The 144,179-nt window shown below is 38.2% G+C and overlaps 1 protein-coding gene and 1 long non-coding RNA gene across 6 annotated transcripts; one reads left to right on the top strand and one right to left on the bottom strand.

Moving 5' to 3' along the window:
• Window positions 1-33,458: 33,458 nt before the first annotated feature.
• LOC145989444 (uncharacterized) lies at window positions 33,459-60,659 on the bottom strand. Its single transcript, XR_014441848.1, has 3 exons — window positions 60,648-60,659; window positions 42,670-42,805; window positions 33,459-33,605 (listed from the first exon to the last, which is right to left on the bottom strand). It is a non-coding gene; the product is annotated as an uncharacterized LOC145989444 (long non-coding RNA).
• Window positions 60,660-61,063: 404 nt separating this feature from the next.
• Window positions 61,064-139,503, top strand: LOC145988842 (protein no-on-transient A-like). 5 transcript variants are annotated; one of them, XM_083124077.1, is made up of 11 exons: window positions 61,064-61,376; window positions 80,767-80,976; window positions 82,888-83,106; window positions 86,298-86,468; window positions 87,146-87,276; window positions 87,830-87,938; window positions 88,730-88,916; window positions 93,720-93,910; window positions 96,727-96,805; window positions 97,716-97,747; window positions 139,451-139,503. In XM_083124077.1, exons 1-11 carry the CDS (start codon window positions 61,194-61,196, stop codon window positions 139,481-139,483), a joined length of 1,545 nt encoding a protein of 514 aa, XP_082980203.1. In that variant the 5' UTR covers window positions 61,064-61,193; the 3' UTR covers window positions 139,484-139,503. The 5 variants fall into 5 exon arrangements, with proteins under 5 accessions (XP_082980203.1, XP_082980202.1, XP_082980201.1 ...); XM_083124076.1 differs by having other exon boundaries at window positions 96,694-96,805; XM_083124075.1 differs by lacking the exon at window positions 139,451-139,503 and adding an exon at window positions 106,217-106,837.
• Window positions 139,504-144,179: the final 4,676 nt, after the last annotated feature.

The following is a 144,179-nucleotide window of genomic DNA, read 5'->3' as shown; positions in this document are numbered from 1 at the left end:
CAATGTTACAGACCAAATTATTACATGCATTTAATCAGAAACAATCTACGTGAGAGAACCATGCTCTCTTTATTTGTAACCACCTTAAAACAAAAGAAAGATAGATACAAATGGTAACTACACTAGAGAGCAAAGTATGGCAGTGGACCCATGAATATTTTACCAGATGTCTTGTTGTTTCATTAATTAAAACATGTATTTAATTTTGGATTATCTGCTTGTTTATTACAAATATGATTAAATAATTGAGCCACAATTTGTTTTATATTCCTTATGTATCATCATAATTTAACACAACTCAACGTATTCATTTACCTACAGACAAATAAAGTACAACCAATATAACCAACCTAGAATATATGTGTGCACTCTGCGGCTGCTCAGAAAGGAAGAACTCCGTAACAGGCGGAGCGTTTTCTCGCCAAGCAGAGAACATCACGTGATCAAACAAAAGACAATCTATTACATGATAGTACCAGATCCTTTCATTATATTACCTCGTAACGAGTATGTTACATATTTCTAAATTGTATGTAACTTAGTGACCTCCCTATCCCCCCTCCGCCCCACACACACACACATAATTTACCTTCATTTAACACTGTTAAACTTTTGAAAATGGATTTGGTTTACCAAATCCCCCCTGATAACCCATGAGCCTTGCATGGAGATAAATTCTAGCTATGGGCCTGCTTGCTCATACAATAACAAATTGCACTATGATGTGGGAGGTCAATTACATTAATGTCTAATTTTGAATACAAATGAATTAAATACACGGGGCACGGGTTAACAACACAATAAATATTTGTATGTTTCAGGGAATGAAAAAATATGGTTAATGTACTGGAGTCAAATACATACGCCCCAAAACTATACCTTTGGCTGGCTCTAGTAATTTAATTGGCCACCACCACCATATACTCACCTTTTCTAAGTTGTGTATTCTGCATGATATCACTTTTCTTTTTATAACACCAACTTTACTAACAAAAATAATTTTGTTTTAGTATGTGTATATATATATATATATATATATATATATATATATATATATATATATATATAAAATGTGTGTGTGTGTGTGTGTGTGTGTGTGTGTGTGCGTGTGTGTCGGTGGGTGTGTGTGACTTTCAATCAAGTTTCCAGCGCCGACCTGGGCATAGGTGATTTCTCATTCATTTATGTCCTGTACTCGTTGCCAGTGGCGTAACTAGGCTGGGGCAGTCGGGGCATTGCATCCCCCCCCCCCGAGGTAAAGGGGCCTTGGAGGCCAGAAGACTGTAATGGATTCCCCTGACTTATGTTTTTGTTAGACTGGCCTGCTGCAGGCAGATATAGTGACGTGTGATGCCCAAGCCTGGTCATTTTGTACAGGTGTACGTCTGCAGTAGCCAGTAATTATGCCCAGGGTGCGACTGCAAAATTACTGCAGATTGGTGTGGGAAAAAGAGCAGACAGACATACACACACACACATAATATATATAAATGTCATTAAATATGTGTCAATTATTAAATAATCAAATTATCTGGTCCTGAACATGAAGCACTTTCATCATTGCATTGGTGTAATTTTGCCAAGGGCCACTTCAAAATTTAACTTCCACAGTTTTGTACCTTATCGGAACATTATTTGTATTTTTATATTCATGTTTAAGTTCATAGTGTTTTTCCACTTATCCTGGCGATGAATGGTATTACACGTGTACTCCACACCATAGACGCCGACTCCATGGGGCTTGGGGGACTCGATCCCCCACCCCCAATGTTAACGATGTGGGGGCGGAGCCCCCCAAATAATTTTGCTTAAGAGGCAAAAAAGGTAAAGGTAAAGTGCTCCCCTGTGCTTAGCACCACGCCATGAAGGCATATAGGGGGTGTGGGGGTAACGATCTAATGTATTATCGTATTTTGCTTCTCTTGTAAAGTTTACTCTGAATTGTGCCACATGAACTTAACTTTACATACACATTTGAAATGTTCTAGACCATCAACTTTGGGGGGGCTATGACCGGAGACAGCAAAACACATGACTTATTACTATATACTAAGTAATACTTAGTATAATTATTATTTACTATTATACATAGCCTATATTAATCAGAGACATAATAAATTTAGCTAACGACTTGTTAAAGACTGTTTGGGAATCCCCTAGAAGAATACAAATATTTAGGAATATTATTGATGTGAATGAGATGGCTGGCCATACTGGACTGCGACCACTTTGCCCTCGTCGGTGGACGTTGAGAGCCTCCAGTATGCAACAGATCTTAAGGAACTATGAAAACCTTCTAAATTTTTTTTAGAAATTTTCTGAAGAAGGTTCTACATACCTGGAGACAATGGTTCACTTCAAGACATTTTTCTTTCTCTCCTTCTACTGCCATGTGATGAGTCCAATAGAAGAGGTAAACTGTAAGATTTAGTCTCCACGCATTGGTGCTACAGAAGTGGAATCAAAACTAAAATACTTGACTGACATCTTTCAAGAAAAGCGAATGGGTTTTGAGCAGTTCTGGCAGAAATGCACAGAGGGCAAACCCAGTCTCGTTGAAGAGCCAGAATTGCCCCGGCAACGTCACGTCCCTAAGAGACTTGAAAATCCTGATGCTGCCAAAACTCACAAGTTCTACACTCCAAAATAGTATTATAAATCAATATACACTGACGTGTGTCACACAGCAAAATCATGTGTTAAACAAGGACATGAATCTACAGGACTACAAAAAGTAACAGCCATAGAGAAAGAATGCATCTTAGCTGTGAACAGTTGCACAACAAACTTTCAGCAAACGCGAGAATTCTTTCGCCAAGATTTGGATGCCGATAGGCTCTCCTTACACATGTCCATGCTTGGTGATATCGCCAAACAGAAGAAAGTGGTTCTAACTACCATGCGTGACATAAGGAAGTTTCTTTTGGAAGACAGCACCCTCCAGGAGCTTCTGCCTGAAGTTGCCAAATTCATGATGGTCCTCCGCACTGTGCCAGTGACGACAGCCACAGCCGAAAGGTCATTTAGTGCTATTCGCCGACTAAAGACATATTTGAGATCTACAATGGGGCAGAAGAGACTAAGCAGCTTAGCGGTACTCCATACATCAAACTGTGCTTGATAATTTGGACCTGAGACCTCTCGTTAATGAGTTCATAAAAAATAACCCAGTGCGTAGAGCAACTTTTGCGTTATTTTTAAATCATGTTCATGTGTTTTTGTTGTGTATGTCACTTTATATCTTAGTGTACAGTGGGATCCATGAGTATTGTCGTGCAAATTGTCCATCACCATGTTCGTGCACTTTATTTGACCCAATAAGAGCTTCAAGAATTAAAAGAAAACTCAAAACAAGATGTTGATAACTTCTGCACCAGCATACATAAAAATCCATCGCTTAAAAACACACAGGATGTAAGAAAAAAATCAATGAAAATAGTAATGGACAATTTGCACGGTAATACTCATGGATCCCACTGTACATGCTATTTTTTATTATTGCAAAATTAAATTTAAAAAGTAAAATATTGTAGCCAGAACAAAAAAGTGAAACTATTTTCCTGCGATTTGTGTTAGCATTTATGTAAATAATTAAATAAAACTGTTAAATATTGTAAATATTCTTTATTTTATGGGTACGTCAACACTAAGGTTATTTGCACCCGTCATATGTCTGTTGCGGATATTAAAACTCGCCCTCACCGGGACTCGAACCCGAGACCTCCGGATCAAAGCTAGTTGAGTGGACCACCCAACACGCTCGGCTACCGAGGCTGGCATAATAAAACTGTTAGGTTGGCCTCTTAATGTAAATACATACTTTTCAATAAAAATGTTATAATTATCTAAAAAAACAAATGAGCAGACACAAAGGTCATAAAGAGACTTTGAAACATTTTCTAAACGTTTTTCATGTTACATTTAATTTGCATGAGGAATATAATAGCTGCTTAAAAACTGCTATACGAAGACGTAATTTTTATTTTTAAAAAAGAGAGGGAGTGAGTCATTCATTCATTTATTTCGGTGATCAGAGACCCCCCAATGATTTTGACAAGTCGGCGCCCCTGCTCCACACACATGTATTTGAAGTGTCTTGTAAGACTCTTTGGAATGAATGTTCCCTTTCAATTTACATAGTCAATAATAGTAAGCTTTAGACAACGAAAACTGACAGTATTATACAATTATCCAGTCAGTCGTAGCACAGAAATACAACAAGCGAATAGTAGAGGCGATTGGGTTCCAAACGTAGGGAGCAAAGTGTCCAAACTGGGGAGCAGGACAGTTTACTTTCCCTTAGTACATTACTTTTAGCATAGTGCAGGGACAATAGTGGCAAAAAGTGGGGGGGGGCAATTCGCCAACGCCTCTCCCTCCCAGTCTCCGCCACTGCAAGCGAAACAAATCATGCCTAAAATCGTCCAACACTATGACTGAAGTCTGCAGTGTCAGAAAAACACCAGACATTGTTTATTACTGGCCGAGATGCTAACAATCGAAAGGTGCATAACATTTGAAAACTTTCATTGCAAGATAGAAAAAGCACAGTTCATTCATATTTCCTAACATAAACGTACAAAACTGCCTTGGCTCACTGCTATTGTTAATGTACTGAACCTTATTTTTAACATTTTTTCTCTGCTTGACTGTGCGAACAGCGCATCCCCCTTCTTCCAAACTGATCGGTGGTGCTTCCCCATCGCCGCGATCAGCCACAGGTATGTAGAAAAACTGTACATAATAACCATAACTAAAAATCAATAACAAGTCAATCAAATGAAACGATCTCTTCCCATGTTTGTGTAAAGATATGTCGAAGTGGCAGCTAAACTATAAAATGTTGTCCCTCCAAAAAAATCCCAGGCGCGTCATGAATCCCCTTGTGGACACCCCTGCCTCTGTCTACAGTTTAAAGTGGTATCCGAACCACTATGTGCCTTCGCCGGGTATCGACCCCTCGATTTCAAGGCGACGATGCTACCACTGCGCCATCGGGGCGGCCCAAAATTCGATTGTAAATGGAAGATTTTAATCTACTACTAATGCTATGAACAATGATTTGCGTGACTCGGGGAGGGGCAAAAATTAAGAAACATTAGGAAGATAATAATTTTCTACATAAAACTCCCATCTAAATGCTATTACGTGTTTTATTAATATATTTAAATACTTTGCGGTATCTGACGAAAGGCGACAAGAAATGGAGAAGAAATAACAAGTCGGACTCTTGTATTCTGGGGATTACTGCCCCGGGATTTCGCACCCTGATTAGGCCACGATTTCTCACTATTCTAAATAAAGAATGCTAGTGAGGTAAAATTTTGCAAGGTTTTTGCTAGGATTGTAACGTTGGCCGGGAAATCGGTGAACGTTCAAAAAGAACTCAACAACTTGCACCTCAAGCCCCAGCGTACACAGGATTTATTTAGGGGGGGGACAAGAATTTGTAAAGGTGGATATTAACTAAGTTGTATAGAAGGCGGAATACGCTATAATTTTTTTTTCATAATTACTACTTCTAATCTTCGTATCAAAAGTTTGGGTTTTTTTAAAGGGGGGTTGCATTTAGCACTCCGGGTTTTCACAAGTTCTTTACCGAAATTCCTTTTAACGTACGCCAGTGCCTCAAGCTTATTATGTACATTGCGGTATTCATACTTTAAATTTGGTTCTTAAAGATGCTGTAGAAGGTAATCGAAAAATAGCCCTGGTTTCTATTATTTATTCTACCGTGGAAAGCGTTAAAGTATTGAACAAACCTAACTTTCAAAACCTTAATCCAACACGATGTGCGCTTAAAAGCAGAGACGTGCGGTGACGTCGACACTTGGGGTAGTGGCGTGCCCAAGGGGTGTTGAAGGGGGTCAATCCTCTCCCTTTAGGGCCCAGTATTCCTAAAAAAAGAACGTCAAAGGCGGGAAAATATTGCAAATTGAGGAATGACTACTAAAGAAGTACATGTAACTCCCCCCTTTCGAAAATCAAAAAAGATTTGATTTGACTACTAAGCCAGAAATCCAGGGTTCGAATCCAGGCCTGGCCATGGGTGTTTTTTGTGTCTCCCTTCATCAATTGTATCGTATAATCTTCTCGATTAGCCAAAAATGGCAGAAAAAGTAAAATAAACCAAATCAAACAGTCACTCAACGATTTGATATGATATTTGTTACTTAGCGTCGCATTTTGCCACATTAGGTTAATCGCGAAGATGATAAAATTGATGAAAGGACACACACAAAGAACATCCATTCCCAGGTTGGGTTCGAATCCTGGATTTCTGGCTTAGTAGTCAAATCAAATCTTTTTTGTGTGCGCGGTACCCCCAACCACAGCTGGTAGCCAACCGGCACCTCCGACAAGCGGGCGCTGGGTAAAGGATTTAAGGATGCCGCGACACCCCCGGTGCTAGCTAGGAATCAGCAAGCCGACCGGTGTCTCCTGTACAAGGGCGGCAGGTTAGGAAGGAGGTCCTGGTGCTCCCAGACAAGCCGGGCAGGCAGAACCTGGCACCTATCAGCCGAAGCGATTAGACCGGATAGTTAGGTTGCTGCTAGGCTCTTCTTCTTCTTTCTTCCTCCTTCCTTCCTTCTGGGATGGCCGGTTTTTCTCAGGATGTTTGTCAGTTGACATCCGGGAGCCAACTGAGCTCCGTTTTTTTTTTTTTTTTTTGTTTTTTTTTTGGATTTGACGTCAGGATTTGTGTATCCCAGCATATTGTTTATTTAACATTAACTGGAATCGACAATAATTTACAATACTGTTACAATAATTACTTTTCTTTACATCAATATTTTACAAAAACTAACGCAACTGTCGCGTTAGTACAATTTACAATGTTCCCAGAAAATCCCCAAAATCTACTCACTACTACATATATATGAACATTCACAATCACAATCATTACATTAACTTGATTGTAATTTCATTTATCTGGTTTATATAAACAGTCATGGACGGGGAAGTGAAACCCTCTCTACTCTGGGTTTTATTTGACCTATAGCTTGCACTAATGGGTTTGGATGCATCGTAATCCGCCTCCACAGGTTATCCCTGGCAATATGTAGTAAATCTTCAATCCTGGGCTGGTCCATGTCTTCGTGGAGTTGTTGTATACGTGTCGCTAACGGGTAATGTCCAATGTATCTGAGTGCTCTGTTTTGTACATATTGCAATTTCTGTAAATGTGTTTTAGCGGCCTGTAACCATGTAGGGCCGGCATATAATAATATAGGTCTAATCATCATTTGATACAGATGGAGTCTTGTTTCAATTGACAACGCTGGTGATCTTAGTAGAGGCATGAGGTATCCTGTTCTTTGTTTTGCCCTTCTTGGCACCTCATCTAGATGTGGGCCAAAAGTCAGTCTTGTATCAAGGCTTATTCCTAGGTACTTTATCTTATTGACCGTAGGGACTGGAGTCTGGAATATTTGTAGTTTGATTTTCTCCCTAGCTCCACTCGATGCAAAAACTATGGTGTTGCTTTTTGTTGGATTTATTTTTATTTTCCATTTCTGAGTCCATTTTATTAATTCTGGCACATACTTGTTAATTCGTTTTTCGCAAGTGGACAGTAATTTTGCATGTACTAACAATGCAGTATCATCTGCATATGTTGCTAGTAATCCTTCTTTCGGATATGGAATATCTGCCGTATATAATGAGTATAACGTAGGGGAAAGGACAGAGCCTTGAGGCACCCCTGCTTCAATAGATCTGGAAGTAGATTTCTGCCCTTGCACAGTTACTATAAACTTTCTGTTTTGCAGATAATTCATCATAACTTTTAAGTAGCACTGAGGTAGCGGAAGTTGTTGTAATTTGAGCATTAGTCCACCGTGCCATACTCTATCAAATGCTTGCTGCACGTCCAGAAATAGACCAGCGACACGATGCTTTCTGTTGTTATGAACAGCAATATAGTCAACGACTCTGACAAGTTGTTCGGTAGTACCGTGATTTTTCCGAAAGCCAAATTGGTGGTTTGGTATTAGCTGATGTTCGTCTATAATAACTGTGAGACGCTGGCTCAACACCCTTTCGAAAAGCTTACTAACATGAGATAATAGACTTATAGGCCTATAGTTTGTCTTCTCGTGCGGATTCTTTCCCATTTTTGGAATAGCTATGATCTTTGCCATTTTCCATTGTGTTGGAAAATAGCCCAGTCGTATAATGTTAGTAAAAAGTTTGGCAAGATACACAAACCCCTTTCTTGTGAGATTCTGAAGTGCCGCAGGTGGAATACCATCTAGACCAGGTGCTGCTTTCGGTTTTAGATTTTTTGTCAGCCTTTGGACTTCACGAGGTGTTACGTGTGGAGCATCAAGAATCGATGGAAGTTGTAGAAGTTGGTCGGATATATTTTGAACCTCTTGCTCTGTTTCTTGATCATTAAGTTCTGCATTAAGTTTGAAATGCGTTTGGAATTGGTCTGCAAGAGTTTCCGCTATTTCCTGAGGATTCACTATAGGTCCTTCTGGAGAATTTAAGGAATTCAAAGTTGGCTTATCTCTTGCATTGAGAGTGCGCGCTAACTTCCAAAATTGCCTATCTTGTGGTTCCAGTTTTCGTACACGTTCATCCCATTGGGAGGTCCGCTCTCTTACTAGGAAATTATGCAATTCTTTGGCAAGCAACCTCCATTCGTATAGATGGTGGGGTGATTGAGTTCTATACCAGCGACGTCGGGCCCATCGTGTCAAACAAAGTAAAATTTCCAGTACTGGAGAAGTGTTTGGCGTAGGTAAAGTAGACATGGTAATCGTTGTTCGGCTCCAAGATGTTTTAATAACCTCTGTAAAGTTGTTTACTGCTTCATCGATCTCCTCAGCCGTATTCATTGATTGATGGAGGTTCAGTCTCATATGTGATTGCCGTCGAAAAGCATTCCAATCTGTTTTGGGTTCCTGTAGTGCCTGGAACCTATGATAGTAGATGCCCTGGGCAATAGCTGCGATAACAGGGAGATGATCCGAGGTAAGAGCGTCTTCAACATGTGGTGCAGTACTAATGCCTACTCCTTTGTTCAAAAGTACGTCTAAGACATCAGGTGTTCCTCTACCCCTAGGGTTGAAAGTAGGGTCCAGTGGAGCAGATATAGAAAATTCAATATCTGGCAGCGCTTGCAGTAGAATATTTCCAGACGGGTTAGATATTCTGGAATGCCATATAGGATGCTTGGCATTAAGATCGCCTCCAACAATAACGTTGGATCCCAGTGTGTCCAATTGTAGTACGTCTTGATAATCCAGCACTGTATCTGGAGACCGATACGCTGCAACTAATATCAGATCTTCTGAAGTAGTATGCACCTTAATTGCAATTGCCTCAATTGATGTAAATGTGGGTAGTGCTATTCTTGCCGCGTTGATTCCTTGTCTTGTTAATATTAGAAGTCAGCCTTTTCTTTGTTGGAGTCGGTCTTCACGGAAAATTCTATAACGAGAGATGGTCCATTTCATATGTGGTTTGAGGTGAGTCTCGTTAATTAGTGCAATATCTATATTTTTATTGCAAAGTAGATGAGTGAGTTCAGGTGTCTGATTTGCTATGCCATCGGCATTGTATATCAGCAAATTGATATGTTGAAGCAAATTATGTCGACTAAAAACAGCCATCAGATTGCATTTCCATCAGTATTTGTATTATGATTGGTATTATAGACATTCCCGAGGTTGCTTGGGAGATCTTTTGTAGTCCTCGGGATACATGTTGCCATATCTTGGTAAAGTTCCATGTATTAGCCAGATCCAGGAGTAATTGCAGACCTTGGCCAGCTTGCCCAGTATTTGTTGTAGGTTGGTGACGTTGTCCCATTCGAGACTGTGGGTCAGCTCTGTAGGCATAAGATGTATAACGTGCTGCTTCAGTGGGCCTGATAGATGTTGAAGCTGGAGCTGGAGCTGAAGCTGCTGGAGCTGTAGTGGTGGTTCTGACAGGTTGACTGGCAGTTATCATCTGAGGTTTTCTCTGTTGTTGATCTATTACAGTGAAGATCCGACAGCCTCTAAAGTTTGCGGGATGTTCTCCCCCACAGTTCGCAGATGTGGAGGGATCATCCCTCTTCTTCTGACATTTATATGCTTCATGTGGTTTACCACATTTAACACAGCGTGGTATGGTAAAACATTGTTGCTGGGTGTGGCCTAGACGTTGGCATTTATGGCATTGTATGACTGTTGGGGGCAGATATTCTACGACCTCAATCCTATAGATGTTAATACTTTCCAAATCGTAGATCGTTGATGTTGGTGGTGATCTCTTGAGAGTAATCAGGAATAGTGGTATGTTCTTCCTTCCGGGACCTTTTGGGTTACGCTGGCTCATTTGGTGAACAGTCATAACTTCAAATCCATAATCAATGAGCTCCGACATGATGAACTTCGTATCTAGATCTATAGGAAGATGTCGAATGACAACCCGAAGTGGACGATTTTGACGATTCGGAGCTATGGCGAATCTTTCTCTGTTTGTTTGAAGATATGTTTTCAATTTGTTGAAATCATTTGATGAAGTACATTGGAAACGTATACTATCCATTGTGTAACGCACCCTTGGGTTAATCTTGGTACTTTCGATAGTTTTCATGACAAAATTATGAGGTGTCGGTTGATGATAGACATAGATCAACGGCTCTCTGGTAGGTTTTGGTGTGGAAACGGAAGGTATTTCGTTTTCTCCCTCTGTTTGAATCTGCATATTTTCAGGTGGTAATTCCGGTTGGTCTGATGTGAACGCATCATATCTATTTGATGTTTCAATTGATGATGGTGGATCAGCAGTCACAGTACTGGCCGGAACTGTCTTTCTTGGAGGTACGAGTTGAAACCCATCGGAATCAACGGTCTTGTTTTGTGTGGATTGCATATAACGTTCTCTTCTATCCTTTGGCTTCATAAATAACTTTTCGGAAGATCTGGAATATACTCGTCGTGGTGGGCGCATTTTCCCTCCTTGCGATTTGGAGATGGCTCCCGTGTGAGCGGATACTCTTCTCTCTTCATTTACAACAGAATCTGATGTGTAACCGTACTCCGATGCAGTGCCCTGAGGTTCCCGGTTGTCGATATTGTGCATTTCAGAATCGCTAAGGCGTTCTGTATCTATCATTGGTTGCCTCGATAGCCTATCAGAGGAGGAATTGGGAACACGAATTGTCCCCCCTGAATGGTTGAGCTCGTTGGCCTATCGGATGATTGGGTTGTTGAACGTCTTCCATTATTTCCCTGGACGGGGTCGGGTAGGTTGAAGTTCCTCACCGACATCGCGCGAACGCGTGTCTATGCCGCGGCGATCTCGACGTTAGATGGTCTGGAGCTTCGTTGGGCACCGTGAGGTTTCCACTCCAGGTCCCTTCGGACAGAGAGGAGCTCCGGTCTCGCTGCGCTGGGTTTTATAGTCGCGGTGGCGCATGGGTGGTGAAAATTTTAACTACAAGTACGCGTTGCTAACTCAGTTTTTTACATATTGCAAACTTCGTACTGAGAAATATCAAGGATTTGACATTGAGAAATCACTAGTGGGAAAATCACTAGATGCACGTGTTAATATAAACTAAAACTGTGTGCATTCAGACAATATAATTAATAAGAGCCTCGCAGGACTTTGCAATTCTAATCAACGAGTTGAACAGTGTAAATGACAACAATTAATAACATTAAAAGAATATAGCGACCACGCAGGGTCTAATAATGAGTGAAGCTAGTAAACGTAGAGGTGGAACCGTTAACTTTTACAGAAAACATTTAAACTAAAAGCGTACGCCTCGCAGGGACATTCCGCTTAACTCTTTTATCCGATTAAAAAGAATATAGCGACCACGCAAGGTCTAATAATAATTGAATGGCGACCAAGCAGGGTCGTTACAACTTTTCATACGTCTTGCTCTCTATTTTATCACATGCGTCGGCAGTGTTTTTCTTTCTTTTATGCACAGAAAGGCAAATCGGGACTGGACCTACAGTTTAAGGTGGGATCCGAACCACTATGTGTCTCCAACGGGTATCAAACCCGGGACCCTTTGATTAGTTGGCGACGATGCTACCACTGCGCCATCGGGGAGGCCTCTTTCAATTTTTACAGTGCACTGTCTCATTTGAAACGTAACAGTGTTCATTATACCGGCATACACCAAAGCAAATCCCCCCCCCCCCCCCGTCGTCGCATTTTAATCAAGGGATTAGGGTTCCATACCCGGTGGAGGCACATAGTGGCTCGTATCTCACATAAAACCGTAGGTCCAGCCTCAATTAGCATATCTGTGCAGAAAAGTGGATTTAAAACTCAATTAATCAATTACTAGAGGTGTGAAATAGATGAACTTCTGTTGTATTTGTGTGAACAAACATGACAGAAAGAAAGAGACAGACATTGGAAATATTCAATCTAAAATGCGCTCAAGCTTTGTGTCCATCAGGTAACGTTATTGCCTTGCAAGCAACAAGTCCCGGATTAAATTTACTTAAGTATCTCATAAATCTATTCCCTATTTATGCATTTGCGTCAAACTTTACTATCTGGAAAAGAACTGCTCGACTTTTTATAATAGTTAGTCATCCTTTGGGAAGGTCAAGTGAACCGGGGTCTTCCCGCTAGATCCGCCAATGCATACAATATGCCTGTTTTCAGAGAATTATTCCCCAAAACGAGAAAGCGGACACACAAATAATACATTTCTTGAGCTGACCCCAAGATGGAAGCCTATTCACGAACTTTTGCCTGGCCATTCCCCACCCCCTTTCCTCTTCCAGTGTTTGCAGCGAGTGGCAACAGGCGGAAGGCTGTTATTTTAACTCCCCAAATCGCGGTTAACACAAGAAAGAAAAACGCATTTTTTGAATGGTCTAAATTGTATAAGAAGATATAGACCATCAAAACCTTACATTTCCTCTGCATATTTATTATTTTCTCTTCGAATGTTAACGACTTTTGTTTCTGACAGAAACACGCTTGTTTGGGGGTGGTAGTGGCGTTATACCACGAAACATTGAAATGTCGGTCATATCCAGCAGACGACTTGGTTTTTAAATCGTTCAAAATAGGCTTTGGCCTCCCTTTCGCCACAATTTCGCTTTTTTCTGCAAAAGAACGAACCGAAAGATTGCTTCAAAATATCTTTTATCGCAGGATTACACACACTGTTCAGATAGGATGAACCCGCCACCTCGGAACTCGGAGCAAGCTCCATTAATTAATTGGCAATGCCCGAAAACAACATAAAAACGAAAGACACCACTCACAAAACTCGCACTGCACAGTCCCTCCCACAAACCGTTGTTTACTTTTGTAACACGTGAAGCACCCTCCTTGCCCCTTCCCCTCTCAGCATCGGCGCTTCCCCAATATATCCTTCGGAACCTGCAAGAAGAAGTCCAGTTCTACTACTGTTGCCATCTTAGTTCTTTTGAAACCAGATTTGCCCAAATCGCGAAACTTTTCGTTTCAAATAAGACGTATGTAGAGTAGATGTAGTCTTCATCTGTTTCCTAACTACTCCCACTCCCATGTTTCGCTAAATCCACTGAAATCTCATTTCTGACACCACTACTATTTCGTATATTTTACGTCCTTTGCTACCTTTAAGGCTTTCGCTTTATGGGATAATCGTGACGATGAAGATGCATGGTGAATTATTGAAATAAAATGTTTATTTCTTTGTGTATATGTAATTATTAATTTTTATAATTATGTAAGTAAAATAATAACAACGAACATTGAAATAACCATTTCTTGCTGAGGATTCGAACCTGCGACACCTGACACTTCAGAGCGTGCTAGATAACAATCGGGAATTTATGCTTGTAAGTAATGTTTTCACCCAAAAACAGTTCTACCACCTCAAAAACATTGCTTCAAACCGAAATTATCGCATTCCTGCGACCACGTATGTCAATCTTAATAGTCCTTTCAACAATTATCACAAATTCCTGTAACCGAAATAATATTATATGTGTGAAATAGAATATTAGGTTGACATTTTTAGAAGGACAGCGGACCCCTTGACAATCCCCATCCCTCTCCTCATGTCCATTAATGGTCCAGTCATCAAAGATTTCCCTGTCAAAAAAGTATATAGAATTGCCCATTACAGGACAACATTCTGCAACAGAACAACTCACCGACCATGAGTCAAAGCATTCACAAGAAACTTGTAGGGAAGTTAAATGGACGTTATCAGTGCCGGATCTACAAATATTGCCCCCCCCCCCGCAAAATATTACCAAAGGCCCCCTCTACTTACATCCCTTCACACACACACACATTATATATATATATATATATATATATATATATATATATATATATATATATATACACATATGTGTGTGTGTGTGTGTGTGTGTGTGTGTGTGTGTGTGTAGTGAAGGTCTTAATTTCATGATGACAGTCACATACAAGGGCCCACAGGGAAATTCAAAAGTCTCTTAACACCCTCTATAAAAAGTAAAGAAATTAGGCTGGGTACAATTGGTCACAATAGAAACAGGTTAGGCTTAGGAGAGACCATGTTGGTGTGTTCAAGATGGACGTTCCCCATATTGCTTTATTTTACTTCGCTTCTTGTGCCACTTTTGGCTAATTTGCGAAGATGGGGATGAGAGATGACATGATTAAATTGATGAATGGGCAATCACAAACGTCCATGACCAGGCCGGGATTCGAACCTGGGACCCCTGACATCATAGCGCGATGTGCTAGCTACTCCGCCACGGGGGTCGGCAAGTTAACCTTTGGAAAATAGTAATTACAATAACTAGCTTTTACAACAAAACATATATATCAGGGTACTTCGAACTTTATTAGCTGGACAAAAAATTCACTGTACTAATGTGATTATGTAATTATACAACATAATACTATACATGTAACTTTTGACTGAGAATTTGATTATCACATTCGGTTTATAATACTTATTCCCATAATCCTTTATAGGAGTTTAATATCTTTCACACATATTTAGGTAAAAAAGGAAGGCCCAAGATAAAATTTTCATCCAGGGGAAGCCTGTTTTTTTGCACCTCATCTGTCCACCCTGTCACACCCCGCCTCAACTTTCTATCTTGATCCCACTACTTTCTTCAACCTTCTCCCAATAAAAAAAAAACATAACAGTAGTCCAGTTTAGACAGTTCACCAACCTCTTGTGAGGAGCTGAAGTGAGGAGCAGTGTTGCCAGCTCCTCACCCGAAAAAAATCACCAAGGTTTTTGGTCTAACCTAGCCTAAAGCAAGGAGCTGGCAATCTTGCTTGAGAGTTCACAAACCGGAAGTGGGGCTCAGGGGGCTCGCAGTGTTGCCAACTTCTTACTCGAAAAAATCACCAAGGTTTTTTTTGGTCTAACCTAACCTAAAGCAAGGAGCTGGCAATATTGCTTGAGAGTTCTGCAACCGGAAGTGGGGCTCGCAGTGTTGCCAACACCTACTCGAAAAAAAAATCACCAAGGTTTTTGTTTTGGTCTAACCTAACCTAAAGCAAGGAGCTGGCAATTTTGCTTGAGGCTTGTTTTACAGTGCATAAAGCAAGGTTGCCAACCTACTGGTATTTTTGCCATAGTTTTTTACAAAAAAAAAAAAGAGAGAGGGAAGAGAGAGGGAAGAGTTAAACAGCCGACAGTTTACCTACAGCTTTTCTTGTCTAACCTAACCTCAAGCAAGGGGCTGGCAATTTTGCTTGAGGTTTGCTTTACAGTGCATAAAGCAATTTTTGCCAACCTACATATACTAAACAAAGAGAGCCGGCACTGCCGTAAAAGAGAGAGATGGATGGATGGGAACACTGCACGGGTTCAACGTCATCAAATAAAAATCGCCTTAATGGTTTTTTCTTGTAAGGCATGATTTCTATTTTCTCGCAGTGCTGCCAACTCCTACCTACATTTTTTTTTAGTTGGCAAGGGCTAGAGAGAGAGAAAAACTTATAGCTGGGAACAGTAATGAACGAATGCGCCATATCGTAATTTTCCAACTCCCGGGGGGGGCCAATGTTTGTATATCGTAACCTTTGTAAACCTCTCTCTCTCGGGGGAACGATGTGCCACACACACACACACACACACACGCACGCACACGCGCACGCGCGTACGTATTGTAACACAAACAAACAAACAAAATAATAATTGTTGTTTTTTAGGATGCCTGGCCCCTATAACCTCGCCAGGGTGCGTGGTGCCCAACCAAAAATGTAAAAGTTTTCTAATGGCTGCGGTTATAGATTACCGCACCTCTGTAGAGTTTCACGTGTTTTTTTTTTCCCCCAAACTTCCATGAAACCCTACAGAGGACCTCCGTAATGCATGCAACGTGTACTAACGACTCTAGTGTTATTTGATGTTGTGATATTTTTGGATATAGAGTTTTATTGTGAGATAGATAAAAATAATTATGTTTATTATAATATTTTCTTGATGAAGATGGAGAATGTATGTGTGTGTTGCAAATAAAGTTGCATGCTTTGTTTCTAGTGTGTGTGTATGTGTTTTTGATGTTTCGACAGCATCTGAAACGATAAAAAAAAGAAATTTTATTGTTAATTTTCACGTGTAAAAACAACAACAAATTTTTTTTGTGCAAATTTTCTGATTGTCTCGTGCTATAGTGCAAAAAAGATATTGTAACTGATAACTAATGAAATTGACATTTGTAACTGATCTGAACTAGTGAAATTCGTATTGTGCTATTGTAACTGATTGTGCTAGTACAAAAAATTACTTATTGTGCAAGAAAATATGTTAAAAAACTTGTTAAAACTGCTCTGTGACCCTCTCGTTCTTCACGTCGTAGGCGAAGGACTTCTCTGCAATCAGGATGACACTGCATAGGGTATCCTCGGGCAAGGCATCGTGGAACTCGCAGACGACCTTGATGTTGGTTCGATCGTTGACCACAACCTTCTTTCTCTTAGATGTGTTGATGACGAACATCGGCCTCCGTGCTTTGAATTCGCTGGGCGTGTAGTACATGTCCACGCTTCCCTCGGTCACGCGTTTGTAAGCCGAGAACGCTTCGTAAAGTTTGAGGTAATCGTCTTTGGTCACGTCGAGGTTGTAATTCTCGCGCGGGAACACTTCGTTGCGTCCATTTTTGAGATAAATGTTCTTGATCTTGCAGTCGTCAAACTTGCTGGAATCTTTTTCCTGATTCTTGTCCCTCCCGGTCTGAAAGAGCACTACGACGAAATCTGGCATGTCGAACTGTATGTTGTTGAACTGCGTCGTCACGTCGAATTCCATGTGACTTCCCGACGCCATCTTCTGCACGCACTGGTAACCGTGAAAGTGAATCGACACCTGCGGACTTTTCAAGATCTCCGCTTTGTACTTGAGGGCGTAGTTCGTTTCGTATTCCACCACCGGCATTCTCAATTCCATGCTTTGGATGACGCACTTGGCCGCTTCGGGTAGAGTGTTGGCTATCGGCGTGGTGCCGTCCGGACCCAAAGTAGCGTATCGCATCAGTGCGTCGTTGTCGTTGGCCGCTCTTCGAAACGTAACCCTCAGTCCTCCCTTCCACATGATCTCCTTGTAGTCCGAGAAGAAACCAGGCAGCAGACGCATGGGAAAGAGCACCGTGTGACTTTTCGTCGATATTTTGGTTCCGGCTTCGAATCCCCCGGCCTGGTAGTACGCTGCGTCCGTTTTGGATAATTTCAATGTTCCCACTGCCGTCGACGTGATGCCTGGATAATCTATTCTGTCGATGACGGTGTTGTGTTTCCTCACCTCCACCTGCGAGAACAGGTGAGGCACGAAGTTGTCCACGAGTATCAAGTTTGCTGCTGCGGGAAACGCGTCTCCGCTTTCCTTCTTCACCACGTCGAATTGAAGGTAGAGGTCCGCTCTGTGAGGATGAATGAACCCGTCGCCTACGTCCACGTCGTATTCGATCTCCCTGTTCGCTTCGTTCAGATTGGCGAACGTGCGACGGTTGGGAGGGAAAGATTGCAATTCGTAACTTTCGATTTGCTCCATTCTCACTATGTATGGTTATTTATTATACGTTGATCTCCACGATGGCCGTCGTAGTGGCACCTGCGAAATCCACCACGTCTCCTTTCTCGTTCGTCACCACCAACTCTATGTCGTCTATGCGGTTGCGACATACTGGAAAATAGATCGGCGAAGAGGGTGTGTAGATGATCGGTTCCATGAACTCGGAACTTGGTTTGAAAGTGGCTATGATTCCCGTCTGCTTGTGACTTCCTAACAATCCGTCCGAAGATTTCGTGATCATACCTTCCGCCACGTTACAGTGTACGTTCAGAGTCTCTATGGCCAAGAATTTAGGAATGTTGGTTGCTACGTGCTTGATGCCAGCTTCGAGTTTGGTGTCGTTCTCGAAACCTAAAAGTTCTCCCATGGTGCCCAGGTCCACGGTCTCCGTCGCGGACAGGATTTCCACTCTGTGCGTGACCGAATTTTGAGAAAGGTATGTTCCTTTGGGTAATTGAGCTTGCAAAGTGGAAAGATTGTATTGTCCTGGCGTGACGACGATGTGTTCGCTTCCGACGCTAATTTTGTTGTTGTGATGCGTAACATTAGGTATGAGGTACATGCTGTAGAATGCACGCAGAGCCACGGATTTAGGATAGACGATGTCGTCGTGCAGCGTGAGTTTTAAGATTGAAGATTCGCTCGTGAGATGGAACACGCCCATCCTAGTGATGCTGTTTGAGGTTCCACAATGCTTTCTGGAAATCCTCGATCGTAGGGTTATTTATTTTAGAGAGAAACGCGAGCACGGAGAGGCAGAGATGACCGCAGTTCACGTCTCCGAAATTTTGAATGCGTTCGTCGTTGTAGTATATAGAGGTTTTGTTCGTTTTCAGATAATAGACTAAATTTGTAGGTGGAACACCTCCGAAAGAATCGAAAACGAATGCTTTATCATTGTTGTTTTTGTGGTAACATATCCAATGCGTGCCTGGATTTTCTTGACCGTCCAAGTTGACTACTCCGCATTCTCTTCTTTTAACGCTTGAAGGTAACGAGTCGGACATGAAAACTCCTCTGAAGTGTTTGATTCGTAACGGTCCGATCAGAGATTCAATGTCTCGGTTGGTGAGTGCTTCTGTTTCTTTTTTTTAAACTTCTTCATCACGCCCTTTCCTTCTTTCTTCTCCATGGCCAGGTTGTGACGTTTCTGTTCTTCCAACTCGGCCTTGTTCTTCTTCGAGTCGATGACGGTTTTCGCGATGGCGGCACTTCCGCCGGCCAAACTTCCAACGGCCCCCAATGCTGCCAGGATGGCCGGGATGCTGAATATGAAGCCTCCGATCTTTTGCTGTTTCCGCGAACGCTGCAATCTTTTCAATTGAGGTGTGCTGAGCAGCAATTTCATTCCATGTCCTTTCGACAAGCAAGAACGTTTCTTCTCGCGTTGTTTCTTGGTGAGTAACCCATCGAGGGCACCTAGATTTTTAAGATTGGAGTATGGTATCTGGTACACGACACCCTTGGGCTTCATGTTGATGCTCTATGTGTTATTTTCACGGTATGTTATTTATATATATATTCTGAGATTTTTTCTTGTGTAGTTTTTTTACGGTATGTTATTTATATATTTTCAAGGCCTCGCAGTCGTTACACAAATTCTATAACGTGCTTCGTTTTCTTGCCAAGAAGTTCCTTTGTCCCCTTGTACACGATTCGAGTTTTGTTCTCGATTAAAATAGATAGCTTCTCGTCGCATAACATGTTAGCGTATCGATCTGGTAAAAATAGACTGTATTGTGCGTTGAGCAACAGGCGTACCTTGGGACCATACTGGGTAGAAACGATTGAACCGGAAGTTATCGTGTAAGGTTTGTCGACTTCCAATTCCTGAATTTTTACATACTCAACTGACAAATTTAGCATTTGTTTTAATGCTTGGAGATCACTTATTTTTTCGGTCGTCATATCAAAAAAAATTTCAGAGTGTTAGAGAGAAATTTAATTGTTTTTCACGATGTGTGTTATTTATATATACCGAAGATTATTTTTTTTTCACGATGTGTGTTATTTATATATCAAGTTTTTTTTGGCACGTATATATATTATTATTTTTTTAACAGAGGAAGAAAGTCCGTGCTTCGGAAAACGCGATGATGTGCGTAATGATATCTTCCTTCTCCTGCATAGACTTGTACCAATCATCAGTATACCGTCTTCTTCCCTGCATCGCCTCGTGCAGTTCCTCCGACCTCTCGTTCAATTTTTCCCCTGCAGCCGAAAGCAGAATGTTGAGATCACTGCACCTCAGGCCGCTGATCCCCCGAAGATGGTCCTTGAGAACCATTTCACAAGGGATGCGAAATTCCGGCGTCGTTCTTGCTATGATTACAAGTTTCCCTACATCTCCGTTAACTACCTTTTTGAATATTTTAGATAGTAGCTCGGGTGGCAAATCAGTTATGCAAGCCATGTTGTTTTTTTTACTGTATGTTATTTATATACCCCACCCCAATTTTTGTTTCGTGTTCATGGCGATGGTGGTGCCTAGTGCGGCGACCCGTTCACCCAACGATGCGTCTCTGCTCACGAACCTTTCGAAAGCTGCGTGCTCTAACTTTCTGTCTGCTTCGTGACGTGCGTCCAGATCCGTCTGCGTGGTGTTGTAGGCGATGTCGTGATCTTTGCATGCCGCGTCCAACGGATTCACACCCTTGTCTCCTCTCTCCAATCTTTTCTCGAGTTTGGTACCCGGTCCGCAGTACTGGTAGCCCGGTAGATGCATCTCGAAAGGTAACTTGTTGATGATGTCGTTCACGAGTCCCTTTCCTTCGGCCACGTTCCAAAATTTCGGAGGCAGCGTGTTGATGATTTTGATCAGGTAACCTATGCCCTTGTCATCGTTCACGATGAAGTTGGAAAGTTTCGTGCTGATCATGTCCACGATGCCAACCTTCTCGTTGTAGAAATTACGATTGCCTGCATTCTCTTCGCCGGCTATCACCAACAATCGGTCCACGAGTTTCCTAACGTCGTCCACCCAAACGAATTCTTTGGGTAACGTGTTGTAGCGTTTGACGCCGCTGCCCGTTTTGACCTGGTTCCAAATCGGTTTGATGAGATTCCTGTACTTCTCGCCGCTGCTCGATTTCACCCTATTCTGCGAGGCGTCGTTGTTCTGGTACAAGGCATCCGTCATGATCAGAATTTCCTTGTAACTCTGGTAATCTTCGTCGGTGTAATCTTTCGGCTGCTTTTTGGCGACGAGTTCCCACAGTCCCACCGTACCCGGATACCTGGTCCAACTATCCTTGTCGCCTAAATTGACTTTAATGTCGTTGCCTTCGAAGGTCACCTTCGATTTCCCAATCTTCCACACCACACCGCCGCCTTCGCTGGTTTCCATGCTGGGATACAATCCGAACACTTCATCCTTGTCGAATTTCCCCGTGCTCAGGTAGTCTCGTGCCAAAGGTCCCAACTCGATTTTATCCGAAGACGACGTGCTACCAATGGCTCGACGTCGTGCCGGTGCGTCCTTCAGTTCGAACGGTGTCGAAGGAATGCTCGAAATAGGCGTGGGTACGGCGTAATTTTTAGCTGCGAGCGGTACGAGTTCGTTGATCAAATTTTTATTTTGTTCCGTGACACTTTTAATTTCTTTACCTAGACTGCTGATGGCATCGATCACGGGTTGATCCTGACGTTTCTTCTCTTCGTAGAATCCGCGATTCTCGGATTTCCAACCTTTGAAGCGTTTCGCGAGGTAATCGCGAAGCTTGAGATTTTCGTCTTCGATTTTTCGTTTCGTCATGACGTTATTTATACACGTCGTTTCTCACAACGTTGCAACGTTTAGAAAGTCGTTGATTTTGTTTCTGTATTTTCCGTCGTTGGGTTTCCTCGTCATGTCGATCGTCGCGAATCCGAAATCGTCACCGTTCCAGCAAGTAGAGCAGCAGCGTTCCGAAAATTGATTGTAGTTCATGTCTCCGCCTACGTAGTCATCGTACGCGTGCTTGAGGTTGGTGTGATCTTGACGAAACAAACATATGAAATTAGCGTTGTCGCGTACTAACTGTTTTGGAATTTTGGAAAACGTTTGAGCTAGGTAAAAACAATCCATTCCTTTGTGACGACCTTGCGTGAAAAAGTTGCGAATTTCATTTTGATTTTCCAGGATGGCGTCGTCGAACACAACGACTGAATTTTCACGACAATCGTCGAGTGGTTTTATTTCCGAGGCGAACGTTGCAATGTCCAGACCATCGTACAGTTTCATCAGTTGCTGGTATTTGGATTGCTCCAAACTTTTCGAGAACACGTACAGGTGCCTGTTCTTCCAATCTAACCAATTCGGTGCGAGGAGAAAATTGTCCACGAGCAGTGTCGTTTTCCCACACCCCGAAGGACCTACGATCAGACAGCGAATGCTGTTGGGGAGCAACTTGCCGTTCTTTTTTTTTTCTCGTTTGACTTTCCGGATCCGGTAAACGTTTCACAACATTCCACGTACTCACAATATCACTTCGTCCGCGTCGATCCAACTCTTTTCCGGAAGTCCCAGCCATTTGACAAACAGTTTGTCACCTTTCCTACGCAATACTTTCTCGATGAGGTACGTGTCGGGGTGTTTCGTTTTAGAGAGTTCCTCTTCGTAAAATCTTCCTTTCAAAATCTCACCGCTACTATCTTTTATTATATACGTGTGTCGGTTTCCGGGTAGAACTCGAACCACTGTAAAAAGTTCCGTGCTCCAATTTTTTGTGAATCCCTTCTCGAAGGTGCGTTTGAATTTGCTGATCCTCACCTGGTCTCCAATTTTGTATTTAGCTTTTTTTGTCGTGGGTGTGTACTTTGGACAGTAAACTGTAGAAAATAAACGCTGCTCGTCGGACTTGGTAACGTCGGCTGGCTTCATGCCTATCGTTCTGTGTACCGTATCATTATAGGTGTCGACGAGTTCCGGCAGGATGTCGACCCATTTGTAATTTCCCCGAAGCGTGAATCGTTTCCACATGTGTGTTTTCAAGGTTCGATTGAATCTTTCCACGATGCTGGCTTTGATGTGACTGAAGGTCGAATAATGTTGAATCTTGTGTTTTTGAATAAACTTTTGGAATACGGCGTTGTAAAATTCCTTCCCCTTGTCTGTTTGCAGAAAGCGTGGTCGTCTGCCGCCGCTTTCGCGAAAAATTAATTTGAATGCTTCCGTGACGCATGTTCCCGTTTTCGCCTTCAAAGGTAGAGCCCATGCGAATTTCGAAAATGTGTCTATGACAGTGAGAAGATACTTGTTGCTCTTGTTCAATTTATGTACGTTTTTCAAATTGCCGCTACTCATCTCCACGAGGTCGCTTTGCCAGAGGTCGTCGATGCCCTTGGTTACCACGGCCAAACGTTCGTAGTTGCGGCGTGCAGGTTTATGCAATTCTTCGACGATGGCTTGCCTAGACATTTTTTCTTAGAGATTACGTTTCAAGAGAAGCACAAGCGTGATGGGATTCAAAGAGGGTGGCACTTCGCTCGTGTTTTGAATGATCAGCTTATCGCCGGCACTCACGTCGAAAACGGTGAGATCTTCGTCTTCGTGTATTTCATATATGTTGCGCGTTTCGTTCCAACGTGCCAGAGGAATGTTTCCTGCTTTCTGGACACCACGATTCGATATCAAAGTCATGGTGGGAACGCTAGCTTTTCTACCGTGAGACCAGTACGAAAATTCGTTTATCTGAATCGTGCCATCGAGGAGAAACTTGTAGTACGGATGATAAGGATGCAACATGTACAGTTTGTTACCTTCGACGAACGTGGAGATTCTTTGTTGATTGGGTACGCTGTTGATTTCGATGGCTTGCAGAGAATGCAGTTTAGCGAATTTAGTGTCGACGCCGAGCAGATTACTGTGAACTTGTCCGAGTTTATTTTCGATGGGCAGCAAATGCTCGATTATGGCATCCGTTACGGCAGAAAACGACGGTTTGATTTTCACTTCCACGTTCAACTGCTTGTAGTTTTCGTTGAGTTCTTGCAACTTGGCACCGAAAGAGGCCAGCGTCGATTCCTGCGTGGATTCCAGCACTCCAACTTGATCTCTGATGTTGACGACAATGTTCTGAAGGTTCTCGACTTGATTCAATTTCGAGCTCTTCTCGGTAAGATCGTTCACGATGCTTCGCATCTCTGTAAACTGCGTGTGAAGATCCGCGACGCTCTGCGAAGTGGGCAGCGTCGACACCAGCGAACTAATTTCGTCTCGAATCTGTTCCACGTTCGCCGTTTCCGTTTCCAGTCGTTTCAGCATTCGAGATATGTTTCTTTTCAAAGCGTGCAATTCTTTGGAGGTGGGGAGATTGGCCACTTTACTCTCGAGATCGCTCAACGAACTTTTGATGTCGTTCGAATCGGATAGTGCCGTCACCGCCGTTTTCAATTTTTCCAAATCTTCGCTCGAAGGCACGCTCGTCCGTAACGATTCCAAGTCACCCTGTATGTTGTCCAGTACGTGATGAAAATGAGCGAGATTCGTTTCGACGTTTAAATTTTCTAAATATTCGATCTTCTGCTGAACCGTGCTCAACGTGTCTTGAATGCTCGTCAACGCTCTCGCTTCGGCGTGAATATTTTTAATTTCTTCGTTGATCAATTCCAAGGACGCCTGAAGCGTGGCGATGGTGGTTTGAATGTGTTCGAAATCTTGATAGGCCTCCAATTGAATTTTTATGTTCGCGACGCTTTTACCGATGACCTGCAGTTCGTCCGACGATGGTAGGTTCGTCATTGTATCTTCCAAAGTCTGCAACTTGGATTTAATTTCTTCCAACGTGCTGGTGAATTCTTCTTGTAATTTGGAAACGACGACATGCAAGCGTTATGCGTCTATATCGTTTACGACGGTTTGAAGTTCAGAGAAATTTTTTTCTATTGCGGAAGTTCGTTCTTCGATTTCGAGTTTCAATTTTTCCAAATCTTCATTTTTCGATTGAAATTGCTGTAATTTGGCCAAATCATTTTGAAGCGAATCCACGCTCAACTGTATATTTTGAACGCTGTCGTAAGAAGGTACGTCGACATAATTTTTTATCAGCGTTTTTAGTTCGGAATCGATTTTCAGAATGGGGTCGAGACATTGCGTTTGGAGCGTGGCGATTTCCGACTCTAAACTTTTGTTTAAGGTTTCCTGCAAAGCGATCAAATCGGTCCTCAACTTCTTAACTCGAATGTCCAACATGAGAATCTCTTCTGCGTGGTCCACACGCTTGGTGTTGCCGAAAATGTCGTTAGGCATTTTTGGTTAACGGTTATTTATAATAGGATAGACGATTCGTAATTCTACGAAGAGAGGAATAAGTTTGTCGTAATCTCCGAGGAGTTCAATATAAAAATAATCTCCTGCAGACACATCGTACGTAATGTTAGAAAGCATCTTGTCGTGCTTGATTCGAAAAATGTTCTTGCCGGTAGAAATTTTGATTTCGCCTACGTTTTCCGGATTCACGGTGATTTGAAGTTTCCCGTCGATCGGAATTTCGTAGAAATGTAAATTGTTATTAAAAACATAAAACATCTTGCCCACATCGTCATTCAGTTTCGTCCAAATGCTGTTGAGGTGAATAATCAACAGACCGTTGAGTTTAGGTAACACGGAAGGTAAGACTTCATGATCTGGTATGGTTTCCATAATGATCTGTTTTTTGAAACCGAACAAATTCATAGGCATGCTGGTTATTTAAGAATACGGTCAAAGTTTTTTGTAATGACAGTCAAAATGTTTTTTTTTGTTTTGTTTTGTTTTTATGAATCTTCTGTTGAAGATGGACATATGTTGCAGGTTTTGCTTTCTGCTAAGCGATAGTGCCCCCACGGCAATGTGTGAATACCACACTCGAGGACGCACCTCTTATCGTCGTTGGGATCCAGCGCAATTTTTCTAACTTTGTTTGTAGTCAACACATGGTCGACGCTCTGGATACGCTGTTCTTCTCTTAGAACCGACGACCTGGTCTTGAGGCAATCAACAAAGTCCTCGAATGCGAGATGCTCCCGAACCACCTGTCTGCCGACACCCTTGGCCTTCTTGGTAACGCTGCCCTCGGCTTTGATGGCATAGGCCTTGGCGCGAAGACCTGCAAACTCGAGAATTACATCACCGTCCTTCTCGTCTTTGAGTTTGCCAGGTACTTTTTTGTTTCGGGGCAGGATGCCGTACTGGTTCGGCTGGGGATAGCCCGAGGTGTCGAAGAGGTTAACCAAAGCTGGTGCCGTGACTATATCCCTGTACACATCGGCTGAGTGGACGTGGTACACCAAGCTGTCCGTGTCCGTGTAGAGAAGCGAGATGTTGTGGCTATAATGTGGACGTAATATGTCGTAGTACGTCTCGAACATGTGCAGCTTGCTCAGGTCTAATACTGAGGCACCAACATAAATTGGCTTGTCGAGCCTCACCTCACTCTTCCTCATATGCACCAGAGCAAGCTGCTCGTTATAAATGGTCCTCGATTTAAATAATGGGTTTGCTACGAGCCTGCGACATTGTGCTTTCCTCGTTACCAATTTTATGTCCATGCGATTCCGTACATTCTCCATAGTTTTGCCAAACACCGCATTGTTCATAAGCTTGAAGAAATCCTTATCAAGCTCGGACGTGGCTGCAGTGCGGTGTTTGGTGTTGACTTCAATATATGGACGCAACCATGGAGAATGCTCGAACTTGAGGATGCGGTGAACTGCGTGGACCGCGACCCCTTGCTTCATCAGCCATCGGAGATTCTGGTAGTGCAGGACATAACGCTCTTTGGGCTCGAAATCCATGACGAGCTTCTTCTGGTTGGAATCGGGTGGACACTTGAACTCGGGTGCAGGGGGAAGATCGCAGAACAAATCCTGCAGCTTCTCGGAGAACTCAAGGTCCACCTCGGCGAAGAACCCATGTTCCGAATCGTCGAAGCTTTCGACGTCGAAGTTGGAAGAGTCAGCCCACTCGAAGTTTTTAAAGGGGAGTGGCTGCATCATGGAGTGTCCATAGAGGTTATTGACGTCCGTGTACATGATGTAGCTGGACGGTCGTGAGGGGTCGTAACCGGTGGACATGTGGTGATTGTTGGCGCGCGAGTGTCGCTGCGACACCTGGACCATTCCACCCCGCACGGCGCGTTCCACAAACAGCATCATGTCCACGTTCGAAAGAAGCTCCAGCTCGATCTTCGTCACCAGAAACATGGCTGACCACGCCAGTCCGGGGAGACTGTAGAAGTAGGCAGGGTCCAGCTGGTAGATCTTCATGGCGGTCGCACGGAACGTCTGGAACACGTCGGCGAGGAGCGTCACGTCAAGTCTGAGGTAGGCGTCGTGGTAGTCCCCGAGAGTTTGACAGCCCAGCTCGCGCCACATGGACTGGGCGTGGTGATAGTCATCCTCGGAGATGCCCGAGCCTCGCAGCTTGCTATAGAACTTCGCCTGGGGGGTAGCGACGTCTCCGCGAACTTGGAAGGATCTGTGACGTATTCGTAGGGATAGACCCCCTTACGCTTGAAGAGGCCGGCGTCCAAGTGCGGAAAGTTTCCGGAGGTGATGAGCATTTGCTCGTCGCTAAGCTTCCCTGCGAGAGCATCGAGGCTGGCCGGGAGGAACCTCAGGGAGTCGAGGAAGCGAAGTTCGACGGTAGAGTGTGATCCTGGGATTCGCACCCACTTGCTCAAGCTAATGTAACGCTCCTCGTTCTGGGCAAGAACGTTGATTCGCATGTCGTCGTACCCAAAGTGAGGCACCAGATGGTGGAAGTCGTATCCCGAGCCATTATGAAAAAACACAGGGATGAAGCGCGGGTCCCGGGCCATGAGGTTGCATCCGTTGCACCATGGACCAACATACCTACCGTTAAAGTGATCGTGGTGTTGGACTTTACGGTTGTTGGCGGTGTACTTCTTGACGCAGACAGGGCAAGCGATGGCCTCGTCGTGTCTACGCTGATCGTCGGGAGACAGTGGGAGCATAGACTTGGGGGCCAACAGTACCTTCCCTATCTCGTTGGCCTCGACAACCATCCTCTCGAGGAAGTGTTTGGCGGCGTCGGGACCACGGTACACGTAGGGCTCGGGGGCGATATGCTGGTCACGTCGCACCACAACGTATGCGAAGCTGGATGCCTCGTGGAGTTGGTAAGGGGTGGTGGAGGAAACTTCGGGATCTGGATCGCAAGTGGACAGGGGTTTGAGGAAGGCCTCGAAATCCGCGATGATGATAGCGGGATGCTCCACCATAGCACCGTGCATGTGGAAACGCTCCACGGTGCCAGGTTTGGGTAAGACTGCCACACCCGGCTCGTTGGCATTGCAGTAGATCTTGTGGCTGGCAAGCTTCTCGACAGCGATGTTGGGACCTTTGATGTGCTGATAATCCTGCTGTTTTTGATTGTCAAAAGTTGACAAGCACCTGCGACAAACTTCTATGCTACCATCATGCTTGCTTTTTTGGCTCGACACCAACCGGGAGAGCGAACGGATGAGGGTGTAGTGGTGATGGGTCTCGTCCTTGATAAGTAGGAGATGGATTTCTCGAGCATCATTGTTGTTTACGTCACTCACCCGGATGGGGTACACCGCATTTTCGTCAGTGAGACCGTAAACGTTGATGGCCAGCCGCGCACGAGCCTCAAACTTTCGAATGTCCGTGACCTCTACCGGGTAGTCGATCCCAGCCATCGCAACTTCCAGCTCTGCCTCATAGGGTAGGTAGTGGTTAACTCGGTGTGGTTGGTTTTTCCAGTGGACAGGGTGTAATGCTGCAAGCACCGACCAGAGAAAGCACTTGGCGTCACTGTTCTGAATGTTCAGGACGGCCCTTTTTGCCGCAATGGTAGGTGGTAAGGGGGCGTAGCTGGAGGCGGAGAGAGGTATGAACTTACAAAGTTTGACGCACAGTTCGTGAGGCTCGCCACACAGCGAACCCCCCGAGCCTTTAGCTTGATGTTCCTCCTGTTTTGCCACCAGCTCATCGGTAAACTGGTTGTAGATGACCTCGAGGTTGTCGACATCCGCCAGATGCAGCGTCTTCGCCTTGGTGTTGTGGCAGAAGCTGTAAATTTCATCGGACGGCTTCTTGTACTGGCAACGTAGCGATGCGTAGAATTTGGTGGAGTGCATTGCAAGCGCATCGCCGAGGATGGAAATAATTTCGGCTTGCACGTTCTCCAAAAAGCTACGCACGTCGCATGAACCCTCCGAAGTGATGACAAAATCCTCTAACAACCGCTCGAAAGCAGTCTGGTTTGTTTTTGTCACAGGCTTGACGCGTTTGGCGGATGGTAGCGAGTCGGCTTCCGCTTTCCTCTTGGTCGAGCTGGTCGACGGTTGGGGAACAGGTGCTCCGACGCCAACTTTGCATGATGTTATATGCCTCTTTAAATTATTAATAGTAATAGGTATACCGCACCTGGGACATGGTTTTTTAGCGGTTACACGCTTACCAGGTGCGCAGGTACGACAATGTCTTGCAAAATTTTGGCTTGATATGGTTATCTTGCACACAGGGCAACTTTTCATGGAGCGCATTTTTTTGGGGGTATGTTTATTTATATGTGATCTGTAGGTGGTAGAGTGTTTACAAAAAAAATACCTTACGAGAAAAATTTTGTAGGCTAATTCTAATTAGTGTTAGTTTGAGGGGTTTATTTATATATGGGTGACGTTGTTTTCCTCAAATATGTACTTTAATAAACCCTGTAAAAAAATTTAAAAAAATATATAAGAAGTTTGAGAAAAAAAAAACACGTGAAACTCTACAGAGGTGCGGTAATCTATAACCGCAGCCATTAGAAAACTTTTACATTTTTGGTTGGGCACCACGCACCCTGGCGAGGTTATAGGGGCCAGGCATCCTAAAAAACAACAATTATTATTTTGTTTGTTTGTTTGTGTTACAATACGTACGCGCGTGCGCGTGTGCGTGCGTGTGTGTGTGTGTGTGTGGCACATCGTTCCCCCGAGAGAGAGAGGTTTACAAAGGTTACGATATACAAACATTGCCCCCCCCCCCCCGGGAGTTGGAAAATTACGATATGGCGCATTCGTTCATTACTGTTCCCAGCTATAAGTTTTTCTCTCTCTCTAGCCCTTGCCAACTAAAAAAAAATGTAGGTAGGAGTTGGCAGCACTGCGAGAAAATAGAAATCATGCCTTACAAGAAAAAAACCATTAAGGCGATTTTTATTTGATGACGTTGAACCCGTGCAGTGTTCCCATCCATCCATCTCTCTCTTTTACGGCAGTGCCGGCTCTCTTTGTTTAGTATATGTAGGTTGGCAAAAATTGCTTTATGCACTGTATTGAGGTTAGGTTAGACAAGAAAAGCTGTAGGTAAACTGTCGGCTGTTTAACTCTTCCCTCTCTCTTCCCTCTCTCTTTTTTTTTGTAAAAAACTATGGCAAAAATACCAGTAGGTTGGCAACCTTGCTTTATGCACTGTAAAACAAGCCTCAAGCAAAATTGCCAGCTCCTTGCTTTAGGTTAGGTTAGACCAAAACAAAAACCTTGGTGATTTTTTTTCGAGTAGGTGTTGGCAACACTGCGAGCCCCACTTCCGGTTGCAGAACTCTCAAGCAATATTGCCAGCTCCTTGCTTTAGGTTAGGTTAGACCAAAAAAAACCTTGGTGATTTTTTCGAGTAAGAAGTTGGCAACACTGCGAGCCCCCTGAGCCCCACTTCCTGTTTGTGAACTCTCAAGCAAGATTGCCAGCTCCTTGCTTTAGGCTAGGTTAGACCAAAAACCTTGGTGATTTTTTTTCGGGTGAGGAGCTGGCAACACTGCTCCTCACTTCAGCTCCTCACAAGAGGTTGGTGAACTGTCTAAACTGGACTACTCATAACCGTGTTGTATATTTACGGTCTTAACGACGATAAATAATAGTCTTGTTTTTTCAATGCCTTAATGTCAAAGAACGTGTATACTGTATATTAATATCAAAATAACAGTAGTCTCTTAGTTTAAATTGATACATGATTTTGCAATATACATTTGTCATTGAGAAGTATCTTCAATTCATTTTTCTCTACACAAATCCAACTCTTTACAAAACAAATATCCACATTTATGTAATCAGAAATAAGGGTTTGAGACCCCCCTGGTCTGGCGCCTTGAACATTGGTTAAGCATTGGTATAAATATGTAACACTACAACTTTCAGCCACATCAATGTAGTATGAAGAGCACACACATGTTTACAGGTACATGTAAAGAAATTAGTAATCCTGATTATATAAAACAGTGGCATATTGATAACAGAATATTTTCAACTTCCCCTTGACTTTTCCGAAGGGGAACAAAGGTGCATATTTTGCAATGGGCTGGTTCATTCTAGAACATGAAGACTACAGTATTCCCACGCTTCTTGCTCTATTCTCGCACATATTCATTTATGATATACCATGCGTTTTCCTTAATTTATTGTCGGTTTGAAAAAATAAATACTGAAATAGTAAAGTTCTGTGTGCAAAAGTTATGTAATATGTTGAAAATTATACATTGGGCCCCCTATATTTATTAATTTATTTATTTACGACTTTGTTTACATGGCGAAGTTAAGGCATTAATGCCTTCTCTTCCACTTAACCAATAACTATAGTGTTAATTTTTTCTTTACAATTAATTTTATTCAATTAAAAAATGAAAAATATAAATGAAAAAAAATAAAGTGACAATAGGAAAATAAGTAATAAAAGTAAAATTAAAATTAAAATAAAATAAAAGTAATACAGTTTGCATACGAGGAGTCAAAAACTGGATTAACCATTAATCACAGTAGATCATTTTTTTTACTGACAATGAAATATATATATCTAAAGAGAAAATTAAAAATTAAAAGTAAATGCAGTACAGTCTCTACATGAACACACACACACACACACACACACCCACACACACACACCCACACACACTCACACACACACACACTCACACACAACTACCTATAGAGAAGGCAAATTTCGTTAAATAAAGGTGTTATTCATTGTTTTCTGGGAATTCATTCTAGGTCCAAAATGTTTAACATGTGTAATTTTAATTTTCTTTTGAATATTATAATTGAGGAAGAGGCTTGGATTTCGGGGACAGTCTGTTCCAGTGTCCTGCAGAAGTAACGGTAAAAGAATTGGCGTAAAAGTTAGATCTGGGGAGAGGAATGGATAGCAGAGATCACTGTACTGGTGTTGCGGGAGTGAAAGTCCGAAAGATAATGAAACCGCCTGGAAAGGTATAGGTGGGGACCAAAGGAGAACTGGAGGTGTCCGGGCCTCCTGCCCCTCCCCCCTGGCCCCTCCGGTTTAGGTACCCGTGCAGAGGTGTATGTTTTCTAAAACCTGGAAAATGATACGTTTGTTACAATCATGCAATCATAACATTTTCCTGATAAAAGATAGGTAGGTGGGGCCTCCTCGATGGCGCAGTGGTAGCGTCGTTGCCTTGTAATCAAGGGGTCCCGGGTTCGATACCCGATTGAGGCACATAGTGGTTCGGATCCCACTTTAAACTGTAGGTCCAGTCCCGATTAGCCTTTCTGTGCTTAAAGTGGATTTAAAGCAACAAATCAATCAATCAAAGATAGGTTGACGAAACCTTCACCACTGCATTTCTCGTGAAACTCCAGCCTGATTTGATTCTACGCTGACAGCCACGTGGGAAACCAAGGGTGGGTGACCTAAGGTGGGAATTTTCCCCCGCATAAAGCGGCTCCAGGTTCCACCCAGCCTCAAATCAAATGGTTCCCAGGGGTTGCGGGGGGGATGCGGCCAGAGCGTGGTGCTAATCACTTCACGTCCAAGACGTCAGACATCGAAAATATGTTGCTCCCTACCCCCATATACCCTACATGTGTCTTAATGGCACAGGGAACTTTACCTTTACCTGTATATATTGTATTCTTTTCTGTGCCCCTGAGTAACAACGTTTATTTATTACATATGCGAACCCTCTACTATGTCAATGGCTGAGCCCCCCCCCCCCTCTCGCACTGCGGGGTTTTGCGGCTTGTAGATCCGGCACTGGACGTTATGTTTGAACTTGGTTAAGTTTTCGGTGTTACTTGTTCGATACTTCTTTTTGTGTATGAGTTTGGATTTTCTTAGAATGTAAATACAATAAATGTTTCTATATTACGTGTAAATATTATCATAAGATTTGATAACCTTCATTAGAACCAATGTTCTTAATTCGGACAGTGCTTACATATTTCACACATAGCCTATAATTTCATTTCAGTCACAGTAATTTATGTTAATTATTATTATAAGATCATTTGTGCCTCTCCCAGAACAAAATTTAAAATTTCCAAACATTAGGTTGCTGTGCGGAAATCAAGCAAAGTGAAGCAAGTAGATAATATTCTTATTTCATTGGCATATCTCACATGCCTCCATAAAGGTGTTTTATATTTGACTTAGTCGATAAAATATACATGCAAGTTTCTTCTTTTGTTTATTTTCAAAATCACACCCCCTCAGTACCCCAAGTTGATCACGCCGCCGCTGATCTTCACTGGAAAATCACTTCTTCAGAAACTCGGGTTTCAGCTCCTTTTTGGATGAACATTCTCTGCCAAAGACGTCGAATCTCCATTCTCCTCTCGAATAGGCTGCTGACGGAGTTCAAGGTGTTCCATCTCTCTGATGCGGAATTTTCCTCAAATAGAAATAAGGCAAGAATTAGAAATCTGCGTACAGTGGCGTACCCAGGATTTTGGAAAAGGCGGTTGGTTACGTATATTTTTTTTAGTACTTACTCATTGTGACAAGTTTCCTACCTTTGACGTTTATTTTAGGAATACTGGGCCAAATTGGGGGTTATGACCCTCACCAACCTCCTCTGGGTACGCCACTGTATCATGCATCAATGTCGATAATGAATATACGTATAGTACCCTTGCTAGTACAATAAATAGATTTTTAAAAAACAGTCATTAAAATTACATGAATTGTGATAAGTATATAACGGATTCGATCCCGGCCGGTTCAAATCCGGGAACTTTTCTAACGTTGGAAGAGGCCCCGGCGCCCACCAAGTGTCGAATGACATGGGTACCTTGGGGAAACCCTGGGGGGTAAAGACGGTCTCATCACCCCCACTCACGACCGGATCAAGAAAGTGTTACCCCCACACCCCCTATACGCCTTGATGGCGTGGTGCTATGCACAGGGGAGCACTTTACATTTTAATTATAATGACCGTTAATATGTAATCTAAAAATGGTCACGACTAGACCTGGGATTTTTACGTTCTAAAATGTGTGCTTAGGTTCCAAAAAAATCCTAGAATAGGTTCGAAAAAAACCTAAAATAGGTTCTAAAAATCTTAAGTTAGGCTCGAAAAATCCTGAAGTAACTTAAAAAAATTAAAATAGTTCAAAATTCCTGAAAAATGCTGATTCGGTATAGTCACTGGCAATGAAAATGGGACACCTATATCCTAAAATATGCACTATCTTGCATAACGCTATGTGTGTTGCCTAACCCTACGGCGATGGAATAACTTACCAGTGGAAATATGCTATTAGAATCCACTCTTCGTGTATAGTTAAAAACACGTTCGTCATTGTATTTTTCGTGACCAAACAAAGCAAATGCCTCTGTGTGACATAAAAATCCTCTAAAACCTTTTAAAATATACATACAGGGTGGGAAATAACCTTTTGCTAGGAGTCTACAGTAAAAAGTAACAACAATTAAGAAATTATGGTAATACCAAATGTTTACTACAACAATTGTGGTTACAAAAACAAAATTAAAAGTTAGTATGTCCTCCGTTTGCTTCTCTCACAGTACGAAGACGATCAGGGTAGGAGCTCAGAACATTCGCAAACAGTCCGTATTCCATTTCATGTCACGGAGGACTTGTTCCAGATGTGCAAGAAGTGTTGGCCGGGAATAGCGGTCCGGTCCGCGTTCCACTATCATCAAGGACTCAACTGCGTCCTTCAGAATAGCCCCAAAGTGCTCCGCTGCATTCAGGTCCGGTGATGCACCCGGCCATTCAGAACTGCTGAAGAAGTCAATGCCACTTCGCCGAAGAAGGTATTGGTTTTAGCATTTGCCTTGAAGCAAGGGGCTTTGTCGTGAACTAACTTTTAATTTTGTTTTTGTAACCACAATTGTCGTAGTAAACATTTGGTATTACCATAATTTCTTAATTGTTGTTACTTTTTCCTGCAGACCCCTAGCAAAAGGTTATTTCCCACCCTGTACAAACCTAATAAAAGGCTTCATTTAGGCGCAGAAACTTATAATAGGTTCTAACAAGCAAAATAGTTTGCTTTTTGGCACAATAAAACTTCGACAGTTGTTGCGTTTTGTAACGAAACGCTGACATAACTTATTCTTTCTTACATACCTGTAGGAAAAATCAAGGTTATTAGAAGGGAAAAATATAGGTTAAAAACCTAAAATCAGGGGTTTAGTCATGACCACTGTGGAAATAACGGTTTTAGACCGATGGCAAAGTAAACTATCTTCCCCCCTCATTTCAACTCATTTTCTTAAGTTTTTACCTTACAAGTCTACGTGTTAAATTTTCTAACATTTAGATTAGTACATCTTCCTATCGTGTGTTGTGTTCATGTGTTGAGCTGTGGTTTCTACAATGAACCCAGTAAATGACTTAGTGTGTAATTTGTTGCAGACACCATTTTCCAGATGGACGGATGAAGACAAAAAAGACGTTTTAAATTGTGGGGGGCCCACTGACATTCTTCAAATATCAGTTAAGCGAGAGAACAAAAAGGCAGGGAAATCGTACAACATTAAATTTAAAAGTTCCTGGTCTGTCGACTTTCCTTGGTTGTGTAGTAGTCGTTATTTGCAATCGTTGTTCTGCTGGCTTTGTTTACTGTTAGTAACAAATACAATGTGTGGAATAAAGAAGGGTATAACGATTTTGTCAATATAACGCGTTCTCTGCATAAGCGCAATGATTCGATGGAACATTTAAAGTGTAAATTACAATTCAAAGTTTTTGAAAAAAACAGGAATACCATAGCAGATGCCCTTCAAGAAAATAGTAGGCTTTTAAATGTACGGTTCAATGAAAATGTAAGATTAAATAGGCTTTTCCTACAATTAATAGTTGACGCAACGCTGTATTTATGTAAACAAGAACTTGCGTTCAGGGGTCACGACGAAAGCGTGTCTTCGCTTAATCGTGGGAATTTCAAGGAACTTGTTGCATTATTAATATCGAGAAGTTCGTTAGAAATACAGAACCATTACAAAACGAACTTCTTCACCTGTTATTTTAGGCACGAGCCGCTACTGCACAATGTATTTCACAAAACTGAAAAGGAAAAAAACTATTTTTTTTGTCCAGAATAACGAGGCTTTCAAGTAATATAAATTTTGTCAACAGATGGGGTACAAACATTTTTAATAAATAATGTTGTAATTTTTTAAAGAGAAAGGCTATTTATAATATTGCAAAACGATTTTTACAATATTTATTGCAATCAAATTCATGAAATAATCGTGAAATCAGTTTATGAGTTTTTCTGACATAGTTTTTGAGAAATTTAAAATTAACCGTACGTTCTTACAACACATTGGTGGAATTTCTCCTTGAAATAAGAGCTCGGGGTTATGATCTTTGGGGTTATATCTGAATGTTGATTTTTGAATTGTGATCTTTTTGGGAGGCGGTAAGTCGGTCCTGCGCAGACATGATTTTCTGCCTAATCAGGAAAATAAGAACATGTTTGTTCATAGCTCCAGTCTGTTTGCTGTAGATATCTTGCAAGATACGTGTGACATTTGAAACTGGGTAAGCGTTGATGTAGTTTTATGTACTAAGAGTAATTTGCATAAAAGCAGCCTCAGTAGGAATTACCACTTCCAACACTGGTTGAATGAAAAATACAGTATTAAAGAATTCAACGACCGAATTATCTAAATGTGTATCATCATTTCTGAGGAAATTCGGTAAAACTAAGAAACAGAATGGGCAAATGTTATTGTAAAGCTCTGACCCGAATGGAAACATCTGCTAACTAAACCTTATCAAAGAATCGCCATAATTCCCTTTTCAGCTGTGCATACATTAATAAAATTCATTGAAAAGTATAAAGTACATTATCGTGTATGGTATTGTATTCATAATACAGCGTGTACATTGTAAAACCGGCCCCGAGCACAAATATGAGAAATGTTACAATAGGCTATAGTGATCTGCGCATTTAGTACCTTACAACAAATGTTGGAAATGACGTCCTTCTTGCAGGATACATATGTCCAGACGCCTCGTCATATTCCTAGCAACCATATGGAGTACTTCTGCCGTGGTATTCTGAATGGCAACATAGTGATGTGATGCTTCAGCTCTTCTAAGGTGTGTGGATTATGTCTGTAAACTGTTTGTTTAAAAAAAATAGGAAGTAGTCCGGACTTGAGAGATCAGGAGATCTGGTGAGCCATACTCCTTCTGAAATAACCCTGTCGCCAAAAAAAATCCCTCAACGTCGTGATAGTTGATTTAGACGTATGAGAAGTTGCACCATCCTGTTGAAACCAGTACATTCGTTCATCAGGTTCCAACATTGCAACAAACTGCATAATAATGTCTTGGTAAATCTCACTGTCCACTGTGGTTTCAAAGAAAATTCGTCTACTTGATATGGCAAAACGTACACCAACTTTCTCAGGATGATGGGGAGGCTCAACAAAGATGTGTGGAATTTCGGCGCTCCATGTTCGGTAATTTTGCGAATTAAAAGAGCTGAAGCATCACGTCACTGTTGTCATTCAGAATACCACCACAGAAGTACTCCGTAAGGTTGCTAGGAATATGGACATGTGTGTCCTGCAAGAAGGACGTCATTTCCAACATTTGCTGTAAGGTACTAAATGCGCAGATCACTATATTGTAATACTTCTCATATTTGTGCTCGGGGTCGGTTTTAAAATGTACGCACTTTAGTACCAGAGCAGCTAAAGAGGTAGGTTTTGAAGTTAGCAAAGAGAAAACTAAATATATGCTTATAGGCCGAAACCAAGTGTTAGGTCTGGCCTCCCCGATGGCACAGTGGTAGCGTCGTCACCCTGTAATCAAGGGGTCCCTGGCTCGTTTCCCTGTGGAGGCACATAGTGGTTCGGATCCCACTTTAAACTGTAGGTCCAGTCCCGATTAGCCTTACTGTGCATAAAGTTGACTTAAACACCAAATCAATCCAATCCAATCCGTGTTAGGTAATAATAATCAAAACAAATCGTTTGAACCATTTTCTAAATTTAATCAACAAATAATATGATATGTAAGAGGAAATAAAAAGCAGGCTTAATTCAGGAAATGCTTGTCATCTATGAAACTAAAAGTTATAATATACAAGACAGCAATTTTACCTGTAGTATTATATTACATTAAAAGAAAGGAACATAAATTAAGAATATTTGAAGATGAAATCCTTAGAAAAAAACATTTGAACCTAAAAGGGATGAGGAGACAGGTAAGTGGAGAAGGTTACACAATTTAGAACTACAAAATTTATATTAATCTCCAGATATTATTAGAATGATGAAATCAAGAGGACTTAAATGGCAGGCCATATTGCACGAATGGGAGAAGATAGAAGAGTTTACAGGATTCTTGTTGGGAAACATGATGGTAAGAGACCAGTAGGAAGGCCAAGACGAGATGGAGAGATATCATTCAGATGGACCTAAAGGAAATAGGTAGGAATGGAAAAGTGTGGATAGAATGTGCTCATGATAGGGACAGATAGAACACTTGTATTGCTGCAGCCATAAACCTTCGGGTTTAAGAAGGCTAGAGAGTTGGTTAGTTAATATTAGTATCAGAGATTGTTTCTTTCGAAGAACACCATAGTGATATTCGAGAGAAAGAAGACAAAACAAACATGCCATTACGCCCTGACTAGACAGTGATTAGATAATTTAACACGCAGAATGCCTCCATTGTTTTTCCTTCTTCTTTTCTTCGGTCGGTGCTTCTCTGTTGTGACGTATGCTGGAACACATTTGTGAGCGGTATCTTGACAAGATAAGACGAGACTTGTCGCAGTCTCGTCTCGTCTCGTGAATGAGGATGTTCACCTCGTCTCGTTTCGAGGTGTGTCTCGAAACAACCGTTTCCCTTCAAGTTAACGTTAAACAATGAACCGGATTCATGTAGTCCTGGATTGAAACGATTCCATTCAATGTCAGTCTGTCCTGACCCTTCTTTTACAGACATCCATCTCGTTCTCGGCCTCGTCTAACAAGCCTCGAAGAGTCTTGTCTCTATTTTCGCCGACCATCGTGACGGAGTGGTTAGCACAACGCACTACGACGTCATGGGTCCCAGTTTCGAATCCCGGGCTGGGCACGGGCATTCTTTGTGAGCCAATTTCATCATCATCACCCATCCTCATCTTCGCGATCAGCCAAAAGTTGCAGAAGAACGAAGTCAAATAAACCAATCAATAAATCGTCTAGATTTTCAAACTGTCTCGGTCCCTTCTCTAATTTTGAGAAGAAATCGAGACTTCTTTCGTCTCAATACAACCTCCTCATGATCTTATTTCAAGGAGAAATGAACATTTAGGCGGGATTATTTTGGCAGCTTGGGAGCGAGTCATATCCATAGGCGTAGCTAGAACTTTATATTTGGGTGTGCACAATGAAAATAAATGAGGTCTTGTACCTTTTTAATAGCATATTTTGCAACACAATCACTTGGCTCTTTAACTGCACTGATGTTTGTAAAGGAATATAAATTCACTAAATTGCAGTGTTGAAAATTTCTGAATATATGTAGTAGAAAAAAATCAAATTGCATAGAAATTACACACACACAAAATGTTCATAAATGTTACAAACAAATACATCAAAATACACGTCATCTATAACAAGAGACGTCTGTCAAAAGGTACAATGTTCTTAAACTCATCAATAACTTCATTTACATCAATAGACTAAGCTCTTTCATGTTCCACAAATAGCAAGAGTAGGGCTTCCAATCTATCCTGCTTCTGAGTTGCTCTTAATTTAGTTTTAACTTAAGTAGGCTTGGAGAAAGCTCTCTCTAACACGTGCAGCTTGTGACAGGTATAGAAGAAAGGCGGTGCAGTACAGAGTAGAATGCAGTAAATATCTTCCTTCTCCAATGACATCAAAAAATCGAAAATCTATAGACACTCGTTTCATCAGCGATAATGCACACGTTTGTACCGACATTTTCAACTTCTTATAAACTGCCGCTTATTTTCTCTCTTATTGAAATATCTGTCTTTAATTCTCTTTGATAAAGCAGCCCATTAGGGTGTGCCTAGGCACACCCGGCACACCCCGTAACTACGCCTATGGTCATATCTCCAGTAACACCCAATCATCGAGCGACCTGCTGACGTCATTTCAGTCCAGAACCTATCGATAACGCTCTTGGTGACACCATACACTGGAAATTTGCTACAAAAGGAAAAATATTCAGGGTCAGCGTGTACACACTCACTCTCTCTCTCACACACACACACACTCTCACTCACTCATCCTCTCTCATACTACAGCGCCTTGAATAACGTAGTGTGGAAAACGACCCAAGAAACTGGTTCCCCAGACGGATGAGAAACATAGATGGCAGTGCGATGAATGTCGGTGCTAATTTTCTTGTGAAAGTAATGCGGCTTTGTTAGTTTTTGGAATATATTATGTAGATTTGTTTGTCTTGAAAGGCGGTAAGTGAATTGATGGAAACAGTTATATTTGTGGAGTGATTTGCAGTCACGAAATGGCAATTGTTTGGAAAGAAAAGTAAAATGAAATTAATAAATAAATAGCATGTGTAACACAAGAAGAAACATCGCAAAGTGATTCCGGACGTCAGGTGTTGGATTGTGTACTAGAGTTTTATTTTTCTATGTTATTAGAATATAAATAGTATCCTGAGAGATATTTCATACCGAGGCGACAAACCACAAGTGTCGCTTGGAAGCCAGCAATCCGTAATCAATGCAGCCTTTCGAACCGTAGGGACACAAGCTCTGACTGCACCGTTTCCTCAAGGAGATTTTACACCAAAGCGACACGCGACAAACGATACGAGGATTTCACACCAAAGCGACACGGGTCCTTTGGTCCTTCGGTCCAAGGCAACTTTCACACCGAAGCGACACATTTTTGCTTGGAAACGAGCCAATCAAGAGCAACATTTCACATCATAGCGGCATGATGGGAAGCACAGGCCAGCGTTCGGTTGGTGAAATCCTCAAGCGACAAGTGTCGCGTGCCCCTTGTCGCTTTGGTGCGCAATCTCCCTAAAGCAAGACACTCATTGCATCGCGCATGCGCGAACAACAAACCACGACAACATGTTGCAAGCTATTGAGGAAATGGCCCAGTTTGAGCGACACACAAGCGACAAAGCGACATGTATGACTTATCGTGTCGCCTAGATCTGTTGTTGTAATGTGCGGTTTTTCGTGTCGCCTATCTGTTGTTCGCACAATTAGCAGCGAACGCTTGCCAATAGACTGAAGGCACCATGTCCCTTGTCACTTAGTTGGGAACTCCCCCTGTAGCGCGTCGCTTCGGTCTGAGCACCCTTCCTTTAAGGAGCTTTCCGACCGAAGTAACAAGTAGCACGCGAATACGCCATATGAACGTGTCGTTTGCTGTTTGGACTCTCATGTGCAATGAATGCTATTTTACAGTCTGGAAGTGTGTGTCACTAGTGTGACAGTGTGAACATCCCGTGTCGCTTGTGCCATTGGTTTGAAAGTTTCCTTACACTCATGTCGATGGCACTAAGAAAGTTTTGTGAGGTTCCCCTTGTCGTTTCATGGAATCATCATTATCATCATCGCCGCGATTAGTTTAAAGCGGAAGAAAAGAGACAGTAAATATCCAAAATACAAATGCTTCAGTGTGTATATCTTTAAAAGAAATGATGATGATGATAATAATAATTAACCTAATTCATACACAAAAATTTAGTTGCCAAGAGCATTCCACGCGTATTTTTCCCCCGTATTATTAACGAAAGTATGACGATAACAGGACGTGGTCGACTGTCTAGAATGTTCGTTAATATCTTCGCGACCACTGTACCAAATATCATAGCAATTATCACATTCATAGAAATGCTTCATGTAAAAGAATCAGACGTTGCAGCGAAAACTCCATTTACTTCCATTATAAGCAGACGAATACCAAGCACCGGGTTCAACACCAGCGCCTCTAGCGGATCATTTTCGAGTGGAACCAGCCAGAGAGCGCAGAACTGTGCCGTTTTCCACACTACGTTATTCAAGGCGCTGTACTCATACCAATCCCTATTACAGGTCGCCACACAACGCTGTCAGACCTGCACAGCATGCGAGCAACCTTCTCGAATGAAGTGTTTGCTCGTTGGGAATCTGGTTATCCTCCATGTATGGAACCACGCATTGCAGGGTTGCCACTGCCATATTTTGCTGTCAAGGTCATAATTTGTTTGAGGTATACTTTCTCTGATAGACTAACCGCAACCGGACCTAAGGGTTAGAGTGTTAGATTGGAATCCAAGTCGCTGTGCAATGAACCTCCATCGGGAATCGAACCAGAGTCCCCTTGTTTACAGGACACAGCGTTTCACGACATCGAGGAAGCTCTGTATTTCTATGTCACACACAAAACATATTAACGTGCTATGTAACGCTATCATGCTAACACATACGACAGGTTGCACATTCAGTTCAGAATATGATTTTATCATAGGTACACGTGTCACTTACCTTATATATGCTTCTGCATTGAAGGTAAGCGTCGTCAGTGTTGCCCAAAGATGTTCGCGTTCCTGCGTGTTCATTCAGTCCTCTCGGCTGCGTAGACAGGGGCGTAACCAGGAACTTCTTCTCGGGTGAGGCCCAACTTTTGGTGAAAGAAAAAACCGTGTTAATGGAAAAAATAATACTGAAATAGCAATTTGCAATGTACCTGTCCCTACGTACATTCATTGTGAGTACTTTATTCGCTGCTTCGTTGGCAACCTCATTACTCGAAGAGTTAATATCTTAAATATATTCGCTCGTGGATAATCTCTCTCTGCTAGGAGATGTAAACTGTGATTATCTCACCCCAAAGAAACCAGAAACGCAGGATTTGAGATTAATTTTTGTTTCGTTTGGACTTACGCAAATAATTACAAAACCAACTCCAATCACAGAAAAGAATAAAACACTACTTGGTATAATAGCCGTTCACAACATCGAATTACTGCTCAAAACTGACATTACTGTTCCGATTGGTAAATCAGATCACTGCTTTACGTACGCTGATTTCCTGTTACAAAAACCGGCACCTCACACGAGCTAGGAATTTTAGCACTTTCAACGAAGACATGTTCGCAAAATATATAAGTGATGTTGTGGTTAGAGTTACATTTGCTCGATGATGTTAATGAAAAAGCAGAGTTTTTGACCTCAAATATACAAAATCTGTTCGACACACACGCGCCTCTAATAATGATAAAAAGAAAGTAAGAAAAACACACCATGGATCACCAGTAATGTCAAATTGCTGATGCGAATCATCGGAGATAACGCGCTACGAAAGTTCAAACGTTCGAAAAATCCAAGCGACTGGCAGCATTTTTAAAGAACTCCGAAACTTTACCACGTCCGTCGTAAGGCAAGAAAAGAACGCCTACCTTACCTTCAAATTTGGCGGGACAAATTTATACCAAAAAGAAACATGGGATGAGTTGAAACAACTGGGTATGGTTAACAATAAAAAAGTCTCACAATAATACATCCTCATTCATTAATACTATTGAAGATTTAGATGCCGTTCATGTTCATTTTGGTAAAATTTGCAATGAATGTTAAATTCCTCTTCCACTCAAGGCTCAGCAAATAAAGTATTTCGAAAAGAAAACCTGTTTCGCAGGGAAACAATATTTGAACTTCACTGAAGTAACTGAAGAAGATGTATACAAAACTATTTATAGCATACGCTCAAATAGCTCCGGAGCAGATGGTATCAGCACTAAAATGCTCAAACCTGCTTTGCCTTATGTATTATCTCCGCTAACACATGTCATTAATTTTTCTCTTTCCTGAAATGTGGAAAGAAGCACGAATTCTACCACTTCAGAAGAAACAGATCGCTACCTCTGACGATGACTTTAGGCCTATCAGTGTATCTAAAGTTCTCAAAAAAAAAGTGCACTCACAAACGTTGAAATATACAAGGTGGTTATAATTAAAGTGACGGTGTTCAGAGTGGTACAGCACGGGCTGTAATGAGAGTAGCAGTCTGAAACTTCGTAGATATGCTAATGAAGCAATGCGCTCGCGAATTATGCAAAAAAAAAAAAAAAAAAAAGTTCCAATTCTCGCCATCAGGGTAAAAAATGGCGCTGTAAGCAGTCAAAACGTGGTATAGTTACAGGAAAAAGGCAGGAAAGATCAAACACATGAGAACAATGGCTCTGGCATGTTTATTAGGAACTATGGTTACAAGAACTGTTCAATATGGCCTCCCAATTCAGCAACATGCTGCATTCGTAACACGGCATGGTCGACGGTTGCTCGCAGCATGTCTGGTGAAATCTGAGCGACATGTCGTTGTATGCTAGCCTTCAGATCAGGCAGAGACCGGACATGTCCCTGATAGACACGATCTTTTAAATATCCCCACAGCCAGAAGTCACATGGATTAAGGTCGGGGGATCTGGAAGGCCAATCATCTGGAAACTGCCTAGAGATGATGCGGTCATTAGTGAAGGTTTCTCGCAGCAAATCTTTCACGTGGCGAGCGACATGTGGTGTTGCCCCATCTTGCATGAAAATGGTGGTGTGTTCACAGTTCCGTTCTTGCAAAGCTGGAATCACGTGTTGCACAAGGAGGTCCCTATAACGTGCAGATGTCACTGTACACCTAACAGGCCCTCGAGGTGTCATCTCCTCAAAGAAAAACGGACCAAGAATGAAGGAGCTAGTGAACCCACACCATGCAGTCACGTAAACTGAGTGCAATGGTTGTTCCTGCACAACATGTGGACGAGTGGAACCCCATATGCGACAGTTCTGAGTATTCACTGTACCGACCAGAGTAAAATGCGCCTCGTCAGTCCACAGAATATTCCCCGGCCACATGTCATCCACTTCCATGCGTGCCAAAAACCGATGGGCAAACTCACGGCGTTGTGGAATATCTTGGGGTTTCAATTGGTGCACAATTTGAATCTTGTAGGGATACCAGTGTAAAATGCACCGCAATACCTTGCGAACTGTTGACCAGGGGAGTGACAATTCACGTGCCACAGCTCTAGCACTGGTTGCAGAAGTTGAGGCATGTGCTGCACGGTCAGCTACAGCTACAGCAACTTCGTCCACAACTTCCACGGGGATGGGCCGCCTTCCTCTCCCTGGTGCAACACCCAATTCACCTGTTTCCTCGAATTTCTTCATCATCTTCTTCAGCCCATTAATTGACATGGGCCCTCTTCTCAGCCCTTTCTGTTGGCGATATTTCCGCAGTGCAGCGTTACTATTGCTCCCATTCTGGTAAAACAACTTCACTAGCAGTGCACGGTCTTTCTTCGCAATAGCCATTGCTTTTTACACGGGAAAAATCAAACTTTTAATGTTCGGCGAACATTCACATCACTAAAGGAAAAAAAAAAAGCAACAAGCGTCACCAACAACAACCAGGGAGCTCACACAATGGTTAGGCAATGTCACCGACTTTGACGTCAGAGTTACGGAAAATTCCACGTTTTGACTGCTTACAGCGCCATTTTTTACCCTGGTGGCGAGAATTGGAACTATTTTTTTTTTTTTTTTTTTTTTGCATAATTCGCGAGCGCATTGCTTCATTAGCATATCTACGAAGTTTCAGACTGCTACTCTCATTACAGCCCGTGCTGTACCACTCTGAACACCGTCACTTTAATTATAACCACCTGGTATTAACACAAATAATTTACTGCCCCCGCTGCAATCTGGATTCCATGAGAAACAGAACAGCCACTGCATTTGTTCAAGTAGATACCACCGATAAACAGCAAGTCACTATTTTAATACTTCTGGATCTCAGTAAGGCTTTTGACACTGTGCAGCATGATTTATTATCAGCTAAATTTAAATATTACAAGTTTTGTGCTTCAACGTTAAACTGGTTTCGATCATATCTGTTTAACAGGCGTCAAAGCGTCATATTTCAGAAATCGCCGTCTCACGTATCTCAGCCTATAATGGTAAAAGCAGGCGTGCCAAGGGGACCGATACTAGGCCCCCCCTCCTGTTTAACTGGTGTGAATCTAACGGTCTTAAAATCAATCCGGAAATATCCACTTTCATGGTTATTGGATCTAAATATTCAAGGTCGTTCATGAAAAACATTAACATGGATCTCAAAATAAACAATTTGTCTATTATCAGGAATAACACTGCCAAAAATCTTGGTGTCTTTGACGAAACAATGGACTGGTCAGAACATGTAAAGACGCAATGTATGAAAGCTTATGGAACACTCCGTGACTTCCTCCCTGTTGAATGCAAGCAAAGACTCATCCAAGCATTAACCTTGACTATTGTCATAATGTTTACTGTCCTCAACTCTCGTAAAATCTGAGCAAAAAAATACAAATGGTGCAAAATGCCTGCATCAGATACAATTTTCAACTAAAAAGGTCCGATCATATTCATCCGATTTTAAATTTCTAATCTAAATTTGAGTTCGGTGTCAATATGCAGACCAATATAATGCATCACTGAAATTAAGAAAGTCGTACCTTTTTTTATCCGATGAAAGTGTTTGAAGTTATGTAAATCCTCTTTCCAAATTGAAGATGTTTAGCCATATTTCTGGCACAACAAACACAGATAAATCTTTTATGTCTAAAAAAAATGTTCCTCTGAGCTGATATAATATTTTCGTTGCTTTATTGCCATGAATACAATTGTTAACAATTACTTTGGTTTATCATTATTGCTTTTGCTTGGTTTAATTGTTGTTCACACCACAATTGCCGTCGTTAGCAACTTATTGAAAACACGATGAGATTCCTACCAGGCCCGTAGCTAAAGGGGGTTAGGGGGATCAACTACCCCCCCCCCTGAGAGCCTGCTTTGCCCCTCATATGAGAAATACAGAATACATTCCTACATCGAATTCTCACTAATCTTTACAATTGTTACTCTAACAACATAACAAAGACACATATTGTTTTTGTGATTTATTATGGTGTATGGGATTCCGTATAATGTTGTAACAGGATTGGGGGAGGAATTCCCTTCCAGATTCAGACTTCGGGAAATGATTTCGCAATTTTCAGTATCTAGAACAGTTGTGACATTTTGTATTAAAAGTGCCTAATGTGTTTGGATGATTTTCTTGGATGTGTTGCTATGAACTTGGAACTGCTTAATTTTTTGTTTCCCAAGTCTACCTTTTGGTATTAGTGATTCATGTGGTAGAGAGAGGGAGTTGATATTTGATTTTTGTTACTTAGCGTTGCTTTTCTGCCACTTCTAGCTAATCGCAACAATGAATGATGACGCGAAATTGATGAAGAGACACTCAGAAACAGTGCAGCAACCACAGGGGGGCAGGGGTCATTGTCCCCCCGACCTTGGACAGAAGTCCATTCTAGGGGAAGCAAACATTGAAGTAAGAAAACAAGACTAGGAGAATCTAAGAATAGCAGGACAATTGGATACTCGTGATGGAATTAGTCTTTACGTGTTTCTTGCATTTTTCTTCCAGACGGGCAAGGACACTTGCAAGGTGTACAGAGGGGCAATTGCCCCCCTCCTCGATTTCAAATTTTATATAAATAAAAATACATTTCGTAAAACTTTCTAGCTGGATTCGCTCGCAATATCTGCTATTCTTATAGTCAAAGTTCAGAGCCATACCTATGGGGCGGCTGAAGTCGGCCCTGGGAGCCAAACGATCTATATAACAAAACATGTTAAAGAGATTGTCATGGCGCCCCGTAAAATTATTTGCGCCCTATTAAAACAATTTCTTTCTATGAAACTTAATATGAAATATTAATGATGACACTGTAATCCAAAAAGCCATTGATCAATCAAGGGATTCCTATTTGTTTATCAGGTGTCAAAACATGTATTTCAACTATAATATAATACAATTCACACAATATTTGCAAAATGGTTAATGTAACCAGTAGGCAAACATTGTCTGAAGTGATGCAAGAGGAAGGAAATAGAGTCCGTGGTGGACTAAGGGATCCATGTTTTAATGTATTAGCAAGTACAAAAAAAAAATTATTACAATTTTTTGCACAATTCATCAAGTGTAGATAATATGTAACAATTATTATTTAATTCGACTTTTTCTTGCATAATACAACACAATGGTGTTGTTGGATTCTCGTTAGATTCCTTTGTGCGTAAAAATCTTGCATACTGGAAACTAGAGGGAATCATTATAAAGCTTGATTTATAAAGGGTTCTCTTAAGCAGTTCTGCAAAGAGGTTTGGTTTGATTTGGTGTTTTAAGTCCACTTTATGCGCAGTAAGGCTAATCGGGACTGGACCTACAGTTTAAAGTGGAATCCGAACCACTTGTGCCTCCACCGGGTATCGAACCCGGGATCCCTTGATTACAAGGCAATGACGCTACCACTGCGCCATGGGGGAGGCCCTTCTGCAAAGAGGCCCAGAAGCTGTTGGTACATATTAATCGTCTATTAACATTATCGACCTGTAAATATGAAGAAGATACGGTCCCTATTAGCCTATTTATGTTAAACTTTATATTCTTTGGCAATCTGGAAAGCTCATTATCGAAATATTGCTATTTGATGTTGCTCGAAGTTTTCTTTTGTTCGCTGCAGTTTCAAGATATCGTCCCTTTTCTGTTACTTATCTCTTTTGGGGGAGGAGGCAAGTGCCCTGTTATATCTGCCAATGTGACACAATATATTAAAATTTGACCCCTCTAGGATTGACTTCGCCCCCCCCCCCCCTTCAAAGAATTCCTGGCTACGGGCCAATCTCCTCTCCTTCTCGCCCATAATGTCGAAGAAGGACAAAGAGGACTTTCGTAATCGCTGATATTTAGAGTAAATACAAAATATCACTTGGTAGTTTGCTTTTCCCCCAGTGTGATTTGATTTTTTTAAAAATTTGATTTGGCGATTTAAGTCCACTTCATGCACAGTAATGCTAATCGGGACAGTTTAAAGTTGGATCCGAACCACTTGTGCCTCCATCGGGTATCGAACCCGGGATCCCTTGATTATAAGGCGGCGACGATACCACTGCACCATCGTTCCCCAGTGTGACTGGACACCTTCAGAGTAAGATAGACCCGATTAGGCGACTTAGCTCTTTTCTGTCAATTGAATATGGCAACACTGATCTGTATCCGGTAAGGATCACCGGCAACTGCGCCGGCTAAACAGGCATGGCAATATCCCGCCTCCTCCTCCCGCCATAACAGTCTTTGCAGCTACGTGAAGTCTTCCTTGCGGTGGCTCAGGGCCCTTTCCTCATGTTGCCTGAGGAGGGTACCGGATCAGTTCTCCTCTTCGCTTTTGCCGGTGTCAGAAAAAATGCCAGTCTGCAATGTTTACTTTACGACAATATTACCAGTTTATGTACGTAATAATATTTTAAGACGGGTTCTTCAATTCTTTATATTTTGGTGTTACCTGCGGTAACAGCGGCTACATGCACGCCACGCCTCTGGGGGGGGGGTCTCAAAAGTAAAAGCCCATAACAGCCCATACTGAACTCTTAACTTGGGCTCCTCTATAGCTACTCCTCAGTACACGTCACTGCTTAAAAGAAAAGTTTTGATGTATAAACTGAACATTATTGACTGTTCAAAGTAAAGTCTTGAAGCAGACAAAATCGCTTCCAAGTCATTACAAGCAGAATCTGTTAATATGGTTGCTCTCTTAGAAATAACTGAGCTTTCGGGGATCATTTGAATCACTTGTTGAAGAAGCGTCGAAAATATGAGCTAACTGGGCGGTTTTGAGTGAATTCTCTGACAAAATAATAATAAAAAAAGCACTTGGATAAACTCTTTCAGGACCAAAGAATTACCAACCAAGATATCTGCTTCAAAGTATCAATATTTTACCCGGAGATAGACACAGTTTTCTCACAAATGGACAATCGTTCAAAAGGCATGAAAGCAGTTGTAAATCTTCTTTTTGTCAAGCTCTATTGACACTGTGTTTCGCAACGAACCTAAAAAAAAAAATGCAAAAACGTTTCCAAACCTTTATTCCAGTTACAAATATTATCAGTTGGAAGTTCTTTCAAACGATTGATAAAGGACATGAATGATGTGTAAGACCATGTTGATTGCATTCCAGTTATCCTTATATATGCACGGCATGTTCCACGTCCCTTACTTCCCTGTCAGTAGCAAAAACAGAGAGATCATTTTCTAAATTGAAAAGTATCAAAACCTATTTACCTATGAGTCAGGAATGTTTTATGTCTGTCTTTACTTTCAATTGAAAATGACAGGAAAAATTAATAAAGTAATCGATGCTTTTGCAGGCAAAAAATCAAGTAAGAAATAATTTGTCCAACATTGCAAATAATAATCAACTAATTAATAATGTAAGTATTTTAACTAATCTTAATTTGTTAATGAGTAAACAATGTATTATATCTCAGTTAGTTATTTTGTACGCAATCTTATTATTAGTCTCTATCATTTTTTTAAAACAAAGAAAACACAATTAATGATGGAGATCTATATTTATTTATCACTTCATATGTTAAAATCACACATTTTTTGTGTTCGTAGAGCCATCCACTATAATAGCAGTAATTGGGGAGCCCCACTTTAGTAGTCTGCCCCGGGGCCCCATAAGTCTCGCTACGGCCCTGATCGTCGCGATTAACTTAAGTTTTAACCAGTTTTAAGAACTGGAAAAGCGTTAAATGTGGATGGATCTAAAACATCACGAACATTCTGAGGACCACAAAACTACGGGCAAATTATTCTAATAGTGGATCGTTCGTGGCAACGCTAATTAGTGAAATGCATTCAAAAATGGATCAAGAAAACCGACAATACATGTCAGTTGTTGTGGATGCATCGCGGTATTTTATTATTCAGGGACTTGCTTTTATTTGCAACTTTCGCTCCCGCATTATGTTAAACTTTATCTACCAAGGGAAAGTAAATTGTCCTTGCCCCCCTAGTTTTGGAACTCAACCGCCGCCACTGAGTCTGCGGTAAGCCTTAACAGAGGAAATTTCTTGGAACTCTTGAAGTTAATTTCAAAATGAGCCATTATTATTCGCAAATGTATTGCAAATTACACTCAAAATTCGATGTCCACATTTATTCTCAGCAAAATAAGCCAGGAAGTGAAAGAGGCGAATGTATTCACACTGATGTCAGATGAAACGAAAGAAATTGCGAGCAAGGAAGAGGTGTCAGTTGTCTGATGTTTGTACCGCGAGCAGGTAAAAGAACGCTTTCTAGGATTTGCCGCTCTTTGCACACATCAAAATCAAAGAACTTCTTTCCAAGAACTCCATAGATGCCTGTAATTGTGTAGCACAAACATACTTTGGAGTGGTAGTGTGAGAGGTGCACCAGGGTCAGAATATTTCTGGGATTATGAGAAAACTGTTACCTTTTTCAGATTTTTATTCCTGTAATAACATTTCCCTGAAAGTTGAAACGCAGATTTTACCCAAAACTTTTCATGGTTACGAAGATGGAACGATTCTTCGATAGCCTAGGAAAGTATAAACTGTCATTTCACGAGGTTCGCACTAGTGGTATTCTCTGCAAAACCGCAGTTTCCAATGCAGCGAGTGAAAGAACCTTCTCGTGTTTGAAACCTTTGAAAAACCTTGGACGTACCCAGTGGCGTAAATAACACCCCCGCAGACCCCGCGGTGCGGGAGAGAAAGGGGGGGCGCAGTAAGAATGATAAATTAAGAAAGACCGATATTTCACAAAAGTTTTCCTTTCGGTGTTGAAATATTTGTTCAACCAAACATATCATATTTTTATGTCCCTACAACTTCAAACAGAAAATGTTAATCACTAGAAAAGTAGAAGGTGAACATTCATTAGCTGAATAGTTCAAAATTGATTACGTCGCCGAAGGGTAGACGACAGCGCTGACTCCCCCTCCCCGGACCTAGTTATCGCCCGCGTTTCAGCAAGGTTTGGCGAAATTGTGCTGCTCCCGTATGTTGTGCTACTAATTTCTGTGAGAAATATGAAGAAGATGTATCTCGCACTACAGCTACAGAAATTCTTTGTTTTTGGTATGTGGTGTCAATAGAAATCAAAAGAAGAATCATATCGAACATCAGCGAATTTGCAAAATTCCTCGTGCTAGAAAACAAATTCCTGACGTATGCGCTACTTATATGCATATTTGACCCAACCTGTGACGTCTTCATCAGCTGAGGGGTCGTCTTCCAAACTAACATTGATCACAGATTATTTGAGAAACACAATAACGAGTGAGATTGGGTGGACTGGCGCTGTTAAGCACCGAAAGCTAGACTTGACCAAACTAGCGCAAGAAGGCCAACTAACAGATGAGTGCTATTGGGCATTTAACAATATCGTATTTTATGTGGTAACAGTGTACTTTCACATATAATTATAATAGTATATACTTTTCTACAGTTTGTCTGTTGTCTTAAACTTTCGTACTAGTTTTTCCATTGATTAAAAAAAAATACATGTATATATTTTCATTTTCGTATATATATATAGTAACTGTATAATAAGTAACGCTGTGTCTAGGCGTCCGAAATTGGGACTCCAAATTTCATTGTAAGATATATTTTCAGCTTAATATAACAAAAGAAAACTGTTCAGCTTTCGGAAAATTCTCGTGTTTTCATCTGGGCCTATTTCAGGAATGGACCTAATGCTGCAGCATCAATAGCACCCACCTTAATGCGTCCCTGTTCTCGCCAACTGCGAACTGTCAACCGTATTCCAACGCTCATTCCATACCCGTCTCTCAAGTCACTCACCTAACGTTTGCCTAATTGCTTATTCCGCATTCCTTTCTCTGCTTCCTGCTATGTTAAAAATAACATAAGACTTCTAACTTCTTACCTAATACCTTGGGTACGATACGATGTAGACGAATTAATGTTTTAGAAAATAAAACCTTTTTTTAAAAAAAATGAATAGGGGCGCACAACTGAAAGGTGCCGGGGGGGGGGGGGCGCAAAGCGTGTTAGTTACGCTACTGGACGTACCGAAGGTGGTAATTGTGTTCTCCAAAGCACATATAGCAGAATTCTCCCATAGGAGAATTGCACTTGACTGACTTTCGTTGTTTCTAATCAGGGCCGCCGTTAGGGTTGTGCGACGCGTGCCACCGCACAGGGCCTCGCGCTTTGAGGAGCGCCGCGCTTCAAGATATTGAATATTTTTTACTCCTTTATTCACATTCATTTCTTGTGAAAAATTGATCACATTAGAATAGATAAAATAAAAGAGAAGAAGCAACATTAGGAATACAGCATTATTTGCAGTCATACTATAGAAAAGGAAACCAAAATTGAAAACGGGGACAGCGAGCCTGCTGTGAAAAGAAAATTTCAGCACTAACAGTGGAGTTCCTTGTTTGTGGTCCCAACCTTGCACCGATTCCCTGTTATAAACTCTATTGTTCGATAGAGTTTCCTTGTGATTCTATGCGTTGAAACCGAACTCCCAGGCCCCAAATTTGAGGATGGGAAGAGGAAAGACCATGACAGGGAAACGTGTCCCGGTCGGCATTTTGCCTTTTGTGTGAACGGATCCGCAGCTAAATAGAAATGAAGATTTGGAGATACTTTTATTTCTACTTTCTTGAATCCCAAGAAAGGGGCTGGGATTTGCAGATATCGCGGATTTTACCATTATGCCAATGAACAAAAAAGGCTAACCCCCGGGTGGTAAAGAAGAGTGGACGAGGGTGAATTGCTCCTCTGGTTTCTCTATACCCCTTTGGTCAAAGTTGACCTGATTTCCGCCCGCTTCGGGAGAAAGTAGAGGTCGAAGAACCTTGTTCTGTGGTTGCTAATGTTTTGCTCTTAGGGGAGCAAATGTATGTCCTAATTTTTATAATGTCCCAATGCTTCAGGGGCAATTAACTGAAATTCCTTACATTGGAAATTTTTCAAGTAGCACAATGGGCTCTCCTCCCTCGCCAGATTATTGACAGAAACTTACGTGGCGTCAAAATTTGCTGACAATGGTGAAGACCGCATTATCAAATACGCGTATTTGGGGGTGATTTTTTTCCTAAAATAATATAAAATTCAACAGTATACATTTTTCTTATATATATGTAATATTGTAATATGTAAAAAAGAAGTTTACAAGTTGGCACCATGCTGCAATATGTGCAAGGAGGTGAGGGAGAGGGGAATCAGAATATATATCCTTAGTAATCCATTTACTTTAGCTGGTTTCAAGTCACTTTTACTTCCACATGCAAACATATTTAGTTCGTTAGGTGAACGGAATGATGAATTTCGGGGAAAGGCAGATTAAAGTGTAAAGCGAAGTGATTTCAGTTATGTAATAGTTATGCTGTCTTAATTAAATGCTTTATGAGGATTATGACATGATGTGGGTGAACGCCATTGGCCTTGGGTAGGAGGGGATGGCGACCCCTGGGATTGACGACGTGAGGGATACATTTTATCTGAGAGGTAATCTACATTGTGTTCTATAAAAGAATGTCCCTCAATTATATCATACGAAATATTTAAACTTCCTCAACACATGTATAAAGAATAGCGTTCCTAGTAGAAAGTATTACGTGGGGGATTTTGTTCGAGTTTTGGGGGTAGTTGGGGGGAATTCGTTGCATAAGCAAAGGGACTTAGCTGGGGAATACCATTCTCTCGCACCCCCCTCCCCCCTCCCCACTGCACCTAGAGCATTGGTAAAGATTTTAAGTAACACACAAATATTTATATTCGTGTATTGATATATACGTACTTACGTACACAGGCTGTTGCCGCGAACCACCGACAACCTTTCACAGCATGAAGAGGACATCAATGTGAACGACTTTTCTTGATAACGTTTTGTTGATGTAAAGTCGATGAGGTTTCATTTTGACTTTACGGCTGCTCAAAAATCGGCATTTTTATCCTATATGTTTGCAGTCACGAATCACATTTTTCTACCGGGACACTACGAAATCTTTAGTATGCTACGTATAGATAGGAAAGGGTCGCCCTCAGGATATTAATATAACTTAGCGAGTCACTAAAGAACGATAAGCAACAGTACGTGAATTGAGCGTCTCGATGCCCCCAGGTGCCCATTTATTTCAGGCTAGGTGGGGCCCCAGAGCGGCTTTATGCGGGGACAAGGCCACAAAAATTCCAACCTTAGATCACACACCTCGGGAATCGAAACCGAGTCTCTCGCGTGCCAGTCAGACGCTCTGCCGACTAGACTACCTTGGTTCTTATGTATGTTTGCAACGATGAATCTGTAGTGCATGGCTACATACATACAGGATTAAATGTGTTTCTCCGAGGGCTGATAGAAAGCCGAAACAGGTCCTAAAGTAGCAAAAAGTTATTAATTACAGAAAGTTATTTGTCTTCATGTCCTCAACACGCTACCAAATTTCGTTGGTGGCTCAAGAGAAATCCTTGTGTTAAAAGTGGGGTAATGTTTATGCAATATTAATAACCATGTCGGTTTTAGTGTCGAATTTTACGAGGCATTGAAGGTGTATATATTTTCATTTTTCAAAATATAAAGGTCTCGCGGGTATAGTTCACACAGGACCTCGCGCTTCCTAGCGGCGGCCCTGTTCCTAATACTTAAGAAAATTATTTTCTTCCGTCATGTTTATATTGCAATAAAATTAAACTGTTCGAAACATTTTTTTTTCGACATTCATATTATTATCTTATGAGGTTATTCCTGAGTAAACAAAAATAATCGATCAGGCAATTCGATTATCGATGGCGGGAAAAGAACTTCCGGTTTGACCAAATTCCCAATGTAAACAAGTGGGATACAGATTATTTTTGAGCTTATTTTGCTACAAAAGATCGCATACCGACTGGATCGCTTGAAATTTGAATGCGATAGAGATAAACGAAAGTATCTGGAAAATAATTGGAAATTCCCGGATCCTTTAGATGCAGATATAAGGGACAAAATACTAATATTTTCCAAGACAATGTTGATCTTCTACCAACAGTTTCGTGTTAAGACTTCTGCTGGTTGAAATAATGCTTTTATAAATTATGTAAATTGAAATACTTCAATTTTACAGTAAAATGTACAATTTTCGACATTGTGTATTCAAACACAGCCCCTTTAATTTTATCATATGGCTTAGAGAGAGCGTGGCCAGAAATTTTTGTAGCAGGTAAAGGCTTTTAATAAAAGTAGAATAGTAGTAATAATAATTACGACGGTTATAGATGCTATTGTACAATAACTAATTACTAAACTAATTACACTGATAAACAAATTCAAACCTTTTTTTGCTCCTTTGAACGAAAATTGGTCATTATTTATAATTCGACCCCGCTGAATCCAAATCGGAAAGTAGAAATGCTGTATCACCTATCGTTTTCCCTGGATTTTCATTTTTTGTTTTAATAAAAATGTAATTCCCTTTGTAATAATACATCGAAATTTGAAATTATTTTTGTTTGTTTGCTCATGAAATAAGATTTATATATTGAAGTGAATAACTATGAAATATAAAACAATTAAAAATATATATATAGGACCGATTTTGACTGTTCAATGAAGAAATTTCATGCAAGGAAAAAGGAAAAAAAACACATTTTTACTCACATTTTCAAAATTTCTTTCTTGAACTCTGCCGTTTGTAACTGCCACCAGAAACCTTTTCCTAGAGGTTCCAACAGTAGTCTGCTAACATGTTCTGTACCGATTTACCTGCATATCGTTTCTCCATGACAGAAATATCCTGGTGAAATCTCTCGCCGCATTCGTCACTAACCGTGCCCAAGTTGGGGGGGAGTCCAAGTTCGAATGTAAAAAGTGAATTTTCAAGGATTTATTGCACCCCATGCGCTGATAACACTTCAACAAGTTCTTAACAAGTTCCTTGTAGTTGTCAGCTTTCACATTTCCAAGAAAATTACAACATACTTGCCTGAAAGCTAAGCGTTTCTCTTTTTCTGTTAGCAATTCCACAAAGTTGTCATCATGAATGATCTCACGGATTTGCGGCCCAATAAATATGCCTTCTTTTAACTTACTATCACTGAGTTTAGGAAATGTTTTTCTCAAGTACCCAAAACCCTCACCATGTTTATCCAAAGCCTTAACAAAATTTTTCATCAGCCCTAACTTTATATGCAACGGTGGTAACAAAATCTTGTCTTTCTCAAGTAGAGGGTGATTCCTAACACTCTTCTCTCCAGGAATTAAGTTTTTTCATATGTTGTAATGTTTATCTTTTGCCCGGCTGTCCCATTCGAAAAGAAAGCAACAACATTTTGTAAACCCAGACTGCATGCCTAACAGTATACCAATCATTTTGAGGTCTCCGCATATCTGCCAACCATATTTTTCATAATTTATCACTTTTAATATTGTATCCATATTTTCATATGTTTCCTTCATGGTGGAAGAATAGGCAAGGGGATACTGATGGGTATATATTCCCATTATGCAACAATACTACTTTTAAACTATTCTTAGATGAATCTAAAAATAGTCTGCACTCGTTTGGGTTGTGACTCCTTCCAAGTTCTTGCAGAAGACCTTCTACGTCATTGCAGTAAGTTAACTCATTACTAACAGAAAAAAATGTGTCGGTGATTGTTGGCGTTTCCGATATGACACCTTAACACCATCTTGTAATAAATTCCACCCTCGGAGACGAGAACCTAATAATTCCGCTTAAACTTTAGAAAGGTTGAGGTCTCTGACTAGATCATTTAGTTCGGATTGGGAAATAAAGTGAGGTATATTTGGATCAGGAAAATTTGGATCGGTGTTTGGATATGAGGGACCAGGTTCGTCATCTGGAGAAGCACTGCTTGGTTCTGTTTCATCCACTGTCCATTCTTTAGGAGGCTTAGGAATTTGTATAAAATCATGACTCATAGGTTTCTTGGCTGAAGGAACATCAGGATAAAATATAGAATGTTTTGATTTAGAATTATATCCCACTATGTTTGTTAAACAGAAGTAACAATCCGTAGTATGATATTTTTGTTCTGTCTATATTACAGGGTTTCCGAAGGGCATTGATTTGTGAGTGCCATTAAGTCAACCACGTAAAGTTCGCGAACAATTACAACAAATTTTACTTGGTGCCCAGCTTTTTCCCTCGTCTACTTTACTTCCAAAATACAACTCATATGCTTTTTTTCACTATAGGAATGATAGTATTTCTCTGTGACTTCGGAGTAAATTCCCCGCAAACATAACAAAACAAGTTCGGGTTATTCACACATTTGCGTGACATGGCGTACTCATTAATTGAGTTATAATATATTTCTTTAAAAAAAACAATTATGAATGCTTTTATCGTTTTGTTAAAATACAACTTACACTTCACTTCACTATACACAATACTACATTCACAATTTCACGAACATACACAAACATAAAATACGGCTACTCGCGAAGTTATCGGAAAGGAAGTTAAGACTCGACTAACCCACAAAAGAACAAATTTTAACAGAGAAAAAGGAAATTACTCTACTGCCAGATGTTTCCTCCACGAAATATTAAGTTCCAGTCATAAACACACAAGGTCGCTAAAAGGTTCTTATCCATTTGCTAGGAACCAAACGTTAAGCCGGATGCGGAGCAGGGTGCGGAGACTGCAAAACATTTAGGTGATACAGGAAAACGGATGCGATATTCGTTATCAGCACATCTGAATACATAAAGATCACTTAATTTTATTTAAAGGAGTATTTCATTGTTTATCAGTGTTATATTTTCAAAATGTATCATTATTATTTATTAATTAATTCTATTCGATCCACAAGTCGAGTGAATATCCAGCATAAGTATTTTCCATTAAGTCTTTTACATTTTATAGTTACAATACTGAAATGCACAGTTATTGTATTTTATTATTAACTTTTGCATGTGTCGTTCAAGAAAATACTTTAGATGTTAGTAAAAAATTTATTAATGAAGTTTACGTTGAGTGACCTCACATAAAATTATATTTTTTGGAATTCTGAATGATTATAAACAGTTCCAATTTTTAAATTTAGTCTACACATTTGAGGTTAGACAATTATAATCCTCGAAACACGTAAAATATTTTCATTTGATTTATTCCGGTGATGTAGTGTCGACTATTCGCGATTAAAATTACCACCTGAGCGCTAGTGTCGCTTCCAATATGGCCGCTCTACGTAGGATAGATCTTTGTTTACATTTAGTAGTAGTACGTAATAGCAGCGTGTTGTCATTGCTGGTATGGAAGAAACGTTTTAATTACGCGTTATATTTAAATATTGCGAATGCGATGTGAATTCCAGGAACTATAACGAAGGTGAAGCTGTGCTGAGAGCGAAGCATTTAATTATGATAATAAAAATAACACGGAAAACGCACACGAAGATAATGTATACGCACTGGTTTTTCCAAGCGGTGCTGTTTCATTTGCACTGCACCTCGGTTATAACTCCCTAACTGGGGCTCTCAGAAATGATTTGAAAATAAAGCAATTCACCTGTATTGCAAAGCTTGGGAGGAAATAAATGAAAACATGCTGTTGCAGTTTTCTCCCCAAAGAGGCAGGCTGGTTTAATAACAACACCGGATGATGATAATAATAATAACAATAACAACAATTTCATTAAGGCTATTTTCAGTCTTCACTGAAAATTAACATACTGAATGAAACAGCAACATTAGCATGTCAATTATGTTTTCCTGACTTACCTTCATGATTACGGACATTAATTAATTCTCAAAATATTTTCATCTTTGCACTTAATGGACTTGCACCTGTTCCAAATTACATACATAATACATTGTTCTCGAAAAAAATGTTATATTCATAAAGAACAATTTAAAACTTACTTTCATGGCAATAAAATCATCTTTCCGAAAGATTATTTCGGAAAATAGAGTGAACAGACTCGTACATTCTTCGTAATTTCCTATACGCATTTCAGTTGTGCCAATCTTGTCAATCAGTTGTTTTCTCTGATTTATTTAAGCATTTCATTTTATTGATTCCACGGGGTGGAAAACACATGTAAGCTTCTCACTTGTCCTGAACCACAAAACGATTTAGAGCAAAAAACTGAACAGTATACACTACTTTTTTTGCATGTTCCCCATGCTTTGAACGGCTTCAACACGGCGAAGTGCAGTGAGGTGTCCTACGTGGAATAGTTCCTGAAAATCTCACCAGATGGCATATCGGATAATTTTAATCGCGAATAGAGCCTATTCCCCGGCGTCTGTGTCCAGTCTTTTCGCTTTACTGCCTGAATTCACTGATTTTTTCCGTATCGGATGTGTCTGAAAACTGTACACGCATATACCCGAGAAAAAATATTTGTTCCCAACCTCATGTTGTAACCAAAAGCCACACAATGATTTTCCTATTTTATTTAAGACACTGCCTTTACTCCATGTTATTCATATCAAAACCGGAAGTTAAGTTCCCGCCCGCGCCAAGGAAGTACAGAAATGAATTATAAAATTATAAATGGGGAAACTATTTTAGACCATTTTCTGTCTTCCAATAGTGAAATAGGCCACTAGAAACAACTTTGTACGTACGTACCTTTTGGACATAGCCTCAGTCTAGTTTGACGTGCAGTGGGAAAACTGAAAAGGATGGATCGCAAGATGACTGTTAATTGTTGTCAGCTGTTGCTCCCTACTCAACTAAAATGACATAAAACACGCCGAAGGTAGAAACCGTGCTTTGGTCCAACGTTGAGCGTTACTGGATGCATTCATTCTTAAAATCGTTGACCCTGTACACAGAATTTATGTATCTTACAGTGTTATTATAATTTATATATTTTCATATGAATATAAATATCAGCTCTTATTCTATATATTAATTTTTCAAGCACAATATTCATATTCTCAATTATAATTACGGATTTAAAGTTATAAATAAGTTTGAAATTGGTGCGTACGGTTAAGCTTTACGGCGCTTCTACCTACGAGTTGCGTAGATGTCACTGCACCAACCTCGTTCTCGTTTGGACGCCATTTGTCTCTACAAAGTTTGACCGGTTTGTAGTCGGCGATTAGTGTGTTTGTTCTTACGTTATTCATCCTCTCTATCGATATATTGAACAGAATTCAGTAGGCAAATATGGCTTCTAATAATGTAAAAGAAGAAAATAGCGGACGAGATGTAAATGGTCCACAAGAAAACCAACAAGACCAAGGCGGCGATCGTGGCGGTCGATCTGTTGGAGGAAGAGGAGGACGTGGCGGAAGACCAAGTAGATTTGGTGGAAGAAGAGACGATGCAAGAGGAATGCGAGGCCATGAGGTAAATACGAATTGGTATATTTATTAACGTCAATTGGTTGTGATAATTTACATATATATTTATTTTTAGGGTGTTGATCCGCCTTTCCGATATCACAATGGCGGCATGGATTAGAATTAATATGATTATATTTATTTTTCTACTTACACACATACTTTTCAGTTTATCAAGAGTATGATATTCTTTGTATATCGCATCCGATTTGGGCAAGGGTCTAGCAAGTGCGTCTTGAATGCAAGAGGGCACGCTACTGATCGTCTCGACATGGGTGATCATTGAAAGCGCCCCTAACACCACAGTTATCATGGTTCCAGTTTTAGCTAGTCTGCCCGTTTCACATTTTCCATTCTTTACCATATCCATATTTGTAAGAGCGCTTCTTCAGGGTCCAGGTTTTTGCATGAGTTGGTGCATTCCACACAGAATATTTCTTTAACCTTTCCCTTCATTCTTCTGCATCCTAATTGTAGAAATCGGTCTTAACTAATCCTATAATGTTGATCGCCATAGGGGGCCGTCGACCCACTGTACACTCTCGAGAATTGTCTATTTTTTAAAAATAAATTAGATTTCAATGTTTTATGTAATGTAAAAGCGATTCCAGAGTTAGGAAAGCACAAATAACGAAGATGTTTGTTCCCAAAGAATAGTCCACGTAAAAACCTGCAATTTCGAAGTATTTTCGCTGCTTCTTGTTAGCAAAAACTGCTCGTATGTACACTAAAATAGCGAAAGAACACGCCGAAAATAACTATCAGTACCAAACCTAACTACATAAAATTATAGCTGCTGTTGTGCAAAGTAGTTTTGTGTGCTATATTCACTTACGTGAAACTTTCGGTCTGTTCTGCTTCACAGTAAAGACAAAATCTTCATATACCATACGAAATATTTCACCTGAAGCATGTAGGTACAACGATAATGTGTAATTACTGCCTTAATGACCTAATTCTTCAAAATAAATTATATACGTACCTTAAGGATGCAGTTTCCGCCGTGTTTGTTGGGGCGAAATGTGGAACGTGTGAAGTAGACTAATCACATACTTACTACTAAACAACGTACTCCCCCCCCCCCTTGATTCTGGGCTCTGCCCCTGGTGTAATTGACCTGGTAAATTTCTCGTATCGGACAAACAGCTGAAATTTCCTACTTTTCATTTCAATATTCGTACTTAACGTATTCTGCACTGAGAAACATTGCTGAAGGTTACATTTCGCTAATTTCACCGAAAATAGCTATATTTGCGACATATCGAGTAAGTTTTCTTGGTTGCTTCTTCCCTTCCGTAACACGGGAAATGGCCGTCACAGTTTCACCACCGTAGTCCATATGCAATGTCTCAACCCCACCACGCGTAGAAAGTGCAAGATGAGCAAAATTGAGTGATCCGCGATCGGCACAATTGCTCATTATTTAGCAGTGAGGAGGAATGTCGGGAATGTAGTTTTGATCCATTTTAATGCGAATGCATGTGGTTTTCTACGAAAATCTATTTCCGAAGAGCTATTGCTGCTGCCGCTATTTGCTTTCTGCACGAGAGCACAATACACGCTATTGCTGCTGCTATAAGCCGATGTTGTCCGAATGTGGGAAACGTGTTCGGGAATGAAGTTTTGATCCATGTTAATGCGAAAGCATGTGGTTTTCTACGAAAAATCTATTTCCGACTAGCTATTGCTGCTGCTATAAGCCGATGTTGTCCGTATATGCTAAATTGGACGAAAGGAGTGCTAATGGAACCTAACCTAACCTAGTAGGCATACCTCGTCCCCGTGATGGTCCGTGGGGCTATCGTGAATTTTTAGGCTAACATCAATGGTTTTTGGGGCTACCCGTGGATGGTTTGAGGGAAATAAAGAACAACAGTAAGTACTCGTTAATGTAAGAAATATACATTATTTTCGTTACAAATTCATTATTTCACCTAAAGAAATGTTCCGCAATGCAGAATGTTACGTTAACTACATTAACGAGTACTTACTGTTGTTCCTTATTTCCCACAAACCATGCATGGGTAGCCCCAAAAACCATTGACGTTAGCCCAAAACTCTAGATAGCCCCACGGACCATCACGGGGACGAGGTATGCCTACTAAGTTAGGTTAGGCCTGTTAGGTTCGGTTCCATTAGCACTCCTTTCGTTCAATTTAGCATCCGCGCATCCTGCACACGTCATTTTCAAAACGTTCATCACGTTCAACTGATCATACGTATTTAAACGTGTAACCAGTTACATAAACGTATGTTTGGAAACACTGGCCCGGATTACGTCATCACGCACAGGCTACATCCACCTGGAAGTAAATGGATGCAAGAGCTCTCGTGCAACGGTCACACATATATATCGAAAAAAAGATGATTAACCGGCAAAATTGAATGAACGATGCGAGAAAACACTTCCCTGAACTTCCACAACTATAAAGAAACTGCATTCGGTAAGTAATTTCTCCTGTACATTTGACGAAATCCGTTTGTCCGATACGAGAAATTTACCATTGACCTGCCAGTACCACATCCCCGCCTTTGGAGCGATTTTACAATACCGGGAATTTCTCCATTTTGTTTGAAATTTGGCATACTCACTAAGTTAGGGCTCCTAATCACGAATCTGAAGTTAAAATTTGGTGCTCACAAAATAAAGAGGGTCAGTCATCGCAACCGACAATGCACAATTGCTCATTATTTATCGCAAGATTTTCCGTTTCGAATACTTAAAGAACAATATATATATATTCCTGATATTATTACGACCCTGAAATTTTTTAACTGTTTCCTAACATAACCACGCGCCAATGGTTCGTAGCTAGCGCCATTGGTCCGTGGGGCTAGCCATAATTCAGGAATTTCTATATGTGAGCGCCAAATTTTAAGTGCAGATTCGTGATTAGGAGACCCAAATTAGTAAGTATCCGAAATTTCAAACAAATCGGAGAAATTCCCTGTATTGTTAAATTATACCCTGCCTTTTTCTAGTCCCTTTAAAGGCATGTTAGAACCTGCCCAACACTATTTTTCGACAATTCACTTAAACATTAGGATCAGTTGCTGTAGTGTTGTGCGATAAGAGACCTCTTTCGAACTCGAAGGTGTCTGTGTCTCGGGCGATTAGCAAGACCTGGTCTCTCATGTCTATCACGCTATGTGTGACGTCATAAATCACACACATAAAATCACTAATTTCTCACTTATAATGTGTATCTTAAAGCTCGCAAATCGTTCGTATAGATCTTCACAAATGACACAAAAATCATTTCCTTATCGCGGGGGGGTACGGAGGTTCGACAGTACCGTCATAAGTAATGATGGCATCTTCTTGGAGTCTCCCCAATGGTGTAGTGGTTACTTCGCCTTGTAAAAGGGTGGCTGCTCTCCGGGAATTATGCATGGATTCTGCTTGAATTTTCTCCGTAGACTTGAAAAATTGCAACTTATTAATCCAAATCCTATTGAATTTATACATATTGATAAATGCACTGAGGATAGAATTTCACAGTTGAGTTTTTATTTTTATTGAGGAAGGAAAATAATGTGTGAAAAATAAGACTGAATTCTCTCAATCTGTGTACTTTGTTACTCTCCTTTGTAGAGCAATCTGACAGATAGAAGATTATTGCAAGATAAGATTTCTTGAAGATGATTAGGTAGATTTGAGTTTGAAATTCTTACAAAATTAAACAATTTTTCGCAGGTTAGAATATGTACCATAACATTTGTGACTTGGGGTTGTAGATATATTATTTAGTCTGAGCATGTGAAATGTAAACCAAGAACCTCAAATTAAATGTTTTAAATATACCGTTAAATTAAATTAGAATTTTTGAAAACATTGGAATCACACACACTACATATTGTTACTATATTTGTGTGCGCATATCAGTGGGGCATTGCCCTCCCCTCCCCCCAACCTTGAATGGAAATCAAGGGTACCTGCAGAGGGATCAGTGTGGCAGTCATCCCCCTCGATTTCAAATTTTATGGAAATAAAAATGCACTTCATAAAATTTAGCAGAAACTTCTCTTAATGGATTTTGTCTTAAATGCATGAACAATTGTTGGGAGGAAAAGGAGCGTGCCACGGCCAGCTTCATTAATGCCGGAATCCTGAAATGTGGCAACACTGTCTCGCCGGCTTAAAAAAATCAAGCTACAAAGCATTGGTGCAAATAGCAAAGGAATCTGTGTAAAATGTTTCCAGTTTTCCAAATCTGGACAGAAGATTGACATTACAATGTAAGTGGAAAAAAGTTTTAAAAGTAAGATGTAAAAGTAGTCCTGGATGTGATAAACCAGCATGGGTGAATATTACAATGTAAAATTTATGTTGTATACATAGTCTTCATTTTAGCAGTTTGACATAATTTGCCAAGATTTTATTTAACAAACAATACGTTGTAATTACGATGTGCGTATGAGCAAATATTTGTTTTATGTGCATATACTTGTAAAAAAAAATGTTTAAAATTGTTTGTTCCAACACAAATGCTTTAACATAGACTTCTACCCCCTTTTTGTGTAATTTAAGAGGATGATAGTGTCTTTGACATTACCACCACTACTAATAATAATAGTGATAATAATGTCATTATTAATATTGGTATGTTTATCCTTGTACTTGCCCCCCACCCTCAAACGTTCGTGGTTGTGCCTCTGGTGCATGTGTGTGGGTGTTGAGAGGTGGTAATACACAAAGTAGAAATAGAGAAAACATCTGCTTGTGGCCTTGAATGTTTTGAAAATTTGCCTTGAAAACCAGGAATTATCTTTGAATTTTATCATGGTCCTAGAGTAGCCACCCTGTGTAATCAAGTCGTTCATGGTTCAATAATGTGGAGGCACATTGTACAGTGGTTTGGGTCCCACTTTAAACTGTATGTCCAGTCCCGATTAGTCAATTTTTGCATGGGAGAGGACTTAAAAATTCAAAATCTTAATACTTCTCTCGTAACTGTGCTTCCTTGTCAATTTAATTTCGTTCTTGACTTTTGTCCAAGTATAGGGCTAGTGCGTTTTCCATATGGATTCAATACTTTTCTAATAGCACATTCTGAAAAGCCTTGCGATGTGCTTTTCCTGAAGAAATTGTTCATTCTATTTTCATGTGCTCATGTGAGTAGGTTAGGTAGATTGTGTTTGGTGTCCTTAGCATGATAGTTGTTCCAAATAAGGTAGATTTGAGTGATTTGGTTTATTTTACTTTGCTTTTCTGCCATTTTTGGCTAATAGCAAAGGCGAGGGAGATTTGGATGAAATTGATGAAGGGACACTCAATAAACACCCGTGCCTAGGCTGGGATCTGATCCAAGGACCCTTGGTATGGTGGTAGCATCCTATGCTAACCATTCTGTTACGAAGGAGCAACTTAGGATTGTTAATCTGATCGTTTAGTGTTTACATACTTTCCTTCATCTTAAGATTTTCAATGAAAAAAAATTTGGTAGAGTTGACCTACTTTTCACTCTTCATTCTAAATATTGATCTTTCTATACAACTTCTAAAAATTTTGTTAGGTATGCAATCTTGGGAATGTGTTCTCATTTCTCAAACTCTTTCATAATAGTCTTGTAGCAATATGTTGATAATTTGCATATTCCAACAATTAAGTTTCATGCACAAGATGTTTGTGACAGCAGTTTGATTTCACAAGTCAGAGAAGACTTGACTTCAGTTTTTTTTTTTTTTTTTAATATTTCATTTTAATTACAACTGCTGCAGGAATAGCTTGAAAGATGTTACTTAATGCATGTGTAAGTGCTTTAAGATCTGTACAATGTTTGCAGAACAAAAAAAAATCAATTTAATGCAAGTGTATGTTCAGGGAGAGGATATGGTAGTATATATCTGCATTATTTTTGGTTGGGCTTTTCTGCTTGAGTGTTTAAAATTGATGAAAACACATTAGTTTGTAGCTTTTTTTAGAGGTTTTATTTACATCTAATATAAAGACACAGGGTCAAGTGCACTTCATAAATTGTACTGCTACGAATGTTTGCTTTTTTCCACTGACAAAAGTCCTTATTGATAAAGTACTTGGTCCAATATGGAATAATGTAAAATTAGATTGTCCAACAGATATTTTGAGTTATAATCTTTTTGAAGATTTTCAGAAATTGGTTGAACGAACTAGTGCACCATGTGACACAGAACATGAAATATCTCTGAAACTAAGTGGAGTATTGTGATGATTTAGGTATTTTTGGAGAGAAGGACAGTCATAAAAGAAAATTACTATATTACCACCACTCTTACCTACTCAGAAAGTAGAAAAATCTTTAAAAAATTTGAAAAAGAAACACTCAAATTCAGGTAATTGTTTGATAAGGAGTCCAGGTTTTACCACAATGAAGATTGTTACATCACATAATCCATACATGTCAAGCATAATATTAAAAAATCAGAAAGGTAATATTTTTCATAGTAAAAATATCACAGGTTTCAGTATAGGGTGTATGAACCAATTTTCCACTGGTATGCAGCTATATTTTTTGACAAATTGCCTAAAACACACTCAAATTACCACTAATGTGATATGAGTACACATAATATTGTTAGAAATGTTTGCATAAGTGGGAGAAGCATTATTATGTTCATCTACTTTTAGTTCACAGAAATTGTACTAAGATCAGACTTTTTGTCCAGAATGCACATTGGTCAGTCTATACCGAATGTTCCAAAACAGGTTGCATTAAATATTTACTATCGCACAAACACATTCACTTCTTCGTTTCGTTATTTTTAACATTCCTACTTACCTATCCTCTTTGTGGAACATTCTGTAAGGTGTCTTTAGGTTTTTCATGAAAGTAATTTCCATTTTTGATATTATGAGTACTTCTTTCTTGTTTGTTTTTTCACTAGTGTAAGAGACAATATGGCACGTACACCTTTGTAGATCATCGCGCGTCGTGCTTGTTTTGTAGATTTTCATTGGATATGCAGTGTTTCCAACTTTCTTACCCAAAAAAATACAAACATAGTTAACAATTTACAATAGCCCCAAGAAACATTACGTGATGTTTTAGGTTAGTTGAACATAGTTAAAATTTGTTCCATCCACAAGAAACATTACGTAAGGTTAGGTTTAGTTAGGTTAGGCAAACATAGTTAAAATATGGTGTGGTTGGAGGTTGTCATCAAACGCATGCAACATACAGGAAGCAAATTAAAGCAAAGGCTATTGTGCATCGGAGAATTAATTTTTTAAAAAAAATCCACTGTGATACAGTCTCACATGACAGAAAACACCTTCCAGATGTTAGGCAATGCTACAGGAACTTATTTCCGTAAGTAGTTTCTTCTGTAAAAATGAAGAAATCTGTTTGTGCGATAAGTAAATTTTTACTCAGGTTGCTTGACCACTTTTAACATTTTCCAATATTTTTGTTGTCCTGACACCTATGCAGGGATAGTTCATAACTTTGTTTAACAATGGAGGCCATTTTTTGTTGCACTACTTTGGGTATTTTTGGTCTTTGCAGACAGTTGTGATAAATAACTCAGCTAAGAAGAATGATTGAAAGCTGTGGCAAATAACATTGTTTTCAGTACATTTCAAGCTTTATTTTATGTTTTGTGGAATTTCTCAAAATCTGATGAAAATAGCTGAAATTTAAGGCCAAAATTGATATTCAATTTTGAACAAAAATCAGTTTAGAAAATTATTTTACTGGTACTTCTTAGTACACATCAGAGATATAGGGGCTGAAATTTAAAAAAATATAAAATCTAGGACTTTCAAAGAGCTTTAACTAGAAGAAGAAACCAGTAGCAGAGCTCAATTATTTTCTGACAAAACTTTGGATGCATATGTTTTATCTAAATAAATATATAGCTCTGATATTATATTACTTCTGTACTTAAAAAAAAATCCTAATAAAATTGACCTTAAATTTCAGCCATTTTCATTAGAGATTTTGAAAAATTGCACAGAACATAAAATAAAGCTTGAAATGTACTGAAAATAATGTTGTTTACCACAGCTTTCTATCATTTTTCTTAGCAGAGTTATCATAATTATTGCAACTGTCTCTAAACACCAAAAATACCCCAACTCATGAAACAAAAATATGGCCTCCATTTTTAAAGAAAGTCACGTTTTAGAAAAATGCCTGCTTTAAACTATCCCTGCATAGGTGTTAGGACAACAAAAATATTGAAAATTTTAAGTGGTCAAGCAACCAGTTTTTGAACATTCGGTATGTACTGACCCATATGTATTCTGGACAAAAACTCTGGTCTTAGTACAATGCTTCTCCTACTTATTCAACATTTCTAACAATATTATGGGTACTCTTATTAGTGGTAATTTGTGAATGTTTTAGGGCAATTTGTCAAAATACAGCTGAATGCCAGTGGAAAATTGGTTCATACACCCTATACTGAATCCTGTGATATTTTTACTATGAAAAATCTTATCTTTCTGATGTTTTTGAATATGTTTGACATGTATTGACTATGCTGTGTACCCGGTGGCTACTCACTGGGAATTGTGTGTGCATTGTACGTGAATTTTTCTCCTTAGACTTGAAAAAAGTGCAACTTTTATTAATCCAAATAAATTTATACCAGTGCCCCGAGGCAAGTTATTCAATTCACAGTTTAGCTTTTATTTTTATTGAGGAAGGAAAAAGGAAGCTGCGAGGAAAATAAAGAGATCTGTTTACTTGGTTACTGTCCTTTGCAGAACAATCTATCTGACAGGCAGAAGATTGTTGCAAGATAAGATATCTTGAAGTTAATTAGGTAAATTTGAGTTTGAAATTCTCATGCAATTGACAATTTTTCATAGGTTAGTATTAGAGTTGGAAGTGGTCGGAAAAAATGTTTTTTTTGGGGGGGGGAGGAAACAGTATTTTTCCGCGGCTTTTTTGGTTTGGCTTTTCCCCCCCAAAGTGGTTCAAATCGATGACAATTTGTTGCTTGCCTGAATTTTTCTTGTTTCATAGCTATTATTTATATCTACTGTAAAAAGACATGTCTAAATTGAAAATACAACTTTCGGCATGGAATTCATAACTAGACACAAGCATTAGTTGCAAAAATATCTGCTTTTTGGAATGGATGGTTTTTCCCCAAGTGTGAACTTCATATTTCAGTAGGCTTATTAAACATATCTATACTTTACGTATTTTGTAAATAGAACCTAATAGTACGATATAATTGTCATTGTTTGAATTTGACATGTGAACATGCACATGAAGCAAAAGAAAAAAGAAAGGAACACTGTCCTAGTGCACGGTGGCCTAAATATGAGGCAGAAATTGAAATAGATTGGTCACAAATGGCAAAGAAGTAATCTTAAGAAAATTTGCTTTCTCCCAGTAAATTTTTGTTCAAGTCCACTTTATGCTCAGATATGTTAATTGGAATTGGCCCTACAGCTTAATGTGGTTCAGGATGCACAGTGGTTTTATAGGTGTATGTCTGGCCATTTTCCAACAATACTCTGGCTAGTTGAGTTACTTTGGGATCTAAATCACCCTTGTAGTAGTATACTGATCTTAAGTATTAAATGGGATCTATATATGCATGTAGTTCTGCATACATACTATGAATGGTAAAGTTCTAAATTGTCTTGAAGCATATAATAGTTTAGTATTAACATTTGCTTATTTTTTGTGACATTAACAGCACAAGGTTGCAAGAGTGAAAATTTATTTTAAGTCTCCACTGAGGATCTTATCCATTACAAGATAACAGAGTTGCCACTATACCATTGGGTAGACACATACGTGCAATATGTGCTTTTGGTGGGGCAGAAAAATGTATAAATTTGTGGCGGAGAAAATTCTAATTAAATCCATTTACATATGCAGTATAAAGCAGAAACTGATAAGTAAAGAGTAACTGTGAAAGAAAGTGATGCCGAAAGTTTATATTAGTTGTCCTCTTACAAAAGCAGCTATTATTATTTTGTCTGAAAATGGTAAGCAACGTGTACTGTGCGTGTGCGGTGAAAAGTTACGCAATCTAATGTTTGATCGCCTGCCAGTCCTCCGCTCCCGGCCCCCTGTTATCGTGGTTTGAGTTAGTGACGTGTCTCATTCAGTAGTCTAAAATAGAGCTGCATTGCTCGTTGATGTGTTGATCACATGGTGATGATAGGTATTGCCGAATCGCGCAAGACACAATAGTAAGTACGTATATCTGCTGTTTTTGTCATTGCTGGTTGCACCTCATTTACGAACTTGACTGTGTAATGATAGGGCAGTTAGTGCATGTTGTGTGTGAGAACTTGCATGCGTTTGAGTTTGACAATGTATTGAGAGACTGGTGTATTTGTGCTGTCATTAAAACAACTGATTTGTCAAGTAGTAGAGAGTAATCAAGAGATTTAAAAATTATTTGTTGTATTTGTAATTGTAAACTAAGGTATGTGTGATAGAAGGAAAAACTCTCGGGTGTAGAATAGTGTAAATGCAAAGGAGAAAAAAGAGCGCAATATAGAAAAACAAAAGTGGGGCTTTGCACAAATTTTTGAAACTTGATGCAAGCAATGTAGTGAGCTGAAAAATTCAAGACTGTAGATTCTAAACTCAAGGCAGGTTGTTCTAATTGCGATCCTGATGATAATGGTGTCACTCATACATAAAACTCTCGTATGATAAGTAGCTACAGGATATCCAAAAGGTCACGCAACAAAGATTTTGACTGTACGTAATTTTTGTACAAAAAGCGATAGACATAAATCTTACATTGGGTATTAATTTTGTCCATGCGAATATTTTTTAAATATTAAAGTATAAAATCGTGCTGTTCATGAAAGTTCAGTATGGGGAAAAGTTACTAAGGTGTAAAATAGTGCTACAGCAAGGGCTATTTGCTAGTGTGTGTAATAATTTGCACGGGCAAAGTGAGTGGTATATGTTCAAAGACCAGTAGTTTGCACGTAACTTTAATTTGTCTGGGGTAGTGGGCCCTCGAATATGGATTGTGAAGTGAAAGAAGTTTTGTTAAGAGGTGTACTGGCAACATTGGCCGTATCAGGTGTGCCCGACACCTGCTTAAGTTATTCAGTCAGTGTCCAGATGAAAGAAAAGATTTGAAATTTATCGTAAAAACAGTTTTTCATGCAATATGCCATAATTAAACACACAAAATGTCTGTAATATGTAAAAATTTATCGTTATTTTATCAATTCGGTAAATACCCACCTAGACCATCGATTTAAATTGAAAACTTTTTGCAAGCTACTCCATAGCTGTCTCTTTATCAATGTTCATTTCCCCTTTGTACATAAACTTTTTTACACCTTTCATAAACAGCAAAATTTTCTATTTTAATGTTTGAAAAATATCCACACAGACAGTTAATATCCAGTTGATTGATATGTCTATAACTATAACTATGTAATTTCAGTCTCTGCTGCTTGACTTTTTGTACATCTGTAGAAGAAATGGCAAATATGTGTCTTCTCGTTGCTACATCGTGTACAATTATTTAGCTAATTGCTAAATCTGACATTAGGAACTTCTAAACTCTTAACTAACACTGCAAGTGAAATGGGTTAGCCACAATTGGTAAAAAGCCAAAATTTCCATTTTTTCTTCAAAAAAGCTTGCAACTCTAGTTAGTATATTCTGTAACATTTTTTACTTGTGTTTGTAAACGTTTTTAGTCTGAATATGTGAAATGGCAAATGTAAACTCCACAGCTTAAATTGAATATTTTAAATAGTATGTGATATAAGTTTTAATTGAATTAGAATTTTTCGGTAAATTGGAATCACACAGGCCCTTTATATTCTTTATGTTCTTAATTTATTATTTATCATGGTCCTAGAGTGCCACCCTGTGTGTAACAATTTTCATTGTGTTAAAACCAGGGACTCCCTATCAAACAATAATCTGAAGTTGAGTTTTTTCAATCACAACAAATTACTTTCTTTAAAGATTTTTCTTCTTTCTGGGTAGGTAAGAGTGGTAATAGTCATTTTCTATTGCAACTATGTTTCTCCTCTCCAACAATACCCAAATCATCACAATACTCCACTTAGTTTCAGAGATATGACATGTTTTGTGTCCCACCCAATATCTGAAAATTGGACAAGTGTAATATTACATAGTTGCCACATTGGACCAAGTATCTATCAGTTAAAAGTATATGAAGCAAATCCATGACTATGAAGCAACCTGCTTTGGGTGATTTTGCGTAGAATGACCAAGAAGAAGATTGCCAACAGTTTGCATAATGAAAATGTGAAGGAAGCAATTATTTCTAACAAGATTAATTGATGCAGTAACATTTCTGTTGAAGCAAAAATGTTAATTTAGGGTCACAATGAGGCAAGGGACTCGAACAAATAAAGGCATGCAGAATATGTACATAGAACTTCTAGAATTTTTAGCAACATACGATCCAACAACAGCTAATCATTTAAAAACTGCAACTGTGTTTAGATGGACGTCACCAATAATACAAAATGATTTAATTGATGCAACAGCTAGTGTAATTATAGATCATATCAAATCCCAAATATGAAATGCAACATTTGTTGCAATATTACTTGATGAGACAACTGACGTTAACTAACAGCAGTTGGTTATTAAGTCATATGATTTTTGGATAGTGAGGGGAATTTGTCCAAAACGTGAACGATGAATAGCCTCCCCTTCTACTGGACAGATTTTAAATTAAAAACTATATTTTGAGAACCCTGGCCTTGCACTGACATACGCATACTGCAGAGGAGAATAGAACATATTGTTATATATTTTAACCAACCTATCAATTCGTGCACTGGTTCCAACAATTTTACTCTTATACAGGGTATATAATCATTATTTTTTAAACACTTAAAATTGCTTGTTTTTGGTCACTACATATAGACATATCTTTTTTTATAGAAAGTCTTTGTCTTCTAAATGGCCCTGTAAAATGTTAGAACAGTTTGATTAAACAAATAAAAAAAAAGTAAATGTACATTTTTCATTTCTGATACTGTGTACATGATCCTACTATGGAAATGTTTGTTGACTGTGTTAATGAAACTAATAATTTCAGTAACTTTTCTTCCCTTGAAAAGTAAACCTTCTGGATGTACTAATCAATTGTAACTTAATTTTTTTATATAGTGTTTGTAGGAGACCTTTACCTTGGCCTTCCCACAGGTCGTGACTATGATAATGACACTATTTACGGTTCAATATGATTAGTATTTTGTATATTCTACACAAATATTTTGCAATTTTTTGCTATAAAAATTATTGAATTTTATCAGAAGAAATTTAAGTGTGTTTACAGTTTAAATTTCCTTTCGCATGAGCTTCACCCCATCATTACAGTTTAAAATTAGACTTGAACCAGTGTGCCTCCATTGCAACATGATCCTGAGACTCAATTATCAAAAGGCAACAACATTACATTATGCCATCAGGGAGGCCCATTTTTAAGAAGAAAAAAAGCCTCTTGCCAACAATGATCATCTCAATTATAAGTAATGCTAATTTCTGCAAGTTAAATTTATTATTAATCTCTGATTTAGGAGCACATTGATCACAGGTATCACATAATAGATGTGCTTCTGCGTACATAATGTGAATAGTTAGGTTTTTAATTTTCCTCAAACATTTGATAGTCATTCTTATTTAAAGTTTGTTTCATATTTTATGACTTCAGCAAGTCCGAGAGAAGAGGCAGAAACACATAAGCTTAGATTTAAATCCAATTTTTACTCATATATACACACACAGGGCTCAAAAATCCAGGTCGCCATGGCGACTAAAAATTTCAGCGTGGCGACTGATCTTTTGCTGTAATATGTATGAAATTTTGATGATTCTAAGTTCAAATTGCAGTTAGCAAATTATTTTTCTTTTATCAACGTTGTTAACATTCCATAGAGTCAATAACAATTTCTTACCCTTTGTCTTCTATTTCCTGCTTTCTCAAATAATTTAGCGATGTTTTGAATACCATGATGCTCAGCATCTTATACAGTGTTTCAAAAGTCGCACAACCCAAACTTTGGAAATATATATCATGAAAAGCGTAAGAGATATTTACACCGGGTTTTCTGCATTATAAACCCTCATCCATTGAGATATTTGTCAATGCTTAAAATTATCAGTTCACTCCGTAAAGAAAATTATATAAATTAATAACAGACTGAAAGCAGCATTCAATTTTTTCCAGAAATGAACTGAGTAAGAAAAATATGTAAGAAATGATCGAAGGGTCATAATTAGACATTTGACGTCAGTCTGTCATTTGCGACCAATATTGGTCATGTGCAACATTTGATGAATTTTTGACTTTTGATTTTATGGGTTGAGTGAAAAGTGCCATTTTTTTAACATATCTCTGTATATGGCAACACTAGCAGGTCGAAATATTGCCAACAGTCGCATGCAGCATGTGTGTATACATTTACGTGAAAAATAGTAAATCAAGATTTTGTGCCGAAATTGGACTTGAGAGAATCCTAGGCTGCTCCTGGTTACGTTGAATTCTCTTCACTCACTTTCACCGCTACTGTGCCTGTGTTATTAATTGATTCAGCATGGCATATTCATTGGAGCAGTGCGTGTGCATTGCTGAAGTGTATTTTACTACTTATTCTTACACTCATGTGCAAGAGGTTTTCAAAAAGAAAAAGAAAAAAAAAAGCCCTGCTTCTGCTGTACATCCAAACACCAGCAAATGATCCCTTCAATTTTTTTTCAAGAGTTGGTATTTATTGTTGAAAATCAGTTCTCACATGTTTTCAGCAAATTAAGTTTTTTTAAAAAAAAATAATGTAATTGCTTTTATGTATATAAATGCTAACATAAATTTATGAACCCAGTGATAGCCTACAGGATTAGTTTAGTGCAGAAAACCCAGTGAAAATATCTCTTAACGATTTCTGATGCAGATTTTCAAAGTTCGGATTGTGCGACTTTTGAAACATACTGTAGTATGCACAATTGCTAGTAGGTGGTTTCCTGGCGCCTGATTTTCAGAGCTGGCACCTAGCTTTGAGGGAAATTTTTCGAGCACTGTATATATATATATATATATATATGCACACACACTAATCAGGACTGCACCTGCAGTATTAAAATTAGTTGTGAACAAGCTACAATTGGCTAAAATGTCAAAATCTCATTCTTTCTCCAAAACAACCCAAGATTTTTTTTGCTACCATATCAGTCTGATTCCTAATTTGTTGAAGTTTCTCAGACTGAATACAAATCTATAAAAATTCACCAACCAGGGTAATTGTGCAGCTGAGCTTTTCACCCTTGCTAACTTGGTGCTGATGAAGGGTGTTTGTTTGCTGTGCTCAAGCTATTGGCAACAATTACTGTCATTTAACAAAACTATGCCAATTTCGAAACTCAAATTGGTGCGACGCAGACACAGGATTATTTGCAAGTTTACCACAGACCATTGAGGAACTCAAAACTATCATCGATGTTGAAAACATGGTAACTGAATGTTTCGCAGTGTGTAAGATTGCAATTGTTCGTAATGTTACTTGGAACATGTATGTCCCTTCTCGACATCTCAATGAGAACTTATTAGAATCATGGCACATATACTTCCATGGGAGAAAAGTGCCGTGATGTCCAGTTACATACTGCTCAACACTTTCTTATGCAGCTTGAAATTGTAGCCACTCAAGTTACTATTACCTACAACAATACAAGGATGTTAAAACTTTATTGGTGGTTACGAAGTAGGAACACAATATTTTCATTGTTTCAAACATTTTTTCTCAGGAGCTTGAATTGTAGATACACGCTTGCCTAATAGCTGAGCAGTTGTAATCAAAACCCTTCTCATCCTCAAGAATACAAATGTCTTGAAAAACAAGTATATCAATTTTCTATTTAATGCTAGTTTTCATTGTACAACATCTATTTTATCGTGCACATTGTAAAATGAAGATACATTGCAACAATGATGATAATTGGACTTACCGATTGAATTTTATGAAAAGAAAGTTGCATCTGAGTTGCAGTGTGTTGTAATTATGGATTCTGCTCATTTCTCTTCAGTCGGGTTGCAAGTGACAGTTGCCACTTGTCTTTATAGTACAACTTTAAATTGCATTAATCTCTAAATCATTGAATGGTGTTTATTAGGCTCTAAGAAAGGATGCAAAATATATGTGCTGATGGGGTGAAGCTCATATGAAAGGAAATGTAAACTTTAAACCTGCAAAAATAATAAAAATTCTGTGTAGGATATATATAAAATACTAATCATCATAAACCGTAAATAGTGTCATTAAGCTGTAAATAAACATGGCAGCTGATATTTTGCAAACTACCATTTAAAAATATAACCGAAATTCCGTTAAAAAGACCATAAATTTTTTTGGTTACAATTATGTAGTGGACCATTCCATGCCAAATCGCACAGCCTCCGACCTCACCATTTCCGAATTGCATGAAAATGTGAGTGTTAGTAATATTTGAGGAAACAATAATATTTGCACAATAACAGCCAACAGTGATGCATACTTTTTGTGTAGCAAGTTTCCAACTTAGAGAAAAATTGAAAAATTTGACACTCTGGGCCGAAGAAGAAAAAAAAAACGTAACTGTTGTTGCAGGCAAGCTAGAATCTTCATGTTGGGGCTCATTTTAAAGCTAAAGGATTGTTCTTTTAATAAAAAATAAACAACCTTTTTTAGCATATGACCTTGAAGAATTTGAAAACTGTATTTTTGAAACTAATACATATGGTGCATTAAGATCTTGCCTATAAGTGACAGATATATCATCTTGGGATGACATTGGGAACAGGAGCTGCTGAAATTTGTAGACATAATGAAAAAGTGTTACTGTGCATTGACAGATACAAACACTGGGAAGGATGTACATGTTTACATTTTAGAAAAGTACACAATAATAATAACAAATAACATTACATATAGTGCAGATTAGTGGCATTTTGTTTTCCTCATATTCTCTTTTGAAGTCAGTGTCTGAAGCTGGAATCTTACGTGTGTACAGTTTCAGTTTTTGGATCTACACTAGTCAGAACATCCTGGTTGGGAATTCTTCTTATGTCTGGATGTTGGGGATATACATATGATGGAGAAGGACCCTGTGGATAAAGAAAACTGATAACAACCTCATATGAACTTTCACAAACCTAGACAACACATCCCAACCACCATGCATGATCATAAACACACATCACCAAACCACAAGCTTCATCCAAAGGGCGACACTGGTGTGGTGTTTTTCACTTATGTCTGTAGAAAACCTTTTCACAACAAGTTGTTCTGGTGTCGCAGGTTTTTTTGGATTCAAACTTCTCCCAGGTTTTAACTTTACTCCACATTCCCTCACTAGCTCTTTTGAAGTTCGTATCATGGGATTTGTTGCAGTTGGGAATTCATTCTTAATTCTTCCAATACTCCAATCATTAGGTAATATAGTCAAGATTTGCACTTTAGCACTTCTTTCTGTGCATTTTTCAAACTTTCAACTGCCTCAATATTTTTACATCAGTACTTTTGTTTTCTGCAACCTGTTCTTCTGCTGCTGGTATTTGGAATATTTTGTTTTGTACTACTTTTCTTTATTTTGCTTTTGCTATAACCTGTTGATTTAATTTTTTTTGTTTGATTGGTGATTCTCCAACACTTCGTAAGCTTTCATTTAATGCCTGAATAGACATCCCTGAAACTTCTCCACTTCCTCGTCACTACCATTATCACTTTCTCTTTGTTCTCTAACCATTGTCTCTTCACCACTCACTCTGTTGCTGGTTCTGATTGGAATTTGTTTTCTACAAGCATCACATACCTTGTATCCAATCTGCAGGTGTAACAGCTTTTCTACCATCAATGGGAGACATTTTTTAATTGTTTTCTGCTACTGGTATGTCCTTCAATATCAAAGGCACCATAGTTTTTTCCAAATTCTCCATTGTAAATCTGTGACTACTATCTCTAAAAGGTATCTTATATTGTGAGAAAGATCGCTCCACTTCACAAGAAACAATTCTTGCATATTTGAAGCACGAAATGCCACTAACGCTGAAGCAAAGCTTCATCTTCCTCTACTTCACCTTCTAAACACTTGCAATTGGGCACAAATTTGAAAACCGTGGTTTTTCCCCAAAATTCCTCTACATCAAGACATAGCACTTGTGCATTGGATCCAGTGAGTTCTTTCAGTTTCGTTTGTACTATATGGACTTCACCCACAGAAGCTGCCAAAGTGTCTGCGGACGATTCACGCTTTCGTATGGAATTAGAGAGGACAGGTTTGTTGAGATATATGCCAATTCGACTTTTAAGGAGGAATCCTTAAGTTTTTGCAGAATTTCTTTGTCGATCATTTACAAGAGATACAAAGTTTTCAAAGTTCTGGGCATAATATTCAGCTGCATCCAACCAAGTGCCTCATTGCACCAAATTAGAACGTGAGAAAAGCAGAAACACTCTCGAAGCTCTGTATTATGTTGTACACTTGCCTCATGTGGGTAATATTTTCCCCCAATAGGATCCTAGGGGAGGTGCCAGAAGTCTGCCAACGAGCGTGTTCAAATACAAACAAACCTAGCACTCTCGATATGAAAGAAGTGTGGAGAATAAACATTTTTCCTTTGAGGATTTCGAGGTAGCTGACGTCAATGAGCAATTTTATGTATTTAAAATGAAAATTCACAAAATATGTATTTACATACGGAAAACTGGAAAATGTGTTTTTATGTAAAATAAAATTTGCTGTGTTGACATGTAAGGCTATGATCAGAATTTTGGTTAAAACAAGGGGTCTATCTTATCACATAAAAAATAATTTATTTACCTAAAGTTCCATTCCCTAGATATATCTATGCAGGTTTTTTATAAAATAATTTTTAATAAAGTCATGATTTTAATCTGCCATGAACATGAGTAAAATTTTTGGTCGGTCCATCAATTGATAAGTTTGTTAAGAGATGCCGTATGCACATGTTCGAACACTGAAAATCATACTAATAGATTTTATTTACAAGAAGTATACAAAATTACTTTAGTTATGAATGAATGTACATGTATTGCACAAGAAAGATTAGGACTTTGATGTGCACAATTTGAAAAAATCCTTTTGCAATAGGATTTACAAGGAATTTGCCCTTTGTCACTTCATGACAGTATGCATAGAGATAAAATTATTTCCTTATGAGCAAAGGTTTAGGGTTGGAGTTCTTCCCAAGCATTAATATTTGAATCAATTGTAAATATATTTTTTAAGGCAAGAAGTGTAAATTGGAAGTAAAATGTGTGTATATTTCTTACATTGATGAAGTTGTAACTAAATGATAAAAGGGACTGTTCTGTTCGAAAAAGATGTTTACCTATTTGAAACCACTATAAGTTAAAACAAAATATGCATGTGAATGTGTAGACATGTCTCTTGTTGTGTTCAAATGATTTAATTGTTTTTTACATTTTTTTTCAGCAAGGAAATATGGATGGTGGGATGGAAATGGGCGATGGACAAGATGGCAGACAGGATGGCCAACAAATGGGTATGGGAATGGCCATGGGCATGGGGATGGGCATGGGTATGGGTATGGGTGGCAGAGGAGGTGGCGGCGGCGGACGTGGTGGCAGAGGTGGACGTTTCGGTCGTGGCCGTGATGACATGAGGGGCATGAGAAGTCAAGATGTAAGTTCCAAACAAGCAACCAAGGTTTTTCAAGAATTAAGCTGACAAAAATGTTTTTATCAAGGTTTTTTCAGTGCAAAAGTAATGAAATATTTAATGTAAATTCAGGTTGTATTAATTTTATTCTTGCTGTGTGGTTCTGAAAATCTTTAAAATGTAGACCTTGTATTTTAAATACTTTGTAGTATTTATACTGTTTGCCATGCCCTTCTTTGGCATTTTAAAAATTATTTCAATTTTTGGGGATTAGAAATGGTGTAATTTTTATGTAAATAACCTGAGTCTTTTAGGAAAAGGGGTAGGGAGCAATTGTCAATTTTGTTAGTGATTTTTAAGGGTTTTAAGTTCATAGATTTTAGCTGAATCTTCCAAAACAGATGAGACTTGGTAAACTGTAGTCATGTTAGCAAAATCTCGCTTGCGTATTTCCAATTAGATCAAAAATACTATTCCTATGTTTGTGCAAGCTCAAATTTGTTGTATGTTTAAAAAGTGAGTCAGCTAAGTTTCAGAAATTATAATCTATCATGCTACAGTTTGGCAATGAAAGCTTGGAAAGTATAAATATTGGTTTGGATGGCCGGGTTCTAAGGAAGGAAAATGATACAAGTTATTTGTGGTCATACTAACCAGTGTGGGCCCAACCCAGAGTTTCCCATGCAGGTTTTTTCAGGAAAACCATCAAAAGTTGTTTTCTTCAGAAAATTAAATTATTGCTTTAAATGCTTGAGGTTCTACAAATAGTCAAATTTTTTTTGAAAGACTTGTAAAGAAATTGCTTAGCAGCGCTTATAATACTAAAAAATAATGAATATAGTGCAAGTCATGGTGGGTTTTTCAAGCTATTTCCCTTAAATCATGCTAGAAATGGACCCATGTTTTGACCATGGAAGTTGCCATTTTCATAGTACCCAGATATTTTGGAGATTCCATTCTGACAAAATCTGCCAGACAATTGAATATGGCAAAATTATAATTTGGCATGTTTAATATACGGTGGAAGTATTTATGCTTGAAATATCCAAACAAATAATAGGAAAACACAACTGTGATAAACTGCGAACAAACTGTATTGAAGCAGGTTGAAAACATTGTGGAGCAAGGTCAAGGTTGTGCATAGCGTCAGAGAAGGGGAGCAAATCGAGTGGGCAGAGCAAAGCAGTGCACGCTGCTGCGAAGCTGGTCACTGCAGTCGGTTACACCCTCCCCTCCATGCAATCCAGGTCCCTTTCACGTGTTCATTGGAGGAGCCATCTCGCGTCACTACTGACAGTTGTTTTTGTTAGCCTGCTTCAGAGGTACTGGGGACAGGGTAGGGTATAAAGAAATACAAATTGAATGTTACGATGCATTACTACCAGGGGGAAAATGTATTTCATTAAAAAAATATATTTTTAAACATAACCTGAAAACCCCAATAATGCCCAGTTTTTTTGTTGTTTTTTTTTAATCTGAAAAGAATTACCGCAACTACAGTGGAACATTTTTCAACTTAGAGAGCAGTAAAATTTTGTTTTTCTTTATTATGATCTGGTTGGTAACCTATATCATGTAAATTGAAAGATCAAAAATTTGTTACAAAAGCATTGGAGCAAAAGTGAATTTTTTAACTATATTCAATATTGTGAACTGTAAGTTTCACTTAGTTAACCACAAGTTTATTGCTAACTTTGAGCTACTCTGTTGATTTTGAATTTCATGCTTGCTGGGGAAAATAGATGGACAGAGTTCAGTATAATCTTATTCCATCCTTAAAATTACCATCATGCACAAAATATTTCTGTATCCCTTAATCCTGAATGTTGTTGAATTTTTTTAGTCTGCATTCTGAAATTGAATGGGTTGTTCACTTTATTAGTTTATGCAAGCATGTTCTACGAGACATAAAAATATAGTATGTTGTAATTCCAGGATCGCTTGAATGAAAGAATTATGGCATTGTCTGGTCCAACACATGATTTGCCACCTCAAGATATGAGTGAAAAGAAGTTCTCAGGACGATGCAGGCTGTATGTTGGTAATTTGACAAATGACGTTACAGAAGAGGAAATCAGTGGAATGTTCCAGCCATATGGTGAAACTGCAGAGTTGTTTGTTAACAAGGATAAGAACTTCTCATTCATTCGGTTGGTAAGTTGAATTTGAGAATTTTTCTCATTTTTTAAATTGTAACTAATGTTCACCTTGTATAACAATTGTTTAAATTTGGTTAAAGCCTTATCATTATCTATAATTTGTTAGATACATTTTATAAACATTAGTCATCCATATCGTCATTTACTGCATGGACTGTGCTATGTTTGGAGATGATGTCAGTGTTTTAAGTAATGTTTTCAATTTATTGAGAAGCATGGGCCATTGGTGCTGATTTCACTGGTCTACAAAAAAAATATTTGTGAATGTTACAAGAACAAAATAAGCTGTTTCTAGAAGTTGCTGAACCCCTGAATGCAGATCTGATTTCAGAATTTCTCCATCGGGCTCAGATTTCCTGTAAAAATGTTTTTTTTGTATTTTCCTACCTCAGCCTATGTTCTATATGTATTGGTCGAAAGGACTCGCTTTCACAAAAGTGCTACAAACGTAAAAGGTAATAAATCTGTGTCAGTATACAAAGGAATGAAGTAAATGAGTAACATGAAAGTGTATAAACATTAGTGTTGCCCACGAGACGAGACTTTGGCCTGTCTCGTCTCATGGAAATGCTGTCTCGTCTCGAAAATATTCGTTTGTCTCGGGACACATGATCAATCTCATCTCGAATTTTTAAAAGCCTGTCCCGTCTCGTCCCGTGGGCAACACTAATAAACATACCTAAAAATGTTTCCTTCCCGATTTCCTACGAAACTTTGCCTCCGGAACATCTCTTCGTAAGGTCCAGCAGTAGTCAGACAGCATTGCGGAACTCCATTTGCCTTGATACCGCTTTTCCATTAGAGCAATGTCTTGGTGAAACCATTCACCGTGTTCGTCACTAACGGCACCAAGGTTAGTTGGGAAGAAGTCCAGGTGATCATTCAAGAAATGTAATTTTAGAGACATATTGCATCCCATACGTTGGTATGATGTAATTTGTCCATGTACAATATCGCGTTACTTCTCTGCTTTATGGTTGCATAAAAAGTTTTTACATACACTTGTAAAAGACAACCATGCCATTGTTTCAACATCTGTTAATTGTTGAATGAAATTCTCGTCATTCATCAGTTCCCTTATTTGAGGCCATACAAATATTCCTTCTTTAATTTTGGCATCGCTGATTCTTGGGAATTTCTTTTGAAAGTACATGAATCCACGTAAAGTTCTGTCCATGGCTTTCACAAAGTTTTTAGTTAGTCCCAATTTTATGTGCAGAGGAGGGAGATTCACATTTCTGGGGTCAACAAGAGGAGTGTTCGCCACATTCTTCTGTCCAGGCACTAATTCACTACGAAAAGGCCATTTTTTCCTACAATAGTGATTTTTTTCTGTCTCTGCTGTTCCACTCGCATATAAGCAGCAATGCTTTGTGTACCCAAGCTACATGCCAAGCAGAATTGCAATTACCTTCAGATCTCCGCATATATTCCATTTGTATTTCTCATATTGGATATTTGTCAGAAACTGTTTCAAGTTCTCATACGTCTCCTTCATGTTAACAGCATGAGCAATTGGTACTGATGGGAATTTGTTTCCATTATGGAGAAGTACAGCTTTCATACTAACTTTGCTGGAATCGATGAAAAGACGCCAATCGTGTGAACTGTTTTGGCCAAGACAATCCATACCGGATGAGATGTCATTACAAAAAACCATGTCTCCTTCTTGGGAGAAATATTCTGAGAAAATAGTATGACGGTCACGAAAAAAAAACACTTTCGTATTGCAAGCGAGGAGATTCCAACCTCTCAGTTGCGAAGCTAAAAGTTCAGACTGTTGCTTAGATAAATTTAAATCCCGCGTAAGGTCGTTCAGATCCCCTTGTGACAATAAGTGAGGCTCCATTGATGAACCGGACACTTTAAATGTTGAGTCGGCAGTTTCTTCACCTCTTGCACTTTTTTCCCCGTGTTGGTCACGACAATCTTCTTCATTCACAGTCACATTCTCAGGAGGCTTTGGTACTAGCAATTCTTTATTCTGACATACAGGTCTCATGGCTGATAGTAAATTTGGGTACTGCACAGTTTTCGATACTTTCGACGTGATTCCAGCTATTTTGGTCAGGCAGAAATAACGGTCTGTTGTGTGATCTGCTGGTTCCCTCCAAACCATGGGAACAGCAAACTACATGTCACGTGATTCTTTTAATAGCTCGTCAGAAGTGTAACACAGGTCAAACAGCATATGTGGGGGTCCATGTTTTGGCCTTGTCCTCAACTTTACACCCAAAATAAAGTTCATAGCACTTCTTTATAAGAGGGGTAATTCGTCGCTTTTGTGACTTAAATGTCAACTCTCCACATATATAACAAAACGAATTGGGGCTATTTACGCAGGTACGAGGCATTTTCTTATGCACTAACACTACACACTACTTCTGAAATTTCGAATCACAACCTAATCAAAGGCAGTCACTTCCCACTCTGTCAGAACTCACAATGCTGAGATGCACGTGACAACAAACAACACTGTGATTCTACGTGTTCGGGCATATGACTATCTTATTCACGATTTGGTTTGTTGCAATTGGAGGAAGTTCCATGGCCTTAGGAACGTGCTGGTCATTCTATGGTCATATAATGACTGTTATTCAACAATATATGTAGAGTAAATATAGGTTAAGCCACGGCCCAATAGGCAGAATTTTCATGAATTGCATTAGGTACAGGTTAGTGTGTAACAAGAAAACTGAGCCCAATAAGAAAAAACTGATTTCATTTTCGAAATCAGCGCCATCGACTTGCCTTAGAACACCATTCACATTCCTTGTAACAAATTTCATGTTGACCAGTGTCTTTTCCCCCTTACTTTGCATTTTTAATGTTTCTTAGGGAGCTTTTTACACCCCTCTAACATTCAGTTAAAATTTTAGATGAGTTTTTTCTCCATATGCTGTGAAGGGTGTACAATGGCCATATGTGCTGATGAACCCACAGATGTTAGTGATTCATTCTAACTGCATTTTGTTTGTTGTGCCATGCTTGTGTTTTGAATTCTCATTAATCTTGAATTAAAATTGATATGTACGTGAAATGTGCTTTTAAGTATCCACCTACCTGTCATCATATAGTGCCTAAAGTCCCGTAATATGAATGTTGAATTACTTCAGCTCCTTCGCAGTTGCTTTGTGTGGACTGTTAGGAAATCATTTTTGTAATTGTGTTATTGTTCATTTGCAGGATTACCGTGCTAATGCTGAAAAGGCAAAGAGAGAGCTAGATGGAACTTTGAGGAAGGGGAGGGCTTTGAAAGTGAGATTTGCACCTCACAGTGCTGCAGTGAAAGTGAAGAATCTTACTCCATGGGTGACAAATGAGCTGCTTGAGAGAGCTTTCCAAGTTTTTGGTGAGGTAAGCAAGCATCAAATTGTCTTTTCTAAGAAGAGCTTTAAAGGAAATTGCAACTAGGAAGATGGTTAGCAGAAAAGTTTGTCAGGCTTACAAAAATTTAAAGGATATCAGTAAAGCTCTGTTGTCAATTCTTCAATTCCCCCCTACTGTATGTTGTCCCAAACTTTGGCTGGTGAAATACACAGTATCAGATAACTGCTCATTATTGGTTTAGTAACAGCATGACTGTTCTCCAGTAATATGGACATATGCTCAACCACCTTCCTAGCTGAATGGACATATGCTCAACCACCTTCCTAGCTGCCATTCTGTATAATAGACTATTGTTATATAGCAACTGTTTTCCTTGCCATTTTGTGAGTTTTTTAATAAGTTTGATTGTATGCATTACACTTACCAATGTTTTGGTTTTTCTCCCAATAAATGAAGTACGGTTTAAAAAATGCAAGGATTGTATTATGTAGTTAATGGGAATAATTTTTCATTTTGGAATGTCTTTTTCTAAGACAAGTTGTAGGTATTTCATTTAGTTTCAATCTGCATACCAAAAATATTGGCATGCTAATTAAGTGTCTTGCCAATTATTAGTTTGGAAGGGAAGGGTATTTTATTTCTACCATTTGAAAAGGTGATTTTTGATGTTTTTATGTTGGATATTTTTTATGTGTTTCTTACAGATTGAACGTGCTGTAGTGGTTGTGGATGAAAGGGGCAAGTCAACTGGAGAAGGAATCGTGGAATTTGCTAGAAAGCCAGGTGCACAAATGGCCTTACGTCGCTGCACTGAGGGTTGCTACTTTCTGACTGCGTAAGTGACCTTTAATGTATTTCTAAGTTCATTGACGTAGGCATAAGTCTTGGTACATGCCATGAGTAGACTTGTGCACCTTTCATAAAATGAAAAATTATGTACTGTAATGTTCATTTTATCTGATTTTACAGGTTCAGAATTCATTTTTCTCATACATTTTATAATGAAGAAATGCAAAATTCAAGAAATAGTTTTACACACATTGTTTACATTTTATTTACTGACACCACACTTAAGTGAGTGGATTATCCATCAAGTTTTGGAAGATTCCTGATACTTTTCTTAATTCTGTAACAAAATATTGGCTACAATACTTCTTCAGAAAGAAATTACGTCATTACAGGGGATGTATTTTCCCATGTGTTAAATGATCATGGACATCCAGTATCCATTCAATCTTTGAAATCAGATTATCCTATTCTATTCACCATAACACAATGTTATTTTATATACAGTATGTGAAACTGAAGTTCAGTGTTACACCAAAATTTTCCTTTGATACCACATCCATGTCTCTTGATTGATGAATTTGTATTCCATTTATTTATAGTTCTCTGAGACCAGTTGTCCTTGAACCATTTGAGCAGCTGGACGACTCTGATGGTTATCCTGAAAAGAACCTTCCAAAGAAAAATCCAGAATATTTGAAAGCCAGAGAGGTGAGTTGTGAACTGTTTTTTTATTCATGGAGGCACATGGCACAGTGGTTCGGATCCCACTTTAAACCATAGGTCCAGTCCCGATTAGCCTTACTGTGCATAAATTGGACTTAAAACACCAACTCAAACCAAAAATTGTTTTTTTCGAGTGTCCAGTAATTTTATATCCATCTCAGTTGTCAGGCACATTAAGTGGTAGAATTTTGATCTCTCTACCAAAGTTCCCAGGTTCAAGTCCTGGTGTAAGCATGTTACTTTGTATGTGATAGTCCATTATCATGCCATAAGGCATACAGCCATAGCTTTGCCATGTAAACAGTTGTAATTAAATAAATAAAATTCATTTTTATCTAATCATTATTCATTGCTATTAGCCAATAGCCAAAAATGGCAGAAAGGTGATGTAACAACAAAAATACAAGTATTTTTTTTAAGTGTTGGTAAGTTTTTCGGCTAATTTTGCCTCACTGAATTTTCTCTTGGCCTATAATTAGTCTGCAAAATTTGTTAAATTCGTATTGGTATGGTTGATGAAATTTTCTGTCAATATGCCTGCATACCCATCCTCTGTTGGTGGCTATTTAGATGGTCAGACAGCGTTAGTGTGCTTTGCACATGCAGGTAGAGATCTTGCCTTGTATACATTCATGTTAACATTTTCAAAGGGGATTCACATTTAAGGTAATGTGATCTATTGACTTTTGTTACTCAAATGAGCTTGTCAGTCTACTCTTGTAGTTATTAAAAATATTCTTGTGCCATCTTAACATTATTTTCTTGATTCATTTCAGATTGGACCAAGATTTGCTGCACCAGGAAGTTTTGAACATGAGTATGGAACACGCTGGAAACACCTGTTTGAGTTGCGAAAACAGAAAGAGGAGGCTCTGAACCGAGAGATGAAAATGGAAGAGGAGAAACTTGAAGCACAGATGGAATATGCGAAATACGAACATGAGACTGAAATGCTGAGAGAACGTGAGTTTCTTTCTGTACTGTAACTTTAATTTAGACTAGATTAATATTTCTATAGTTGCTAATAGAAATTTTACAGATAGTGTGTAAAGTTCTGTAGGTAGTAGCAATCGTTACTATGATTGCATGGATGTAAAGAGTGAAGTTTAAACAGATATATTTTCTGTTTGAATTATCAACTGTGGTTGCCTAGTAGCTAAATATTTGTAATCAAAACTTTTCTAACACAAGAACATAATGTATTATTTTCTGAAATAAGCTTACAAGCTTTCTGATTGTGCCAAGAAAGCTAGACTCACTATACTTGGCAATATATTTTTCTCACACTTTATCAAAATACCATGCATTGTAACAGTGATGATAATTGGACTTACCGGTTGAATTGTATGAAAAGAAATTGGCATCTGAGTTGCTTTGCATTGTAATTATTTGATTCTACAGGGTGCGGCATGAAAAACTAGCCCTGTTCTGATCAGTATACAACATGGACTTACTATTTACAATAGATGTTGTCAAGGAGTTGCACTGCAATAAATGTTCGTGGTGTGCGACACATTGTTTCATCAAATCTTGCAGTTTTTTTCATTTGCATGGATGTAAACAGTATTGTTTAAACCAATATATTTTCGGTTTGAATTATAAACTGTGATTGCGTAGTAGTTAAATATTTGTAATCAAAACTTCTCTAATACAAGGACATAATGTATTATTGTCTGAAATAAGCTTACCAGCTGAATATATTTTTCTCACACTTTATCAAATACCATGCATAGAGGCACATATTTTTGGTAAATAAAAAAGCAAAATTTCGGTACAAAAACAGTCAATTTCGGGTGCAAAAGCGGTAAATAAAATAAATTAGCGGTGAAAAATTGCATGAAAAGTGGTATATAAAAAGACATTTTGGTTTTAAAATTGTGAATATAATCCTAAATTTGAAAACTACACTTATTCCACAGAATTAACATTTCACTTCTAATAGCACATTTATGTAGTTATCAGAGTATTAAGTTTATTTCTGTGTAAAGGAGTCCATTTTCGCTTCTTCAATATTAACAGCAGAATCAATTTTGCAGGAATTGCATAACTCTCAGGATAATTCAGACCTCCGAAGGTGTCGCGTCTGTGAATAAACCCTGAATTTCATGTTTAAGAGTTAATTTCGCTTTTTGCAGTTCATTTCGCATTATTTCGTGGCAAAACATGGTCACAAAATGCATCTCGCATCTTTCAAAAACATGAAAAATTAACAGTAAAATGTGTTTTTGCAAATTTCGTTTTTTCGTCAAAAACGAAATATGCATGCCCCTAACCATGCATTGTAACAGTGATGATAATTGGACTTACCGGTTGAATTGTATGAAAAGAAATTGGCATCTGAGTTGCTTTGCATTGTCATTATTGGATTCTACAGGGTGTGGCATGAAAACCAGCCCCGTTCTGATCAGTATACAACATGTACGTTTACAATAGATGTTGTCAAGGAGTTGCACTGCAATTAATGTTCCTGGTGTGTGAGACATGAGCAATTAATGTTCCTGGTGTGTGAGACATGGTTTCATCAAATCTTGCATTTTTTTCATTTGCATGGATGCAAACCGTAAAGTTTAAACGGATATATTTTCGGTTTGAATTATCAACTGTGATTGCCTAGTAGCTAAATTTTTGTAATCAAAACTTCTCTAACACAAGAACATAATGTACTATTTTCCGAAATAAGCTTACCAGCTTTCTGATTGTTCCAAGAAAGCTACAATCACTGTACTTGGCAATATATTTTGTCTCACATTCATCAAATTACCATGCATTGCTACAGTGATGATAATTGGACTTACCGGTTGAATTGTATGAAAAGAAATTGGCATCTGAGTTGCTTTGCATTGTAATTACTGGATTCTACAGGGTGCAGCACGAAAAAACTAGCCCCATTCCGATCAGTATAAAACATGTACTTACTGTTTACAATAGATGTTGAAATTTGTCACCATTAACCTGAAGACACACATGCTTACAGGATAACATGTTTCGCATGACAGCGTGCAGTTCCGCATGTACATTTTGTATACTAATCTGAACGGGTCTAGTATTTCGTGCCGCACACCGTACTTATGCTACTCTACAGAACAAGCTTTAAATGAAGCTAGTCTTCCAGTACTTTCAGTTCATGCATTAAATTTGTATTTACTTCCGCAAGAATTCTACCACTAGTTTATTTCAATTGCAAAGGAAACTATTGTCTTGGTGTCTGTTCATGTATAATGACCCAAGATATGATGAAATTGAAGACTTAACGCTGCAGACAATTGACAATAAAAAATACAGTAGCATTTAAATGTAGTTCTTTTCTTTATCTTCAAAAGTTTAAACCTGAAATCAGCAAACTTCCCAGGCCATTAAGGTGCTTTCCATATTTGAAAATGCATGGAGCCAAGTACTCTTCTTTTTCATGAATCTAGCCCTGCCACATAGTTTCCACACTAGAAGCTTCTCTCATACATATATAACATGGTAATTCCAGCATTACGTGTGTAACGTTTAACGCATGAAAGTAAGGTTCTGGGCATGAGATTGGATTAAAATATTCATAATCAAATTATTTCAATAATTATGAATACTAAGGTATTGTGTGTGCCACTAAAAATTTAGCAAAGTTTTGACTGTCTGGGAAGCATGTAGGCTACTGGTGCAAATAATTTTTGTTTGTGAAGTATGCAAATTATATGCATTCACAAACATTTAAGCCTGTACGCAATTAAAAACTAATAATTTTCAGATTAATCATTTTATTTACATAGAGTAGGACCACTTTTCATGGAATACCCCTGATATAGTTATGTTCATGTGAATTTGCAAGCATATAGTATAAGCATCTGGTAGGTTTCTTTGGACTTCGTCCTTTTTTGTCTTCGGAATGTGAGCAGACTCGCAGCATTTTTATGAATATGAAGTTGGTACATTACATGGGAACAAGGTTTTAAATATATGTACTGAAAAAAAAAACTGGGTTGAGGTTTATTTTCAGAATGGCTAGTCCGTCAAGCATTTTAAACAGCAGGTCATGATAAATGTAATTTTGTTGAATTGGGGATTATAAAAGGTATAACCATTATGCAGCACAAGGATATTGTTTCTGTAAAGTTGTGGATCCAACTGTTGTCTCCGTAGAGCATTTACTACAGTAGTGCCGCTATACGAACCGGCCTTCATTCACAGTGCCGAACAGTTATTTTGACAAAATCTTGTTTACCTGCTGTCTACTTCAGGAGGAGGGATTTTAAGGTTGCAATTTCTTGCCCAAACAGGGGTTGTTTGACCACTAGCCTTCATAGGTAAATGGGGCAACAGAGGGTCACTGCGATAAAGGCAGTCCCCATGCCGGCTGTTAAGGTGGTCTCACTATAGTTTTTGTGACATGTTGCTCAAAATTTGTTGATAGACAAGAGAAGTTTTGAAAGTATTAAATGATTCATGAAACTTCTAAACTTTTTATTGGAAAAATATTTAGAAGAACATCACAACAGTGATGAAAATTGAATCAGTTGAATTCAAATACCATTTGAATTTTATGATAAAAATTGGCTTGGCATTGCTATGTGTGTGTGTGATGAATTTTGAATTGCTCGCAAATGCTACATGAACCAGCAATATTACTACATAGATGAATAATGGCCACGATGGCTGTCGGTAATGCATCTGACTACCATGCTAAAGGTCCTGGGTTCGATCCCCAGCCGTTTAAAATCCGGGAACTTTTCTAACGTTGGAAGCTGCTCCGACGCCCACCCAGTGTCGAATGGCATGGGTACCTTGGGAACCCCTGGGGGGTTAAAGGTGGTCAGGGGCATGATGCTGATCACATCACCCCTACTCAAACCGGATCAAAAAAGTGTGGGGCATTATCCCCACACCATCTATACGCCTTCATGGCATGGTGCTAAGCACAGGGGAGCACTTTAGTTTAGATGAAAAATTGGCGTTAAAGAGGAAGGGACATTTTCAGCTTAATTGGATACATGATTACAGTAATTTGGATGGTTCATAAACTGCATGAAACCATTTGCCAATTTATATCAAGCTTGCAGAAGGGGGAGTGGGTGACTTCTTTCACGAAAAGTGGGGGAATCTATGGTGATACATTATTAAGGTGTATTTGAAATGAATTCCACCTATTCACCCACATGAAAATTATTTACTGCCACAGTTATGGCTGGATCTTCAGTGAAAGAACACAAACCCACGTATACTGGATGTCTTTTGGATTGAACTTTTCAGTCACCTTAAATCCTCTTCAAACGTAAAGTTAAAGGAAAGACATGTTTGACTATCAGTTGACTCTTGCAATAGAATTCTACTAGCTCACTTTTGACTTCTTTGTTTTTGCAAAGATTATTTGAATGTTAAACTACATAAAACCTTACATTCACATTCTGCGCAAATTTGCCAAACTTCGTTGTTGACATTCGCAATGGGAAGTACTTTGAAATCCCAATATCTATGTACTTCAGCCTATCAAGTTCATCATGTTAAAGGAATTTGAATCATGTATTGTCTGGAATACCCAAAAAGCTCTTTTCTGGTTGAGATTGGTGATGTGTTCTGACAAGATTGAATTGTTACAGAATTCTGAGTTTGTGCTTTCTAAATAAGTAATGACTTCTACAATGGCAGTGAAATTACCATTTCAATGTAAGAAATAAATATTTGGCTCTTTCCTTCTTGAATAGTAAATGTAGGAATATAAGTGCATTTTACTTGTTTTTCCTGTTTTCTTGTTTTATTTGAAAACCCTGTTATTTTTCATTACAGAATTAAGACAACGAGAATTGGACCGTGATCGGCAGAAGAGAGATTGGGAAATGAAGGAAAGGCAGCATGAAGAACAAAAACGAAGGGATGAAGATTTCATGAGGCAACAGCAAGAAGACATGCAGCTTCGAATGCATCATCAGGAAGAAGAATTGCGCCGCAGGCAACAAGAAAACAGCCTCTTTATGCAGGTAAGCACTTGCTTCTATATATATGTAGGTGTAGCATCTTTGTCTGGATATATCCCAAGCAAAAAAAATGCTGCTCTAAAGTAAAAAAGGAATGTTTTGAAATGTGTACAGTGAAACCCTGATTTTACATTCCCGCATTGTTTTCCTGCTTAATACGTTCATCCATTCAGGCCCCGGCAAAAGGCCATGTTAAATAATAGGATGTTCACCTTGAGCTTACATTTGCTCTCCCGTTTTATAAGTTTTAAAATTTGCAGAAAACTGTTAAGTTGAGCATGCGACTTCTCCCAGCCTTTTTCTTGCTTTCACATTCCCCACGTGACTTGGAACTTCCAGAAGTTAAGTTTTCATGCTAGAGGAGGGAGGGAAGAGGCATGGTTCCCAGGAGGGGATAGGAGGTGCACAAGTTGCATTTGTCATACCTCCCTTGAGGGACAGGAAGGGTAAAACAGCACTTCTTGCATTCCCAGTGAAGATGAAGTGGGTTTTCTCATGTCCCCTATGGTATAGTCACTAGTCTTCTAATTACTGAAAAGTGCCAAGTATTTGTGACCTGATTTTCTTGCTCATGTGGAAGTGTTCACCTTTACAATAACAATTAACATAAAGGCAAAAAGCGATTTCCAGTCTCCTTTCTTCTGATGTCTAAAATTATGCAGTTGCTCTTGAACCTGAATACGCGCATTCAACAAACATAGCTTACTGCAAGAAGAAAAAACATCTTCCCACAACATGAGCTCATTAATCCGCCACTGTGCAGTTATGCAGTAATTGAACGATTCAGCCAGTTTCTCATTCTTGAATGCCCCAATTCTGAAATCTTGCTCATAGGTCTCAAGGAGTGATTCTTCTCCCCCTTCCTGCTCTTTCCTTCTTTCTTCCTGCAACTTTGCCAGAAATACACACTTCTGATAAGACTTGTTCAACTGTATTAGCACCACTCCACCACCTGTTCGTCTCCCCTTTCCCCTCCCTTCCATTACAAACTGGTGGGAGGGGTGTCTGCAGACAGCTGGCAACAGGCACCAATGTTTCGTCTTGTCTCGTCGCTTCAGAGCTATGACTCATTCACTGTGTCAAGGGAAGAAAAACTGCATTGTTTTGAATCTCCTCTCCGAAGGTGTTTTTGCTTTGAGGATTAGGAAACCCAAGTACCAGACACAAAGCAAGGTGTTAGAAAAAGACAAGCTATTTTTTTTTCTTGTTCGGTCTTCTGATGAACACCTTGAACACACAGGGCAGTGCAGGAAGGATATGCAATAAATCTCACAATATTAAATGTTGACGGGAAGACAAAGAAAAGATTGGAAAAAAAAAAGGAAAAACATTATTGGTGTAAGGGGTGTTTGCCCTTCGCAAGACTTCTAAATTCAATAGTAAATCTTGGATTAGCATGGATATAAATAACAATCAGTGGCGTGCCCAAAGGGGGTTGATGGGTCATAAACCCCCTCCCTCTGGCCAGTAGTTCTTAAAACTTCAAAAGGCACTTCATGCTGTTGGGCTGATCGGGACTGGATACATATGCAGCTCAAAGTGGAATCTGAACCATTTTGCATTCTTCAGGACGCTTTGATTACAGTATATAAAGATGCTTGGCACCCAGCTATAAATGATCATCCCCTCCCCTTCCCCCTCCAATTACCCGAGGAACTGGGGACTTCTAAATAGCAACTAATCACCAGTTTACAGAGTAAACAGGGATCTCACACAATCAGATGCATTAACTAAACCTAATAGGAGACAGTTAGAAGCAGTCATCCACCGTCCCTACCCTCGAAAATGGGTCCCGTTAATCAGTCATTGACTTCCACAGCAAGTCTTGCTTTTTTCATTAGGAATTCATTAGCATTCTTTCCTGTTAAATAATTTTTGACATAATATATACCCTAAAAAGTAGTGTATAGTCATTTCTTACTGACACTTGAGTTTCACTCCTTCCTTATTGTTTCCCGCATTTTATATTTTTTTTATTTGTGGGCCCCTGAGAAATGTAAAATCGGGATTTGACTATTTGTTTATTCCAAATGCAGACAGTTGTTCTCAATTTGTCCAAGTTAATGATGTAAATGTGTCGTAACCTGTGACCAGGTGAACACAAGAAATAGTGTTGAAATAATGGGACTGATCCAATTTTGAACTGTTCGATATCTCAACATTTTAAAAATATGCAGAATCTTTATAAATTTTAATGTTTAAGTATTAAATATTCATAATATTTACACAAGATAATAACATTTTTGGTATATGCTAAGCACTAGAAAAAATGTTTCGGGAAAGCCAATAAAGCAAAGCAAGAATCATTAATTATTTAATGTAATTAAAAGGGAATGTTCTAGATTCTTAGATATCTTAGCTGTAACTTGAATATGATATGTATTTACTGAAAGACTACTCATCATAGGTAGATTTAATATTTTATTGAATAAATGAATTCCATCTTGTGTGTGTTCAATGTGACAACACTTAAATAATAATTTTGCTTAAGTTCACAATATAACTCATTGTTTGTGATAACTTTCCATTGAAATACATAGGTACTTATTTTCATGCTTTGCAATATTGATTCAAGCTTATTAATTTTCATATAGAACAAGACCAATTGCTTAGAGTATTGTCATACATTTCAACTTGAGTCATGACCCAGAATGCAAGTGCTCCAAACTGATCATTGAAGTAGAATTTTGGCTGATTTTAAAATACTAATAATAAAATGGAGCTTCGTAAAATTCAGATGTAAGCTAGCCTAGTTGTAAAAAATGTGAATGTCTTGCCTGTTTCAGGCACATCAGCTAAGCAGTTTGCTTGACCAACAGGAACAGGCTCTGAGACAGACACCTGGAGATTATGATTCCCCCTTGGCTGCAGAAGGTGCAATACGTGACTACGAAAATAGTAAGTATTATATTCAAATATTTTGCCTATAAATTATAGTCTTCTGAGCAATCATTTTGCTAGCAGTGAATATTAATTATTTTAAAAAATGTTAAATATTTTTGAGCATTGCTTAATTGTGTTAATTTTAGTCTGGGTTTTGCTCTAAATACCTGGCGAACATAACTGTTGACCCAAGAATAATACAATGGACCCTCTGATGTTATATTTCTGGATTGTACATTTTCCTCAAATTTATTCACTTAATTTTGTAAACTTCTTCAACCATTTAAACTTAACCTTTATAGATAACCAGGATCATGCAAAGAAAGTTTGAGCTTTTTGCAGTATTTCATTTCTGAATGGCTTCAAAATTGAATAAGTTATGGAAGTTCATGTGTTTGGTCTTTAGCGTGCTTTTTGTACATTGTTTATATAAGAGTTCAGAATGGTAATAGATGTTTAATGTGGATAGTTTTTGGTGTAACAATGGAGTCTCACTAAAAATTTTCTAAGATATCACAATTTTTGGTACATGTATTTTTCTTGTTTACTCTCAATTTCAAAAAGCAGTGTTTTATGTGCATTTTGTACATGTAATACAAGTATTCTGTACTATGTTGAAAATTGTTCATATAACAAGTAAGCCTAACCTTCTGTATGTTAAATACAATTTACTTTTCTAATACTCAGTTGAGTTGCGAAGGGGATTAATTGCAAGATTAAAGACATTTTTTGTTTCTAAAATTTAAAATTAACATTTTAGTCAGTGACTGAATACTACACACACACAACAAAGTCCCCCAGTTGCAAGAGTTGCATATTCATAAATTACTTCACTGTTCTTTCTTTCCTTTTAATGAAAGTTTATTACAATATATGGATTAATGCAGATTGCATCAGGGTTCTAATATTATTTCTTTGCTTTTAGATGCAGCACTGGGAGCAGGAAGCTTGCCTCCGGTAATGTATTAAATCTTCTTTACTTTGGAGCTTTCATTTTTTTGCAGCATGCGTTAGTGTAGACCAATTTGTATGCTCCAAAATCATTTTCGTTTACTGGAGTATGTTTTCCTGCTGGATTCTTTTCTGTTGCGTTAACAGAACTCCAATTTCAGATTTCACGAGAATTGGGAACCTTTGATTTCCAGGTTGATATTTATGCCTTTCTTCAGGATAAGTGTGTCCGAGAATTGTTGACCTTGAAATAATATACCTATTTTTGAAGTAATCAACTATTTTCATGGGAAGAAAGTGCAGTGTGATTCACTGATCAGTTATCGATGGTCTCTTGAACATGGTATTTCTCATATTGAGAATTGTGTATTTTTTCATTCGGTTCTGGAAAAGTTTAAACGTCTTAATAATCATAGTCTTACAGTTTTCTTTCTCCAAAAGATTTTCATGTTCCACAAGTGAGGATTTTGACCCAAGACTACTTAATATTGTATAATGGCTTGACAGTTGGAAACTCTGAACATGTATATATTTCGTTGTCCAGACAAACGTTAACTTAAATAATCAAGATTGCTTGATAATAACAGAAAGTATATTTTTTTATGTGATTCACTACACAAATGGATGAAAAAAGCAATAATAAGGTAGTATTGGATTCTTTATTTCTATGAAGAACTTGGTGCAAAATTCAACTTTTTGTAATTTTCATGAAAATAAATTCATATGCACTGTAGACTAGTTGTGTAGATACTCCCCCACTCCGCACGTCAAAATTTATAAATGAATACATGGTTACGTTAAGGGAGTGAAAGGATATTGTAAAATGTATATTTGTACTGTTTACCATGATCAGTAAACATTTCCTGACCATGTCATTCCTAAGAATAATAGAAGTCTTCATTTATTCACACTTCTATGAAGTAGTCTGTGATAAGTCTGGTGCATGTATATGTGGCATGCATATGTTCAAGTATGGTATGCATATGATAGAAATCCTATAATCTGCTGAGTAGGATTATGCAATATAAAATGATAGATCAATGTCACCCTTCCAGGTTAGGTTACATTAAAATTGAAAAAAAGCATTCTTTTCCATAACTTTTCATTAGGCAAATAAATAAAATGACTTAAAGTTTAAGTTTGAATGTCAAGCTGCAGGTCGACCAGAGACGAAAATATTGAAATTCATTGAGTGGTAAATGGATCTAAAATGAAATTGATGCATACCTTCCAATGCGTTAGTGATTTATGGATAAAATCACGTGAAGTTCTAAAGGAATTGAACTTTACATAGTCAAGCTGAAAATCTGTTGATCAGTTGGGTCTGAAGTACATTGTGGAATTTAATGTTGCTAAGTTGTGCAATATCTGATTGCATTATGAATATATAATATATTAAAGCACATGAACAGGGTAATTGTGCATTTAGAAGCCCTGAATTTTCAATTTATTAATTCCTACTTTATTGCAGTACTACCATAGGCGCATCTGTTGAAGCAACTTTTCGGTAATATATAGTGATTGCTATGAAACTACAAGAAATCCTCACCTTAGTGTACAGCTATGTGTACCATAAGACTTCATTATTTTTGGCAGCTTTTTAAAAGAGGAGAAATTTTTCAATCATTAAACCCTAAGAAAGGATAGTAAATGGTGTTTGTATTTGCATAAGGTGATTACCAGTTGACAATTTCATGCAAATTACATACAGGATACCTTTTAAGCAGGGAAATATACTTGGTACACATTTTTGTCAAGCAGAAGGATAGAATTGGACCACCACAAAAGCATCACATATTTTACTCTTAAGAGGTATTCAATGTATCGGAAGAAGTGAATCTACCACATCGAATTTATGTAAAAAAAATTTTGTCAGGATCATCTTAATTTGTAGTTAATTAGGCTAATTTAAAAAAATGTTGCATTGTTTACCTTATGTCAAAACATCCAGTTGGAAAACCTTGTTTACCACGCAGCAAGCATAATATGCATAAAGCGAGCTTTAATCTTCATATTTGTGTGTATGTAATCCATGGGAAAATAAGTTTGGTGGAGGTGGAATACGTTAGCTCTTCAAAAAAAGACCGGACTTTTGCAATACAAACTGTATTACCGCAATTACATTATTACAGATATTTGTCCCCTTAGAAGTACTCCCCCATGCTTGCAATGCAGTACTCGCATCCTTTCTGCCACTGTTTGGATGCATATGTGTTCTCCCATTCTGCAGAATTTCGTTTAAACTTTCAAAATGATGTCTTCTCAAGGTTTTTTCAACTGTGGAAACTCAGAAGTCTGCTGGCACCAAGTTTGGAGAGTAAGATGGGTGGGGCACGACGGCTATCCCATGAGCAGTCAGAAACTTGCATATACTTGCCTCGTTCTTTGGATCCCCAGGCGGCATCAAAGCGTGCTGGTTTCCTTTGGAAATCTGATCCTCCCACCCTCGAGAATCCTGCGACGCGTGCAGGGTTAGCATGCTGTCAACAGGCTGGACGTTGCCAAGTCACTTCATCCCCCAAGGCCTTCTCTTCGCCGCTTTTCACAAAATCCGCAACAAGAGAGCAGTGTGAGATGAGTATGCGAGTTCGTATTCTCATTGACAAAGTGTATTTTTTTATCTAGTTTATTGTTATATCTTAGAAATATTACGGGAAAGCAGAGTTTGTATCCTATCGACATGTGGCGACCTTGGGACACAACCGAAGTTCCAGATCATTCAACAAACCAAGATAATCCTCAACCAAGCACTTCCGGAGCACCGAACAGAAAAGTATCCAAAACCAAAACGTTGAACAAAGTCAGTTATTTCTGTGTAATGTGCACGAATATGTCGAAAAGAAAAAGCTAGGAAAAGGAGCCATTGCAGACACAGCCAAAATATTAAAGTTAGACAGAAAAACCGTGCGAAATGTGATTCGGAGAGGTCCAGTCACACCAAAGAAGCGTGGAAATAAAAAGAGAAAATTTAACAAAGTGGAAGAGTTTACTTGTGATTTCATTAGATGCGAGATTTACAAGTTCTATAGTAAAGGACAGTCACCGACAGTGAGTGAACTATTGAAACTTTTAAAAAGTGTCGGACTTCCCTTATGAAGAAACAACGCTTCGAGAACTAATAAAAAAAACTTGGTTTTCGGTTTGGTCGCTTAAGGAAAAAGAATGTAATAATGGAATCGACGAGAATTGTTGCTTGGAGATACCGGTTATCTACGGAGACTACAGGAGCTGCGTTCAGAAGGTTGCAAACTCATTTACTTGGACGAGACTTGGTCCACATTAAATTCTCTTATTAGCCTAAACGTTATAAAATGCTATGCAAGATTGGACGAATCAGATGATTATGATGTATTTTTGGGTCACAGAAATAATGAAACACCATAATTAATTGGTGTTGATTTATTTATTTATGTCGCATGCTTTGAGTCCAGCGTGTAGACTTCCCTCCGCCGCCCTCTTAAAGTATGGCAACAACGCATTGCCTGGAGCTTTGTTGGGGTGGTCTTGCTGAGGAGGCCTTGGCTCATTAGAAGAGGGGCGGGAAGGGTACGATTCCTGGGGAACCAATGAATGTGACAAGTATACAAGCAGTGATGCGTGACTTAATGCATTACCATGGTGCAATACCCAACTCTTGTTTTTCCAGAGGTCTGGCCTTTTTTTTTTCTTCACACAGCATCCCTCAAACAGGTTAAAACTTCAACGTAGAGCTCCTTGTTCACAGTTTGACCAGGAGGAACAAATTCATAATGCACGATGCCTTGCCAGACACAAAGAAAAAAACACCATGTTCGATCAACTCATGCGTGCTTTCTTCGGTCGAGTCGAATCTTTTCCAACCCACTGCAACAATTGTACCTTGGTTTCCGCATCGTAGCCGTAAACTTAAGTTTCATCTTCTGTTATGTTTTTCACTGGCATTGGCATGATCAAGCATTTCTTGACTGATGTGAACATGGTCGATCAGCATCAATCTGTTCATCGCTTGTTGATGTCAAATGTCGTCCCGATCTTGAATCTTCCTCGATCAATGTTCTGCCCTCTTTGAAATGTCAAAACCACTGATGACACTGTGATGGGTTCATACAGTCCTTTCCAAAGGCTTGCTGAAGCACGTTTAATTCAAGATTTCCCCAATATGAAGCAAAATTTCACACAAACATGCTGCTGTGCTCAGTATTTTCATCTTCACTGTGAAACGAACACAACAACAGGTTACTGCACTTGTTTACTTCAGTGGCTCTAACCGGGCTACTGGTGACCGTATCATGATGCGACAGTGTGTTTCTGAAGGTTGTAGCTAATGGTTTTGCACGTTATGACAGAAGTCCAGTCTTTTTTTATTAAAGCAGACCACTTATATAAAATTAAGTAATCCATGCCGTTGAAGGTGTGAGCAGTACTACTTATTCAGACATTTCCCAAAGTCGATTTTGACTCTTTGCACTTTAAACCTTTGGTTCATGATCTAATTGTTTGTCATCCTAGAAACTACGTATTTTCTCCAAGTTATTCAAAAGAACTCTGGTCATGAAATAATAGTAAAAATAGGAACAAAGCACTGGCTTTGCCACTCGGCACTGGTGAAAATTTCCTACTTCTTTATCTCACAGATAAAGTTAGTAATTAGTTTTAAGTGTATTATACAACTGCATGTCTTATTCCCCAAACATGAATTTCAAACTTCATTCTTGTTTTATATTTTAATGCTTCCAGTCCCTTTTTTTTTTTGTGTGTGTGTTTTGCAGAAATTGTTAAAATTCCATATCATTCATTGCTATCTACAATGGATGCTGTTTTCTTGGCAGCAAAAATGTTTCATCCATTTCATGGCTAAAATTCGCAGCCTTCAGTTTTTATACCTAATTGCACAAAAGTGAAGCATTTTTGCCTTTTTGTTTCCTTCAATTAATTGAATGTTAATGCTTTTATGTCCATTGTTCAAAATATTTTTAAAGCCCATGTCAACTTCATGGAATTCAGAAATGTGTGTGTTTATCTTAGAGAGCCACCAAGTGTTAAGCACTTTACATCTAATAGATAAATTCCGATTATAAGATCCTAACAGTTTGCTCAGCAGTAATACTTGGAAAGTATTAATAGCAATGTGTAGATTCTTTGCAGAGCACTAGTCCACATTTAATCATTTTCATTTCCTTGGTTTGTCTGTATTCATTACATCAGTTTTGAGGAAGGAATTTGTGTGTTTTTATTCCAAATATTATAATTTAAATTCTCTAATATACCAATATTTACTAATCCGTGCAGAGTTGTCTGTTTCTTTGTGATGAAATTAGTGCTCGTGCACTATTGGAATGTAAATGTATTCAGTATTTCAGTTGCATACCATCATGTTATTTGATTTACCAATTTTGAATATACGTATTATCAGTCAAGCTGCATGGACAGAGTTCCATTTTAATTATATAGCTCCAGTTAACACAATTTTCAGAATATTTAATCAGGAACCTTAATCGTAGTGTCGGCTAGGTATTCTGTCTTGTTCATTGTTGAAACTAAATTAATTTGATTTTAAACTTGTTCATATTGTGTAGCTTAAAATAAAATGTGGTTAGAAAATAAGTTTTACATGTACATTCACAAAATTAACAAGGCAGAATATTTTTTTTATAACTGAATGCATTTATATGTACCTAAGTACTGGTGTGTGGCCATTTACTTCCTTCATTTTATGTGATGTACTTCAGTGTCCACTTGAGATATATATATATTTAATTAAATCTTCCTCTTGGGTCTCAAGTGTCCCAAAACTAAAGGATTTAGTTTGTTCTGATTTTTCACACTTTACGGTTGTGTGATGGTGGTTGAAACAATAATCACTGCCCACAACTGTAAGTAGATATTTTATGGCAGGCTTACCATAAACACAGCTTGCATGTAGTTTGTGGAATGTGTGTGTTTAAATGTTTCAGTGTTAGTGAATTGGGGCCAAGAAATGCCAAGTTGATCTAATATCACAAAACATATGATTGTACTACATTTTGCACAATTGGCAAAATATTGATTAGCTTTTTCGGTATGCAACCTTTTTTGCAGTTGATTGGAAAGTTGAATACACATTAGGAACTATTTAGCTCTCATGAACGATGGCAGTGATTTTTTCTTTGCAGATGCTGCTTCTTATTTCCACAATAATTAGTATAGTTGTATCTAACAACAGCCACAAATCTCTATACAATGTGGATTATTTCCACATTCAAAAAATGAAGAAATGGTTCTAAACATAAATTGTTTGTATTGAAATTCTAGCATTGCGATATCTCTGCCATTCTTGCTAGAAAGTGATTTCCAGTAAGATTTTTGGAATGTGTAAACAAGAAATTACGTAACTCTTATTGTATATACTATAAATGCACTGGGCAAAACTGTTTTGTTCAAAAGTGAAATTGACTCAAAGAAGAGATTGAATTTGAACTGCATTTATGTGTTTTGGCCTGCATTTATGTGTTTTGGCAAGTGCCAAAAATGATGAAATTCCAAAATGTAAAACAAGTTACCTGCAGTTGCTGCATGCTTGCGTTAGGCAGCGTGATTTTTCTCTTGTGTAGTTTTTCTTCGTACTATATTTGAACAGTTACTAAGGTATTTAATGAGAGATGTTGTGCTAGAACCCAAATAATTTTTCAAGTGTTTTCATTTTACACAGGATAATTTGACTATCTCAGACGCTCAACTAGTCTTCTAATTGGTTGGTTTTCACAGTGCCTCTAATAATTCTATAGATTGCATTGGAGTATGCATGCTAGGTTGACCTGTTCATCTATAGTTGGATTCAGCTTTCAGAGAGTAAAATTCTTTACACTTGGCCTAGTAACTCTGCAGGTTTCTATAATGTTTCACAGTTTGCATGTGTTAATGTACGGTTGACATGTGTGAGATCCTAGTGAGTTTGTTCTCCATATCTGAGGACATATTTGTAAATGCAAAGACATTTCTGTGTGAAGTTGGTTGTTTAATGTCAAAATTGTTTCCCATTACTACACACAAGGCTGTTACTTGAATTTCATCACATTACAACTGCACCTTCATTTCTGCAAATTGTACTACTTTTAATTTGTGTAAATTTTACAAAATTAACACACAGTCCTCATTAGAAAAGTTTCCTATTTGGAATCCATATTCTTGGAAGTCCTGTTGTATTCTTTATTCAGTTTTCGTGATGCAAAAGTACTGGATAATTTTGCTTGATATTGGCTAATACAGGTGAATTTGTGATTGTGGGTGAAGTGATATTTTTATAACCTTCAGTTGAAGATCCAGGAGATGGATGTACATTGATGGTACTCAAAGTAACTTTATACGAACTGTGTTATCTGAACCAATTGCAGCTTATTTGAAAAGTTTACATCAGAATGCTAATTAGTTACCAGCGTGTGTGCTTTGGAGACTTTTTCTTGTATATTTTTGGAAGTATTCAGTATTGACTTAATGCATTGGATTTTGCTTCAGTACACCCAATACAGTATAATGTCGTATTCCAATCAGAATCCAACTAAATTTACAAAGTGAATGAAGTCTTTTTATATGCCTTGATTTTTCACTTCATCCATCATTTGCTAATACTCTTCTCTATTTTTATGTATTTTTACTATCTTGTTTTGATGACAAAAGTTGAATGTACTATATATTAGTTTAACACCATTACTTAGAGAAGCACTACATATTTCTTGGCCTTCTCATGAACCAGTATTGTTCGTTTTTTAATCTTTGCTTCATTTCAAGAATTACCAGCTACAGGCTATTGAATGACGTTACTCGTTGCCTGTGTATGCATTTGTGCATATGCACGGAAATGGCAGATCGATAGAATTACGGTTACCTTAATTGATGCTTGAGGCTGTCTAGGAAATCTTTACAGAATATATGGAGAAAAATTACTGGAGAATTATTGTCAAAGAAGTTATCAGTTGTACTATCTTTCTGCAATATGTGAAAGCAAGACTCAAAGTAAGACACTAAGGATGGCAACTATAAAAATCCATATTAACAGGATATAACGTTAGAACTTCACACTTTGTATTGAAGGGGTGAAATGAAAAACCTAAATGTTTCATCATTTGTTTTGTGATGGTTAAGCTATTTGGTAAGTTCTTGGCCTTACTGACTGAAATAGTAAGATTAAACTTGTGCCTCGTGTAAAAATTAAACTTGACATTAAGGTGTTAGCGATTAATGTTTGGAATCACTGTATTTTGAGCATCAAGTTTAACTTTACAATTTCATGTTCGACTTGTCATGAATCCAATCAAATTTTGATCTAAAATATTTTGATCCTGACTTAGCTTTGGGCCCGTAGGGTGAATTAACAAAGAATGTTTTCCCCTTTTTTCTTTCTATGTTTTTTTGATGCTGCTGGATTCTTCGTGCACATGCATCATCACTGTGATCCATGGTGAAATCATCAAATACTTATAAATGACTTTTAACACGAACTATTGCTTTAATGCCGTGAAGGATCCCAAGTCCTTTATGGATGCTTATGATCGTGGACAAGGTCGTTATGAGCAGGGAGCCGGTTTGGGAGGCAGAGGTGACATGAGGGGTGTAGGAATTGAAGATATGGCTGAATCAGGCGGCCCACGAGGGGGTGGGGGTCCTCGTAGCAGATGGGGACAGAGCGAGCGCAGAGGTGATGATTATCCATCGAAGAGGAGGAGATATTAGAAGTGAATGGAAGCCACCTACAAACAAATCCTTGAAGTTTATATACATGAAACAGCAAATTTACATTGCTAATGCTACCATTAAATGGCACATTGATGTTTTGACACCTTCAAGTAGTTTTTTTTTTCTCGTTTTTGTGAAGCTGAAACAAGTATCCTAGACAAGAACATTGTGCATCACATTCAGAATTTTTAGGCACTTTTTGTTAATTTCAGCTGTTTACGAACTTGAACATCCCATTAAGTGTTAGTTGTGCTGCTGTTAGTTAACGACAGTATTTCTATACTGTAAAAGTTTTACTGAATTGTGAAATTGCATGGACATTCGTGGTGGTATTAGATATTTCTCATTAATCACATACATATTCCATTGTATTCCAAATATTAAATTTTAATAAATGTCGTAAATATACTGTTGATTTTTAACTTACCATAAATTTAAAAAAATAAAGTTTCCTCGCTTTATATTTCTGCTGCATTTATATAATATATGCAATCATGCAGAAATAGAAAATAGCCTTTGGAATGTGCAACCAGCCATTGGAGTGTCAGCTTCATGCACATATAAATTACATTGAAATATATATATACACTGCTATGGTAGGTTTTTGTTTGGCTTCTGAACTTTTCCACAAAAGTTGTCCTAGGAATGAGATGATTGTTAAGTGTTCTTTTAGAAGTTGGAAAATTGAATTGAGTATACACATCTTAACCATGGATTTTTTCCCCATTCAACTTGTTCCACAAGTTAGTTGGCTTCATTATTTTTGAAGCTATTTTGTTCGCCTTTTGCCTTTTTCCGTTGTCCCAGGAGTCAAGCAAGAACACATCATGGGAGGTATGTATTTTAGTGTTGAATGACAACATAGGTAATAGTTTGTGCATCATGATTAACCCAAGAGGTAGAAAAGTGATGCAAAGTAGAAGTGTGTTCAGAAACTCAGAATTTAATATACCTTCATTGGATCATACTGTCATAGATTGCAATAAGTCTTTCCGTGGGAACGATTCTGGTAACTTGAATCATATACATACACCTTGGGAGATAAGAAGGCAAGTTAGCCTTTTGAAATTTTAGAACAAGTGCGCTGTTGCCAAAATAAGACTAAGTTCAGACTTTTTTACTTAGGTGTATGTGGTTGCTTTTAACAAAACATTATAGCATAATTGATTCTGAACAAAACAAGGTACCAATCGTAACTATAGCATTATATTATGTAGAAAAGTACATAATCTCAAAATTTTGACACTGGAAAGGTCTGTGTTGAGGCTAATACTGTGGAAAACAGCCTGGACCCCGTAAGGGTTAAGGTTTATGGATCATTTGAAGTTTTATTTGATTGCTAGAATATCCATAGCATCAGATTTTTGTATCTGTATTGGTAAAAAAAAAATGCCTTTGTCCAATCATATCCATAGTGAAGTCATATCCAGAGTTTCTGTACAATCCACAAAACTACCAAACCCATGTAGTAGCTTTTACACTGTTCTTGAACGATCAGAACTTAAGCTTTCCAACTTGCTGGGCATAAATGACAGTGACATTGATCCTTGCATTCAGTTTTTCAAATTTTGTGGCATGCTTACATATGCTGCTTGCATCATTGATTAATACCTTTGCATCAGAAATTCATCTTCTAGCAGCCCAGTGAGTGACGAATGAAGGACTGTCACAAGGATTGTTCAACCCATTTTAGATGATTGAAGATTCCTATTGTGGATGCAGAAACAGTGGGGCAAGCAATGAAGATTTATCACACAACTAGCACTTATAGTTTGTCTGACGAGGTTGAGGCTCGAAAGCCCATGTTACATTGAAAATTTGTCCCAGTATCTAGTGGTAACCCATGAATTGGCCCAGTTCAGGTCCAGAAGATTGCAGACTCACCAGATGCTGGAAAATCTCATAGATCAACATCATCCAACTGTCATACATGAGAAACTATTTTCCCATGACTGGCATGCAGGACAAGTGGTTGGACCCTGACCAACTGAACAGAATCAATAGTGAAGACCGGACATTTTCAACATAGGATCATGTTTATTGTTGGGTGGAGCCATGGTGGTCTTATGCACTTTAGATGTGGTTGTACTTATGCAGCTGTAAAAAATATATGAAGGACCAAACATACCTGGCATTGATGATCGGAAAAGTAGTGCTGCAGCATCAGGACAATTTACCAGGTCACACTATGGGTGATGGAAGGAATAGAGATCTTATGCACCCCACATACTTTCCAGACCAAGTTCCTTTCATCAAACTTTTGTTGGTCAGCGTATATCTATTTACTCTTTGAGCAAGACCTGGAGTTCATTCTTTGAACTGGCATACCCAGTGAATCAATAATTTGGCTGAAGACTATATATTAGAACCATAACACACAATGTATGGATTGATTATATTTCGATGAGGAAAGTGGTTTTTTTTTTCTTGTATAGATGTGAATGAAATTTCGTACTAAAATCAGACATTACTTATTGACTCACCCTATTCCTAAACGATTATTTGGTAATTTGTGAATGATTTATATTATCTACGTACTCCAAATTCATGTTCTCAGCATGCTTAATAAGATGTAATTTCCTCAGACTGGTGTAAGGCAATTCTGCATTAACTGAGCCTTGTGTACCTGCTTCAGTGTTAACCAAGTGTACTTACTTGTGGCTCCATGCATTAGTGTGCAGAATGTTTTTTTTTCCCCCTTTCAGAAGAGTAATTGCCTTGTAATCAGAGGATTGCGTGGGTTATTCTGGTGGAGGCATATTGCCACTTTAAACTGTAGGGATGGTCCCAATTAGCCTATCTGAGCACTGTCCCGAGTCAAATTCCAACCTGTGTGTTCAGCTCGTGAATAATTACTTATTTCTGCTACTTGAACACTACAGTGGTTGTGGAAATTTTGCACCATTTTCTAGTTTCATATAGGCAGTCACTTTTATTTAAACTAATTATTTTTTGATTGCAAATTACTGTTCTGATGTTACTTATGTGTCTCATTTAAAAATGTAGTAATATGTGCACTTTTCAGTTTAAAATATACTTCCATTGTTCTCAGCATTCCACAACTTGTGGACAGATTGCTGAACCATATCTTCACAATTGCTTATTTTCGAATAGTGTTTAGTTAGGTAGAAATATCTATTAGATTTTGCAGCAATATCTAAGGGACAAAATTGCCGGGGAAGGGGCTGGTTATTGGAAGCAATTTAATTTAGTAGAAATTGGCAGTTTTTATTAGGGCTGAGCTGATGCTGATGTATCGCAAAATATCATGCACCACTTTCGTGAAGTCTAATTATCCTGGATATTATGCAAAATTCGAAGTTTCTTTTTATTTTGCACCAGTTTTGCATGAAAATTAATTTTATAATAACATGTAATTTAACATTCTGATGTAATTCTGGAATATTTTAAAGCATTGATCTTGGTAACTTGGTGCATATACAGAAGGTTGATCCGTCTATATGTGTGTCCAATTTTAAACCTTCACCCCCTACTCACAGAATCGACCAATTTGAATGATTGAAACAGCAGGAGAAAGCCAAAGGCCTCTAGTATCGTGCCAAGTTCACGTGTGTGGTGTGAGCATCAAGGCTCCCAAGGTGAACCGGTTTTGGGAAGGCTACATCGTAGCACTTTTCCATGCCAAGTTTTCAGTGACAGATTCAAAAACATTGCAGGGAAAATGGATGTGCATTGGGGTTAACGACCATCAAGAACATAATCTACATAAACACCACGATGTTCCAGCACTTCGTTCACCCACAAAGGGGAGTAGAAAGTGATTCCACCTGTAGCTCGGAAGTTGCACCGAATGGCCCTACAGGAAAACCCTTCTACGCAACGTGTGATAGCAAGACGAATGCACGTGGCACAGTCAACTGTGAACTGCAACCTACGTGACAAATTAAAGCTCCGGATGGTGTTTAAAAGTCGTGGACACTTCCTCACTACGGCCCATCGGAGGGAGAGAAAGACTCACTGCAGGCGCCTCTACGAACGCCATCTATCTGGGGGAAAGTGGAAGTTTGTTGCCACATTCGATGAAGCATGGATTTAGCTATCCGATTGTGGAAAATTCGAGCCGAAACGTACGCCCCACGAGATGTAAAAACCCATCCTGACTTCATCAGTCAGTGCAAAGCAAGTTGCGGGATACTGCTATGAAGGCAAGTTAACGATTCGGCATGTGCCTAAAAACTGCAAACTCAACTCTGCATTTTATCAGCAACATATCCTCATACCAATTTATACAGACGATCTGCCCCATTTGTATGGAAATGCAAAAAATCAGGTCCGTGTGCATATGGGTAAGGCCTCATCACATACATCTCGTTCTACAGATTTCTGCAACAAATGGCGGCAGACACCAGCATCCAGGCTATTCCCTTCCATGACATCCACTGAAGTCACCTGGTGCCAGTCCCATGGATTTTTGCAGGTTTGGCCTATTGCCAGGACCCAAGGTGCTCACATCGAGGGCAATTGTGTTTTTTCCTAAAGTAGGTGAGACGTCAAAATCAGACACATATAGACGGATCAACCTTCTGTAATCGGGGAATACTTACACACTAATATTAATCAACATTTTGAACAACTTTTAACTATTAACAATTTTGCAGCATCTGTATCAGTTCAAAGTGGTATCTGCTCAGATTTTATACCTTTCAACACAAGCATGAGACCATATCTAAAATAAAATATTCTTAATTGTGTGCATTTGTCAGAATTACTAGATTGGCAGTTTTATTTTGTTTGGTACCCAATTGTTTTGCAACAGAGTACAAAAGAGTATGGATTCACAGCCTTTCCTCATTGACATACAATTGATCTTGGTTTATCGAAAAATATAAAAAATTGTTGCTGTCCTGTCTCTCCATTCGGGAATCACTATTGTTGAGCATTCATTTCAGTGGTTCATGTTCACTATATAAGTGGCAATTGTAGGTAACTTTAATTCTGCGAAAATATGCTATGTACAAATAAATAGGCAGAGTTGATTTGGTGTATGCCTAAATATTTGATAAATTTATCAGGTTGAAAATTCTCTAATGTACAGTGTGTCGGAGAAAAAATATACCAATAAAGGATTGAAATAACTCTACAACCGTTGACAGAAATGTCAAATAACGTTTATTTGGAAGAGAAAATCATGGAATTTTTTTAAGAACAAGAAAAAAATTTCACCTTAGTAGATCTGAATGTGTTCTCCTTTGGTGGCGCGACAAACATCAAGGTGGTACTCAACCTCCATACAAGTGTTCTTCAACATTTGATGAGTGATGGAGCCGCGTGCATCGATAATTTTTTCACTGAGATCATTGAGGTCTTGCACAGGTGTTTGGTAAACCATAGTTTTCACACATAACCCCAAAGGAAAAAGTCCAAAGGAGTCAAGTCTGGTGACCGTGGTGGCCATTTAATGGGTCCACCCCTCCCAATCAAATTACCAGCGAAATTGTTAAGGAAGTTAGTAACACAACAGGCATAATGTGGGTGGGGGGGGCATCCTGCTGAAACATGTACCCATGAGGTATAAGAGGTACAGCATACTGTTGCAACATTTGCAGGTAACGTATGGTGAAAAAAATTTGCACAAAAAGAAAACGCTGTGGTCAAGGGCAAAAACGCACAGATGTATTTTGTCTGCTGGTTGGTATACAAGGGTGGTATCTGAACATCAATGAACAAACACATTCACACCGAGTCTGCTGGCCTTGCGACAATTTTGGGCCACTTTCTGCATAGATGGAGCAAATGTTGATGGATCAACATCGCGCAAGCATATGCGGATCCGTTGGATGAGGGTTGCAACGGTTCGTGGTTGATAATTATTGGCATACACCATCTGCTTTAAATTTGCCCAGAAATCTTCAATGGGCCGCAGTTGGGGAACATTAGGGGGATTCTGTTCTTTGGATATGTAAGGGATACCTAAGTGCTCCATGGCCGCAAGACTTTGTGCAGCGTAATGGCAGCTGGCTAAATCTGGCCAAAAAACAACATTGTCCGCATGATGGTATTCATTGATAAACTGCTTCACTTTAGGCAAACAGAACTTTACATACCGGTCGGCGTTGAGTGCAAGGCCAGCCTTGAAAAACTGAGGTTTCGACAGTCCTTTCTCACTCATGGCAAGCCATAGCAACACCTTCTGTGGGAATTTGGTTTTGGCAGCAAAATGCACTGGATCGTGCACGGCAGCAGTTCCAGGATCATAGTAGGTTTTCGGCTGCCACTGATTGCCATCTAGGGTGAAATAAGTCTCATCGTCCATGATATAAATCACGGCATTTGTTGCAGTGAACGTTTTTGTCACAAGGGTTCGTAAACGCTGTTTCTGGACAACAACTTGTTGATCCGTCACTTTTGGCATAGTTTTTCATTTATATCTCCGTATCCCCATCTCCTGTAATGCTTTCTTCACTGTGTTTTTATCACACTGAAACCTCCTACCAAGCTCACGGTAGGATTTTGCCACCTTACCTGCAGTAATACGGTTGTTGCAACACTCTGGGTTCATTTAACTTCGACTTCCGTCCACTGCCCGGCTTTCTTTCCACATTGATTCCCTTCTCCAATTGTGACACAATATTATAAACCGTACGACGGGAAAATCCTACACGTTGAAAATGTTTCACAAGCTCGGACTTTCGAACATCACGATTCTCTGTCCAATATTGCACGATCATTTTCAGACGGTCGTCTTCTTTCAGTTCCATACTGACTATTTTTTACACCAACCTTCTGTTGCTCTTCACACTACATAACTGGTAGACGTACAATCCAACATAGCTCAAATGGTGTGTCAGTGTTCAATATTGCCAGTTCCGCAGGGTTTCAAACTTTGTGCAAATTTTTTTCACCATACGTTAACTTGCACCTGTAACTGTAGCTTCCTCAAAGAAAAAGGGTCCAATTACGGAATCTTGTGTGAAACCACACCACACATTCTACTTGGGGTTGTCGCATTCATGTTCAACAACTGCTCACCCCATATTCTACAGTTATGCCTACGCACTTTTCCGGAAATATGGAAGGTAGCCTCATCTGAAAATGTTACACGTGTCAGGAATTCATTGTCATCAATGCGTGATAGCACTTGACTAGCATAATCAAACCTAGCAGTGTTATCACTGCACTTTAGTTTCTGAACAAGCTGTAACTTGTAGGCTCTAAGCCTTAACTTTTTATGTATGATATCAGTATACAGTAGAACGTGGAATTTGAAGTTGAGAACTAGCATGTCTCACAGATTTACACGGGCTTCTCTGGAAAGCTTCCTGAACCGCAACCACTTTATCCTCGCTCACACACTTCTGACCACTGCCTTTCTTCCTCAACAAAGACCCTGTTTCCAGCAATTGTTTATGCCATTTAACAATGGTGCTTCCTGTCCATATTGTTGCTGGAATCTTCTTTGTACCGTTACAGGAGACTTCAATTCTGCAAACCAAAAGCAGCACTCTAACTTTCTGACGAACAGTAAACGGCGCCATTGTACAGACTACTCAGGAACAAAGCCACGCATGCGCTTAATTATGTTACGATCTTTTCCTTTCTGGTGGTAAAAAAAATTCCTTTCTTCCCTCTTCCAAATAAACGTTATTTGACATTTCTATTGTTAACGATTGTTGAGTTATTTAAATTCTTTATTGGTATATTTTTTCTCGGACACACTGTATTGCATATTTGTCGTTAATGTAGTTGGTAATAGTGTGTTCTTTCTCATTTGGAAAAATAGGTTTGGGAGGCTTGTGCCTTCTAAGTGCCTGAATCTTGCATTTTGGTAATAAAGGAAAGCAAGACAACGGGCATCCCATCTCTTTTAATGTGCAAGGTGAACCCACTTTAATTTAGGCTGATCTGTCCAGTTAACAGTCCTTTGGATTTATGCACTGAATGCATAATTATGCAGTCCACTTGGGACAGAACTGTTGGAATACAATGTCGTACATTAATTCTGGTGTCCATTTTACCTCCTGCTGGTAGTGTGTTGAAAATGTTAATGAAGTAAACTTCGGGTGGTGTTGCTATTATTTATAGTAGGGTGCCCAGACTATGCCAGGCCAGTAACTGATTGTGAAGTTGGGCACAACCTATATTACTAAAGATACGCCGCCAGATGAAGTTAAAAGTTTGTACAAGTACTAAGGCAGGTCACATAAGTAGCCATTGTTGGCCATAGTTTTAGGTGACCCTGTTAAAGAATTATATTCTCAATCAACAAGGCTTTTCTGGAATAAGCCTTGGTGCAGTAGGAAATGAGTGCTTGTCAAATACATTATTCAAAACTGTAGTATTTTGAACTTGTATTACTAGTACAGGAATAAGCCAGGAGGAACTAGAAGTGTGGAAGAGATACTAAAAAATATCAACTGAGAGGCTAAAAAACTAAAATTAAAAATTGAGGATAATTTTATGAAGTTTCACTGTACATAATTGAGAAATTGATAAATGTGCAGTGATTTTAATATATGGAAAGGTATTGTACATATATTCTTCATAAGCACGGCACAGAAATTGAATCTTTTCATTACCGACATTTCACACACTATTTGCTCACACCATCAGCAACTAAAGGAATAACGAAAAGGTTCGTGAAATATTGGAAATGGTTTCGATTTTTGTGGTTTATTAAGATTGTTTTTTTTTTCGACACATGGTATTATAGTATTATTATAGCAGTCGCATAGATTCGCATATTGTACCATCTGAGTTAAGCATTTTTTAGAATTATAACAACATTTTATAGTAAGATAGATAGATGGCATGTGCTTTGCTGTTCAATTATTAGGACAAATTATGACAAGAAATTGGAAGCTAGCATATAGGAAGTTGTATTTTTTATTCCCTCCGTTGAACATTTTTTGTACCAGTCTTGATTGTGTTCACAATGTAAATTATTTTATTTTCTACCTACATGTATTGAGTTGTAATTCCTTACATGATCAGTAGAGGTACTTCAGTATGTAGATACACCATCCTTTCCCCCATGCTAGGTTTGACACTCGCTATGGCTTAAAAAAACAGAAGTAGGAACTGAAGATTATGAACTGGCTAGTTCAATTAAATCTTACTGTATTCAGTCATTCATGAAACTTGAAAAATTTGGATTTGTAGAATTCAGTGCCAAGATCTAGCATGGTTGTCTCTATGGTGTGTGTATCAATTTCCCTTGGATATTATCTACATCCATAAAGTAAACAATATGATTCTGTATTTCTATCAGTATTCTATTACCACCTCCTGTTTTTTCATTACCCCCACATAATCCAGGGAGGCAATAGTGTGCCCATATTTAAAATTTCATATTAAAGATTTCAATGCCTTTACTATTGCTAAGCTGCATTACTATTTCTATAATTTCTTCTCTTTAACACGTTCAGTGCTGATGAAAATGTGTACCCACTCCATTTGCTGAAATTCTTTGCACAACAATATTTTTCAATTATTTTTTTTTTATTTTTGGGACTATAGACCAGGGTTGTTAAAGGTCCAGGAATTTTAAATAAATTGAATTCCGGCCCAGAAGAGAAAATCAGCAAGCGTAAATGGGGTCTGGATCGTAAATAACCTTTTTATCAATTCGGTCCAGGAACCTTTATTCCAGGATCAATTTAAATACTGTCCAGTAACATTTTTCCTGAATGAATTTAAATACAGTCCAGGAACATTTTTTCTGGATGAATTTAAATTCGGTCCAGGAACCTTTATTCCAGGATCAATTTAAATTTGGTCCAGGAACCTTTTTTTCCAAATCAGTTTAAATAGGGTCCAAGTTCCATATTGAAATGAAACAATTCGCAACTTGGATCGAATACGAACCTGACAATAAACAGTTATCCACTTGAGATGAAAGACTAATCCAGGTGTTGGCTGTCTCGAGAATCTAAGGTACAAGGTAGAAATATGGGCGAACTCAAACGCTGCAGTCACGTTACCACTCTCCATATAGCCCCATTCTCTCGCGGGCATTCCCTTACTTGGTTGTATCAGCACTGCCGTTCCCTGTTACCTCATCGACGGCTCCTATTGGCTGTGGTTCCTGAATGTGATGCCGGAGCAACAAGTGATGGGTTTGTTTGAACTCGGTGTGACTCCACGGCTGCACTAATATATTCCATTGCATTATGTACAGTAACTCTTTGACAAGGGAGTTTTTGAACCTGACCCATGAGAGAACAACAGCGCTTTGATTTATTCCCTGTGCTACGTTTTCTATAACCGCAGTGTGACGTTCCAATGTAAAACATACTCGCGGACATTTTTAGAAGGCAACTTTTAATCGGTTAACCCTGGTCCAGGAATTGTAAATAAATTCAATCCTGGACTGGAAGAGAGAATCAGCAAACGTAAATGAGAACTAGACAGTGTATAACCTTTTCATATTTAAATCATTTCAATTCGGTCCAGGAACCTTTTTTATGGAAGAATTTCAATTCGGTCCAGGAACCTTTTTTCAATATGCAACTTGGACCAAATTTAAATTGTGCCAGAAAAAAGGTTCCGGTCCTGCAACCCCTGGACCTCCAACAACCCTGTTATAGACACCATAAAATATAAAATTTATTTTCTAAGCACTAACATTAACGGACATAGTGAATGCCGCCTATTGGCATCGTTAGCAGACACATCAAAATTTCCCATATCACTTTGAGAGAAATGTTATTTATTATCATATATTTTTCTATCTACTTTCAGGGATAGAAATTATGCATATTTACAACATAACATTTTTATTAAAGCTACAGTAAGTTTTATCTCTCTTATTGAAGACTGAAGCTACAGCACTTACAAAGAGATAAAAGAGAAACAAAGCAGCTTCCACCACAAGTCCTGTTAGGACTTATTACTGCCCAATTCTCCTTTCAAAGGAAGCCAACACTGCATGTATCGTTGCCCATTTTGATGGGAGTTCAAGTTTGCAGAAAGGGGCAACATTGATCTTCCTAAGCTGCTAGATATATATAGTACTTTTTGTTTGTAGGGGTTGGGTGCCATTGAAACAGTTACTTTGGCACAGACAGGCAAACAAGAGTCCAAAATTTTTTTTACGTTGAATAGAGGCAAAATGTAGATTTTTCTTAGTTCCAGATAAGTCACCATTACAGGGAAAGAAATAATTTAAATTTGTGAATAACATTCAAACTTTTACATTTTTTCTCTTTATTTATTGTCCAAATTTAGTTTATTCCTGTTTTTATTTGTAATTGGCAATGTCATGTAAATAAATTGGAAGCATTTTCACTTATTTTTTTAGAGTAGTTGTAGGCTTTCAGTTTTTGCCTACTCTTTTCAGTATTTTAGGTTAAATGTACTTACGTGCTGAAAATATCAGTGGAAAATGTGTAATGCTATTGTGCCTGTATGGCAAATGGTATAACTGTACCTGCTTCAACACAGAAGCCTGGTTTTTTTTTACTTGTTTTTGCACATTCACTACCATCTTCTTTGTATGTGAAATTAAAGTTTGCAGGTCGTAAGCTTTGGATGAAATTTTGCATGATGGTTCGATCATGTCTATGGCTTGCCTTTCATTCTGTAACCATCCTAGAAGCACTACCAACAGTACCTTCCATGTTGCATATGTACTCTATTTTGAGCCATGCAGAGGCCATTGACCCAGTTGAGAAGGGTGTGGCAAGCTCTGGCAATAGTGGTAGCTGGTCTGAGGAAGTGGTCAGTTTTTACAGACACCCACAATGTCTGCGCCTTTGGCGGAGGCAGGTACAGTTATGCCCTATAAAAGTATTGGGGGTGGGGTTAGGATTTAATAATTTTGTAAATTCTGTTGCAGCAAGTGGTAAAAAAGAAAATAAAAGTAATGGCTAAAAAATGTCATTGAACATAAGATGGGGGGGAGTCAATCCAGATTACGACATAATTCAAACCTAGAAAGCATTTTCTTTTCAGCATCGGTAATGAAGATTTGATGTTACACTGCTACTATATGTGACAGTTTAATATTGCATTGATAGGAATTTATTTGCTGCCAATAACTCAATGCGCTGAACTATCTGCAGTAATTCTGATGTACAGGGTGATTATAAAGTTTTGATCCAATTCTGTGAAAAACAGATATTAAAATCAAACCAATAATGAGAATTGAAAACCTAACACTTAGTAACACACAATCTATCAAAACTTCTACAGATAATGTAAACCCAACCTCAGAGTAACACATAATCCATCAGTTTGCACTGAGCCTTATTCCAAATGACCACAATGCTAGATTAGTTGTTCCGTGCAGCGGTGGGTCGCTGGGAGTTGTGTGGATGTGCAGGGTGATCATTTGGAATAAGGCTCAGTGCAACCTGTTATGGATTGTGTTACTCTGAGGTTGGGTTTACATTATCTGTAGAAGTTTTCATAGATTATGTGTTACTAAGTGTAAGGTTTTCCATTCTCATTATTGGTTTGATTCTAATATCTGTTTTTCACAGAAATTGATTGAAACTTTATAATCACCCTGTATTGTTAAGATTGTTGCAGAGCAGCAAGGAAGACTTAATCAGATGAAAAGTTCTATGAAGTAACCTTACTGCACAACGTTGATACTAAAACTAGTTATGGTGTCAGTGGAGGAAGAGTAAATATGATGTCACCATTGAAACTGGGATCACAGAGTGGCAGGTGGTTGATTTGTGGCACTGCAAAATCCAAAGCCATTGATATGACATTACCAGGGGGGAATTTGTATCATAATTTTGTCAAGGGGGAGGGCCATGTTTGGACATTATGACTACGTGGTGTCTGTTATAAAACAAATCTCCCAGTTTGTTTCGAGACTTGTGGTCTCAGTAGCTTGGATGATCCTAGCTCTTTGCTTATTTGGGGGAGAACAGGAAGGTGTAAACTGGATAACAGCTCACTGGATTTTCTTGGTTTGGATAATGTCATGTCCCCAAACCATTGTGCAATGACACACTTATATTGTTATAATTGCAAGCATTTAATGCTTCGTGTATGCCACGAAAATTTTATTGCATCCATTTTTCTCAAAAGGGGAAGAGGTGCTACGTTACATGAAAGTAGAGCTTTGAGTAGATATTGGTAATTACTACTTAAAACTTCTTAATGGACATACAAATGGAAGATGGAACATTAACAAAAAGTTGCTGATTGAAGTAAAATGAATGTATCATATAAATAATGTACTATTTCTGGAATACCCATAATTACTATCACATTGCTAAAAGTTATATTGGAAAGCAAGGCAAAGTTGGCATTATTTGGTATTTGTCTTAATTCCTGTTATGTTAATAATTGCAGAGTTCAAGATTGAGAATGATGGTCCCTGGAAATAGTTGTTTTCTCCTTAAGTATTGACCGTCCAATATTTGATACAAGCTAACTTTTGTAGTATTTCCAAATTAAGAAAATTTGATAGGGTGGGTATTTCAAAATGTCAGTATTACAGCATTAATACATCTGTGCTGAAATTGTTTCAATTTCCTCATGTGGTCAGTACAATGATCACAGATTCTCACCCTCATGCATCTTCGATCAATTGTTCCAAATGTTTAAAAAATATATCATGCGAAACCCTTGGAGGCCTGCCAAACACCTTTTTATTGAGTGACATACAGTTTGAATGTTCATTATAGCTTTGTTCTCGCGATTGACTTAAAATACTTACAAGAAACTTGTAATTACTCATTTTCCACAACTTAATTGTTCACCCATTCTTCACATTATGTGGTTCAAAATTCCCATGCAGTTACAACTTTTTAGTTAAATTGCATACTGGATTATACATACTATATGAGTATGATCAGCATGGACCACATCACAACTTTATTTGTTCAAAATGCAGATGTGATACATTTTTACTCGTGATTGTTAGTTCTTCGGGATTACAGTAATTAAGAATAGATCAGACTTCAAAATGAACATCTTCAAATCTATTATTAAACCATGTTCATGAGTAAATTTCCCAGGTCATTGAGAATGAAAGTAGCCAGTTGCTACTAGTGAAACGATGTGTGGCTGAAAAGTAACATTAAGGAATTAAATTTAACACAGTTCAATGAAAATTTTCACCTTCACAATGTAACTACATAATATTTTTTTTACTCCCCCCTTCCCTGCCATGACATAATAATCATCATAATTCATGGCCTTCTTTACTGAGTATTGAGGGCTAATCCTTGTAATCAGGATGTACCTAGATTCATCACTTTCATTTGATTACATGTTGCACATCACATTATACTCCGAAGTTTAATTTCAACCCCAGTGCATCAGTTAGTATTGAATATGAAGGAAAAATCTAGTAATCCAAATTAAATTTGGTAACGTTGGAAAGTGAAATATTTCTAGTTTCTAACCTCCAGCTGATTATTATAATACATGGCAATCATTCTTGACAAAAAATTCTACAGTGACTGAAAGTGAAATATTCCTTATTTTTAACCTCCAGCTGGTTAATAATACACAGCAATCATTCTTGAAACAAGTTTCTACATTGATTGCTAAGTAAAGAATTTTGACGAAGTTCATAAGAATCAGAAGTAGGTAAGTAAAGGTTTTTTTTTTCTGGTTTTTTTTCTCCCCAGATACATGAGGGATTGTTATTTCAAGTTCAACTTTCCTTTTTCTAACAAAATTTATTTCATGATTTGTAATTGTTTCATTCCCCCACAGTTGTTCAAAATCTGTCTCTCTAAATAAAATTTTAAGCCTCTGGCTGGTATTTAATATCTAAGGCTTTGTAAACTGTGGGTGTGTATTCTTTACATTATCCTTTTTGGCCATATCAGATTAGTAGGTTTGTAAAATCATGATTCTGGGGAGAATACATCTTAGTTTTGTGGAATTTGTAGATTCTATCAATTTAAAAGTAATTATTTCATTTATTTTTAATCATATTGAATATATACACAACAAATAATTGTAACCTTGGGAGGGAGATAGTTGAAAATGTCCAAAATCTTCAAACTAAAATTGATTTGAAAGAATTTTGCTGCTCTTTTCTAAATTGCAATATCCTCAGAAGAGGGGGTGCATGTTTTCAATAACAAAGTGCTGTCAGAAGTATCACCAACTTGTAAGGATATGTTGATAAACTGTACGAAATTGTCAACTGACAATGTGTTTGTTACTACTATCCATGACAAAAATATTTATGTGCTTGTAAAATTGTACTCGGTGGGAGAAAAGAAGTCAAATATATCTCGTTGGAAAGCCAGCTGTCTGTTCTCTATTCAAACAAAAATGTTCATAAGTGTTTGTTTTTTTCGTGTGTTTTTATGTAAGTCGAATTCAATTGTGTGTAGCTTCTTGTAAACCAGTCCTAAAAATGACATTTCTTGTGATTGAAGCTGGTTTATGTGGAAATATCTCAGCCATATATAATGTAGCTATCATTTGTGGAACAGCCACAATTAATGTTTAATAAGTGTTGCAATCTCGGTAACGGTTAGCCCAATGGCGATGCAAAGCATATCCAAATGATGAGCATTGAATGAATAAAAATCAAATTTCCATTCCTTGTCTTTTCATATTCTGTGAATTGAGAACGACCGACAGAATTGTTTTTCTTGGCAACCAGCTCGCACATTTCCCTTCTTGTTGCTACAACGAAGTGCGCTTTGTTGCCACACGCCGCTGGCAGCCCTTTAAACTCTTGTGTTCAGCCAGCAGCTTTGACACGGAAAGTAAACCGAAAGTTTTGGTTACAAAGCGAATTGTTGTGCACAGGGAACTATTGTTCAGATACTGTAATTGACGAATGCAAATTTTATTTTATCACTCTTGTGTTCCTACCATAAATTATTGCCTGAACTCTCACACATACATAGGATCCCTTACATGCACTAGGGCCTCTCGATGGTGCTGTGGTACCGTCGTCGCATTGTAATCCAGTGGAAGGACATAGTGGTTCGGATTCCACTTTAAACTGTAGGTCCAGTCCCTATTAGCCTTACTGTGCACAAAGTGAACTTAAAAAAACCCCAACTCAAACCAAACCTTACATGCACGTTTTCTTTCCTGTTTTCCTTTATGAAGTTGCTATACATCACAGGGACGTTATTTTTTTTACATATACAGAGGAGACTGCGAAGCCAGAAGTCTTGAGATTGGCTGCATCTCGCCATACGTCATCCGTGCATTTTCCATATTAGGAGTAGTCAATAATAATTTATATCTGTGGTCATACTTGAGATACACACGTTAAACTTCTGGATTTGGATCAAATGTGTCATATGAACGGCATTTTTACAATTTCATTGAATTTGCAATGATGCATTTCAAGATTGCAAGTTTGCCTAAAATTTTGATTTTTGAAGAATCTAGTGAAGATCTTCATTTGACTTTTTCCACAGAGGTGCCAAAATAATCAATCTTCAAGTACAAAAAATCTCAATTTTATATCAATAGTTGATTATGAAATGTTCCCCGTTCTTGCAAAATGGAAGAAAAACTATACTTTTTAGTAAATTCTTCATTATAATAAGAAAATGCAATGAATAATTTTCAGATGACTCATTAATAAATACACTTGAAGCTTTCCAATTAGGTATATTTGACTTTTTCCCACCTACGGAATACAATTTTACAAGCACGTAAACGGAGGGCTCAATATTTTTATCACTGATAGTAGCGTTCCTCACGTTTTTCTTTTGGCCCTCTTGACTGAAGTGTTTTATCTGCTAAGTGTGAGAGAACATGTTCAGTTTTCCCTGGTTACTGGTTACAGTTTGCCACTATGAGTAATGTGAATTAGATTACATGTTCATCTGATAAATAAAAGATTTTCGTGAAAAACTATGTTTTTTTCAGTAGTAGTGAGCTAAGGTTTTATTCAAAGTAATTTAAAGAAATTCAAGTGAAAACTGCAGATTTAACCAATATTTGAGCCTGCATGTTGTATGAGGTGTGACAGTTGAATTCCGGGACTTGCCCTGTGATAGTATAATTTGCTTACCTGTGCACTGCGAGACCGTGGTGTAAACTGTCCCCTTGATTTTTTTTTTGTGGAATACCTTGATGCACTGTCGCTTTTGCATTGGACATCAGCAAGTCTTTCTCCCTTTGTTCCTTCAGGGCATTTTTTTATTTTTATTTTGGAGTCATGTAAATACAGTGAGAGATCAATTTTTGTGATGGGTTTCTTAGCAATAGCTCACAAACTCTTTAGCACATTCTGCAGGGATATTGTCAGGGTGGAGAATCAACTTGTCAGGCCAAAGTTTAGGTTATTTCCTTTGAACAGATTCCTGTAACCTTATGAGAACTTCCAAATATCACTTTTTGTTCTTATGCATTGAATTCATAGTAAACTGTCCACTTGTGATCAGAGAAACGCATAAACATGGCGTTAATTGCGAGTGAGGCGTGCATGCTTTATTCACCTAAGATGAAATTTGTTTTTCCACTGCATGCTCATTTTGTTTCCAGGTTGTATTGAAAACTCCATTGATTGTGTAAATGATCAAATTAAAGTGTTAAGCTGATGTTGTTACTGGTCATTTGTCAGGATTATAGGCACATTTTTCCCCTGCCAGCATTGTACCAGAGATATGTACTACTTCCTCTGTTGCTTAGGAATGAATGATTCATATTTATCTGAGTCTTGTGTAAAAGCAAGTTGGGAATTGTCACACCTTGTATATCGTGTCATTACTTTGTCTGAACATTTACCATTTATGAATTTCAGATTTGCCAAAATAAATCTTAGATACAGTACATAGGATTGATGCTTAGGATACTATTGATTGGTTGATTGATTTTGATTTTGTTGCACAAAAAACTAAATGCATGCAAACACATTCAGATAGTAAAAAAAATTTAATTTAGAAAATATGCATCTTGAAAAACTAAACATAACCGTGTATATTATATCTGATGTAAACTGGAAGCTTTGGTACAAGTAATCAAATCGTAATTTTTTTGTAGGCTGTTCTTGGAAATTGTTGCATTCCAGCAAACTGGCAAGGGAGGGTGGGTTTTGTAGTAATATTTTTTTACCTGTTCTTTTGTGTTGTCCTAACACACAACCTCTCTGACAGGAGACGAATGTGAAATAATAGAAGACCTAGAATAGAATGGAAACAATACCTCCAAGATGGTTATTAAGGAGGGAAGACCATATTGGAAGTTAAAAAAAAATATTAGGAGATGGCTGAAGCATCCTTATGCCTAACAGCATAAATAGGAAGAAAAATATTTTTGTGCTTATTGTTAGTTATTTTGTTAAAAGATCATTGTGAGGAAGTGTATGAAATATTTAGAAATTGATCACAGGAGGCGTTATAAGTTACGTTCCCTAATTTAACACCGTAGAGAGATGCAGACGTGCACCTCATTCTTGCTTGATATAAGCAAACTCTCTCTCCCTTCCTCTTTCCATTTTTTAAAGAGAGTGATTGTTTCTTGCCTGCTAAAGGATCTCTGAAACTAACCTAAGATTGGGAAGGGAAGGAGAGATAGAAGTAAGCCAGGAGATGTGAATTTATTACATATACAAGTACAGTTTGCTGATGTAGTTAATTTGTATTTCAGAATTTCAGGTCCTAGTGAACTATCTTCGACTTCTTGTCCAGGAGTTCTCAAGATTTCATTCATACTTTCATATTCAATGAAGATACAAAAGAAGATACAAATATTTGAAAGTGATTTTGCTTCATTGTTGATCAGAATTAGAGGGGGCTTTGGTTGCTTATTAAAAGAGGAAAGCTTCCTGTGAAGTAGACCCTTATTAGGTTTTACCTTCATGTAAAGTTTGACTTGAGGGATGTAACCACTTGTTTATAGAGTAGGGTTGAGCTGATGTTTAAGGGGTGGTGGTAGTTTATATAGAACTAGGACAAGACTGCACTAGGGAGAAAGTAGTAATTGGAAGAAGTTTCAGAATAACTGCTTTGGGTTGATAATTGGTAGAAGCACTTACTGGTTCAGTTCCCAATTTAAACTGTAGGTCCGGTGCTGATTAGCCTGTTTGTGCATAAAGTGAACTTAAAAAATGGAGCAACACTGCTGCAATATTTTTACCCACAAAATGGATAAATAAATGCAATTTCTAACTATAATTAAAAATATATATTCAGAATTATTCTTTTTATCTGAAATCACTATGAAATGCATCTCTGCAACAAATATTAAGTTCACCATTATTTTGACATATAATTTTTAGAGGGATTATCGATTTAAGATTTTAATTTGAAGTTATAACAATATAATTTTTACTTTGCTAAAGTTTCAGAAGAAAAGCTTCTAAAATAAATACTGACATTAATGTAGGAGGCAGTTTTCAAAAAATGGCAGTTATTGGTAATGAGAAGGCATGGACTGGGATAGAAAACTGATATAAACAGCATCCTCAATGTAACCTGAGAAAATATCAAAGTGAATTGTGTAAAGAATGATGTCTCATGGAGACAATGTATGTACACTTATTTTACAACCCCCCCTCATATATACATCTTTCCAATACAATTCCATTAACAACTTGGAAGACGCCAGGGGTCGTGGGTTTGAATCCTGGCTTGGGCGTGGATATTTGTGAGTGCCCATTCATCAATTTCATCATATCATCACTCATTCCCATCATCTCAAATTAGCCAAAAGTGGCACAAGAAGCGAAGCAAAATAAATCCATTAACTTCTCCAGGTTGCCTCTTGACCCATTACAGTAGAAGTCACTCTTCCGGACTTCGCTTGAAGAGCACACTATTTACCATAGTGCTAACCCACCCCCGCAGTTTATCACACAGAGGTGATAAATGCTGCTCACTCGCTGTGTATCTCTATGCATCCATCTGGTTCTATGCAACTCAACTCAGTCCATCAGGCCCTGTGTCTGAGTGAGTGTAACAAGTTGGAACCCGGTATTTTTACCTCTGGCCTGCCTCCAACCACCGGACCGACGGCCCTATTGTTACCTTTAAAACAGAAAATCCATTGAGGAAAAACAACAGTTGACTTCCCCGGCTACCACAGAAAGCAACCTAGGCAAGAGCATTTACAAACATTCAAACTTTTACATACACATTTCCATTTTCCAGGTGTGTGCTTTAAAACCACACAGCAATGGTCAGGGATTGGAGGGGCAGCATAGGAGATTAGTCTGTTTCTGTGTTTGATCCACCCCTGCAGCAGGGTGTTCCAAGAAATTCCACGAGAAAATTGGGGTGAGGACCCCATCCAAATGCATAATGTAGGTACTCCCATCCTCATTTTGCTGTGGGATGAGCCATTCGGTTAAGACATCAAGAATGTTGTACAGTCTCTGTTGGTTGGCCAAAAGGGGAGGGGGTCTTAAACCTTTTCCTCTGACAACACACAAAACATGACTGGGGAAGTAGGTTGATTTTCAACAATCGCATGTGGATTTTCAATGCCTCATTGTGCATGTTTACTTTTCCAGAATGTTGAGTTAACCAACAAAGTTATCTCTCCCACTAATCAGTCTCTCAATGTTTATGCAGAATAAATGTTCTGAGCAAGGTCATTGTTTTTGAGAGCTTGAAACGGGGTTATGCAGTATGGTTTGAAGTGGTTTTCTTAAAATATGCCACACTGTGTTTGTGGGATACCCAGATGCCTTGAAGCTTTAAACAGATTTTTTCAAGCCCTACACACCCAATTCTCTTATCCATTCCATGCTTTCCTCTGAAAGTCAGCCACTGCTTTTACCCTTGCACAGGCATCATTATTTGCAGAACTTGATATACCTTGCCATAGGCAGTTGTCTCGAGGTGCCTCCTTATGATACTTCGCCCAAAAGAACCTTCTTGCTACCAGCAGCTACATGTTAAAATGAGAGAGACACAAAAAAACCTTTTATCATTTTCTCAATAAATTGCAGGGTAACCTTAGTTTTTTTAATAATACAGTATCAGTGATAACTCCATCAAATCCCCACAATCATTTTTGAAAGCAGTGTGTGGAATGTTAAACAATGCTACCTGTTTGGTGGCTTTAGTTTCATAATGTTTACAAAGCTACTTAAAGAAAATAATTTGGGAAGCCACATTATTTGATTATACTTGAATTAATGTTAAATGTACTGTGCTGCTGCGTGTAGTTTTTCTCAAGGTTTCCTAATCAGAAATATGCAAAACAACATGCAATACTTTTTTCTTTTTCATATCATGTGCATTTAATGTTCAAATATTCTCTTTCAGGTGTGTGTGTGTGACACATTTTATTGAGCACTGTCTCATTTTGTGAGACAATGCAGTCGAAAGTTGAAAATGTTCTGAGTATGGGTGGTTTTTGGTGTAAAGCTTGAAATAAATAGTAAGATTTGAGCAAATCATGACAACTAATGGTGATGAAGTTGCACTTGCATCATTGAAATATTTGCTTATTCACCAGGTTTTTTTTTTTTTTGTAAAGAATTGCTTGAAATTGAATTCTGATCCCTAATTTACAACCAAGTACAACTAACACCAGGAATTTTCATGGGATACTAGATTTTTAGACATGAACTACTACTACTTTTTTTTTTTTTTTTTTTTTTTTTACTTGGTTAAGGGCTGGAAAACGTGAAAAATTGTATTGCTCACTAAATTTTTACCACCAGGAATCAAATATGATAAACTCTTGTCGGACACATTCATGTAAGGAACATATTTGGGGGTCTTCTATTATTAATGTTTAATATCTCAAACATACAAACTTCATTATAGTCTTTTTGATTAATGTGTCATTGACAAAGTAAATAAATTCATAACAAATGACACTATTACAGTGTTGTAATGTTTAGAACGTGTGTGGAGGTCTTACTGTGCATTAAATTGTCTCAAAATAAAATTAGGAACTTTTGTGTACTTCTGAACTTCTAAATCTAGAAATGTACAGGGTGATGCTGAATCAAGTGGTATTTTCAAAAGACCATAAGTGCATAAAGTAGGGGAAATTACTTAATACCACTCTCGGTAGATTTAATACAAAATAAATAGGTAAAATAGTATTAAAACTTTTCCAACTTACGTGAGTATGTGTTAATCCGGACGACGTTTCGGAGGTAAATACTTCCTCCTCCTTCAGGTCTTAACTAGATATCTAGACACTGGACATGGTGTCACGTAAAAAGTGTTAAATGGGGATATGGTTCAAGGTATCTGTAAAAAAAAAAAAAAAAAAAAAAAACTTAAAAATCCTACTTATTAAAATCTTGAAAATCCCTATCCAGGCATTCTAAAAAAATACTATATTCAAAAGTAAAAGACTAAAAACTAGGTGCTCACATGGCAGCAGAGGAACTCCCATCCAGCAGTAAGGTGAAGCGTGTGGGTAATGGTCTACATGCGCAGAGTTGGAGATTACTTCCTCCCCCACGGGACTGATGCCCCTGAACCGCAAGGTCACCAATCCAATGACAATTCGCATTCTTCCCCTACAACTTTCAAAACTTTGGCTGTGACATGATTTTTAAGTGTTTTTTACCGATACCTTCAACCATATCCCTATTTAACACTTTTTTACGTGACACCATGTTGGGTGTCCAGATATCTAGTTAGACCTGAAGAAGGAGGAAGCATTTACCTTTGAAACGTCAGGATTAACACATACTTAAGTTGGAAAAGTTTTAATACCATTTTAAGTTTTTATTTTGTATTCAATAGTGAGTAATACGCACTTCCTCATCATGTTGTTCTCGGTAGATTTGTAACCCAATACTTACAAACTTGTTTCTTTCAATTACATTTTGGAGATAGCCTTTGAGTCACTGCATTTGCAAGTATCTCTGGAAGCCACCTTATTGTCATGAACCTGAAATACAATGGTATGTCACACAAAAATGCCAGCCAGCTCCCAGGTGACAAGAGGTCGCCAGAGGGAGTGTGAAGAGAGTGGGCAAGGGGAGCGGTTGGTCTAAGTGGTGCTACTATCGAAGTGTGTCCGTGCAAAGGTTGGGCAGTGCCCAAAGTACACACCATCAAGGGATCACATGGCCTGTGCATAAGAATTAGGTGAAGGACAAAGGAGCATTAATTATTCCCCCTTCTCACATTTAAACCCCTTTTGTAGCCAAGCTGTTAGGCTGGCGAACGACCTAACGTAACATTATCCTCTTCTCTTTGTCATGGCATGATACCACCTGCATTTGATGACACAACAATCTGCAAACCTTGGAGCCTTCTGTCCTCGGAATGTAAAATTGGGAAGGTAACCCCCCTCCTAGCAGGAATGTGGATCTACAATCTGGCGATGTGGAACTACTTGCATGTCAGTCATGGGATATTGTTGATAAGATCTTGCTAAATTCTTGGACATGTGCACTTCATGGAGCTTTTGGTGTTTCATATCTATACACTGCCTACCTCTTACATTAATTTATTCACCCAGACTGATTTCCAATTGCAAGATCAAGATTAAAATGTTCCAAACAGATTATACAGTTTAGTCTATACAGTTTAGTGACTGACAGTCTGTTGGTCAAGGACATGCAGTGACCTCCGCACTTGCGGTACCAGTTGATGTTGGGTGGACAATTTGAAAATGTGTATGTGTACAATGAACATAATTGCCCTCCCTCGCAGACTGCTGAGTTATTTACTTAATGAAAATAATACAACTAAAGTAATCATTGTGCCACAACAGCACTTGAAGGTCAAAGGTCTGCCTGCCATTAGGTGACATGGTGAACATGTAAAGTTTCATTGTCACTAAACTACTAAAAAAGTGAGAGGTATTCATGTTTGTTATTTACATATTATACTTTGTGAACTGAGAAATATGAAAACCGTAACATTTCCAAGAATGGTGTGTCCTTATACATGATACTTGACCATTTCATAAATAACTTCAAACCATATGATTGTGTTGTGCATAAATTTAATATGAATTATTACAGAAATTGGCCCCATAGTTCTTGGAAAAAATTAATGGCACCTAGAGAAAACAATCCCCTATCAGTGCTTATATGTGATGGACTAGACTACGTGGAACCATTGCAGCTGTTGACAAGCTGCAAACTAGGGGGTTTGAGGATAGTGGAAATTTGAAAACTAATGCTCTTTCCACACATGTGGGATGCAAAAATAAAATGAAAACTAATTGTTCGAATCAAGACTTCAATAAGAAGATAAATATTGTGATTTAAAACTTATAGAAGCTGTAAGATTAAGTGATCTGTCACTCTAGACTCACTACGTGTGTTGCAAAACAGTGAATTTGAATGAACCATTACGATAGAATTATTAAATTAAATAGGATAATATCTTTCCACCTGCATCTCTTTAAGACATCAACGATTATGTAAACATGAGAATGCAGAGGAAAATGAGGCATCTCAATAATATGTTGCAAGGATGAGGATACAACTCAAACATATAGTTTATGTAAACATGAACTGGGATTGGGAGTTAGTGATAGAGATGGGAGAGGAATATTTGGGCGATGCAAAGAGCACTTACGAGTTACAAAGCGACCAAATTCAGTTAATATCCTCAATGGCAGTTTTTTAATTTAATTTTAAAATTCCTGATGACTTTAGTTCAATGAAAAAGATTTCAACACTTTGGGGAAAAGTGCATATAATCAGTATTTTTCACATGTTTTACAAACTATATAAATGTACCTATTCATTAAAATTTGAGGAAGTTTTGTTTATTCAGAAAGAGGAGGGCAAAGAATTCTAATTTAAGAAATGCCATAATATGTAGCTTGTATAATTTTAATTCTGAATACTCGGAAGTCATTTAAGAATTTGCTAACTTGTATTCTGCGTAGGGTGCTTCTGAATTTGCAATAGTTCATCCCAACTTAATGTAACAGTTTCTCCCACAAATCTGTTTTGGAGATTCTTGAACTATATTCAATGGAGTGTTTCTGTATGTAACTGCATCACTTGGAAGTTTAAGGTAAGTATACGTAACCTGAACATACTGCATGAAAATTCTCTATGTACTTTTCTAAATTAGCTGAATTGTAATGATGAAATATACATCATGAATTGGCATCAAAATTATGAAGTAACATACAACCAGCTCCATTAAAGGTGCTCACTACAACAACCTATTGGCTAAAAAAAATATATTCCCTTTCCGTGCTTATGTAATTAAATTGCATGAACAAAGTATTTTTCCTACGTTTATCGGCTTTTATCATTACTTATATCAGAGTATATTGTAATTATAAGGAAAAAATAACTGACAGCTAGGATTGTGCATTGTCAACTCAAAAAAGATGTATATCTAGCCAGGATATATATAATGAAGTCATTTTGACATCACTAGTCTGTGGATTCTCTATAACTCCATTCAAGATGCTCTTAATTGCAGTATGCTTGGTACTAACAATCAGGATTGTGGGTTTCATTGCTGTTATTTTTCACATGGAATTTAGGTACAGATTTTAAATGTTGGGAATGTTAATAAATTAAAGTTCCAAGCTGTAAGTTCATATTTTAAGTACCATAAAATTCATTTAATTGTTTATCTGGAGTGAAGGAAAACCTAATTCATATACTTGTGCATACACCGGATAACTGAAGATAATTATGTTTCATGTCAATCTTGCAGAAAATTGTACACTTTCTGTAGGCTAGGAATTCTTAACCTTTATTTGCCTAAGCCTTTCTTTATTTGATGTCTTCTATGGTTATAAAGTTCAATCACAAATATTCTAAAACCATGTAATTATTGGTATTTTTCAAGTTGTGACTATGAAACATTTAACTGAAATGGCTTTGAATTCAATCAGAATATTATGCAGTATCAGTCACTTTTTACTTGTATGCACGTGCATATTCTCTGTGCTGGTTAAATTTAATGTTTGAATACAGACCTTCGGTTGACAGCAATGTCTATCCATAAACAGCAACTCATTCAAGGGACTGCCCACTTTTAATTTTTGGCCATTTGTGGTGTATTTAGTGATGCGACTGGTGAGGAAGGGGTAGGAAGTATGTCTTTAGGGTGGCGCAAAAGTCACCATACAGCTAACTTAAACATTTGTGTGTTTCTTACTGACATGTATTACAGAACTTACAGTGCTTGAATATGAATAATAAAGTTCATAGGTCTGCTTTTAAAGAACATGCTCGCTGTGTCCCCCTTCAAATGCCATGCACAGGTGAATCCGGGCCATCCAATCATTCTGCACATCACATGCTGCTTGAGGTGATCCAAGCTCTTGATTTTCTCTTTGTACACCTTGGCTTTCACGTGATTCCACAGGAAAAAATCCAGTGGGGTCAGATCAGGCGAACGTGGTGGCTACTCCTTAGGACCTTGTCTCCCGATCCAGTGCCCCGGGAAGTTTGTGTCAAGCCAATGCTGCACGTAAATCCCAAAGGGGGGGGGGGGGGGACCTGCTGGAAGAAGGTGGGGTCGGTTCCATCATGGGTGTTACAGAATCTTCAAGCATGTCCAGGTACCTTTCGGCATTGAGGTTTCAGATTATGCTCATGTCCCAAATTCCGCACCACACCATTACCTTTTCACCGCCTGTTGCCTTGCTGTCCATGGTCCAATGTGGATTATCCTTACTCCAGTATCGCATGTTTTGCTTATTGACCTCTGTGTTAATGTGAAACACAGACTCATCCGAGAAGAGAATGGTTCTTGTGAAATCCAGGTCGAGAGCCTGCATTCCGACAACCCACTCACAGAACTGGAGTCTGCGATCAGGATCATCTTCACTCATATGATGGAGCAATTGCATCTTGTAGGGATGCCATTTATTCACTGAGTTTTCGCTGGAGATGCTCCGATGGCTTACATCTGTCTCCTTTGACAGCCAATGAGTACTCTTCAGGCTTTTCACCATGGGCGCAATGATAAATGTCGACATCTGCTCATTAGTTGCTGTATTCGGACGTCAAGTTCTCTTCTTGTCTTCCACACTACCAGTTTCCTTAAACTTAGCATCAGTGTCATGTGTGATTGGATCACGGTCCTGGTGTTGTTCTTCTGGGCAACCTGTCGGGTCGAATTTTCGCAGACAAGAAGGATTACTTCAATTCTCTCCTGGATCATCAGTGGCATCTTTCAAACTTTGGGGGGAAAAAACAATTAACCTTGGAATGTAAAAGAAAAGGCAACATCAGCTGTATGGCATCTTTCAAAGTGGGGAAAAAGGAAACAGAATTAAAACCTAGGAATGTAAAAGAAAAGGCAACATCAGCTGTATGGTGACTTTTGCACCATTGTTTTCCTGGGCATGTAAAGGTTAAGAAACATAAGATTTCAAAGAACCATTAAAACTTCTGCTGCACTATAGCATATACACATGATTTTAGAATGATGTGACCATAAATATTTTGCATACTTGTGTTCTTCATGAATATGGAAGCAAATAAGGAACACTTTTAATAATATGGAAGCAAATAAGGAACACTTTTAATAGAACTAATACTTCTATTCCTGCCCCTAGATATATTTAAGTTGAATTATGTGAACAATCTCAGTTCACTTTAAATTTGCAGCTGTAATGTTAGCACATGCATTACGAATGTTTAAAAAATCAAGTTTGATGTTATTATAAAGTGAGCTTCGACTGCAGAATTATTTTTTAAATAACTTTTTATAGTATTTCCACAATGTTGCTCAGGTGTTTTTTTTACAGCTACAAATTTTTATACCTTAATTTGTCTTGTCTTCGCATATGATTGAAGAACACCTTTAATGATAATGCTCCATTACTCTGAGCAAGGATAGGTGTATTTTTCTGTTTATTTGAAAGTATGAAAGGAGAGTGTGTAAGTGTGTTTGAATGAGATGATGTATGTTTCAATAATATTGACTTTTTAACTTTTTATTAAATCTGAAAGTGGTTTGCCCCAGAAGAGATAAGCTGAGAGAAGAAGATGCCATTGAAAATAGTAGATGTACTCAGTTGCAAGGTGTTATGTGGAAGTTACCTACTACACATGTTAATATTCCATGCCGTTTGCTTCTTGAACAAAACAATGTTTATTTTTAAGAAGTTTGTTAAGAGTAAGTATATCTTCAGTTTTTTAATGTGAAATTTTTCAGGTTTTCTACACTAGTAATGAATGCAAATTTCACCTACATATTATCCTGAATACTCATATCCCTTGATGGATGTTCTCAGTTTTCAAGTTCCGAAGCAGATTTTCTGCTGTGTTAAAACTGTGCAGTAATTCTCTTGCGATTAAAACTGCATGTGATTGATATAACCACACTGCATATAGTTCATCATTAAATCATAACACATGAAATGCTTTTCTTTGTAAAATATATTCCGGACATATTTCAAATATACATAGATTTTGCGTTGTAATTCCATGAATGGTGTAATTGTTTTCTGAAATCAAAATACCTTAATGGAGATTACCCATGTCTTTCATTAAACAGAATTTTTTAAATGATTTTATGATTAATGTGACTAGTAGAACCATCCACACATTGACAGAAAATTTTAAAACCGGCAGCTCTTCGTTTCAGGTGATATTGTAATAGATACAGTGTTGCTTTTAATGGACCATAGCCAGGAGTATCAGTTCAGCACTAATATTTTTTCTAGCCAATATTAGAAATGAACACCCTTTTACCTCTACCTTTACATGTGCCTGGCCCGGCTACAATTATATGCCCAATGTACCAATTCTGTTCGGAATTAAAATTTTACAATTCCTGAGCACAGAATGCACTGAAAAAATCTTTAGTTTGTACTTACATCTCCCCCTTCCTTTTCATCATGAATTTGTTCTAAAATTCCCTTATTTCATAAAGTATTACTTTTATTGTATCCCATACTCACGCCTTTTATATGTTACTAAATGTAGTAAGGTGAAAGAAGCTATATATCTAATCACATCATGATATTGAGCACTCAGCATTGATATTTGTCTCCAAAGTATGTATTAATTGACCTTCACATGTAATCTTAATGTGAATGTTTTTGTGATCGTAACAAAACAAATTGTAAAATGAAAACATTTGAAGTTGACAGCCAAGTGAATACATGATTTTCTCCAAAACTAGCATTTGCGAAAAATGAAACTTCCAGAACTTTGGTATTGTTGAATTGTTTTAGCATAGAATGAGTAAAAATTTGTCTTTAGTTCTTGATGTCCACTTTTATTTTTAGAATTATAGTATTCTGTAACTTTAGTAAGTGCACGCTTGTTGCATTTAGAACAGGTTATTGGCTTAACTGGTGCTATATTTTCTGTGAAATACAGAAATTTAAAATGTACATTTCTTTGAGATAAAACAAGTGAATTAGTAGACCTCTAACATTCACAGTACATTTCCATTAAGAATTTGTTTTCGTGGCAGAATTAACTGAAGGTTTCCCCTGCAGAACTCTCCACTTTTAGAAGGGCTAGTAGTCAGACATCGCCTTGTTTTATTGCCTTGTATTATTTTGATTTGGTGGTCATATAAGATGCAAGGTAGAGAGAGATGAGCATAGAGAAGCACAAAAGGGAAGCGAAAGAGAAAGCTTGAAGACAGTTGCATGCTTTAAGTTGCCACATTAACAAAATGGAGTATGTGTTTGTTATAGGTTTGATTTGGGAGCTACAGAGGTTGATTTGCTTCCATCTTAATGATTACGGTGTTCACTCAACTGTGACATTTCTGCCTCCCACCACTAATTGTTTGATGTGAAGGCCTACACTCTGGACTATTACCCAACATGGCAGTTTCCATTGGAGAAAACTTCTTTGCAATTGTAACCTGATTAGTGTCCTGTTTGTACAGTTTGGTTATATCCTTCTTGTAAATATTAGTGCACACACGTTCCTAATAATACACAGCCTTAATTTTTCATTTAACCATGCAACGTATCTGTAATTTTCCCTGTAACAAAAATCCAGCTACAATCCTGAATCCCTTTCAGTGCATTTGTGAATGAAATTTTGTACTTTTGCATTGATACTTCTGTTATTGCACGAACCTTTCCACAGTCTGACGTATCCACGCTTCTTATAAGGTTACCACAAACTTTACTAATCTCCCACCAGGTTATGCTCGTAGAGCTTCCTGCAGTTGGTTTTCCATTCCATGACATGCCTTGGTTTCAGAGCATGGACACAGACCTTATGTACCACATTTAGATGTAACTTTTTGTGAATGGCATGGTGGATAGTTGGTTTGGGCACATTGAACCATTTGGTTGTGCGAGAGGATTGATTCACTTTCAGCATCACTGGACGTCACACAACACAACCACTCAGCTAGCAGATACATGCACTGATGCATGGTGCAAGTTTCACATTGCACCTGTTTCAGACTTTTCCTGATGAAAGCGAATCAACCTCTGTAAGTGGTGAGGGAGAATTAACCTCATGATTAACTTGAATTGTCATCCAAATACATGTTCTATTTTTTGATGCGCATTAAATAATTAAATTAAACAGGTACTCAATGCAAAGTAGGAACATGGCTAGGGTTAACACACATCCTGTTTTTCCTAAGACGTGCCCTGCATTTTGGGCATCAACGTAATTTGCATTAAGAAAATGCATCTTCGTTAGAGAACAGAAAATTGGAGGGAAATTTGAGAAACTTTGGCTCCTTGGAGGAGTGTGCTTAAAAACACTTGTAGTGCCGCAGATTATAAGTTCAGGAATTTTGTGTCCAAAAATTGATTAAAGAAAGGTAGAATTGAATACCCATCAATTTCACATTTTGTCTAATCTATATAATTTGTTGTGAATGATTGTCCCACAATTTCGGACAGTTTGAAAGCAATCTGGTAACATTAAATATAGCAATATTATGTAACTGCTTCTTTTAACCATATACCATAAAATAAATATCTTATTATACATTAGTGATTTTGGCTTATAGTTCAATCAACTTTGTGTTTCAACAGAAATGCACAGGTTTTGCACTTCGCTATAGAGCCAAAAGTTCTTTCATTTCCAATACTTGTAAAATTGTTAAAACTATTTGCAGTAATATTTTAGATACACTTGAAAACAACATATTATTTATTAGTTTGACAACAAATAAAAAGAAAATCTTGTTGCTTCAGTATATGATCTCACAACATTGTCTGTTCAAAATATGGAACATTGAAATTAAAATTTAATTCACTTGACGTACATATATTTGTTTTGCACTTCACCTTTGAATTGTATAAAACCCTATTTTCATTATATTCAGGTTACTAACAAAAACATAAGTATAAATTTCAGATTTAATTTCAGCTGCTAGAATTACAAGGTATTTCCCCCTACCTAAGTGCAGAAGGAACCTTAATAATGAGCCTCGGTATGGTAAGGTTTATATCAAAAGAACTGAAGGATAAAGTATAACATTGTTCTCTTGTGAAAACTTATATTGTTATATACACATTCGTTTTTACTTTTTATGTATATCAAGATCTAAAATGGTTTGTTCATCAGAAAGATTTTTTTTTTACGCTTACTAAGAAACCTGCATGCGAAGATGTAGAAAATGTCTGAACTGTGTAGTGACCCAAAATATAGTCCTCTCAAAATTGTGCTAATGGATAGGCCTTTCCCCAAAAAGTTCCTCATAATGCCTGCCTGTTTTTCCTCATGTAATTTTGATTTGTTAAATATTGCTGAAATCTTTTTTCATTGTATATTTTTTTTTTACAGATGAGTTTTTAGTATGACTATACCATTCCCATACCAGCTGTAATTTCACTTTGTTAACCTCGTATCCATATATTAATTCTGATATGAATATTAATGAGCTGCGGCATTTAGGCATTTCCCTTCTGGGAAATAGAATTGAAATACTCTCTCCTACTAAATGTGCTATGCTACACCCACCTAATGTTCACATTCCTTTAATCACATATTCCCATTATTCAAAAGATATGAGCAACAAACTATTGTAATTTGCTGCTTAGCTGTGTTGCAGAAGCCATTGTCATTCTATGCTTTTTTTAACAGGAATGATAAACACATTTCCTTTGAGAAAGCACATTGCCTTGCTGGTACATGCCGAAAGGTGAGATGTTGTATCTAGGAAGAAAAGTATTTTTCAGGAATATTTTCATTTTGGCAGCAGAAAACGTGTGTCTGGCCACTTGCAGAGATATGGAACTTCCATTTGAAATGGTAGTTCTTCGCTGACTGATTGTTTAAAAATAATATTTATAATAAACATATACGTGATATGGTTATTTATTGTACATGCAAATTTTAAAATGTTCTCCACTTACTACTACAAATTCCCATCATTTGTTATTTGATCTTGCAGTGTATACAATCAGGCATACTACTGTATGGATAAAACATTATTGTATCTTTTTGAAGGAAATTTCGTTTGGTGAAACGTCGACGTAATGTCTTTTCCTAATAAGAAATTAGGAGGTTTCGTTTGATTAAATTGTCTGCTTATTTCCTTGAAATCGGTATTGCTTTGCTTGCATGCATGCTATTTGTGAAAAGAATCTTCCATGCTTCAATTTTGTAGGCTAAATGTAATATGTTGAGACATAAATTTGGAAATCTGGAAGATGTTGAAATGATTTCTACACTTTGAGACGTGATTCCATATATCTTCCCATTTGGGATCTGCAGAGTTACTTTTATCACAATATGTTATGCTCAATGTTACCATGTTTAATCTAAACTTCTTCAAAAGAAACTGTCATCGATAAATGAGGCATGAAATGTTCTGCGAGGTAACAAAAGTTTTAATTTCAAATTTCTACTGCGCAGACTACAGGATACTTTCCTTTTCTAGGAGTTAGGGTAATATGATTCGATGATAGCTAAAGCATGCTTGTGCATGTAACTCGGAAAGAGTACAACTTCGTGATGGTTGAATTTTAAAATTACTTGTGTATTTAGAACAAAATGTCCAATTTTTTTATAATGTGCACACATTTTGATGTATAGACGTTAACTGAATGGATATGACCATGTTATGAAGGCAGGACCGTGCAGCCTTCAATCACATGGTTACAAGAAAGGGAAGGGGGTGAATATTTAGGAATGTGATTTGTATGCCACCTGCTATAAATCTGATGGAGAATATCCATCCTCTCTATGTGGCTATCAAACCTAGAAAAAGTCCATGCAAAAAAAAAAAAATGGGGGTGGAGGGTTTGATACACTATGTGTGACTAAAAATACTAATGTAAAATTTTAATTCTTATTTTCAGATAACCAGAAGACTTCTTGCTGGAGTGACGTGAAGAAAACAAGGAAATATGAACATGGTGAGTTTCATCTTTATACTTGAACAAATTTTTGGACCATTTCATTCTTCTCAAACAGGAATATTATAGTAGGGAAAATAGGTTGTGTATTTCTGTTTTCAAATTCAGTAGACAAAAATGCAGTTGTAGATTTTGAACAAAAAAAGTATTAATTTACAGTGCTAACAAAGTAATTTAGAAAAATTTTAAGGGATCAAAATACATGGACATACGGGGAGGGTGTTGTCATACAACATTGGCAAAGTTTTACATTGTTGAGGTGTTGTTTCATATTTAGACATTTGAAAAGGGTTAGTATGGCAGAAAATCATTCTTGCCACTAATCATTATTTTTCTGTCAAAGTACGAAAATCTTATGTACAAGGAGAGTATGGGTAACATGAAGGCAAGAGCTGCCCCTATGAAGAATGAACTTCTGCACAAAACTTGGGAATTGTTTTACATGATGTGTGAGAAAAAGGTGCTAGCTCTGTGGTACTTTGAATTCTTCACCAAAGTTCCCGAGTTTAAGTTCCATCCTGGGCATGGGTGTTATTTGAGAGTGTACTTTCATCAATTTCATATTATCACCCATTCCTGTAGTTGCGATTACCAACACTAAATAACAAAAATACAAAGTTGGGGGGAAAAGGTTAACCCAGCGACTTCACACTGACTCTGCCAGCCTGGGATTATACCATTAGAATAGGGTGTTATCAGCCAGAAAAAAGAAAAATATATACCGTATTTATGCATGTATAGTGTGCGTATAATGCGCACTCTGGTTTTGGATGGGTAAAAGTGGCAAAAAATTCTCTTATATAAGGCGTAGTACAATCCATTTTCAAGAATTGGCTTTCTTAGTTGTAGGTTGTAAATCTGTTGCTATGCTGATCAAGAGTGAATGACGTCATACCCATTCAATTGCTCATTCCTTCTTTTTCAAAATATATACTTTATCTTTCAGTGACTAATGTAACATTTATACGAGGCACATTCAGGACCTTCCAAATAGCAGTTAGCAGCACAAGATTTCTTCCATTAATGAATTTACACACTCCATGTATGTCATATTATTTGACCAGTAATAAATTTTAATTTTTATTATCTTTTTCCTTAAGTTTTCTTTCATCCAAAGTACCATAAAAATCAGAACGTTTCTTCATTTTTTTGATGAACTTATTTCAACCGCATTTCACATTAGTGTCGTTATCTTGTATGGAATACTGTTTCCATATTCAGAAACTGCAGGATTCAAGCTTTACAACGATATATAACATGATAGGGTTCAGTAAACATAAAAAATCGATGCAAGTGTCCCAAAATCATGGAATAACCCTGTACAGTTTCATGTTGGGTGTCTAAATTATTCCGTGCATAATCACACCACTCAAAAATTTTGGAAAAAGTGTGCATTATACATGAGTAAATACGGTATATCTGGTACAAATCTTCATAATCATATGCAGTTAGATTGAGGTATTTCAATTATTAAATTTCACATAACTGATTTTGCAACAGTGATGATGGCCACCATTTTTAACTTGCTTACGTTTACAAAAACTTGTTAAATTGATATTGATTGGATGGATTATAAAAGGTTTACCACAGACTCATAACTTGCCTGAAGATAAAATTGCCTTTCCAAACTTAAGTTCTAATTATTTCGAAACTTTGAAAGTTTATGATTACCAATAACAATTCCTTTTTGCACAGTAAATAGGAAATGTGGGATTACTTATTCAGGAACTTGTTTGTGAACATCATTCTGTTCCACTGCATCAAAATTTTGTTCTGGAAACAGCTGTGTGAAAAATTGTAGTTCTGGATTTTCCATTCACTTCTCCCCAACTGCCTAATATCCTCTTTTCAATCCTTTGGAATTTGCAAAAATAACTGTTTAAATCCCATAATGAAAACTCTCTACATTCTTTTTGGCCTCATGGAAGTTGTGACCTTTTGTGCCCCCTCATCCCTTCAGTTTTCACGTGGAGTAACGTCTGTTTCAATGAATTTCTGGCACAGCAAGTTGACCCAATACCTGCTCTCTTGAATTTTCTAGGAAGCTGCTATCCTACATATTCTGGTATTTTCTATCACTCCCATCATGATGTTTGTCTAACACAGCAATTGACATTGTAGCCCAACATGTTGTAGTACTGTGTAAACAAAATTGGTAGGTTTTGTAACCATATCTTTGTGATGGCTATATGGAAATGATTAAATGAAATGAATTTTGAATGTGAAAATAAAATAAATGTAGCAGATTCTGATAACTGCAGTGGCGTGGCGTGGATTTTTAAAAGTGTTATCAGTAGGACATTTAAGGGAGACTTGGGTGCCTCCCCACCTCATGCCACCCCCCCCCCCCCCCCCATGTCTTCCAAGTAGTTCATATAATATTAATCTGGTACGTATGCAATTCAATACTAGATTTTGGTAAAGTTATTAATCAGGAGAAAAAAAATGTTGACATAAGGACTAAAGTGAAATCGCAAACATTGGTTGTTGACATAATAATACGTAATTTGATACTTACAGAAACATCGAAGGCTACTTATAGAGCAGATCAATCCGACTTTGAAAATAGTTATATGATGCTGGGATCCCGGGTTCGAAACCTAGCTTGGGCATGGGCGTTTGTGATGTCTATTCATCAATTTAATAATATCATCACTCATCCCCATCTTCGGAAATTAGCCAAAAGTGGCACAAGCGAAGCAAAATCAATCAAATCAAATCCTATGATGCTGTCATAAAGAGAAGTTTTTCATTTGAATTTGAATTTTTGGGTGCGTCATGGTCATGGTCCATGTTATCCACATCTGAATTCGACACGTTTTTTTTTCACCCGAAAATAGAGTACATGGCCAACAAAAGAGTTTCGACAACTGCACACATCCACATAACCACGGATAGTCGTTATACCACGAACCATTGAAATGTCGGTCATATCCAGCAGACGACTTGGTTTTTAAATCGTTCAAAATAGGCTTTGGCCTCCCTTTCGCAACAATTTCGATTTTTTCTGCAAAATAACGAACCGAAAGATTGCTTCAAAATATCTTCTATCGCACGATTACACACACTGTCCAGATAGGATGAACCCGCCACCTCGGAACTCGGAGCAAGCTTCATTAATTAATTGACAATGCCCGAAAACAACATAAAGACGAAAGACACCAGTCACAAAACTCCCACTGCACAGTCCCTCCCACAAACCGTTGTTTACTTTTGTAACACGTGAAGCACCCTCCTTGCCCCCTCCCCTCTCAGCATCGGCCCTTCCCCAATATTTCCTTCGGAACCTGCAAGAAGTCCAGTTCTACTAATGTTGCCATCTTAGTTCTTTTGAAACCATATTTGCCCAAATCGCGAAACTTTTCGTTTCAAATAAGACGTATGTAGAGTAGATGTAGTCTTCATCTGTTTCCTAACTACTCCCACTCCCATGTTTCGCTAAATCCACTGAAATCTCATTTCTGACACCACTACTATTTCGTATATTTTACGTCCTTTGCTACCTTTAAGGTTTCGCTTTATAGGATAATCGTGACTATGAGGATGCATGGTGAATTATTGAAATAAAATTATTATTTCTTTGTGTATGTAATTATTAATTTTTATAATTATGTAAGTAAAATAATAACAACGAACATTGAAATAACAATTTCTTGCTGAGGATTCGAACCTGCGACACCTGACACTTCAGAGCGTGCTAAGATAACAATTGGGAAATTATGCTTGTAAGTATTGTTTTCACCCAAAAACAGTTCTACCACCTCAAAAACATTGCTTCAATCTGAAATTATTGCATTCCTGCGACAACGTATGTCAATCTCAATCAGTATTATCAACAATTATCACAAATTCCTGTAACCGAAATAATATTATATGTGTGAAATATAGAATCTTAGGTTGACATTTTTAGAAGGACAGCGGACCCCTTGACCATACCCATCCCTTTTTTAAATTTTGATTTGGCGATTTAAGTCCACTTCAAGAACAGTAATGCTAATCGGGACAGTTTAAAGTTGGATCCGAACCACTTGTGCCTCCACCGGGTATCGAACCCGGAATCCCTTGATTATAAGGTGGCGACGCTACCACTGCGCCATCGTTCCCCAGTGTGACTGGACACCTTCAGAGTAAGATAGACCCAATTAGGCGACTTAGCTCTTTTCTGTCAATTGAATATGGCAACACTGGTATGTTTCCGGTAAGGATCACCGGCAACTGCGCCGGTTAAAGAGCCATGCCAAAAACCCGCCTCTTCCTCCCGCGGTCAGTCTTTGCCGCAAGGCGAAGTCTTCCTTGCGTGGGCTCAGGGTCCTTTCCTCATGTTGCCTGTGGAGGTTACCGGATCAGTCCTCCTCTTCGCTTTTGCCGGTGTCAGAAAAAATGTCAGTCTGCAACGTTTACTTTACGACAATATTACCAGTTTATGTACGTAATAATATTTTAAGACGGGTTCTTCAATTCTTTATATTTTGGTGTTACCTGCGGTAACAGCGGCTACATGCACGCCACGCCTCTGGCTAACTGGAAACTTACTAAAATAGCAGATTTCACAAAAATTTATCAAATATTCTTTTCCAGTTTTAATGGATTTTTAGTTGATTTTATGAACCTGAACACACATTTATTTGTAACAGGTGACCAAAGGAATACAGGGATACAAAAACCACATTTT

Source organism: Lepisma saccharinum, chromosome 6 (assembly GCF_977018435.1).
Source record: "Lepisma saccharinum chromosome 6, izLepSacc3.1, whole genome shotgun sequence".
NCBI lineage: Eukaryota > Metazoa > Arthropoda > Insecta > Zygentoma > Lepismatidae > Lepisma > Lepisma saccharinum.
This window is presented reverse-complemented; position numbering and strand designations above follow the sequence as displayed.

Excerpts from the sequence above, each read along its gene's own strand:
- LOC145988842 (XM_083124073.1), top strand. The coding sequence starts at position 61,194 with ATGGCTTCTAATAATGTAAAAGAAGAAAATAGCGGACGAGATGTAAAT. Across the intron at positions 93,911-96,693 it reads AAAACAGCCTCTTTATGCAG|GCACATCAGCTAAGCAGTTT; the intron begins GTAAGCACTTGC and ends TGCCTGTTTCAG. Across the intron at positions 96,806-97,715 it reads AATACGTGACTACGAAAATA|ATGCAGCACTGGGAGCAGGA; the intron begins GTAAGTATTATA and ends CTTTGCTTTTAG.